This window comes from Archocentrus centrarchus, chromosome 2 (assembly GCF_007364275.1).
Source record: "Archocentrus centrarchus isolate MPI-CPG fArcCen1 chromosome 2, fArcCen1, whole genome shotgun sequence".
NCBI lineage: Eukaryota > Metazoa > Chordata > Actinopteri > Cichliformes > Cichlidae > Archocentrus > Archocentrus centrarchus.
This window is the reverse complement of record NC_044347.1, coordinates 31,210,725-31,331,605: the sequence shown is the minus strand read 5'-3', so window position 1 is coordinate 31,331,605 and position 120,881 is coordinate 31,210,725. Positions and strand designations below refer to the sequence as shown.

The following is a 120,881-nucleotide window of genomic DNA, read 5'->3' as shown; positions in this document are numbered from 1 at the left end:
TTACTTTTTAAAAATTTAATTTTTAGTTTACTTTTAAAATTTTAATTTACAATTTACAATTTTAATTTTTTTAATTTACAATTCATTTGCTTTCATTTTTTCATTTACTTTTATTTTTTTCAATTGTATTTTTACATTTTAGTTTTACATTTTATTTTAATTTACAATTTTATTTTTAATTTTCAATTTTATTTTTTAATTTTCAATTTATTTTGTAATTTTCAATTTATTTTAATTTTCAATTTTATTTGCTTTCATTTTTTTAGTTTTCATTTACTTTTTAGTTTTGTCATTTACTTTATTTTTCTTGCTTATATATTTTCATTTGCTTTCTTCTTTTTATTTATTTTATTTGCTTTTATTTTCAATTATATTTTTTAATTTACAATTTCATTTTTTAATTTTTCTTTTTCCTCAGAATAATTAAACACAAACCCTAACTGAGGAGGAGGAGGAGCACGAGGATGAGCAGGGGGGAGGAGCAGGAGGAGGAGCAGGAGGAGGAGCAGGAGAGAGAGAGAGAGGCGGGGGCAGAGAGGAAGGGAGGAGGGGCGAAAGTTCAGGCTTGCCGACCTTTCTGTCTGACCTAATTCTGATCACATTCACGGTGGCACACAGAGGTCTCAGTAGGCTCACTAACGGTGTCCTGGTGCTGTCTTTGCGAAAACCGGGTAAAACGAATCTTGATTTCATTCATTTTTTTAGACGGAATTAAACATATACAAATAAAATTAAGTAAAGATTTCCAATGTGGTCCACAGCAAAATGTTTCAGTCATAGCTGAATGAAAAATGAAAAGAAAAAAAACAAACTATACATGCTGTAATGTCTCACACAAATGAAATGACAAGTCCTGTGCCTTTTTATTTATTTATGTTTACAAAATAAAAAGAAAATACCCAATTAAAATAAATATATAAATATATATATATATATATAAATATATATATATATTTATGTATACTTTCACCCACCTCCCCTATAGTGACACATAAGCACCAACCCTGACATTCATTTCCATATACCCCTTACATAATATTATCAATTTTTATAATCTACATTCAATTAAAAATATGACGTCATCTATATGAAAATTGCTTATCTTATCTATGCTATAGATCTTTATCTATTACTGATAAGATCTTGACATGCATTTGACAGAAGGTGGTACCTTATACCTCCTTCCAACAGCAATTCCAAAGAACACTCCTAAAATATCAGCGTCCCTATGGAAAGCCCAGACCCCCCCACCCCCAAATATACTCCACCCTCTTTTATGTCAGAGACACACAGTGGAAACAAAGCTGGTGAAGCATGGTGGAGTGGAAGCTTCACACACCAACTGCAATTATGCATTGCTGCTCTAATAACCTGTCCAGGGACTGGAGTTGAAAAGCAGCGCCGTAGCATCCCAGGAGGATGTTCTCAGTCTTCTGCAGGATTAACTCGAGTAAATATTCATCAGGACCTTGGGCACTCAAACCGTCCTCTGTGTATTATCCTGAAGATAATGATTTTAAAATGACATGCCTGATTATGATGGGATAAAACAAATGAGGTATGATGGTCAAAGGTTTATTTTTAAACTGCAATATTATTACCTTCTTAAACCATATAATTCATAGTTTTCAGTCTTAACTTCCCCAAACCTTTTCTCTCCTTTTCCCAGACCTGCTGATGGAAATTAGCTGCTAACTAAATTTCCTTAGAGGAATCTTATCTATTATGAAAATTATTTGAATTTGTGTATAATTCATAACCCTATATCAGAAATATGGAAGGCTATACTCATGTAAGATGTCATTAATTATATTATTTTAATTATATTTTGTGTTAATGTCCCTGTATGAGATAAAGTTACATAAATATTAATTTTTCAAAGAAGAGCGTTATTGAAGGAGCAAACACAGCTGGAAACAAACTAACCTTCCTGTCCTGGGACATTCAGCCAAGTGAGCCTGGTCCATCACAGGCCTCCCACAGTGTGATGTATCAAAGTGCTCCCAGCACACACTGGGTTATTTATATAGCACCAAATTACAACAACAGTTGTCTCAAGGTGCTTTCAGCTGGGGATGACATTTGGCCAATTATTGCTGCTTCTGCAGCTCAGCTGTCAGACATGATGTGCTTTACACTCTATGTTTTCATACAGCCACACTATTGTGCCAGTCCTGCTCTCACCTGCAGATGGCAGGAATCAGAGCCCCCCACCAATTACTGCCAATTATCAGTAATTGCATGGTAATCAGTTGATATTACAATTGCCACGTATTTCTGTGCTGATGCAAAGGCCAAACTTCTTGGTAATCTTGGTAATTGCTGAAAATCAATTGATGCAGATGCTCTCTCTCTCTCTCTATATATATATATATATATATGGTAAATGGACTAGCTCTTATATAGCGCTTTTCTACTCAGTATGAGCACTCAAAGCGCTTACACAACATGTTTACGTTTACCCATGCACTCACATTCATACAAGCACTTCCATGTTTAAACTAAGCTAAGTGTTTTTAATTAACTATCATTCATACACATTCATACTCCGACAGGACGGTCGGAGAGCAACTTGGGGTTAAGTATCTTGCCCAAGGATACATTGGCATGTAGCCTGGAGTAGCCAGGAATCGAACCGCTGACCTTCTGATCAGTAGGTGACCTGCTCTACCTACTGAGCTACAGCCACCCCTGTAGCTCTGTATATATATATATATATATATATATATTATATATATATAGATATATATATATATATATATATATATATATATATATATATATATAGATATATATATATATATATATATATATATATATAAAATATATAATATATATATATATATATATATATATATATATATATATATATATATATATATATATATATATATATATATATATATATATATATATATATATATATATATATATATATATATATATATATATATATATATATATATATATATACATACAGCCTGCTTCGTCATCAATAAAGAAATCAGAGATATTTGTCCCATCCATTACCCAGATGACGGACACAGATCCAGATGGCTGTCCGCTGTGCTGTATTACATGGAGCTGAGTGCTGGACCACATATGTTTAACAGCTTGAGGCTTTCCAACAATGCTGCTTCAGAAAGGTCCTTAAGATGAGAATCGAGTTCCAAATACAGATGTCCTGTGCCTCTGTGGACAGCATCAACATAAACTGATAAGTGTGATGGATGGGACAAATAATTTATATAGACAATCACAGCTCCTCTGTGAGGAGCTGGTTATGGGTTACTGCAGGACTGGGAGGTCCTTGAAGTGATTTAAAGACTCTTAAAGACTGTAGACTAGATCTCTGAGATCTGGAGGAACCTGCTATGGATCACAAAGCCCGGAGGCTTCAGCATCTTGCCCAAAGACATTTTTACAGAATGGAGGAGATGTGATCGAGAGGCCACACACAGTCATTCACAGGAGTGCTGCCTGGATGCTTCATTTTACAGTCAGTGTTCTAACTGATGAAAGGCTGTCACACACACAGATTTATTAACTGGACAGTGGGAGGAATGCACAGGGTAAAGCTTTATAGTAACTACATGATAAATGGACTGGTTCTTATACAGCACTTGAAGCACTTTATACTGGCTGCCTCATTCACAGGTGACCACATCACAGAGCAGCTTGGGGTCCAGTACAGGATCCTGTGGCATGCAGACTGGAGCAGCCAGGGATCGAAGCCCTCTGATTAGAAGCTGACCTGCTCGACCTCCTGACCCACAGCCACCACAAGCTTGCAGCACCTGGTATTCCCGGGCGATCTCCCAGACCCGACCCCGCTTATCTTCTGAGATCAGGCATGCTCAGGTGGTATGGCCGTTAGCTGTATGACCCTGAGCACCCTGTTTCTACACAAACAGACTGACTGAAACTGCTCTGAGTTCCTATTGTGCCAGAAGAAGAGAACATCCACTACTTCTTTCATTTTTCAAGTTCATCTGTGAGAAAGCAGAGCAGAATCTGACCTTTGACCCATGAGCATTTTGAACCAAAGAAACAAATAGTGTGTAGTTCTTATACAGTGTAACCAAAGACAGTGAAAGAGAGGAACAGAAAATGAAAGCCACAAAGACAAAAGGGGCTGTCACAAACCCTTTACCCATAATGCACCATTTTATCTTCAGTGAGCCCAGTGACCGAGAAACACAATCACACACCGCGGGGCTTGGAAGTGGGTAAGCATGAGTGCATTACATTAAAAAACTCAACTCATTGTTTCACTGCATATGTTTCATTTCACCGTGATACCACATATACAGTATACACACTTAAAGATATTAAACCTGGTTACAGCTAAAAAATACATGTGCAGTGACCTGTTACTGACCCACCCCAACATCTGGACTTATCTGGGGGTTTGCAGAAAAGCCGTGCATTTGAGAATGAGTTTGCTACAAATATGCTAGCAGACAGTTGTGTATCGTTTTAATTATTTGGATTGTAATCTGAAGAGCTGTTGTTTATGTGAGTCATTTGTTGGTTTGGGAAGTGTTAATTCTGTAAAAGGATAACTTGATATCAAACAATTTGCATAATACATCAACACATGAAGTTGTTTTAAAGATATAATTTGGATGTTGATGTCAGCTGACAGAAAGCAGACAGAAACAAAAGGAAGCAGAGGGAGAAAGCCTGGTCAGTGAACACTTCACTGACTTTGTTCACTCTGCTTTCATTATCTATGTCAGTGCCCAGAGGGCCATCTGCCATTGGACATAAAAACAGTGAAATCAGTCTTGAAACCACATTCTGACTTTGTGGTGAACACAAAAGCAGACTAAGAAAAGATTCCTTTGGGGTCGTAATGGTCAGGATGAAAACTTGTTTCAAATGGAATGAGTGTGTCAGAGAAAGGAAAGGCAAAAAATGCTGTGCTTCTTCTACAGAGACTGTAGTGTTTTATTCATGGATCTCCATGACAAAGATTAAACTAAGACGTAGCTGGCAGCCATTTAATATTCCTTTACTCTGTCATTTGAGCAGTCCAACTCCACCTTTCAAAATTTCTAAGAAAATAAATGGACTAAAAAATAAAATAAAATCTGAGCAGTCCAGTGGGTCAAAGTAAGGAGGCGGTAATTAAACTATTAGTTAAAAAGCCATCACTGACCCAGCTGTCTTAGCTAATTATAGGCCAATCTCCAACCTTCCTTTTCTCTCAAAGACTCTTGAAAGAGTAGTTGTAAAACAGCTCACTGATCATCTGCAGAGGAACAGTTTATTTGAAGAGTTTCAGTCAGGTTTCAGAATTCATCACAGTACAGAAACAGCATTAGTGAAGGTTACAAATGATCTTCTTACAGCCTCTGACAGTGGACTCATCTCTGTTCTTGTCCTGTTGGACCTCAGTGCAGCTTTTGATACTGTTGACCATAACATTTTATTACAGAGATTAGAGCATACTATAGGTATTAAAGGTACTGCACTACAGTGGTTTGAATCATATTTATCTAATAGATTCCAATTTGTTCATGTAAATGTGGAGTCTTCTTCACACACTAAGGTTAATTATGGAGTTCCACAGGGTTCTGTGCTAGGACCAATTTTATTTACATTATATATCTGTAATTATTGTAGGGTCTTTACTGTACAATATAAAGCACCTTGAGGCAACTCTTTGTTATGGTTTGGCACTATACAGTATAAATAAAACTGAATTGAACTTGCTTCCCTTAGACAGTATTATTAGAAAGCATTGCTTTAATTTATATTGCTATGCAAATGATACTTTCCAGCTTTATCTATCCATGATAAAGCTGGAATCCATGATTTAGCTGTCAGAGCCACCACTGGGGTGTAGAGCTGGTCACCTACTAATCGGAAGGTCAGTGGTTTGATCCCTGGCTGCTCCAGTATGCATGCCAAAGTATCCTTGGAAAAGATACTGAATCCCAAGTTGCTCTCCGATTCACAGTATGAATGTGTGTGAATGTTAGATAGAAAGTATAGAAAGAAGTGTTTGTTTGAATGTGGGTGAATGAGGCATGTTATATAAAGCGCTTTGAGTGCTCAAAGTAGAGTAGAAAGGCACTATATAAGAACCCGTCCATTTACTAAACATTTATTCTGGGTGTTCAGTAAAAAAAAAAAAGACGTTAATATTTGGTACAGAAACCTTTGTTTGCAGGTACAGAGGTCAGACGTTTCCTGTAGTTCTTGACCAAGTTTGCACACACTGCAGCAGGATTTTGGCCCACTCCTGCAACACTGAGTTTCAGCTCCCTCCAAAGATTTTCTATTGGGTTCAGGTCTGGAGACTGGCTAGGCCACTCCAGGACCTTGACATGCTTCTTAAGGACCCACTCCTTAGTTGCCCTGACTGTGTGTTTTGGGTCATTGCCATGCTAGAAGACCCAGCCAGGACCCATCTTCAATGCTCTTAAGCCGTATTTCCATAAGCGTGGGTCGACTCAACTCGGTACAACTCACCACGGTCGTGTTGTGTTTCCATTGCAATGAGGACCACCACAGTGTGGGTGGAGTCGATATAGCAGCGCGTGCAGGAGTCTCTTGACATAATTTGTGTGCGCCGTGAAACACAACAATGGATGAGATAGAGGCAAGCTAACAAAGCTAATGCCAGTTTACTATTGTCATTATGCATAAGTCCCTCATAGGATGTTTTAATGGATGAAGGTTATCATTGTTAAGTATAACCCTATACCCCAAACATGTCATAATTGACTCAGTGTACTTCAAAAGTGCCGCAGTTTGCGGACTTACAGCAACAGTTAATGTAATAACACCACAGTAATATCCTATGTTGGTTGTGAAGTGCAGTTTCTCAGCTTTCAGAAACCATTTGAATTTTTCCAATAGGACAAACGGTCTGTTCTGATCAAAGTTCCATTGATCAGCTGTCTCAGGCTCTGTGCTAACCAGCTGTTCGGCTTGTAGGGGCAGGTAACGGTGCTTCAGCGGCGATCACCCAGCAGTATAGGGTTATTATATGTTTGCTGTGTGTGTGTTTCAGATGGCTCTCATGCTGCAAAACTACCGCTGCAAACTGTCAACATAGGTATTGAACCGAGCCTCCCCGTGCTTTGTATGCCTCCACTTTCTTGCTGTCAGGTTTTAAAAAAGGCGCAGTTGATTCTGGTGAAGGATTCGCTCTCATGACTCCGCTAGTGACGACACTCCCTGACCAATCAGTGGCATGCTGTTCTTCCACGTCACATTTTCAGATTGCCTCAGTTCACTTGGAAACTCAGGTGAGTGAGTAATGAAAAAGTACCTGGTATCTGGTACCAGGTACTAATTGAAACACCTTCAAACCACGGCGAGTCGAGTAAAGTTGTGCTGAGTAGATACTAATGGAAACGTGGCTTTACTGAGGCAAGGAGGTTGTTGGCCAAATTCTCACAATACATGACCCCTTACATCCTCCCTGCAATACGGTGCAGTAGTCCTGTCCCCTTTACAGGAAAGTACCCCCAAAGTATGATGTTTCCACCCCCATGCTTCACAGTTGGGACGATGTTCTTGGGGTTGTATTCATCTTTCTTCCTCCAAACACGGAGAGTTGAGTTGATACCAAAAAGCTCTATTTTGGTCTCATCTGACCACATGACCTTCTCCCATGCCTCCTCTGGATCATCCAGATAGTCACTTCAAACAGGCCTGGACATTTGCTGGCATGAGCAGGGGAGGAATTTAATCCATGACAGCATAGCGTGTTACTAACGGTCATCTTTGAGACTGTGGTCCCAGCTCTCTGCAGGTCATTGACCAGGTGCTCCCGTGTAGTTCTGGACTGATTCCTGACCTTTCTCAGATCATGCTTACCCCGCGAGGTGAGATCTTGCATGGAGCCCCAGACCGAGGAAGATTGAAAGTCATCTTGTGTTTCTTCAATTTTCTAATAATTGTGACAACAGCCTTCTCACCAAGCTGCCTATTGTCCTGTAGCCCATCCCAGCCTTGTGCAGGTCTAGAACTTCTTTCTAATCTATGAATATGTTCCTCCTTCATAACAACTGTTTTTTCTGACTCGTCTATTTAGATATCAGTGAGGCTTAAAATTAAGATCCATCCTTCTCTGCCACACAGCAACAACATGACCCTGAGTTTCAAAACAGGCCCTGAGTTTCCAGAACAGCTCTGAGTATGATCACCCTGATTTAGCGCGTGCGTGAGTAAGGAAAGAAAGCCATCATCAATGGAGCTCTGATACCAGGATTCACCATGGCAACAGGTAAATAAAGGGCGGAGCCTCCATTTTAATCCGATGATGGAGGATCGCACGTGTCAGTGTGGAGCATGACGAGTCACTGTAATCAGCCTGACCCACTCTGACATCATCACAGACAGAATAAAGGTTTGTTATCAGATCTATCATTTCTTTATAATGTCTGCTGTCATCATTTATATAACTTGAATCTCCATCAGATTTCTCAAAGCTGAATCCTAATTTTACATTTAATATATAAAATCTAATTATTGAGCCTGACGGACAAACTGCAGGAGACAGAAAGTGAAGATAAAACTGTGGAGAAACAGCTCAGACTGAGTTTACTGACCGACCTGCGTGTCAGAGACAGCAGCAGAGACGTTTCACTGAGTCACTGTTAAAGGTCAGAGGTCAGTCACAGCTTCATGTTCTCAGAAATGTCTCAGCTTTATAGGTTTTAAATAATTCAGTTTGGGAGGATGAGACATTTTAATTAAAGAATGCAGATCGTGTTGGGAAAATGAATCCATTATGAACAGATCCAGACTGGATGAGCTGGGAAATGACTGGAGCCTGAACTGGATCTGGACCTTATCCGGTCTGAATCCCTGATCCTGATCCGTTTGGATCCTCCTGCTGTGCAGGTGGACTCAGACACGGTTTACTGATCCGTTATAGAGCCTCTGATCACAGATTTAGGTGATTTTCAGTGGAAATTTGTGGAGATTCATACTCTGAATTTCAGACAACAGAACTTTCAAAATGTTGATTTCAGTCACTTTAAATCCATTTAGTTCAGTTTGAAGTCTTCAAATCATTTCAGCCTCATCTTCACTCAAACATTCCCATCATCTCCAGGATCAGACATTTTTCCATCAGTGAGCTTTTCCAGCACAACCAATGATCGATCATTATCATTGATCAGCGTGTTCTGTGTCTAAAGCTTCATCCAGATCAGTGTGATGTAACAGTGATGCTACAGTAAATGTTTCAGAGGCAGCTGCCTCATTATAAATCCGTGACATCATCGCTGTCTCCGTCCTTACAGCCTGTTGACGAGTGAACGATGTTACAAAATAACAAACTAACGTCTAACTGGGATTTCAGTGATCATAGAAACATAAACGTCTGCAGATGAATTCGCTCCTCTGACGCTCTGACAGGAGGAAATGAATGGGAGTGTCAGACAGGTGGTTCAGGTGCAGCAGGAGGGGCGGAGTCAGAGAGACACTCAGAGTTTGTTGGATAAAACCTGCCAGGTTAGGCTCAGAGGCTGTTACCTGGATCAGTTTCCTCACTTTAGGGTTACAAACCCAGAGTTTTTAGCTAAACCTGCTTCCTGGAATAGAGCCCTGATGTAAGTTTAGAGTAAAGTTAGGTTCAGGCTAACAATAAGATCCAGGAAAAAAGTGTAAGACAACAAGTACCAACTGAAATGATAGAAATGTGTATGTGTGTGTGCCAAAGACAAATGCAGAGGAACAGAAAGGGCAGGCAGATGGAAGAATTACATGTAATTAGCCTTGGTTTGTGCTGACTGGCAGCAGAGCACATTAGTAGGCAAAGAGACAAAGATAAATGCAGTCTAATAATAATAATAATAATAGCATTTTGTTGTCTATACAGAACCATTTTCATATCTCCTCACAACAGCAAAAATGAACTTTAACAGGCCTGCAGCAACACATCGGGTAGGTGTGGCTCAGGAGGTAGAGCAGGTGATTGACTGCTCAGAAGGTTGGTGGTTCGATCCCTGGCTGAACCCTGAGCAGCTGTCTGATACATGTGAATGTTAGATAGAAAGTGCTCAGGTGTATAGCAGGTGAACATGTTGCGATCAAGTTGAGTAGAAAGCCACTTTATAAGAACCAGTCCTTTTACCTTTTTTTTTTAAACATACCACCCAGGTAAGGTAAGTGCAGGTGGTCAGAGGACTTCTGAGCATGTCAGGAGAAAGATCCTCTGATTGGTTGTTTTTTATAAACACAACCAAAGAGCCACGCCCTAAAGAGCCACCTGATCTCTGAATCGTGCTGAGGCAGTGGAGCAGATTGGATGATGATGATAAATGATGATGGAGTCCTCTGCAGAAGAACAGAGCGTCACACATCTGTGGGTGAGAGACAGATGTGCACGCTCACAAATCTACAGTTACTTTAAGCTGACTGATAATAAAAATAAAAAAGGTGAGCTGATGCTTCAGGATAAATTATGATTATAAATATGATGAATACGTGCATCAGTTCTAATCTTTGGGGAGCATGTGACAAATCACAACAACTGTCACCTCAAGGCACTTTATATTGTAGGGTAAAGACCCTACAATATAAGAGAGAACACAATTGTGTGGGAGGCAATTACCATGGGCTGGAAGCACACACTGAGCAGATGGAGCAGCAACATGAGGACAGCAGCCATGAAGTTAAGCTGAAGCCAAGCAGTCCAAAATAACCAGCGTTGGTAATTATACCCATCCAGCTCCACATGTGCTGGACAGCTGGGAGAGCACAGTGTTGGGCTCCCATCAGCCACCTGTTAGTGCAACAAATGCAGCGCGGTACCAGTAAGAACAGCAATTCAATTCAATTCAATTCAATTTTATTTATATAGCGCCAAATCACAACAAACAGTCGCCTCAAGGCGCTTTGTATTGTGGGTAAAGACCCTACAATAATACAGCAGTGACAAAGACCGAGCTAGTGAACTGCTGGAGTGCCTTTCACTTATTTGTTTGTGGATGTAGAAGTTTTATATGGTGCCAAACTCTGAGCAAGCAGTTTACCTGAGCGGTGAGTATTAGTGACAATAAAAAATGTGTATGGGGAAAAAACATGCAAAAAAACAAGGATCCACACTGGATGTAGACCAGAGCATCCTGGTTATTAACCCTGGAAATCATCCTGTATCTGTTTAATGGGAGCAGGCCGTACCTAATAAAGTAGCATTAACCAACACATGAGGATGAAGACACAGTGGTTTTAGCTCCCAGGCTCTCTGCTGCAAGATGCCAAGCAGATCATTCAGTATTGTTTCCTCCATATATTTGCTTCTGCTGTCAAGACAGAAGCTCTGGTCTCCAATTGGCTCCTCTGGCTCTGCTGTATAAGTTTGTTGATGACCATGCTGCACAGAGGAAAGCTGTAGTGCAGGGATCCTCAAATCCAGGCCTCGTGGCCCAGTGTCCTGCAGGTTTTAGATGTGTCCCTGATCCAACACACCTGAATCAAATGGCTGAATTACCTCCTCTGTATGCAGTCAGGTTCTCCAGAGTCCTGCTAATGACTTCTATATTTGACTCAGGTGTGTTGAAGCAGAGACACATCTAAAACCTGCAGGACACCGGCCCTCAAGGCCTGGAGTTGAAAACCCCTGTTGTATAAGAACCAGTCCATTTACCATTTTTTCTCCTCTCATCAGCCCTCCGTGTGTTCCTGTGTGTGCATACATACACCATCTTTCAGTTGAAGGTTGTCGTGTCCTTACCTGTCTATATTCTTGTGTTCTTCCCTCACTTCTGGATTTATGTTTCGGACTTCATCAGCCTAAAATAAACAGCTTGATTTTTTCTCAGCATCTTGCATTTGAGTCTTCATCTCTGCAGCAGTACAACACAAACACAAAATGGACCGAGGAAAGGAGGACCTTCTCTACATAGTGTCTGTTTCATCAGACTGGGGCTTGTGAAGAATGTAAGAACATTGTTGTGACCATGATTCACAGACTTGTGGTGCCAGGAGAGAGGTACAGCTGTCTGTAAATGACTGAGGAAGCTCTGGTTTCAGCCAGTGCTGTTGGGGATCTATGGGATTATGAACACAGGCACATCATGCAGTACCACCTGCAATCATCTGTTTAGCAACAGCTTCATTTTTCATTTATCAAACACACTATCAGTGCAGGAGAACTATACCTGGATAGTGAAACACCATCAGAGCTCAGACCTCAACATTGCTGAAGCAGTGTGGGATCATCTGCCAACATCCAAGAAAGAAAGAAGAGCTCGGCAAGGTCCTTCAAGAAGGAACTATTTCATTCAAAGAAAGCTGCCTCACAGAGTTCAGGCTGTGCTGAAAAATAAAGGTCCATGTTTGTTTGCACATGCTCCAAAAATTCACTGCACCGATTTCTCATTTCCAAGTAAAATATAAAGAAATTTTGCCAGGCAAAAACATTGCTGCCCTCTGGCAGATGATCAAGATCAGCCAAAGCCCACACCTACACTACCTGTGCCCTGAACACTTCCCTGCACCAGTAAATGAATGCAGTGAGAACTGACTCATGCTGCTGTGCTACTACTCTTTTTCTACTGACATCTTTATTATTAGTACTGAACTCCATTTAACAGGAAGAAGAGTGAGAAAAAAAAGAGGACAAAACACAAACTATGGAGTGAGTAGACAAATGTTAATAGTGTTGAGTTAACATAGTGGAATATAGGACAAGTGCTCAGAGCATAATGGGACATCCCTCAGCAGCCTGAGCCTACAGCAGCATGATTAAGGGATGGATTAGGGTCACCTTATCCAGCCCTAATGCTTAGCAGAATAAAAAAGGTAAGTTTGAAGCCCACACTTAAACGTGGAGACGGTGCCTCCCAAACCCAAACTGGGATAGGAGCCTGATAGCTGAAGGCTCCGCCTCCCATTCTACTCCCACTGGAACCACATCAAAGCCTGAAGTCAGAGAGTGAAGTGCTCTGTTGGGACAATATGATATATGATACGATATGATATGAGATATGATATGATATGATTTTGTATGTGGGGAGCATTTCAAATTAAACTGTGTTATTATTACAAGTTATTGATTATTAATGATTTAATGAAATTAACAGGGAGCTGGTGAAGAACAGCTTTTTTTGGGAGATCTCATTCTAGACCCTTTCAGTGCTGTTGCCATGGAGAAACACTGTTAGCGGTGTTTCAGGTACATTTTGTATCCTCCAGGTTCTGTGTGCACCCAGTGAAGAATATAATGTGCTGGAAAATTAAGCATAATGGAAATTAGCTGTGCAGCCCCAAAACACAACAATGCAGTTTGATGTTGAATGACTATATTAAAAATCAACGTTACTAAAGTTATTTCACCACTAACAGATCTGTTTTTGAAAACCTATTTTGAGATTCATGTGCAAAAATAAAAAAGTGAGGCTTTATGTGTCTCTGCTTTGCTCACTTATAGATCTGATTCAGCAGGCCTCACACACAGACACACACTCAGAGGCACGTTTAACTGATTTATTTATGAGTATCAAATGTGCAGCTTTTAGGAGCGCTGCGAGCTCCTGAAAGAGGAAGGAGGGGAGCACCGAAGGGGAGCAAAGGTGAGATCAGAGGTTGGTGGTGGAGTGTGGTGGGGAGGCAGGATTTCCTTTTCCTTCTAGGTGGAGCAGTGCAGAGTGGGCAGGCAGCAGAAATGCTTCCAGAAGGTGAGTTTAAGCCCAAATGTGACCTTTGAGGGGAGCACAGGCTGACACACCAGACATGACTCGAGTGTCTGATCTGCTCTGAGCGGAGAGGGTTGGGGGCACAGCTGGGTGATGAGACACAGAGGAGTGGCCGTGTCAGAGGTCACAGTCAGCTTCAGCTGAACAGAGGACTGATGGGAGTTTGGCCTCATAGCTGACTGAATGTGAGCCAAGTTCTTGGGGTCTGTCCAAAGCCCCCTCTGAGCAATTACCTCACTCCTCTAAAGCTAGTTTTATAACCAGCCCCCAGTTTCCACACCATAACTGTATAGATAACAGCACTGTATGAGTGTGTGTGACTTGTAGTAGAAAGGGTTCGAGCAGAAAGGTGTTGCACAGCAGTCACTGGATCCAAAGCCTGCTTTTGGTGGTGGCTGTGAGTCAGTGAGCCTGGCAGGAGCTGAGTTCCTCTCTGTGGGCTTTGGGAATGGGTTCATCCCAGAAAACAGGAGAACACTGAGATGAACTTTGCATCAGTGTCAGACAGTGTTGTCTCCCAGTACCCAGATCATACCTACATTCAGCTTTAGGTTACAAGGGATCACTTAGCTGACCAATTACAGGTCACAGTATAGAGTCTTTAGTGATTAATGGATGATGAGCTATTTGGTCTATTCAGGGAAAGGATTTTCCAGTTCGAAATAACTCACGAATCCTGGAATGCTGAGATATTCCACTTATTGATCAGCATGTGGATGCATCTGAAGCTGTGAGGGTGAAAACAAATGTACTTAAACTGTGCACACATGCAACAACCTGCAAGCAAACTGAAATATTTTGCATATGCACAGGAAGTTTTTTGAAGGTCTAAAATCTGAAAGTGTAGCAGATATACACAGAAATGATTTGTCAATATTAGTTTTCATTTGCAGATCATAAAATCCACATTTGCGATGATTGTGAGACTAATTTCTCCTGGTGGAGACGAGCTTGTCTGTCGTGTATCCTCCTATGATTTCACTGTGGTGCAGTAAATATCTGGAGGCAGCCTCGGCGGTGCAGGCCTGTACAGTGTGCTCCTCTGGGTCTCAGCACAAATATGAAATAGTCTGTTCTGCTTGTTTTTAGCAGGAAGTGTTTGTAAGTCTTTCTCTGCTGGCAACGAGTTAGCTGCGAGTTGCTCAACTTTTGTTGCTGTGAATGTGCCAGACTTCAGTACCAGCACAGCGAAGCTGGGAAACAAGAGAAACATAATCCATAGCTGATACCACAACTCAAACCTAATGTTGAGTGAAAGTTTAGGAAATATGAATACTTGTGTTTACAAACTGCACGAATTTGACTTCACGGTGACGTAAAGAAGGCGTCTGCTGCTCGCAGTCGAGCGTCACATCCCGAGAGCGGCCGGCTGCGATGCATTCATATTCACCTGACAGTCCGATCTGCAGAGAACAGAGCGCACATCCCTCTATCGGAGCTTCAGAGGCACCCTGACAATCACGCAGCAGAACCTCTGTCAGGCTGCAGCTTCAAGTCATACATAATATTCTCATATTTACATATATTTAAAGTGCTCGTTTGAATAGCAAATGTTTTTGTGGAAACTCAAGTATTTAATAAAGCTGTGATTTTACTGCAGTTCACTTCTATAAAACACAGAAACCAGGAAACATAAACCTCTTCTCTCTTTATTATCTTCATGTTGAGCTCAAAAACAAATTGAACTTGAAAACAATTATTACATGCAGAGATGGCGATGACACATAAAAATAATCATTACTATTAAACTATTTCACACACGTTTGAAGCAAAAATGCCCTGAAAGAATAAAGTCTGACCTACTTCACTGTCACAGGTTTCACAGCAAAGACATCACAGAAGCTCCAACAGGCAAAGATAAAGTTTACACATATTCAATAACTCTGTCAAAAAAGTATATTCCAAGAATTTACTGTACAAACTTTAGTCATCAAAATCCTCCAAAGGGTCAACATTAAAATGGGTCAGAGGTCACTTTTTTTCCCTGTGTGAAAATCTTTATTTAGCAAATATAAAGCCAAAGGTTCGAGCCCTGATCACATCGTTTATTAAACATTCATAACTCAAAGAGCGCTGCAGTGGAATCAGTGCCTTACACGTTAGCATTTCAGTTTAAAAAAATCTGTTTCTTCATATCTGCGCTGCTGCTCTGCTAACCCGGCACCACTGTGCACACCAGGCAGCAGGAGAAGAGCCTAATAGCATTTTTAATTTACTGAGATTATGATCCTGTAAGCTGACACCTCCCTCAGCATTATTTAGTTTTTAGGGCCTGCAGACACACAGTGACAGTGTGATAGGAATGATCAGATATCAGAGTTCTGGTTTCTGATCATCTACATCTTAATCACAGCAGGCTCACTCACTCTGCATGGTTGGCCTCGTCAGCCCACACCTACACATGGATTAGTACCAACACATATGTATTAATCTAACATGTAGTGGAGATGATTATGTCTCTGAGCAAGCCGGACTCGTTTCCATGTGGGGGTATTTTCTGTGCCACCCCACTCCAGCAGCAGCAGCACTGAGCTGGGTGTGCTTGGTCAGGCTCCTTAAATCCATACATCTTTGGTTCCTTCATGACTAACACCTCATTGGTATCACAACAGGACTCGCAAGGCAAAAGCCATCAGTCTGAGCTGTATGGCTCACAGGGACCTGCGTTACAAACGGTATGACATGGTAGCACATGCTTGATGAACCATCACCTCTGGTACAAAAGCACAGCAGGGAGTTATCCTTAAGGCTTAGACCAACCTGACAGCATTTATACTAATGAGGCTCCATAGCATCAACCTGAGGTATTCATGGTCCCAGGAGGACACCCAGCAGCCTCTTGGCCTGTGGGGCCAACACTGCTCTGTTCTCTGTGTTGGATATTCACTAAATGGTCACATGAAGGGGGCGTGCTGACTCAGACAAACACACAGCGCTGAAGTCAGGAACTACATGAATTTGGTAAACATGAAAAATGACCAGGTCGCTGTTCCAAAGAAGAGTTTTACCCTGGAAAACATCCCAGAATATTCATGAATGACACCATCGTGATCATTCAGGCAGCTCTCAGTCACATGAAGGAGCTCACACAAAGGTGTACACACAGTTACACATAGCGCACTATACTTGTGTTCATCTCCTGAAGATTTAAAAAGCTGCTTCTTAAGATTTTTTGGAGACTGTTTGGTTTTCCCTCTGGATTGTAGGTGTGTGTCTGTGATTTATTGGTCATAAGAAATAAAGTTTTTTTTTTTTTTTTTTTTTAAATCACATTGAAGCCCCTCCCCCAAACTGACGTTCCAAGTCAGGTGATTTCACAAGAAATGATTTATTATTATTGTTACTAAGCTATTTAAAATAAAAATAAATGACTTAAAGATCTGAAACATAAGCCCTCGTTATTAAATGCATGTTGAGATCATATTTGGCACAGCTTCTCTCTGAGGAGTGTCGGCATTAGGCTGGACTCTGAGTCCAGCTCCTGTCACAAAGGCATCGATATTTCAGTCTGCTCGTCTGAGGAAGGAGGCAGAGCCTTCCTCATCCTCGTCTCTTCATGAAGAGCTGGAATGTTTCACACGGCCGTTTCCTGATCCTCTCTCTGTATCATCTGGTAATGCTGTCTGTTCTCCAGGTAGGCTGCCAGCTCAGCATCCTGGGCCTTCTCAGCCCTGTTCTTGGGGGTGTCGCCCTGAAGGACGGACACACACACACACACACACACACTTACATCACTAACCCACCAAAGTATTACAGTGTCAAAACAGCACAGATCGTGTATTCTGCTTTGTCTTTAACCAGCTGACATTAACCTGCAGAGCCACTGGACAGGTTCCTCCCAATGACCCAAACACACCTGCAAAAGAAGTTTTATAAGCATAGAAAATAAACACAAGACCTTTTAAACTTTTTAGGACAGCTTCTTCAGACTGACCTGATTCCCTGCACTGTGCATAACCCAGACTCAGCAGTGCACTAACACCCAAAGAACTAAACACACAAGGACAAACAGCTGAAGCGTCTCTGCACAAACGTAAAGGATGATAACAGCAGTTTGTTTTAACCTGGCTGGGTTCCAGGACTGTGGCTAAAGCTGTGGCTCCTGCAGGAACCTGGTACCTCTGGTGGGATAAACAGCAACTAGCGACAAATTTAGTGACTTTTTCAGGTGACATCAGCAACTTTTGGAGAGTTTTGGAGATAGACCGGAAACCTGAAATCCTCCAATGTCACCGTGTTTTGTGAGCATACAGCCTTCATACTGCGTCCCTTCATATGCTTTGGCATCATCCGGACCCCAGCAGTACCTGCAGGCAAAGACGGCACCGCCATACTCAACTCCATAATGGAAGTTGGTCTGTACTGGAAGTCACATGACCTTCATAGTGGAAGTGGGTCTTCTTCGTGTGCTTTTTCCTCGTGATGCAGCCGACAGATTGAACCCCCCACACTCCCACGCTGGGCCTCGCTTCCACACCGAGGGTATAAAGATGAAGGAGGGTTGAATATAGAGCTAGAGCTGGCAATCACACCCCACATACATGTGTTTGTTAAACTGGATATTCTAACATTAAACAATACAGGACAAAATACATGCTGGTTATTACTGCTGCCTCACAGCAACAAGGTCCTAGGTTCTGTGTGGGGTTTGCATTTTGTCTGCGTGGGTTTCCTCCCACAGTCCAAAGACATGACGTCACTGGTTAGGTTACCTGGTCACTCTAAATTGCCCACAGGTGTGTCGCTCTGTGTTTGCCCTGCGACAGGCTGGTGACCTGTACAGGCTGCACCCTGCCCTGTTTTGTAGTGAGGGTGTGTGTGTGTGTGTGTGTGTGTGTGTGTGTTCATAAAGCACTATCACGATTTGGAGACCCCAGGAAGAACAGCTGCTGCATTGCTCCAGCTATCGAGGATCTTAATAAAGTAACCAGCAGACACAACAAGCACAAATATCACCTACTAATATGAGCAGACAATATAATTACAGTAACACTTTCAGCCGTCACACTGACTCACACCCAGAGTTTAGAACAAACGCTGATTAGTGGAGACTAATCTGTGAGTGTGTATCTAAATGTATGTTAATCATGTGGTTGGGACATAATTAATTCATTATGGTGACTCCCCCTTTGGGACAGAAACCCACGACCACAGCCACGACAGCAGTAAAGCAATGGTTGTGAGTCTGTGGGACAAAGAGCCGACCATCCAAGCTCCAGGAAGACAGAGACGGGAAAAGGAGCGGAGAGGAATCGAAATGCAGAGTGACATTTGGAGAAGAAACAAAGTAGTTTATGGAGAATGTCAAAACTGTGGTATTTTCTCTCCTTGTCTCCTCCCTCCCCTCCTCTCTGTATCTAGGTCAGTGCTGAGTCCAGCGAGTTAAGAGCTTTTCTGCACAGTTAAAACCTCCATGGAAAACAGACACAGTTGAGACCAGAACACAAACATGCGTGAAGCTCCAGCAGCAGGCTGACTCCACCAAACCCAGTATATGTAGTCATCGTGGAGCCACTGGAAGGCATGCATCAGCTCTGAAATGGTTCCTGACTCAGCCACAGGTTCTCCACAGAACTGCATATACAGGGTTCTGTGGGTTTCACTGCCACCGTTCCATTCTAAATGATTCACACACACTGAGGGAAGCAGCTTTCCTAATGAACACAGGAGCTCTCAGCAGCACCTCTGAGACTCAGACCCTACATGGGACAAAGCAGGTGGAATCACCACAGCACACGACCGTCTGCAACTGTTGCTTTCTGTGAGCTGACCCAAACCAATAACACAACAAACAGTCTGTGCTATCTTTAGCACTTAGTCCAGGCTAAAAATGAAGTATTAGGAGTATTTTAGGACCATTCCTCCCTATGAAAGTGTTTTGTGTACTTGTGTGCAGTCTCTTTAGATCAGGACAAAAGCTAAACACAGGCATGACTCACACCAACTGATGTTTACTGAAGTACAGACAGAACAGACTGGATGTGACTTAACAAGCAACTCATTGCATCTCCATAACTGTGTTCCCAGGTAGCCTCTGGAGACCTCCTGTTTTCAGCCCACTCAAACAGTGATTAGTCGATATGTTCAATAACAATAAGAGAATCATAACTGTTTGAGTGTTATTAGTTTGGTCCTACTCCTGTTAGAGGACGATCAGAAAACATGTGGTTGAATCTGGATAAACAGGAAGTGCCAGTGACTGTAAAAGCTCAGTTTACAGTCTGAAGTTAAACTGACCCAGGTGTACAGGTGTGCAGGTGTACAGGTGTGTATGTGCAGAACCTACCAGTAGGTCTGTTTTCATGAGTGAGGCTCCTGCTTCTACCAGATAATGACAGATGGTCCTGTGACACAGAGACGCAGCCTGATGAAGGACCGTCTCCCCGCTGGTGGTCCGTGACACAGAGACAGAGAGGGAGAGATAAAGCACGGCTGAGCTGCAGTTCATGTACTCTGGGAGTGCAGCACAGCTGCTGATCACCCAACTGCTTCTGCTTATTCTTGTTAATGTTCGGCACTCTTGTTAGAACAGCAGGCTCACGCACCACAGCTCACTGCAATCACCACAGTTTACACTTACAGAGCAGACAATAGGTCTTACTCTAAGACTGCTGAAATGGAATCACCAACTCTTAAAAATCACGTTATTTATTCCAACTTTAGTCTGGATGGTTTAAAGGTAACCGTGACAATACTTACTGCAGGTTTTCAGTGACATCAATCAGCTCACCTGGAGCTGGAAAACAGAGAGGAGGGAATGACTGCAGAGACCAGAGTCACATGTTCATCCAACTATGCTCACTTCTTTAAAGTTAAACGAGAATGTCTGCACATTGTATCTGCGGTGGCTGTGGCTCAGGGGGTACTAACTGTAAGGTTGGTGGTTCAATCCCTGACTGCTCCAATCTGCACACCAAAGTATCCTTGGGCAAAATACTGAACCCCAAGCTGCTCTCTGATGCAACCGTCAGAGTGTGAATGTGAATACAGGTGAATGAGGCTGTATACGCACTGTGAGTGCTCAAAGTAGGATAGAAAAGCTCTATATAAGAACCAGTCCATTCACCGAGGATTTTTCAATATTAGTTGAATAATTTTCAGTTTTTCAGGGTCATGTTCCTGTGATGGACTGGTGATGTGTCCTCTTGGCCTATAACAGCTGTAACCTGGTGCTGGTGATGGATGGATGGTTCAGGCATGTCTAAGTGGCAGATTTTCATGTACAGTGGCTGCCTGTTAGCATTACCATTGTCAAGGATGTAGCGCACCATCTCTTTGCTTCCTGTAGTAACAGCGTGGTGCAGCAAACTGCACCCTGACTGGTCCAGCACTGTGAGGTCAGCCCCCTTCAGGTGCAGCTCCTGCAGCTGTGGTGATACACGGGTGAGGAAAACGTGTAGCAGCAGTTTCAAACATCATCAGAAAGCTTCGCTCATAAAGTTAGTATTTTATAACACATGAGGGCACATTAAAGCTGAATGTGTACATGAACCACAGACACAGTTGTTGGACACATAAAAATGGACATGAAGGCTGTGAGAAAGTTGTTTAACAGCTAACAAAATCATGTGTTCAGATAAATATGCAAACATCGATCGCAGACACACACACACAGACACACACAGTTACCTTCTTGACGTCCTTGTTCTTCACACACTCGATCAACAGCTCTGTTAGGGGACACAGTGACAGAGGGTTTGGCGGTGAAGAAAAAGCTCGTTGTGTTCAAAGTGTTGAGCCAATAACACAACAGTGAAACAGCTGAACTGTCACTGATGCTTTTACAGAAAGCATCTGCACACACAACCATACACAACTAAATAAAACCACACATGAAGAACTATTCACTGACCAAATCAGGAGGCTGCAACATAAATGAGGGTCAGAATATTAGAAACACTCCATTAACAGAATAACTGCTTCATATATTTATTATGTGGATAATTGGAGTGGTGACTGAGTCATATTTGAGGTAACGGAGAACACTGATATCTAATGGAAGCAAACACGATGGGAACAGCATGTAAATCCACCTTAAACACTGTGAGCTTTAGATAAAGCCACACAGCATTATCATCATCATCATCTTCATGATGGTAACAGTTTCCAGCACAAACTGTTGGTATGATTGTTACTGGCTGAAACACGGGCTGTGCATGGCTGTCTCAGCTCAGATATGAGATGAATGTTTATTAGGTTGACCTCAATACTCGCTCTCACTCCCTCTCTCTTTAGTAGCTGAGTCCTAATCCAGTTATGTTAGGCTTAGTGTGTGTGTGTGTGTGTGTGTGTGTGTGTGTGTGTGTGTGTGTGTGTGTGTGTGTGTGTGTGTGTGTGTGTGTGAGAGACACAGAGAGGGGGGGTGAAAGGAGGGGGAGAGAAAGAGAACAGACTTCAAAAACCTCTAAGAGCGTTTGTAGCTGTAAGACAAATCAAAAACAACACACACACACACACACACACACACACACACACACACTGAATTAACTGAATTTTACCCAGGGAAAGAATTAAGTAAACCAGAGAAAATAAGTCTGTCTTACAAGAGAATAGAAGACGAAAAAAGAGGTCTCTCACACACACACACACACACACACACACACACACACACACACACACACACACACACACACACACACACACACACACGTCACTTGGTCCACTGAACCTTCAGTTTGATGCAGTCAACCTGTCTGACCCTTATGGGAGACGTCTGTGTGTGTGGATGAAAACAGAAGCTGCATTTAGAGGAGGAAACCCTGCACACAGGAGTCCACAGTCACTGCTAACTGACATGGATACATCCTGATTTGACTCCACTCAGGTATTATACACACACTGTTGTAACCTCAACTAAGGCAAAGTTGTGCATAAATATGAAGCAGCTGTAGAGATAATCACTCATTCATGTATGCATCACTAAGCACTTAATATTTCACATTAAACTGTAATTTCATACGAGCAGAAGAGCTTTGTTTATTTAAAAAGTAAAAAAATCTTAAGCTGCAACATATGTGCTCACAGTATTGATTCAATGCCCAGACTGACGGCACATTCTGACAAAAGATTAAAAAAAACTCCACCACAATACCACAACTTTGTGTTGTTGCAGCTCAGCAGTTCAGGACATCCTTCTCTGTATTTTCAATTCAATTCAATTTATTTAGCGCCAAATCACAACAAACCGCCTCAAGGCGCTTTGTATTATGGGTAAAGACCCTACAATAATACAGAGAAAACCCAACAGTCAAAACGACCCCCTATGAGCAGCACTTGGTGACAGTGGGAAGGAAAAACTCCCTTTAACAGGAAGAAACCTCCAGCAGAACCAGGCTCAGGGAGGGGCAGTCATCTGCTGAGGGGGGGCTGAGGGGAGAGAGCCAGACATTAATATCAATTAATGATTAAATGCAGAGTGGAGTATAAACAAAGTAAATAAGGTGAATGAGAAGAAACAGTGCATTATGTGAACCCCCCAGCAGACTAGGCCTATAGCAGCATAACTAAGGGAGGGTTCAGGGTCACCTGATCCAGCCCTAACTATAAGCTTTATCATAAAGGAAAGTTTTAAGCCTAATCTTAAAAATAGAGAGGGTGTCTGTCTCCCGAATCCAAGCTGGAAGCTGGTTCCACAGAAGAGGCTGAAAGCTGAAGGCTCTGCCTCCCATTCTACTCTTAATTATCCTAGGAACCACAAGTAAGCCAGCAGTCTGAGAGAGAAGTGCTCTGTTGGGGTGATATGGGACTATGAGGTCTTTGAGATAAGATGGTGCCTGATTATTCAAGACCTTGTATGTGAGGAGAAGGATTTTAAATCCTATTCTAGATTTAACAGGGAGCCAATGAAGAGAAGCCAATATGGGAGAAATCTGCTCTCTCTTTCTAGTCCCTGTCAGTACTCTAGCTGCAGCATTTTGGATCAGCTGAAGGCTTTTCAGGAAGCTTTTAGGACAGCCTGATAATAATGAATTACAATAATCCAGCCTAGAAGTAATAAATGCATGGATTAGCTTTTCAGCATCACTCTGAGAAAGGATGTTTCTAATTTTAGAAATATTGCGCAAATGCAAAAAAGCGGTCCTACATATTTGTTTAATATGTGCATTGAAGGACATATCCTGGTCAAAAATGACTCCAAGATTTCTCAGTGTTACTGGAGGCCAGTTAATAATAATATAACAAACAAAGGTTTTCATGCAGGTCAGTTTAGTACTCAGACGCTCGCTGCAGAGTGATGCGTTTGGACTATATGCAGGATGTTTTGACTGTCTTACTAAAGTAAATAAGGCCTTCCTTGAGAATAATCCAGATGGTTCCACTCTTAAGCTCAGAGGAGGCAGAGTTCAAGATTTAGAAAATAATTTATAATGCAGATTGGTCAGAGTACAGATAAGTCACATGCACAGTTATAGACAGTACACAGTGAAATGTATTTTGTACCTGAAGCCAATAATAAGTAGAACATATAAATAATAGTATAATAGTCCAGTTAGGGCTCAGAGTTAAGGCTTATGGATTAAAAACTCTTCTTCAACCTTTCAGTCTTAGCCCTCAGGCAGCGGTAACGCCGGCCTGATGGGAGCAGGGAGAAGAGAGAGTGTCCGGGGTGGCTGGGCTGTTTTAGGATCTTCATGGCCCTCAGCCTGCACTGCTTGGTGTAAATGTCCTGCAGGTTGGGGAGGGTGGTTCTGATGGTCCGTTCAGCTGAACGAACCACCCTTTTTAGGGCCATGAAGTCCTGCTTGGTGCAGTTTCCCATCCAGGTGGTGATGCTCCCACGCATGATGCTCTCGATGGTGCAGGTGTAAAAGTTCCTGAGCACCTTGAGTGGGAGCTTGAAGTCTCTCAGCCGCCTGAGGAGGTAGAGACGCTGTCTGGCCTTCTTCACAGTGATGTTTATGTGATGAGTCCAGGACAGGTCCTGTGAGATGGTCACTCCCAGGTATTTGAAGGTGTCCACTCTTTCCACCTCAGCACCACTGATGAGACGTGGATGGTAGTCCCTCTGCTGCTTCCTGCTGAAGTCCACGATCAGTTCCTTCGTTTTGCTGACGTTGAGCAGGAGGTGGTTCTCCTGGCACCAGTTCTCCAGGTGGGAGACCTCTCTCCTGTAGGCTGTCTCCTCATTGTGAGAGATTAGTCCCACAACAGCAGTGTCGTCAGCAAACTTGATGATGATGTTGGACCCCTGATGTGACCCTGATGTGGCCTCACAGTTGTGGTTGTACAGCGAGTACAGCAGAGGGCTGAGCACATGGGGGGGAGAGGGGGGGGGGGCAGTTTGGCACTAACTGAGCTCAGGTCCAGGAAAGGTGGTGGCATTTCCTGACTTTGAGTATGAGCCTCTTTGTCTGCATGATAAAGATTTAACTTGTATTTCTGAATGCAGACAAACTGTTCACTTCATAACCCTGCTACAAAATCCTGTCTGGTTTCTAACCTCAGGCCCAGTGAGGGCGCACAGATTATTATGGTCATGCTGAAAGTCTTTATATGCTGTGATCTGCTGCAGCTTACACAACAACCAACACAAACTGTTTGAAAAATAACTGTTGGGAAACATTTTTGAATTATTAAGCTATTTGTGCACCCACACAGTCTCTTTCGAGTAATTAAGCACTCCCCATTTTTGTTTTCAACTCCTCTCTCATTGACCTTTCACCCAACCAAACCACTTGTCAGATGTTTCCTCAGGTGATTATAGGATCTGTTTCCTGTCTTTCTGAAACATGTTGCTGACCACCTGCTTTTTAAACCAATTAATTAAAAATTAATTAATTAAAACATTTGAAAAGAAGCACTCAACTTTCAGTCTCCACATTTCCCACAATTATCCCTCCTCAGCAATTCATTTGGTGGGTATGACCCACAGGTGCGTATAACAGGTGTGACGACTTGACCAACAGCAATGAGACTGAGCTGCTGTGATGCAGAGAGCGCTCCTCTTTGATGACTCTCCTGCATTAGCTGATGTTACTGCAGTCTGATGGGACTTCACTGACTGACAGCTAGAACTGCATTCATCTCAAAATGCACCAAAACTAGAATCAAACAAACCTGCTGGCAAACCCAGTGAAAACACACACGTTCCCAAAAGAATGAAACCACAGAGAGGCTGACAGAAAAGGAAGCCCACACACACACACACACACACACACACACACACACACACACACACACACACACACACACACACATCTCCCAGCATGCAACAGCGGGTGCAGACAGACAGAGGCTGAGAAAATGTGTCAAAGAAGAAAAGAAAGTGTCTCGAGACACAGCAGCTGTCGCACTCCTCTGCACACACTTGTTCAGCTCTGTGGAAACTTTGAATGAACAAATCAAGTATCAGCAGTCAGGTCCTACAAGTTATCTGTAGGATGTGTGTGTGTGTGTGTGTGTGTGTGTGTGTTACCTTTTTCTCTCTCCTTTTCTGTGTCACTCGTCTTTTGGCTCCTGTCCCATCTGGAGAGCAGAGAGCAGACACACTGAGGGTCACTGCCTGTGTGTTGACCTTTCATGGCTCAGTCACACTGGAGGATAAAATAGCAGCAATCTGCTTGCAACTAGGAAACTTTGGTGGTTGCCTGGTGATCTTTGAATCTTTTTGCATTTGGTGACTAACTGTAAGTAGTAGTTGTGATGATTTCATCACGCAGAGGCTGAGCACGCAACTTGTGCGTGCTCAGGTGGATAATCGATCGTCCACTGGACGCCTGGAAAAATACCATTAAAGTTCGAGGCTTTGGCAACAGCTGGGGTGGGGAACTGTTGCTGCTTGGTGTGTGTGTACACACACACACCAAGCAGCAACAGTTCCCCACCCCAGCTTGGTGTGTGTGTGTGTACATCTGAACATTAATCTAACCACTTTATCTAAATAAAACCCATTCACCTGAGCAATAATAGCCCACTGAGCGGATGTCTGTGGGACTCAGACGTTCTGTCAGTCTGACTTCCTTCCCTCCTCACCTGCTCCATGCAGCTTCAATAAAAAATAAACCCAGCGACTATTTTTAGCACCGTGCAGTGCAGAGGTGCTTGTGCGACACTTCTGAAATGCATTATCTGGTGAAATTGTCTTCTGGTATCGCACGCAGCAGCAGAGACGTGTCGCAGCCGTGCTCGGTGTCTTCCCGGGTCATCGTGTGATAATGTTTGATTCCCAAACTTTTCCAAACTGAACATCATACAATGTGTAAAAAGAGCAGTCTGATACACGAGGCCACACAGGTGCACCAGCATCCTCATCCAGAGACCTGCTGATCACTGTGTGCCTGATGCTTCTTAAAGGGAAACCCCACACAGCAGGAACCAGTAACAAGCTGGGAGTGAGAGTGTAAACAGAGACCATATCCTAAGATCACAAGTACAGCGAGTGCTCTCTCACACACACACACACACACACACACACACACACACACACACACACACAGAGACATTCAGGGTGCAGAAACAAAACTACTTGTACTCATTATTGAGTGCAAAGCTGTTTTAATGAGCACAGTACTGCGTTGCTTTAATGAGTACTATTATGTTGTAATGAGCAGATATGTGACTTGACTCAAACTGACTCTTTTCATCATTAATGGATGAAAACTATTAGCAAAGCATAAACTCACAGAAGATCCACATCAAACTGTCAGGAACGGTCTCCATCAAATCTCATCACACTTCCCGGCGCAGCGTTCTCGCGCCTCGGCCTGTTATGTCCCCACTGATGTCTGCCTGTGACAGCTTCAGCAGTGTTACAGGGTTAGAGGAGGACAGCCATTCGTGACAGAGCCTCAGATCAGGAAACCATGTTAGTGCATCTTCCTGGGACATGTGAGATCTAACCACTGGCCTTCCAGTCAGCGCGTGATCCGCTCTACCTCAGGAGCCAGAGTGACACCTGTACACAGTGTCTCCAGTGCAGGGCCCTGAATGGACCTACAAGGATACAGCTCTAGTGCAGGCTTACATAACTGAAATTAAAAAGTGACCTTGGCTGCTTTGTTTATGGCTCAATAAATGAGACTTGTTGCTGCCCAGGAACATTTCTTGTACCATCTTAAAGTCCAGCATTTAGCATGTTTCATGAACACGGCAGCGACTGATTCCACTAATCAGAATCCAGCAGAGCACCTCTGAGCAGCACTCACACAAAATCATGCTGCAGTCACATCGACCTCGAGCAGACTCACACAGGAACATCTGATAATTCAGAAAGGCCGAAGCAGAGATAACCAAGGCTGCTCTGCAGTAAGGTTAACTCTCATTATAAGCTGTGTGAAGCCTGGTAAACACACACCGTGCAGAAAGTATGTTTTTATAACCTGGTTTAAAAAACAGTACCAGTGTGCTTTGGAGCCTGCTTACCTGTGTCTCGGGGTGTCACCTGTGGTGTTGGAGCGATGGATGCACCCCGCCCTGCAAAAGACGAAGAGAATAAAAGTGCTTCAGTCATATTACATGAAGAAAGCAACAGTGGCAGCCCGAGTTCATGCTGCTGATGTCACGGTGCTGGGTTTGAGGGTCTCGTACATAACAGTATATCAGTGATTCTTTGGTTAGGATTCAAGTTTATTGCATCCTCTGAGTATCTGTGCTTTATTTTGAAGGTCTCTTCTGTTCGGTTTGCTTCCTGATTAGCTTCACCTGTGTTTCCCAGGGTTTTCCATGTTCCCTAATCACCCCACTGTGTATATATAGTCTGGATTTTTCCCTGGTGCTTTGTCACGTCCTGGTTGTCGTTAGCTCCTTCTGCCGTCACTCAGTTTGCTTATTAAACTGACTTACTCCAAGTCAGTTTGTCATTTGTCCTGCTGGCTACTGTCCACTTCCATCTGTGCTGAGCTTTCCAGCATTACAGCTCATGAAAAAGTCCTGTCCCATTTCCCACTTTGGGATCCTGCCACAGTGAGTTCCACGGAGTAAGGGTGAGTTAGTAAGGGTAAGGTGTAGGTGAGGGAAGAAGGAAGGAAGGAGTAAGGGTGAGGCTCTCACACACACACGCTTGTTCTTGATGGTATTTACTTGAACTCATTTCAAGTATCTCCTTTAGATTAAATTATGCTTTGTATGTTGATTACATCCTTACTGACCAAAGCTTATCAGCAAAGAGAGAGAGATTATTATTAGTATTATTATTTCTGTCTTCCAGATTGTGTTTATCTTGGCATCTTCAGCTGGCTGCTCCAACGGGGCTCACAGCACGTCCTAACTCATCATTCATAGTTCAGCTGTTTGCAGCCTCTGGTCCTCCTCCTCTGAGGCTGCGTGCCAACCTTATGGCTGCAGCAGGTGTCGGGTCCATCTACGCTGTTTCTATTGGAGTGATTTAGACAACACAGCTTGTATCAATAAAGCAGTTACAGACCATGTGTGACTGTGTGTGTGCGTGTTGGGGAGGCCTGTTAGATTTTAGGAACAGAAGAAATCCACTGGCTGACCCATGATGAGGACCCCAGACCCCGACTGCTGTGCACACTGTTTAGTGAGAGCCCTGTGCAGGCAGACCATGTCAGTGATTCTCCCCCATCCCACAGGAAAATCATCACTGACAGATATCACAAAGGTTTTCTGCATCTTATTCATAAAACACTTTTTGGTTGACCCCAGAACACAGAGCTGCTGCTGTCACTGAGGGTCAGTCAGCAGAAATGTTTTCATGCCAGCTTTCAGCAGTGACATTACAGCTGTGCAGTTACACACATTCTGCTGTGCAGTGACACAACACGTTCCTAACACCTTAGAAAAAAAATGTGAGAAGGTAAAAAGCTCCACAGATCTGACAGAAAGTGCAGACGAACATGTTCCACAGTGAGAAACGGATTCTTCAGGAACTCCTCTCCTCCTCTTCCTTCTGGTTCCTCTGTGGTCACAGCCTGACCTTTCCCTCCATCTCCTGCTTTGGTGGTAGAAGCTGCTAAAAAACACCTTTGTTCTGTCTGAGCTGCTGGTTATGTTGACTTCGGCCTGCCAGGGCTGCATGAAGTCTGACACGATTAAAGACTTCCCCCCAAAACACACCTGTGGTAATGATACCTGCAGGCAGCTTCAAAAAAGCTCCTTGATTGGCTTGTACCTGTGATCCAAAGGTAATTGTGCCGTCCCCATCATGACACCGACCTGCTTCAGTGATCTGTGAGCTTTAAACACCGTTTTAGGAAACACTCCCACGTTAACTGCTGACAATCACACGACACAAGGTTTCACTGCTGGCTCTGAAGGCCCACTCTCTCTCAGCTGAAACCTGAGACCCTCAGCGGAGGCTCTGCGGGCCATCCTGCCCTCCCTGAGGACCGGCTGATCTCTCAGGGCACCCGGAGGAGGTCAGACTGACTACCTCACATTTTTATAAGCAGGTGTTTTCTGAGTTATCTCTGTGCTGTCCTCTATAATGTTTTATCATCTCTTCCTGGCAATCATTTTGAATTAGTTTATATTTGTTTTTAATACTTCAGGCAGGAGGAGAAGAGGAAGACCTCAGAGGAGGACGACATGCAGAGAGTCGGTGTGACAGAGCAGGATGCTGAGATAGAGGAGATGGAGGCAGATGATCAGCTCTGCATTTGACCTTTAACCTTTCTTACATGTTTTACTGCTGTTTGGTTACACTTTAACTGTGTTTTTGAAAGAAGCTACATTAATAAAGTTTATTATAATTATATCTGTGCTTCCTCTGTTCACTCACTGTCAGTCTGATGATGTTTGTTTGTCTCCACAAATGTAACAGGTGGAGGATCAGCTGCTGCTGGCAGAGATGTTATTATACTGCATGGTCCCAACATTTGAAGGAAAATCACTTCAGTGTCCTGCCCGGGGACTTTTTAAACATGTGGACGAGAGGAGCTGGGGATTGAACCACCGACCTTCCAGTCCGCAGGCAATCTGCCGTACTTCCTGAGCCGGAGCCTGAACGTCCACGTCTGAATGTGTTCATCAATGACATGTATGAAAACAAGCTGTTAGGCCATAAGTCTGAATGGTGTTTAATTAGACTACTGTATCCTTTTAATTAGACTACTGTATCCTTTTAATTAGACTACTGTATCCTACCTGATGAATTATTTTAGTCTAAAAAGAAAATCTGATGACACTTATGACAGCACGATCACCAGTTAAACCAGAACAGCGGTAACCTAACAGTGACTCATAATATTTCTGCAGATCTTATCATCCTCCACTCATGAATGTACCAGAGGAGTTCAGGCCTCGGGTACGAAAGAGGCTCAGGAGGGTATGGAGACAGCTGTGATTGTCTCCACACCCATCTCAGGGCAGTGACTTCAGCTGTGTGTCTGAGTAATGCTCATGTTTCTCTGTTCCCACACACCACCTTCTCTCTCAGCACTGCTGGATGACAGAATGGAAGAAATGTAACCAACAGCTTGTTAACAATATGACAAACACTAGAAAGTGCATGTCTATGAGTTACTAACCGGCTCAGCTTGCTAGCCACAGGTGCTGCACTGTGTGTCAGAGCGTCTGCTGCGGTGCTGTCACTGTTGATGCGTTGCCTTTGGGAAGAACTGCAGCAGAACACAGAGGAAACAAAGTGAGTGAGCTCAGCAGTGGGAACATGCAGCCAGGATGTGATGTCGCCTGTGCAGAGTCACAGTAAGCTGAACAACATGGGAGCTGGACAGCAGGAGCTTTCTGAACACACTGACACACAAACAGGAGGACTTCATTGTTACTGACGGGGTGAAATGTTTTAGGTAGACCTTCTTCAGATGCTAAAATGATGAGCCACCAAACATTTTCCCCTCCGCAGCAGTTTGCTCCTCAGATAAAGAAGAGAACAGTGCAACAATGACCATGACTGAGGCATCGGCAGAGAACAGGGGAAGCATTTTGAAGCTATAAAAGTAGGACAAGCTTAAGGCAAAGCAAGAAGAAACAGAGTATGTGAAACAGCTAGCAGCCTCGAGAGTCTCACACAAAGGCCCAAAACTATGACACCAACAAATGAGGCACAGAGGCTCCTCGGAGCGTCAGCTCAGCCGGGCACCAGTAGTTCAATTCAATTCAATTCAATTCAATTCAATTCAATTCAATTTTATTTATATGGCTCCAAATCACAACAAACTGTCGCCTCAAGGCGCTTTGTATTGTGGGTAAAGACCCTACAATAATACAGAGAAAACCCAACAGTCAAAACGACCCCCTATGAGCAGCACTTGGTGACAGTGAGAAGGAAAAACTCCCTTTAACAGGAAGAAACCTCCAGCAGAACCAGGCTCAGGGAGGGGGGGTCATCTGCTGAGGGGGGGCTGAGGAGAGAGAAAAGACATGCTGTGGAAGAGAGCCAGAGATTAATATCAATTAATGATTAAATGCAGAGTGGAGTATAAACAAAGTAAATAAGGTGAATGAGAAGAAACAGTGCATTATGTGAACCCCCCCAGCAGACTAGGCCTATAGCAGTATAACTAAGGGAGGGTTCAGGGTCACCTGATCCAGCCCTAACTATAAGCTTGATCATAAAGGAAAGTTTTAAGCCTAATCTTAAAAATAGAGAGGGTGTCTGTCTCCTGAATCCAAGCTGGAAGCTGGTTCCACAGAAGAGGGGCCTGAAAGCTGAAGGCTCTGCCTCCCATTCTACTCTTAAGTATCCTAGGAACCACAAGTAAGCCAGCAGTCTGAGAGAGAAGTGCTCTGTTGGGGTGATATGGGACTATGAGGTCTTTGAGATAAGATGGGGCCTGATTATTCAAGACCTTGTAGGTGAGGAGAAGAATTTTAAATTCTATTCTAGATTTAACAGGGAGCCAATGAAGAGAAGCCAATATGGGAGAAATCTGCTCTCTCTTTCTAGTCCCTGTCAGTACTCTAGCTGCAGCATTTTGGATCAGCTGAAGGCTTTTCAGGGAGCTTTTAGGACAGCCTGATAATAATGAATTACAATAATCCAGCCTAGAAGTAATAAATGCATGGATTAGCTTTTCAGCATCACTCTGAGAAAGGATGTTTCTAATTTTAGAAATATTGCGCAAATGCAAAAAAGCGGTCCTACATATTTGTTTAATATGTGCATTGAAGGACATATCCTGGTCAAAAATGACTCCAAGATTTCTCACAGTGTTACTGGAGGCCAAAGTAATGTCATCCAGAGTAAGTATCTGGTTAGACACCATGTTTCTAAGATTTGTGGGGCCGAGAACAAGAACTTCAGTTTGATCTGAATTTAGAAGCAGGAAATTAGAGGTCATCCAGGCCTTAATGTCTTTAAGACATTCCTGCAGTTTAACTAATTGATGTGTGTCATCTGGCTTCATTGATAGGTAAAGCTGAGTATCATCTGCATAACAATGAAAATTGATGCAGTTCTTTCTAATAATACTGCCTAAGGGAAGCATGTATAATGTAAATAAAATTGGTCCTAGCACAGAACCCTGTGGAACTCCATAATTAACCTTAGTGTGTGAAGAAGACTCCCCATTTACATGAACAAATTGGAGTCTATGAGATAAATATGATTCAAACCACTGCAGTGCAGTACCTTTAATACCTATAGTATGCTCTAATCTCTGTAATAAAATGTTATGGTCAACAGTATCAAAGCTGCACTGAGGTCCAACAGGACAAGAACAGAGATGAGTCCACTGTCAGAGGCTGTAAGAAGATCATTTGTAACCTTCACTAATGCTGTTTCTGTACTGTGATGAATTCTTAAACCTGACTGAAACTCTTCAAATAAACCGTTCCTCTGCAGATGATCAGTTAGCTGTTTTACAACTACTCTTTCAAGAGTCTTTGAGAGAAAAGGAAGGTTGGAGATTGGCCTATAATTAGCTAAGACAGCTGGGTCAGTGATGGCTTTTTAAGTAGAGGTTTAATTACAGCCACCTTGAAGGTCTGTGGTACATAGCCAACTAATAAAGACTGATTGATCATTTTTAAGATAGAAGCATCAATAATTGGAAAGACTTCTTTGAACAGTCTAGTAGGAATGGGATCTAATAAACATGTTGCTGGTTTGGAGGAAGTAACTATTGAAGTTAACTCTGAAAGATCAACTGGAGCAAAAGAGTCTAAACAAATACCAGCAGTGCTGAAAGCAGCCGAACATGAAGATAAATCTTTGAGATGGTTATGAATAATTTTTTCTCTAATGTCTAAAATTTTATTTGTAAAGAAATCCATGAAGTCACTACTAGTTAAAGTGAAAGGAATACTCGGCTCTACAGAGCTCTGACTCTTTGTCAGCCTGGCTACAGTGCTGAAAACAAACCTGGGGTTGTTCTTATTTTCTTCAATTAATGATGAATAGTAAGATGTCCTAGCTTTACGGAGGGCTTTTTTATAGAGCAACAAACTCTTTTTCCAGGCTAAAGGAGCATCTTCTCATTTAGTGAGACGCCATTCCCTCTCCAGCTTTCGGGTTATCTGCTTTAAGCTGTGCGTTTGTGAATTATACCACAGAGTCAGGCACTTCTGATTTGAAGCTCAGAGTCAACCTGCTCAGGGATGCTCCAAGACTGTGTTAAACAATCTGCCCTCTCTCTTCTAGACATCTCATACCTCCACAGGTATGTCACCTCGACCGACTACCTTCATCCACAGCTCTCCTCACTTCCTCCTTCCTAAGCCTCTGCACTTCCTGACTCACTGACTATCCTCCATCTGTCCTCCCCTCTCTCTCATTCATCAGCTCCTCTCAGCTTCTCCACAAGCCTAAATAAAGAAGGCTTGCCTAAAGCTAACAGCTAACCTCTACAGAGGTGGCAGGTCAGAGATGAGCTGGTTGGGAAGAGAATGGAGTTCTGACACCACTGCATGCATAAGCTGCACCTACAGTACTGCACTCTGCAGTCTGCTTGAATCTGTGGAAACACAGTAACACCTGCACTTAAAATCTGATCCCGAGTTATAATCAGGAGCCTGTGAAAGAAGGTCTGCTGCAGCCACTCCGTGTTTGTGCTGCTGCTCCGTGCTCAAAGCCTTCCCCACGGTGGGAAATGAAGTTCTCCGGTGCATCGCGCCCTCACACTGAGTCACAGGAGAAAAAGTCAAGCATTCGTAATGTTCACTTTCCTTTGTTTGTGTTGTTGCCGTCTCTGCCTGTGTGACATCAGTCTACACTAAATATGAACGTTCCTGGGTTCAGCTCTAACCATTTTTCCAAAATTCCCAAATTGTGCGATCCTGATTGTGTCAGTGTTGATTCCAAACTTGCAGTAAGTGAAGCTGTGGGGTCAAAAATCATTTTAAAAACTAAATGTTTTGTGTGTAGGTGTCTTTCAGTGTGTTTGCCAGAGACACAGGGGGATAGAGAGAAATAGAACAGAGAGAAGTAATTGTAGTGGGAGGAATAACGCTCACCCCTGGCCCTGCGTGGGCAAACTGCTATACTGTTTGTAAGAGAGCGTGTGTGTGTGTGTGTGTCTAAGTACAGTAGATTGGTGTGACTCTCGAGTGCTCTGACATGCATTACATTTCTCTCTCCATCCACTGTTTTCCTGACTATCTTTCTCCCAAACCCATCTCTCCCTCACTCTGCCCCTGCCTCTCCAGCTCATCTCTCCTCCTCATCCTCCCACTCAGTGCACTCAGCATTGCAAATCAACCCGCCAACACACACACACACACACGCGCACGCACACACACACACACACATATACAGCCAAAGGGAATCATTGTGAGGATCATCAGGTTGTGTTGCTGTGCCTATACTCATGTTGTACCTGTTACTTTATTTACTGCCTCTTTCTGTTCTCTATGCTAATTCCTGTTCTCATTCTATGGTTTACATTTACACAGCAGCTCAGCTGCCTGGAGAAACAGGAGATACTGTTGGCTGAGATGATGGTTCGATAACTGATGAAGTTTGTGGCTGGAACACATCTCTTCATGCAGATGAAACAGTTTGGGGCTCTGAACAAAGCCTCCTGCTGAAGGTCTGTTAAGAAGACCCGTCACTGATGGGGGTCTCCGCCCACCATCACTGAAAATAGCAGATAAATGTAGAGGTCAGGATAACATCACAGCCTCATGTTATAACAGGAACCCGTCAGCAGACGTCTGATCGCCTTCTGTGTTCAATATTAATAACACTAAATGAAAACCATGCTAAGCATGCTGTCACATTAATACTCTGATTATCAATACCTTTTAGTACTTGGAACACTCAAACATTTCCATGGAGAAATATCCGAAAGTACTGCACTCAGCACACGAGTGTGTACTACATAATGTCCTTCTGTTTATCTATAACAATAAGCCATAATACATATTTACAAAGTCTTCACATCATATTACTACATATCTGCTGATATCAATGCATTATGTATGGCATCACTATAATCATAAGGCAACCATGTTGTTTACATGTGAGCAGTATTGCCGAGCAGTAGGTATGGCTTTAATATTGCTCAATGATGAGTCACAGTCGGTACTATTTGTGGCCATGAGTCATCGCTGACCAATCAGAAGCTGGTATCACAAGCTAATCAATCAGGCTGCAGCCTGGAGCTGATGTTCCTGTAAACAGACCGGCTCCTTACCTGGAAGTAAAGAGAGAACCCACAGAGAACCCACAGAGACACTGAGGGAACATACAGACCACACAGCAAGAACCCGGCCAGGATTCACAGCCAGGACCTTCTGGCAGTGAAGTGACCGTGCTAACCGCTGCATCACCACTCCACCCACTTTGTGCTTATTCAGATGATAAAGTTATGGCCAAAAGGCAGTATGCCCACTGTACTACAGAAACTTCATATAATATGGTATAAAACTGTAAAAACGTGCAGTGAGGTCAAGACTAGTGCACTGCTTAGAAGAACGAGTGCAACGGTGACACAGAGTGAAGGAGAACCTCACCATCGATGGAGAGCCTCAGTACAAACTGTCACAGCAGCAGATAAAGGACCTGAGCTCGGCTTCCAGCTCATACAAAAACATTATTACAGCATTCATATCCTCTTATTGGCTGCTCATGGTGACAGACCAGAAGCTAATATGATCTTCGAGCCATCATAATCATCGCTCATAAGAGCTGAGTGCGTGTAGTTTAAAGTATGAACGTGTTGATGTGTATTGTGCAGTTTTATCGACATAAAAAAACTTTATGAGCAGAAAATACTGTGGAGAGTGCACTGCTCTGTCGAGGATGGACTATGAGTGAGCATCACATTATATTTGGAGCGAGACATTTATATAATCAGATATTCTGATTTAGAGAAATAACAAATGCAATTACGCCTACAGCCCTCTGCGAGAACGCTGCATTACGTGTTGTTTGTGGCCGGTGATGGGCTTCTGAGGGTTTTAAAGCTCATACTGACTCAGCTGGCTCGTTTACCCCGACTGTCACAGATCTGAGATCATCTATTTTCCATTTTCCTCACTAAATAAATAAATAATGAAGACAACAATATGGTGCCTAAAATGGGACTTCACAAGTGAAAACAAGTTCACAGTATCTTCACTGCAGCACTGAACCACAACCATGTGGCTGTAACAGATGCTGAGCCTCTGATATGCAAACATCCCCGAGTTCTTCCATCCACCGCAGCTCAGTGCAGACCGTCAGTCAGTGAAGCCAGCAGCGAGGCCGGGAGAAAGCATTCCAGCTTTCAGAGAGCTCGTTACATACTCATCACTCTTCAGCTGCTTCAGTTTCTTTAACTGAGTTCAGTGATTATGACTGCTGAGCGTTTCTGTGAAGAGCAGCCAATCCCAGACAGCCCTGCACCGAGCGTTTCTCAAAGCCTGATACTCTCTGACTGTACAGACACATCAGCACTGCACTGGGGGTCCTTCATTATGATGACCATTCACAAGCACAATCTGACAACACATCAGGATTAAGAGAGTTTTCCAGAGAGCATAAACTCTGAGGTGAGACAGACTCCTGCCCCAGGATCAGGACACCCGCAGAGGACAGCTTCATTTGAACTACCAGCCCCAGCCTGCACATCACCTCAAGTAGCTGACACACCTCAACAGGTGTACTCAGGCCTTCATGGCACCTGTGCACAGAAGCACATGAGAGGGGCCAACAGGAAGAAGACTGTTTAAATCCATTTAAAGCACAGAAATGAGACCAGAACACAACTCAAATTTCTTCTGACTGATGCTCATTTTTAAGGTGGCCATTGTTTCTTTGTAAGGTGCAGAAGGTGAACTAAAGTCACCTACATGTGGAAAACATGGAGCTACAGCTGGGATGGGTTTGGAGGTCTTCCTCAGTGACATGGCTGGAGGTATTCACACAACATTTAAGCCCCTTCTTAAACAGTAAATGGACTGGTTCTTATACAGTGACGTTCTACTCGAGCACTCTAACATTCACACTCTGAGGAACACACTGGGAGCTCCAGTCTCCAGAGGTGGACAGGGAGAGGAACTCGGATGGATGGACTTTGGAGAAAACTATTGCTGAAAAAAATGTTTTGTCACTTGTTTATATTCATATTGTGGAGTTTTTTCCTCCATCATGTAAAAACTTCAGTGAGTGGATGTGCTGAAACCTCTGACTGCAGCTGTATTTGTAAAATGCTTTTATTTTCAGCCTCAGATCAAACCAATGAAGCTGAGCCCACAGGCAAAAACACAGATGTCAGGAAGATGAAAAAACCTTTGGCAGCGTTCTTTTCATAGGATTTCTTGACAGTAATAAAATAAGAAAATGGAAAACAACATCAGATTTCTCCTAAAACTGATCCTCAGTCTCTCTGCTGCTTCTGCCTCGACACGAGTTTAAGGATCAGATTATCCTCCGCGTGTCCCTGAGAACACGGCGACAATGATCATAACGAGAAAACGAGAGGAGAGATTAATGTGCTGTCCACACACACACACACACACACACACACACACACACACACACACACACACACAGCTGTGTGTGTTTACCTGGGAACGCAGGATGAAGGTGAGTCGGTGGAGTCAGCAGGGGGGCAGGCAAAGAGATCACTGGAGCTCTGACTGGAGGTGTCGTCCCTGAAGATAACCAACCAAGTATGAAGTCATGAAACAGCAGACAGCCAGAAAACAAAGAGGCCACCCCTAGGATCAGCTGATTTTATGCTATGATAACTTTAGCATTTTAATAAAGCAACAGGAACTTTAATCTGCCTCATTTTTCCAGCATTTTGAGCCCTCAGAGTAAATAATATAAAATATAAATAAGAAGTACAACACATTTAAGCTCCTCTAAAAACCGCACCCAAATCAGTTTTATGTCCACACCCACTGAGTGTTCTCTGTGACCTGATATGAGCATCAGTCTAACAGGACATCTGCAGCTGTTCAAAATCATCCTCTAATAGAGTTTTGTTGTTTTCATGGAGCCTTCGGTGCTTTTTAAAGAATGATTCTCATGTGCGCCGGCTGGTAAGTAACCATTGATTTATTGACGACTTTAAGCAGCTGCAGTAAGACCGTCTCCGTTCAAGCTTGGAATATAATATTCCTCGACTGGAGATTCATTTGGATTCTTTCTGTTATGAATGGAACAAATGAAAATGCTGGTTGTGTTTGGCTTGTTGTGAGAGTGTGCGACAGCGCGGAGGCGTCTGATTTACCTGCTCTTTCCCAGGTTAGAGGCAGGGTTAACCAGGTCAGGCATGGCTGAGGGGGAGGTCCCCACGGTGGTCGTAACAACAAGTTCCGGGTCCAGGATGAAGATCTCTTCCTGGGAGATCTCTGACACATAGTTGAGATGTTCCTGAAGGTTTAACCAAAGAGGGCAGCAGCATTAAGCTTGCTTTGTTAATATAAGGAGCAAGAAAATGATGCAAACACAGAGATGTGATGAGGAGAGTGCAGCCTGCAGACACGCACACGCAGCAGCATGCCTCCTCTGTCTCTGTGAGGCGAAAGCATCACCTGAAGGTGAACACGTTACCTGTGCTCTGTCTATCCTGTAGAAACGATCGGCTGTTGTAGCTGCAGAGACACACAGACGCAGGTTCAGCCACAGAGATGTAACAGAGTCAAAGTGCAGCCCTGTAAACTCAGCTTCTGTTTGCAGATTGCTGCAGGCAGTCATTAAGGTTCAGGTCAGAAAGCAAATGACTTTGAACAGTGTTAAAGCGCACATATGCTAGCTCCCACCTCCTGTGCCAATTACTGCAGAAAAACCAACAGCCTGCAGTGGAACACGATGCCCCCACACTGAAAAATGAGCCTCACACTATAAAATAATTGTATCTTATTCCAGTGCAACAGGGAGCTTCCATTCATTTAGTGAAGGCTGAATTAATGACCAGCGTGATGTAACTGTGAGCTTCAACCAAAGTCTCAGCTTTGCTCTGGATCATTCTAATGAACACACTGCACACACCTTCCAGTCCTTCCTGAGGAATACTGAGCTGATAGCAGCTGAAGGCTGCTGCAGTCTGAGCCCACAGAGCCACATGTTTGTGTTCACTCACACTGAAAGCAGTCAGAGGTTTACTTTCAAACGCGTCACGGTCTTAGACTGAAAATTAATGCAGAAAGCACTGCATCAATTTTCATTGTTATGCAGATGATACTCAGCTTTACCTATCAATGAAGCCAGATGACACACATCAATTAGTTAAACTGCAGGAATGTCTTAAAGATATTAAGGCCTGGATGACCTCTAATTTCCTGCTTCTAAATTCAGATAAAACTGAAATTCTTGTTCTCGGCCCCACAAATCTTAGAAACATGGTGTCTAACCAGATACTTACTCTGGATGGCATTACTTTGGCCTCCAGTAACACTGTGAGAAATCTTGGAGTCATTTTTGACCAGGATATGTCCTTCAATGCACATATTAAACAAATATGTAGGACCGCTTTTTTGCATTTGTGCAATATTTCTAAAATTAGAAACATCCTTTCTCAGAGTGATGCTGAAAAGCTAATTCATGCATTTATTACTTCTAGGCTGGATTATTGTAATTCATTATTATCAGGCTGTCCTAAAAGCTTTCTGAAAAGCCTTCAGCTGATCCAAAATGCTGCAGCTAGAGTACTGACAGGGACTAGAAAGAGAGAGCAGATTTCTCCCATATTGGCTTCTCTTCATTGGCTCCCTGTTAAATCTAGAATAGAATTTAAAATTCTTCTCCTCACATACAAGGTCTTGAATAATCAGGCACCATCTTATCTCAAAGACCTCATAGTACCATATCACCCCAACAGAGCACTTCGCTCTCAGACTGCTGGCTTACTTGTGGTTCCTCGGATACTTAAGAGTAGAATGGGAGGCAGAGCCTTCAGCTTTCAGGCGCCTCTTCTGTGGAACCAGCTCCCAGCTTGGATTCAGGAGACAGACACCCTCTCTATTTTTAAGATTAGGCTTAAAACTTTCCTTTATGATAAAGCTTATAGTTAGGGCTGGATCAGGTGACCCTGAACCATCCCTTAGTTATGCTGCTATAGGCCTAGGCTGCTGGGGGGTTCACATAATGCACTGTTTCTCATTCACCTTATTTACTTTGTTTATACTCCACTCTGCATTTAATCATTAATTGATATTAATCTCTGGCTCTCTTCCACAGCATGTCTTTTTTCTCTCCCCTCAGCCCAACCGGTCACAGCAGATGACCCCCCCTCCCTGAGCCTGGTTCTGCTGGAGGTTTCTTCCTGTTAAAAGGGAGTTTTTCCTTTCCACTGTCGCCAAGTGCTGCTCATAGGGGGTCGTTTTGACTGTTGGGTTTTCTCTGTATTATTGTAGGGTCTTTACCCACAATACAAAGCGCCTTGAGGCGACAGTTTGTTGTGATTTGGCGCTATATAAATAAAATTGAATTGAATTGAATTATCATGTGATCACTGTTAGAGTCTCTGATCATCTCATCTTTATAATCAGTACTCTGTGAAATTCCACCAGGACACTCCCCAGTGTGTGTGTGTGTGTGTGAGAGAGAGAGAGCCTGGCCTCTGTGTGATATTTCTGGGAAGTTGCTCTGAGAGATAAATATTGATGACACTGAGCAGAAAGCGGGAGCTGCTCTCTGCACACAGACCTGTTGGAGAGCTGTGGCAGTGCTGGGCTGGTCATACATGATAACACTGCAGGGAGCAACGTTCTGACAAAACATCTGAACTCCACAAAAATGATAAAAAAAACTAAAACTCTAAAGCAGCTCAGTGCAGGTTCAGACAGACATTATTAATATAATAATAATAATAATAATTAAAACCGCAAGCGGTGATATCGGGCCCTCGCACTCCCTGCGCGTCGACCCGTGGTGCTCGTCGACCCGTGCCGCACTCGGAGGTCTTGTGATCGTGATGGTGTACAGAAGGTCTGTAGAAAGTTGAATTCTTTTATAGGAAAAGATATCTTTTGCTCTCGGCATAGACGCAATGGAATATTTGGGGGTGGGGTCACGGCTCCAGCATGCAAAATAGGGCATGGGTCTGATAGACTGTTTTGATCAGGATGATGTCAAGAATGTTGAAACACATTTTCATACATTTCCGAGAAACTAAGTTTGTGGATGCTATACAAAATTTCATTTGCTTCTGTAGGGGGCGCTCTTGCAGCTACGTATAGCCTTGAATCCATAGTTATGGGTTCAGAGTGGCTGTGTACATGAGTGATTACATTTTCAGGCAGATCGGGCAAAGCATGTACGAACACGTGCCCAAACAATTTTGGTCGCCATTGAGAAAAATGAAAGCCAACTTCAATGGCCTGGTGTGACAACACCGTTTAATATTTTGTCAAGATTTCCACAATATTTGATGGGCTGTTTGTCTAGATGATCTGGAGCCAATTTGGTCTCACTGGCTGAAATGCCCTAGGAGGAGTTCATTCAAATAGCAGGCCTGAAAATGGCAAAAATTGACAAAAATTGACACTTTCAATTGAAGATGCTGGACTTCCTGTAGGGTTTCCAGTATGGCTCCAAGAGACTTTTTTGTACGTCTTAGGATGTTACATGAGTGTGCAGAATTTCAGAGCTGTAGATATAATGTAGCTCTGGGGCTAGCTAAAAACATGCTATTTTATGATATTTCAAGCTGCCAGTAGGTGGCGCTGTAACATTTATGGACTTTATGCATATCAATGTGTTCAGGGCAGGAGGCTTATCAAATTGATGAGGATTTCGTAAGGAATGGTGAAAGATAGTTTCATGCATTTCAGAGCAAAACTAATTATGTGGACGTCATACAAATTTTCATTCGCTTCTGTAGGGGGCGCTATTGCGCCTACAGTCTTGAATCTGTAGTTATGGATTCAGCCTGGGTGTGTACATGAGTGATTAAATTTTCAGCCTGATCAGACAAAGCATGTGCGAACAAGTGCACAAACAATTTTGGTGGTGAGGGAGAAAAACGAAGGCCAACTTCAATGGCCTGGTGTGATAAGGCCATTTAATATTTTGTAAAGATTTCCACAATATTTGATGGGCTACTTGTGTAGATGATGTGGAGCAAATTTGGTCTCACTGGGTCAAATGCCCTAGGACAAGTTCGTTCAAATAGCAGGCGTGGAAATGGCAAAAATTGACACCTTCAATTGAAGATGGCCGACTTCCTGTAGGGTTTGGGGTATGGGTCCAAGAGACTTTTTTGTACGTCTTAGGATGTTACATGAGCCTGTACATTTTCATACATGTAGATAAAACGTAGCTCCGGGGCTACTCAAAAAACTTGCTATTTTAAGATATTCCGAGCTGCCACTAGGCGGCGCTCTACCGTTTATGGACTTTATGCATATGAGTGTGTTCAGGACAGGGTGCTTATCACACCACTGAAGTTTGAGCCAGATTGGGCAAGTTGGGTTTGAGTTACAGCCATTTTTGTGTTCATGGCGAATCATCGAACTTTGCCGTCCCATAAGGGTCACGCCCTTTTGTCAAAAAGTCACAGTTTTGAAAACACAGTAAGTCCAACTTCTTAAGGCTTTCCAGGTGAAATTTGAGATGGTTCTGCTAAACCACCTTGGAGCTGGACCTCCAAGTGTAAAATATGACATTTCCTGTTCCCACTAGGTGGCGCTGCGACTGATATTAAATATTGTCATATGTATGTGTTCAGGGGGGCACCCTCATCCTACTGGAGAAGTTTCATGCACATTGGATCATGTAGGTATGAATGAGAGGCAATCAAAATTTCATGGCGAATGATCAAAGTTCAAAGGGGCATAAGGACCCCTCCCCCTTGGCAAAAACTCACCATTTTCGAGATTTAGATTCCCCTGGGGGTGTAGGTTAGACAAACCAAATATGAAGATGATAACGTCTAAAACCTCTGAGTTATTAGAAAAAGCGTGAGGGCTGCAAATCGCCAAATTTGCATAATTAATTCAAAATGGCGGACTTCCTGTTGGGTTTAGGGCATGGCTCCAAGAGGATTTTTTGTGCGCCTGGACATGATATACATGTGTATGAAGTTTCATTCATGTACGTGAAACACAGCGGTGGGGCTCCAGTTTAGGGGGCGCTAGCGAGCCATTTGGGCGCGCCCTTGCCCGAGCCCATTAAAATACTTAAATTTTCACCAGGTGTGACGCATGTGCAAAGTTTCATGAGTTTTTGAATATGATAAAGCCCCCAAAAAGCCAATTCATTTGCCTGAATAATAATAATAATAAAAAAAAAAAAAAAATAATAATAAACGAAGCAATTACAATAGGGCCTTCGCACAGTTCGTGCTCGGGCCCTAATAAACCTCAGAGTGAAGCATGGCGGCCTTTGATGAAGTCATTAATGGTTACATTTTGGTGATGCAACAACCAACAGAGCCAAGTTGAGATATTTTTCCCCACATTATTAGATGATTAAATTAGATTATTATTAGAGATAATAATTACTTCATATTCAACACAGTTAACGTATCCTTTAATCCTTTAATAAGACACTATTTGTTTGTCTTTCCATGAGCTGCTGTGAGGCAGTTTGATGAAGCACCAAGTAAACACAGCATGAAACAAACATGTTAGGAACCAGGTTCAACACAGAGCCCGTTTCTAATATTTGGAAATTCATAAAGGAAACCATGCAGGCACAGGTGAGACTCCACCCAGAAAAGGTGCTAACCACTGCACCACCATGCCCTCAAGATTATGTAATAACCATGCTCTAATGTTAAAATACATTTTCATGCAGTCCAATTACAGAACCTCACGGAGGACCCGGAGCTTTCCAGGCTGCCCCGGGTGCGGCCCGCCCGCAGGTGCGGCCCGCCCACAGGTGCGGCCCGCAGGTGTCTGCTGTGATCTAGGTTGAAGTTTCAGATGTAATCACTTTCTTTGGTTCATGTGTGTTTGCTATTTAACATTTAACTACTGAGTATGACGTTTCTCAGTGATCGTTATGTAACAGGGTGCTTGAAGATGACCACACATCAATACACATGTATTGATGTGTGGTCATGTTCACGTGTGAACAGAGCACAGCCGTAGTTTAAAGTTTCTTTTTCCTGCATCAGATCCATTTAACCATGAACAGAACCTCACTGTGAGGCTTTGCTCTTTGTTCACGATCATTGTCAAACACATGGAAACTTTTGGTGATACTGAAGCTCTTGCAAACAATACTTACAGTCAAGGAAACACCACTTTGGAGACAGCCTCTGTGAGGAAAGACTCTTTGGCTCAGCGGCCTCCTCCTGAATGACAGACACACAAACATGATTACACACAGTGGACAAAGCTGGTGGGAGGATTCCACTTGTGTTGGTGGTGAACATCGACAAAGCACAACATGTCCATTAAGATTGTTTTTTTTGGGCAGTCTTGGCTCTTTGCTTCACCCAAAATTATTTAAGTTTGTGGAGAAGCTTCAGCTCTAAAAGCAAAGGTGGAGAGCCTCAGGTGTTTAAACCCTCACCTGGGCTGCTCCCTTTGGAGGCGGTCCTACTGATCATATGAGTCATCACATGAGCCAAAGGCAGGGGTCATTAAGGGTGAAAGCACTGTGAGACCTTGCCTATCATGTGACCTATGAGGTGTGGGTGGAGGTTGAGGTGTCTGGGAGGGATCTCAGGACTGCGGGGGGCTGACAGCTGCTGTGATCCACCTCCTCTGTTCAGTGAGGGTCACAGCTCCTCCTCTTTCAAACCATCTGCCTTCCCAATCCAAACTGTGGACACTGGCATCCTCAAAGAGTGACCTTTGACCCTTAGATGCAGGTGTCCAGCTGAGCTCCTCTATGTTGTGTGTTTGTGGAGAGGCTGAATCTCTGACGCAGAGGTCTGAGCACTCCCCCCCCCTGCACAGCTACAAACTAACCCCAACTCTCTTTTCAAGACTGCCACGACCCGGCTGACAGAACCTGCACACACACACTGCACACAGACAGACACACACTGCACACGCACAAATGTAACAACTGCTGATGGAGTCACCGCCCACCAGGGCCTCCATGGATGGATGAATTCAGAGATTCCTTCACTCTCACTCACATGTAGTAGTGCAGGGATGTGTTTGCAGGACTCTTTCATCAGATGAGAGATGTATCCACTCACACACCACCCACACCCACCACTGACAACCCTAAGATTGCTGATAAACTTTGGCAATGAAAAAAACAAAAACAGCTGTCACATATCATAAAAGAAGCAAGTACAGTAAAATAATACCCTGTAAATGATGCCAGGATGGACTAAAATAGATTTGAGCGTGCAATCAACAGAAATCAGGACAAAGTTCAGGATAAGACGCGTCTCCTCGCTGCCTCTGAGTAGGTGTGCTGCGGCTCAGAAAAAAGTGGAATTTTCCTTTACAGTCACATAATGCCAAAAACTTAGAGGAAAGTTGCCACTTCTTTAAATAGCCTCATTACTGAAACTTTCTGTATGTTGATATCACTCAGGCGTTTTTACATCCAGTCTCCAATTAGTTTAGAATGCTGCAGCAGGAAGATCAAAACACAGACAGCGTATTACTGAGACTCTGCTGTGTCCTCTTAGTTTACACTGAACTTTAAAAGCTTGTTCTCTGTTTGCACACAGCTAAATGGTGTGAGTCTGCGGACGTGTGAACTGGTGCCCCCGTGCAGCGCTGTCAGACACCTAAGATCTCCACACCAAAGGGCCTGTCCACTGATCCACCATGAAATGCCCCAAAACTGGCATTCAGTCATTATTTTTCACTCCAAATCTTTGTGACTGCCAAACAAACAGTTATTATTAAGTTTGCCTTCTCAAAGCTGCTGCATGTGTCTGAGGACGTGCTGTTAGTCTGCTCTCTGTGTGCACTTTGGATCTGCAGCAGATCCTTCATCCACACTTTAAGGTTTAGGGTACGTTAGAGATCATACTGTGATTCCCAGGTAGGGCAAATTAATAACCTGCATTTATGGCCAGTTAGCAACAAGTATTTATTCTGGAGCTCTTAGTAATCCTCCCATCAGTGTCTGATTGCAGATTCTTTGTCTAAAGCACAGCTTTAAACGATGAGCAGTGATCGGTGTGATCAGTGTGATCGGTGTGATTGTGTGATCGGTGTGGACGTGTCGCTGATCGCTGGGGTGAGCCGGCTCTGTGGATCAGCTGACAGACTGAAGAGGGTCGAGGAGGAGAAGGTCCGGCTGGATTCTGGCTGTATGATGGTGGATGGTTTCAGCCTGCTCTGCATTATTATTAATTATGAACCTGCGGATTCAGACTGACTCCTCCAGATCAACACAAACACCTTCTATTTTATTCTTTTAAAGGTTTTATTTGAACATTAAAGCTTTCAAATTAAAGATGAACACAAGCGCACAGGTGAATGTTGCTTAATTTAATTATGACTGACACTATTTAAAAATATGAAGCCTGATAAATTACATTTGGCTGCCCTCAAAAATATATTCAAACTGATTTTAGCACATTCTGCCACACCAGCATCAAACCAAAGCACTGTCACAGTAATGATCCCCTTTTCAAGCTCTGGTATCTTTGAGGCATTCGTGTGATTTGAAGTTTCATTGTATCGAGTCTTTGAAGCAGTTTTTTCTACATGCTTCAAATATGTCATTCTATCATTTTCACGCTCTCAGCTATACGTCTGAGATCAGATTCCTGACACCATGGTAGGAAGTATTTGGCCTAAAAATCTGAATGACAGCTTAAATGGTTCTCTAGCTCCACAGAAAATGCCCCCGATTTTTGAGGCTCATCACAAAAACTAACAGTAAAGAGTTCAAATGTGGCAGTTTTCCTGTTAGGAGCTGTATCACAGACTGGGTGACCCGGCTGCATGTGCTGCTCAGAGTCCACGTGTCCACAAGTCCACACACACTGGACAGTGTCAGTGAAAGGTGCAGCTCCAGTCAGAGGAAAGCTAAATCTTTAACAACAATTCAACACCATCACTCAGCGAGCCGTCTGAGTCAGCACCGCTGAAATAAAACTTCCAGGAGCAGAGACGAGGAGAACGAGCTCGAGCGTTTTCCCTTCAAACAGTTCCAGAAAGGTCGACTGCAGGAAACACCTCTGCTGCTCCGCTCGGCTCTCCTCGCCTAATCCTGCTGTCATGTTCAGGAGCGTCGAGCTCAGGAAAATGCCCGCAGGCTGGAACACTACAAACACGTCTAAAAAGCTGAACTCGCCTGAGTCTTCTTCACTTTCTACCACTTAACCCTTATTCTACAGAAAGAATGCAGGAGCTCCGGGTGAATAACAGCCTCATTTTGTTCACTCGGAATTATTTTTAAGATCCATCGTCTCCCATTTTGGGATAAGACAGGAGCAGACATTCCCCTCCCACCATCAGTGAAGATATCAAATAACTGTAGAGGTCAGGATCACATCACAGCCTCATTTCATAACAGAAAGCCTTCAGACGTCTGATCACCCTCTGCTAAACTGTTGTTTGGAAGCCCCGCCCTAAACTGATCCAAATCCCCCCGCCCCCGGTTAGTAAACATAATACAGATTCCATATGAGTTCAATATTAATACAATTAAATAAAAACCAGTGTAAGCATGAGATTGATCTGTGATCATCTTTAACATGTCTACAAATACATCTGTGCAGCTGTTCTCTGGAGGCTGAAAGAAGCTGAGTGGATTTAAGTTTGATGAAGATATTGTGACGGTTTTCAGTTGTCTAGGGGTGCCAGCCAGGTATCTCTCCTGACATGTTAGATTTATTTTTTTCTTAACCCTCACAAAGGATGCAAAGCACAGTGACTTAACACCCTCTAGCACTGAATAAAACAAAACACATTTAAAGGTACTTATGCACACAATGAGTATATTAAATACAGGAAAAAACACACAAAATCATTTAGCACAGGTAACACAGTTCAACAGTTCCCACATGCCCCACAGCTCAGCAGAGTCCTCCAGGTCATTCATTCACAAGAACAAAACCAAAACAAAAATACACCCGTACTCCCCAATGTCTCTCAGTTCATTTCAACAGAAAACCAAACAAAAGAAGTCCACTCCGGGTTTTACTCAGTTCTAGTTCATAAGCAAAAAGAAAGAGGAAAACAAACCAAATCCACTCCCGGTTATCCCTTAGTTCAGTTCAGTTCAGAAACGGATGCAACAAAAGGCAAAGAAAGATCCCACTCCGGGTTTTCCGACAACATCCACAACAAGACAAGGAAGCACACTCCCGACTTCCTACAGGCAGCGTATACCAGCTGCTGCTGTCAACAGCTCAAAAACAAAAGAAATCCAGTGCGTCTGACCAGCTGGAGACTTACGACACCGTGGCACGTAGGACAATGTCAGGTCCCGGGTCGTTCCCGTCAAATGATCCTGGCTGTTCCTCGCCGATAAGGTCCAGTCACGAGGCTAAGCTACTCGCGGTGCCACTTAGCAAAGGCTAACTTTGCCGTGTGTTTGGCCGAGGTCGCGGATAACTCCAATCCGTCTTCCATGCTCTCTCCCATCTACACTGAGCCCTGGCCCATAAGTAAAGTAGTATGGGCGGCGTTGGACGCTACAGCGCCAAATCTGTGTCATCCCATTGGTCAGCATCCAGAGGGTGTGTGGGTGAGTAAAAAAACAACAACACGGGTGGCCATAATTTAAGGGACAGCCATCCGGCTGTTACACTCCTTCCCCCCTGAAAAAAGCCGGAACCTATGGAGGCTTAATCAAGTCCCAAGCTGAGAGTCTGAGAATCCTAGGAAGTCCTCCTCGTCACTTTCTTCCTCAAAGATCTCCAGGACTCTCTTCTGTTGTTCTCTGTCCACCTCACTCGCAGTAGGGTAACACTGCTTCAACTGGGCCACATTGATGATGCGCAGGTCCTCACCGGAGTCCTCCAAAACGATCTCATAGTTCAGAGGTCCTATCCTCCGGGTGATCCTGTACGGACCTTTCCATCGTGGGGCAAGTTTGGCTGAATAAGACAGGTCTGCTCGGGAGCTGGGATGAGTTCAAAGCCAAACCCTGTCATGTATGGCAAAGTTTGCTTCCCTCCGTTTTTTATCATAATGCTGCTTTTGTTTTTTCCTGGCTTTTTCCATGTTATAGGTTGCCAAATGCTGCAGCTCGGTTAGCTGTCTGGCTGTAGGATATGCAGGTGAGTCTGGATCACATAGGTGTGGACAGAGCTAGCTGTCAAGCGGTCCTCTTAAAGGTCGTCCCAGGTTGAGCTCCACAGGGGTAATGCCTGTGGATTCATGTATGGCAGTGTTGAGGGCAAACCGGAACTCTGGTAAGTATTTATCCCAGGTTTTGTGTTTCTCACCAACATAAGAAGCAACCATGGTTTTAATATTGCGGTTTATCCTTTCTGTCAGGTTAGTTTGGGGATGGTAGGGAGAAGTTCTTTTCGGCTGCACATTCCAACGTTTGCAAGTCTCTTCAAATACGGAGGAAACGAACTGTGGGCCCTGGTCCGAAAGAATGTAGGATGGCATTCCCCAGCGAGTCAGTATTTCTTTAGTGAAGATGTGGGATATGATTTCTGCGGTCGCTTTGCGAAGAGGGAACATTTCTATCCAGCGGGTATAGTAATCTACGAACACAATCAAATACACGTTCCCAAGTGTGCTACGAGGAAAAGGTCCCATAAGATCCACTCCTAACATTTCCCAAGCCCTGCTTACCAGGGTTTGTTGGAGTTTCCCAGGTGGTTTCCGGGTCTCTGGTTTGTAAAGCTGACACACCCTACAGCGTTGTACATGATTCTTCATATCCAAACTCATTTTTGGCCAATACGCAAGAGCTTGTAGCCGTTTGTAGGATTTGTATCTTCCAAGGTGGCCAGATAAGGCGTGGTCATGACAGTAGTGGAGTAACTGCTGGCGGAGAGAGGTTGGCACGTAAATCTGATAGACTGTTTTATGCGGTAGTTGCGATACTCTGTAGACCTTGTCTTCCACAACAGTGAATTTGGTTGTGGTATCCACAATGATGTCTCCGGTCTCCATGATTCTGTCATAGAGGCATTGTATTTCTGGGTCCTCTCGTTGTCCCTTCCAAATATCTTCATCTGTGATCTGGAGGGGCTCGTAGGTATCCTTCCCTGAGCGCAGTACAACAGCGCAGGTGAGAGACTGAAAAGGTTCTACTGGGGCTCTAGACAGGGCATCTGGCACTGTATTGTATCGGCCTTTTCGGTATTCTACGGTGAAAAAGAACTCTTTGAGTCGGAGAGCCCACCGGATCAGCCTTGTATTGGGCTTTTGAGTTTTAAATACCCAGATGAGGGAAGAATGATCTGTCACAACTGTAAAATGCCTCCCCTCTAGGTAATACCGCCATTTTTCCAGAGCCCATACCACAGCCAAACACTCCTGCTCAGTGGTGGAGTAGCTCCTTTCTGCCGGGTTTAAGGTGCGGCTGGCAAAAGCTAGGACTTGTTCCGTCCCAAGTCCCGTCTGTTGAGCCAGAACAGCACCCAATCCCACGTCGCTGGCATCTGTATATACAACAAATGGGAGGCTGAAGTCTGGATGACCTAGATTGGGTGGCGAAACTAGGTGTTGCTTTAGAGTTTCAAAAGCAGCCTGACACTGGGGAGTCCAACTGAACCTAGCTCCTTTGCGTTTAAGGGCGTTTAGTGGTTCCGTGATCTGGGAAAACCTGGGCACAAACCGATGGTACCAGCCAGCCATCCCTAGAAACCGCTGCAATTCCTTGATATTCTGCGGAACAGGAAAGTTCTGAACTGCCTTGGTTTTCTCAGCATCGACTTCCACACCAGCAGAGGAGACGATGTGACCCAGAAACCTGAGTGAGGTACGACAAAACTGACATTTCTTCATTTTGACCGTTAGGTTAGCCTCATGCAGTTTATCCAGGACTGCTTGTATATCTGCTGTGTGTTGTTCCAGCGAAGGTGAGTAGATAATTATGTCGTCCAAGTACACAAAACAGATGGTTCCTCGTAGGTTTCCCAAGACGCACTCTATCAATCACTGGAAAGTGGCCGGTGCATTCTTGAGCCCAAATGGCATAACTTTAAACTGGTACAGGCCAAAAGGACAGATGAAGGCAGTTTTGTCTCGGCTCTCCATATCCATTTCGACTTGCCAGTAGCCACTGTTTAGATCCAGGGTGGTGAAGATGGTGGCTCCAGCCAGGGATTCCAATATTTCTTGGATGTTCGGTAACGGGTAGGCATCTGTATGTGTGGCTGCATTTATCTTTCTATAATCCACACAGAATCTTGGTTTTGGATCCCGTTTTTTCAGAACCAAAACCACTGGGGCAGCATAGGCAGAAGTGGAAGGCTCGATGAGTCCCTTCTCCAACATCTCATCCACATGCTCTTTGATTATCTGCAACTTGGCCGGTGATACACGGTATGGCTTCTGCCTAATAGGTACATTATGAGTAAGGTAGATTTTATGGCCAAGGACCTTAGTGTGTCCTAAGGTCGGGGTACAGACATGTGAATTACTTTGGAGCTGGTGCAGTAACTGCTTTTGTCCGAACTCATCCAGTTGCGTGCTATTGACAGCTCTCTCCAGAAGATCCACACGGGATGGTTGTGACAATAAGTCGGATGGTGCTATCGCAGAGAAAAAGGCAAGCTGTGAAGGTCCCACTCCGGGTTTTCCGACAACATCCACAACAAGACAAGGAAGCACACTCCCGACTTCCTACAGGCAGCGTATACCAGCTGCTGCTGTCAACAGCTCAAAAACAAAAGAAATCCAGTGCGTCTGACCAGCTGGAGACTTACGACACCGCGGCACGTAGGAGAATGTCAGGTTCCGGGTCGTTCCCGTCAAATGATCCTGGCTGTTCCTTGCCGATAAGGTCCAGTCGCGAGGCTAAGCTACTCGCGGTGCCACTTAGCGAAGGCTAACTTTGCCGTGTGTTTGGCCGAGGTCGCGGATAACTCCAATCCGTCTTCCATGCTCTCTCCCATCTACACTGAGCCCTGGCCCATAAGTAAAGTAGTATGGGCGGCGTTGGACACTACAGCGCCAAATCTGTGTCATCCCACTGGTCAGCATCCAGAGGGTGTGTGGGTGAGTAAAAAAACAACAACACGGGTGGCCATAATTTAAGGGACAGCCATCCGGCTGTTACAATATTTCACCTCCCACCCAAAACACTTCAGGTCACAACACATGGTGGAGAGTCCCAGGTATTTAAACTGTGGTGGGGGTGTCCCCTGGAAGTGGTCATTGCCCCACTATGGTTCATGTGCACAATCACATGTGCCATGGTGGGTGTGAAAAAAAGGTGTGAGTCATTACACCTGCCAGTTCTGCTGTTCTATGGTAAATCAGGCTCCGCAGTGCCGGGCAGTGAGCACAGCGCCCACTAGAGGATGCCAGGCCCTCAGGCCGCCTTCATGAAGTCTGTTTCTGATTGTTTGCTCAGAGACATGATGGTTTAAGGACCTTCTACGGCCCTGTCCAGCTCTCCTGGAGTTCCTGCCTGTCTCCTGGAATCTCCTCCATGTTCTGAGACTGTGCTGGGAGACACAGCAAACCTTCTGACAGTGGCACGTATTGATGTGCCATCCTGGAGGAGTTGGACTACCTGTGCAGCCTCTGTAGGGTCCAGGTATGGCCTCATGCTACCAGCAGTGACTCTGACCCTAGTTAAATGCAGAACTAGCGAAAAACAGAAAAGATGAGGAGGGGAAAATGTGAGTGTCCTCCACCTGTGAAACCATTCCTGTTTGGGGGTGTCTCATTGATACCGCTCTAGTGCACCTGTTGGTAATTTGATGAAGGCCAAAGATTCACTGACTTGATGGAGTAACTGATTAAAACCGGCTCCTTTAATTCCTTTAAGCAGGGGATCTTTTTGGGAGGATTTGAACTGTGGCTCATCCATCCAGCTGCAGGAGTCCTGGCAGATCCTGAGGTGGTCCCAGTTCAGACTCGATCCCTTCAGTGTGTTCTAGGTCTCCCCCAGGATCGAGTACGCGTGCCTGTAAACCTCCAATTAAAGCTCAGACTGGATGGAGCTGTTTAACACGTGTGCAGATTATAGAGCTCCAGTAAGATCCCGACTCCAGTTCACTGTCGTAGAAATCAGCTGTTTTCCTGCCATTCCATCCCAAACAGCAGCAGTTAGCATCATCAGTCACCAGGAGACCAAACAGGCCTCCATTATTCTGGTTGCTATGCAACAAAGTCTGACAGCATCTCCTGAATTTTCTTCCATTAATGATGGAGCATATACAAACTTAGGATAGGCTGTTAAAAATAGCATTTACAGTTAGTGCTGCTCTGTTTGTGCCTAATGAGGAAGAACTCCTGATGATGTGGATACATGACGTTCAGCTTTGAGAGGTTCACGTCATCCACACAGCACACCGTCCCCACACCGACTGCATTTACATGCACTTTAGTGTTCAGCACATGTAGACATGTACACGCTTTTCTTTGTGCACTCTAAAGAATACAAAGGCCCTGCACTCACTGTCATTACCTGGCAGGAAGCTGTGCGCCTCACCTGTGATCAGAGCTCCCTGCTGCACATCTTCCTCCAACAATGCAGCTCATATTTAGCAGAAATGCTGGGCAGCTGCTTAGAACTGACCATGAGACCGAGTGTTTACCACGGCGTTTAAATAAAGGATAATTATTGTGACGCGCTCTTACTTTGAAATCTGTTTCTGTAGAGCTGTAAAGGAAAAGCTGCATGCCTCTGAACACACATCAGCCTGCACTGGCTAACATGCTGTAAAAGCACAGCAGCTACATCCATACAACGCACATATCAGAGGGACACAACATGACAGGATGGCATCCCAGCAGCAAAGAAAGAGCCGGCACAGGGAGGGGGGAAAGAGAACCCTTAATAGAGACTGACTGGAGCACGGAGCAGGTGAGCTCCTTATCTTCTCACACAGTAAACGTATCATCAAGCTCTGGATTCATGCAGTTACAGTGCAGTTTGGGAAAGTTACTGTGGAAACGAAGAGGAAGTTTATTGATCCCAGAGGGACGTCCGTGTGTCTGACAGCTCATCTGCTGCTTCTATGAGAGTGGAAAAGCCTGACAGCTGCTGGTCCCAGTGATGCTGCTGGTTCACAGCAGAGGGAGGAGGCCTGCAGCACTCATGTCCATATTAGAAGGTGGGTGATCAGACTGGCTGAGGAGGCATCAGGCTGTGAGATCAGCTGACTGCATGAACTCCATCCAGCCGTGTGTGTGCTGATGGGGGGGTGTGTATATCTTTATTAGTGACAGCTAAAGAAACAGTGAGACGACAGTCTGTGTGTCACGTTCAGAGATCAGTCTCAACAACAGCAAACGTTCCTAAAGGAATTCAAACGAGGGTTTCTGATGAGCGTCTCCTCAATAACTCAGGCTTTAATGAATAAACAATCCTCAATATCCCAAACACAACCAGAAACACAGCTCTCACATCACAGCTGGACCGGCTCATTTTCCTATTGAAGTGATGAATGAGGTGAGCAGAGAGAATCAGAATGGCTGAGATGCTGTTTCTGAGCATTACAGACAAACTCAACACACCTCCTAAAAGGTCACAATACAACAGACTAACCACCTCACTGCTGCACACCAACAACAGCACACAGATGCACACTGATGCCACACAATCACCGAACATATCACCAATGCATGCAGAAACAAACGAGGTCACACTCAGAGCCACGCAGCATGCAGAACACTGAGACACATGGGGAACCTAATCGTCTTTATCTCGGAACATCAGGAACATCAGGATTGTGCTCAGGTGCGGCGCGTCACCTCGAGGTGAGGTCGTTAGTTCCTCTTTGCTCCGATTGGGTTGGACTGGAGGGTAGATAAACAGATCAGAGGTGGTACAGGATCCTCTGACAGCGTCGGGGTTTCACGGAGACTGAGGCCCATCAAGAGGAAAGTTTGGGAACAGCAGAGCTGTGTGGATGGAAGTGAAAGCCCAGCTGTTTGCAGCTGGCTTACACAGTCATGTGAGGACAGAGTGAAACCCTGCTCTGGTCTCCATATATGATGCTGCAGTGATCTTTGTAAAAGCCACGGCTCCACATCAGCTGCTGACAACACTGTGGCCATGCTGGGCTCAGAAAGCAGCGGAGGATCACAGATTAGCGAGCATCAATTAGTTCTTGTTATCAGGGCTCATCACTGAGCTTAGAGGTGTCTGTGAGAAACAGGAAGTGAGCCGGTTGTTGTGTGGAGTTGGGAAACGCCTGTGATTGCGAGCCACTTCAGTCATTTCTGAAACGAGATGAAAAGTGCATTTTCTTAAAGGGGATTTTCTCTGGATGCCCCAATTGAGTCAATCTTATTTAAGTGGAAGTGGCGATAAGGCCAGCACTGACTGTGACAACAACAGTAATGCAGATGGCTCCACCACAGCCTCTATCTAACGCCTCCGTTTGGCCTGAACGAGCACGTGAAGAAGTCACAGCTTCCCACAGTGGAAGGATCAGAGAGCATCGATCTCGGCTAACAGGGATAAATGTGATCGGTTTCATTTAAACAGTCATTCAAAGATCATGGAGGAACCCTGCACGGAGACAGATTTATCAAGCCGGGTTAGTCCAACCGTATGTTTTGCTTGAGAGAGCAGCAGAGAGAGGGAGACAGCACTGTGCAGACACCTCAGGCTGCCTATTAACCACAGATGTGACTGGAACACCTGTGTAACACAATCTCCCTCTCAGACGAGCTGAGACGCTGATGAGGACGCGCACACACGGTTTTCAGACCTCCTTTTTACCACAATAACTCCTCACTTTATGCTGCCTCATTAAAATGAAATCTGTTGTGCTCATCCTGCACTTTTTGTGCTGCCACTAAAATATCAAAGCTGACACAAGGGCTAAGTTTACAGGAGGGGGGTTCATGTGCCCGTCACACAGCATAAAGTCTCACTTTATGTAATAACACAGGCAACACACTGCATCGCTGCGTGACAGTGATACCTGCTTGTTGTTGTTTGGCTTTATTGTAAACGTGCAGAGCGGAGCTGGGACCGGGATCCTCAGAGGAGGCAGGAATGCTTCTAAGCCCTCTGGTCTGCTCTTTCACACATACAGCAGGTTTCCATAGAAACTATGTGCACATTATGTAACCATAATGGACGGTCCTCATGCTCGTGTGATATTTAGCCCCGGACACACAGGACAAAGGTCTAAAGGCACTTTTCCATCCTCGCTGAGCTGACAGCGGAGCTGCACGGAGGAAAATGCAGCAGCGTGCTCGGGCAGATTCTGCAAGACTCAGAGGCTTCAGCGTGGTGTGCATGCGTATGTGTGAAGCACCTGAACACACATACCATGTGGACAAGACTGTAAACTGTGACAGATATGTATGAAATCAGCAGCATGCTATCTTCTCCTGCTTGTGTCTGTGTTGTAGGTGCTGGAGGAGTATTTATAGCCCTGACCTGATGGGTGCTCTCAGCTGTTAGTCAGCAGGCCTTAGCTCCAGCTCCACTCACACACCTGAGGAGCTCAGTTCAAACACATGTTGCTGTATTGATCGCGGTGTGTGAGGCCGGTGTGCTCTGCTGCAGAGGCATGAGCAGCAGGAACCGATGGGGCTCCTGTGAGTGCACGTGTGTGTGTGTGTGTGTGTGTGTGTGTGTGTGTGTGTGTGTGTGTGTGTGTGTGTGTAGAGTGGCTAGCTGCTCTGATTCAAAGTTCCTGTCTCAACTATCTGCCTTTTTTTTTTTAGAGGCTGTGATTCGCTCGATTGTGTCTGTTAGTTAAAAGTTGTGTACCTCACCTTCTACACACACACACACACACACACACACACACACACACACACACACACACACACACACACACACACAGTCTCACCACAGGACTCAAAAATGGAGCCTTCATTTTTAAACTGATGAACTTCAAACTCATTCCTCTTGTCCTGATGCCACGTGATAACTCACGGTGTTACTGAGTACATCCTCTGTTAGAGCGAGCAGAGCCTCTGCAGCATCTACTGTTTTTCTATTCTAATAGAAATGTCAGTAAATGTGAACTCTAAACATGAACAACAGGACGACTCAGATATTTGAGTCAGCTTCATTTTCTACATTTCTGAACACCAAACGTACTTTTCACTGCTTATGTTTGATTACTTTGAGTGACCGTTACCCTCACTGTGAGTCTGTGTGAGTCTGTGTGATAGTCGACGAGCTGCCGATGAAACACAGAATGTCAAAGTGTTGCAGCAAGCTTTAGTTTCCCATGTGCCTCTGAGCCAAACAAGGGGAGAACACACAGCACAGCATTCAACTACCAACCTGCAGTCCTACACATCTGAGAGGAACAGAGCAGAAGTCCTGCAGGCAGAGATAAGAGCACGGAGAAGTAGAAGGAGAGTGGTCCAGAAGAAGTGTATACACACACACACACACACACACACACACACAGCTTAATTAGCTTTGTTCCAACTTTTAAAAAGGTTCCTGCTTCTCTCCATCGTGATTGGTGTCACTGCATGCTCCTGCGTACTCAGTGACACAGAACAACCTTTCGTGTCTACATCTGTGTCTCCTCCTTACCTCCTGCAAACGCTGGATGTGTTCTCTGCAGGTCTCTAAGTCGCTGTCACCGGGAACCACGATCAGTCCCAGAGGAATGGCTGGAGATACAGAGGAACAAGACAATTATCCAGCAGCACTTTGATATCTACTTACACAGTGGCACTCGTGTGCAGCCCTCAGGACCCTGGGAGTTTCATTCTGGTCATTTAGCCGGGGCTGATGCAGAGGTGGGTTGAGCAGCAGAGGTGAGTTTGTGGGCTGTACCCATGAAAAAGCTGTCAGACCTTCTGCTGGGTCTCTAAGTTTCAGACGAAGCCTCTAACAAGCCCTACACTAATGCTACACTTTTAAATTTAACAACTTTCCTCATGTGTGTCTCCTTTTTGTCTACACTACATCATCCATGTCTGCTCCAGGGTCTGCATCCATGACAGCATACGCTTTCAGATCAGCCTGCTCACATTTTGTAAGCATAAACCACAACAAGTATTACATAACTCAAGTCCTAAATACGCCCCGAGGTACTCCAATCAGTCCTGAAGGCAATGTTCTCCTAATTATTCCAGATATTCCCCCTGGAATTCTTGGTGTCTAAAGGAATGCCATATTGCAATTAAAATCCTCCTGACTGCATATCCCGAGCCGTTCCTCAAACCTCCACCTCCCTGAAGGTTTGGAGACCAGAGCGCTCCTTGTTTGGGACAGCTGTGGATAAACAGCTAAATGAAAGGACACACACGAGCCTGTGTGATGTTCAGTGTGCGCGACAGTCCTGCTGCCCCCTCTGTAAGACCACACCAACAGAATGAACATGACATACATACACCCGCTGTGTGACACAGGTGGTGCTGTGGCGCTGCACCATTCCAACATACTGGGCAGCTCCACATGTAGTGTTTTCATGCAGGGCCAAGTTCAGAACAGCATCAGTAACTTTAGTTTGATCAATAAACCTGACCGAGCTGGCTCGCCATCAGAAAGCTGATGCTGAAACAAAAAAGCTGCCCCATGAGGCGGCCCGGCCGGCAGCCCGCTGCAGCAGCACAGCGCTGCTGGCTGAACATCACACGGCTCCGTGTGCTGGAGAGCCGTCAGAGCGCGTGAAGAGCCCTCGAACCCACACAAACACACACACTGATGCTAAATACCTCAGCGAGGGAGACAAAGACTGCAGCTGCTTCACTGACAGGAGCCTGATGGATTCAACTAAAGTGCGCCTTGTTTACTTTTTTACTAACTGACTTCTCTGAAAATATTTGTGGTGGAGCAGCGAGCGCATCACTCTATTAGCCCAGCGCACCTTCAAACAGCCACCGCTGCAGCGCTCTCACAGGCAGGCAGGCAGAGCAGGCTGACCTCTGCACAGCAGGCGCGCACACAGCAGGCAGAAGCAGTGATTATGTTCCAGAGACGCTGTGAAGCTTCCAGACAAAGAGAAAAACGCCTGTCAGATTCCAGCTCCTGCGCTGTTTACCGCCACCTCTCCATCAGCTCAACACTTTTCAGAGGTACTGCTTTGAAGTACTGTAGTACTGCAGCAGTTACAGCTTTCCCAGCGCTTTGGAGGCAGGAGAAACTTTTATTTGATTTGACTGCATTTCTTAATGAGCAGTCACAGTTTACAACTATTAAACATCCAGCCAGCAGTGGGCTCGTTTTCAGCTTGTTGATGGTAGTTCACTGTAGTTACTAAATATCCTCTGAAGCTTTATTAAACAGTCTCTCTTGCCTGTGCTCAGAGTGGGACACAGAGCCACACTGACAGGAGAGGCAGCGAGATGATACGCTGTGCCTTTGGGTATGAAATCTCTTTGCTTTTTTTAACCACCTCCCCGAGTGTGAAACATCTACGAGCTCAGAGCACTGATGGATTTGCATAATGAGAAAACAACCGAGAACTTCTGCAAGCAAACAACGACCTATCACAATGACGGTAATTACCGAGAACCAAAACAGGCTGGAGATATGAGGAAAATAAAAGGAATGAAGGAACGAGCTCTTAATAAGTAATGAAACATGTATGTATACATATATATAACCACCATGGGCTCAGCTCAGCCTGCAATCATACACAGACTCTGCAAATGAAACACAGAGACTTTTTCAGCATTATTAACAGTTTAAACACTGTTATGAAACATGCCGTTTCTAACAGTTTGAAAGGTGACAGCGCCACCCTGTGGTCATAGATAACACTGACTGTAATTGTGTCTAATGAGGATGAGAGCAGAGCCTTCCCTCTGCACGGTCACTGCTGAGCTGTGTGGAAATGAGAGGCCTGCTTTCTGTGAGCGGCAGCAGTAAACGACTGAGACGCAGGGCGGGGGAAACGAGCCCGTTGACCTTCACGCCTCGTCTCCACCTTTCAATCACGGAGCACTTTTCTTCCCTCTTCAGCCTGAACACTGCTGTCAGTCGCTGCATCAGCCTGCAGGTTACATCATCTGAAGCCAGACGTTCATTTAATTACAGCAACAGATTTGAGAGAGCTGGAAGAGGGGCGTGTTTGCCCCCACTTTTTATAATTCAAGATAAAAAACACAACTATTTCTACCCATTTTAATGAAAGTCACACAGCACTGCAGCAAACTGCCGTCACAAGCCCCAGACTGATGCTGACTGATGTTTGTGCTAACAGTAAACTTCACAACTCTCACTGCAGCCAGTGGGACTGACTCCATGAGCTACAGCAGTTTGATATACGATGAATTTATGATGTTAACATTTTATATACAGTTATGGTCAGAAGGTTTGAGCTTTTAAGGATTTCTTCTTCCAGGGCCTGTAGCAGGTCGGCTGCAGTCAGCACCCACCTCTGGAGGATGATTCCCACATCCAGGATCAAATATGTACATAAAGGATCAAATATGTACATAAAGGATCAAATATGTACATACACACCCACTAATATTTGGCTAAAGGTCCCTCAGCAGGTTGCACCTGGTGCAGACACTTCTGGCAGAACTGTTTGAGTTCATTTAAACTGGTTTCCTGACACAGAAGTTCAAATCACTGACATGCTCTTGATGAGTGACAGCAACCTCTGACCACAGCTGTGTGTCTCTGTGGGGTCTGTTAAAAGCTTTTATTCCTCCTCCGTGTTATTTTTCCATGCTGGGGGAAATTACTGGCAAGTCCTCTGTGAAACTGCTAGGAGCCTAGAGCCCATCTAAATACAGAAATGTGCAGTGAAATGGATGAAGGCTGGTGTGAGTGTTGCACGTGCTTGGCGTGTTGGCCATGTTATTAAGTGGACACACAGGTGCTGGTGCGGCCGGCCGCTCTTACATGCTTGCCGTAGTTTGTCCTTGTCGTAGTGCAGAGCCTCGTAGTCGCTCATACTGATCCGGCTCACTCGGATCCTCAGCCTCTCTGGGACCGGCTGCTGACTGACACACAAACAGGCTCAAAATGAATTATGAGGCGTGTTCAGTGACATAACTTGCCATGCCCACAGGCGGCTACTTCAGCTGATGCGAGCTGACCGAGCGTGTGGCTGGCTCTCACTTACTCATTGAGGTGTGGTATCGAGGTTCGTCGCTTGGTTTTCTGAACCATGTTGGCCTGGTTTCTCAGGCTGATACGGATGACTGACGGAGCAAGTCTGCAGGGTTCACCATCCACCTGAGAGAGAAAGTGACCCAAAACAGATCAGTGACCATCAAAGGGAATTCACACATCAATGCCTAAACTGCTGGTATTAGTTACCATCAGCAGGAGGCTGAGAGCTACTCAGTGGGAATGATGGGAGGAGCTGTGTGAACAGGAAGCAGCGTGCAGAGGTTTCACCTGAGAGCAAAAACGTTAAACAGACGCTGCTCACCTGCACTGGCAGAGGTTTGGTAGTGGTGAGGGTGACTTCTCTGCACTGGTTCAGCCTCTCACCATGACCTCCAACCTGAAGAGTAGCCTACACACACACACACACACACAGGTCACTCAGCAGACTGCACTGACACCTTAAAGGCCCTCCCTTTACAGCTGGATGATTACTGTCTATAACCTGATGATGGAGGTTTTTGATCACTGGGTCCAGCTGAAGCTGGAGTCAGAGCTCAGCATGTGTCTCAGAATCAGGTTTTATTGCCATATGGATGAACAGGTTCACAGCATTAGGAAATTGCTGCGGTACTTTGTGCTTACATAAAAAAAACAAATAATTATAAAACTATAAAGACAATGTTACAAATATACAGATTACAAATATACAGAGATATTAGAACTATAACTATAACACAATATTACAAAATATACAGTGCAGAGAATAATTAAAAGATAAAAGAATGTAAACTCTAGTCCAGTAATATGTACATCAGTGCAATCAGACAGGTGCATAGACATAGGGTCATCAGCGTTTGTGGAGGGTGGTGGTAACAGTCTTAGGGTTATTGTTCATGAGTCCAACAGCAGAGGGGAAGAAACTGTTCTTATGGTGGGAGGTTCTGGTCTGAATGGACCGTCTGAGAACCAAAGCACTCTGCTTGATTTGTAATAATATATCTTTGCTTCTAAGCTATCAGAACACACAAGCACAAAAAGCAACATTTCTGTAGACCTGTCACATTTGAGCCTTCAGCCTGGCTGGGACCATCTCTGTGCATTCGTATCTGCAACCCCCCACACGCACAGACTGGTTAATGGCTGATTGTAAACTGGTGATTCTATGACTGGAGCTGCACCAGTAACTGCAGGGGGGACTGGGGGGGACAGGAAATACTGATCACAATATGTGAAAACACACACTCACACACTGTAACTGCTTATTAATGCAAATATCCAATCAGGCCATCTGGTGGCAGCAGCTGAGTGTATCCAGGGATGCAGACATGGTCATGAGGACCAGTCCAAACTCAGCATCAGAACGGGCCTTTGAACGTGGCACAGTTGTTGGTGCCAGACGGGCCGGTCTTCCAGAAAGTGTTGATGTACTGGGATTTTCCAGAAACCATCTCTAGGATTGCACAGAATGGTCCAAGTGAACTAGACTGCTCTGAGCTGATAAGCAGGCAACAGTAAATAACCACTAGTTAAAACCAAGGTATGCAGAAGAGCATCTCTGAACACACTGAGCCTTGAAGCAGATGGGCTGCAGCAGCAGAAGAGCACACCGGCTGCCAGTCCTGTCAGCTACCAACAGGAACCTGAGGCCAAAGTTTGCAGGGCTGTTGGACAATAGAGGACTGGAAAACAACTTCCAGATGCTGATGGAAGAATTTGCTGTCAGCAGCACAGACGCATGTCTGTACCCTGCCTTGTATAAACAGCTCAGGCTGCTGCTGATCACGTCCTTCCATGACTACAGTGTACCCATCCTGATGGTGTCAGTGAGCTGCACTCAAACAGCCTCCAGTCAGCAGATCTCAACCCAGAGAGCACCTCTGGGATGTGCTGGAACAGGAGATCTCTGAGGAATGTTTCCAGCACCTTGCCTTATGCAGTACTACCAAAGTGTACCTAATAAAGTGGGCGGTCACGCTACGTGTGTCGTATGATTTTTTTGAGAATATCATCCAAATAGAAACATGTTCTAAACCAAAACAAAGGACAGAAGAAGAGGAGGCTTTCAGGAGGAAGCTGCTCATCCTCCTCTGTAACCATGGTTACCAGGACACACAGAAATCCATACCAGTGATGTCATCGTGAATCCGATAACTTCGATGTATCCATCGTCATGGCGCTGAGGTTCAAAGTCATGATGCTCACTGGGGTTTCCCCAGGGTGTAGTGCCTGCACAATACCTGAGAACACAACACACACACACACACACACACACACACACACAGGTTCAAGATGCTGCATTGTCGCTCAGACACACGCATTTGTGGTATTTACAGCTGCTCTGTCTCCAGGCAGCCTGTCTGCCTCTTTATGCTCCCACAGAGGTGGGAACTGTACCAGGATCAGTTTAAGAGTACTCGGACTCACCGGGGGATGTTGAGGAAGACCAGACACTGTAGCTTCAAGTCCTGAACCTTTGATGTTAAATCTGTCCCATCACACTGGAGGAGGAGGAGACAGGGAGACAAACGGATCAGTTACCTTCTGGAATTATCCTGGAAAAGTGAGCCAAAGTCTTGGAATACCAGGAGAAATCAAAGACACAACCGCCTCACTCAGCTGGTCCTGATGCTGGGCTCACAAAGCAGCTCCTCACAGTTCAAAGTTCATCTGCCTCTACAGCGCACTGAGCAAAGTGACCAACGTAAGCAAAGCAAGGAGACATGTTCCACTGTGGGCAGGGCACATGCAGCCCAGCTGCAGTAATACAGTAGAGGACAGTAGAAGACAGTAGAGACAGTAGAAGCCCTGAGAGGAGAGACTGTGCCAACAAGCCCTGCTGTCCTCACTGAGATCAGTGTTTGTGTGAGCCTATGTAACCCTTCCTCTGTGACCTGTTTAGGTTCAAGCAGAGAAACAGAAAAATCTGCTCTGATTTCAGCATCACAGGTTTACACGAGCCCTGCAGCACAAACACCATTTATTGATACAGAGGCTGGGGGGGGGTGGCTTCTAGAGGAACACGCTCATCCTTTAAGATTAAAATGGAAAAAAACCTTCAGGGGAGGGGTTACATATGTCTGAGCGTGCTCAGTCTGGGCCTGTAGCAGGTCGGCTGCAGTCAGCACTCACGTCTGGAGGATGATTCCCACATCCAGGAATCCCTCTCTTTTCAGTGTGAGTCTGTTTCTCTCTGACAAACACAAGTGTGTGACCCTGTGACTATGACGCTGCGCGTTCTCCGCTTCTCTCTCGTGTCTCTGGATGAATGTCAGGACTCCTGATTGGCCGTGCTCTATCTCAATACAGTCTTGAGGCTCTGAGTTGCTCAGAGGCAGACAGACAGAGAGACAGTGATTGACAGCTACTCACCACCACTCTGATGTGCTTAGACAGGTCTTTGGAGCTTCCCATCAGGAAATCTGAGAATGCTGTCTGTGTGAGACATGCAGGAGGGCATCATGAGACCCACAGCACACAGACCCAGAGGGCATTTCATCCCTAACTCTTTACACATCAACAAAACTGCCAGAATACTTCCAACATGAATTCCCATTTCAAATAATATCTGCACTTGAACACAACTTTGGATGCAGTTGTTATGATACTGTTGTTCAGCAGTTGTGGTATTCAGCTATACACAACCCCTCCCCTTACTGTTTGTGCCAATCATAGAGACCCAGAAATGAACATTGTTAAACTGAGACTCACCCCAGCATAGAACATCTTATTCCTGAAACGACTGTTAAACTTCTCCGGGTTGGCCTCTACACAGGAAGACACACAGAGACAGGAAATAAAGCACACACACACACACACACACACACACACACACACACACACAGGAAGAGCTCCAGTCTTTGTTTCAGGTGGAGGACGGTGACTGTGGTGGGGTGTGTACCTCTGGACTCGTGAAATTCAAGAGTCACATGGGCATCAAATCCAAGGCTGAAGTAATTGTTGAACACATCTAGAGGAAGCTGAGAGCACACACACACACACACACACACACACACACACACACACACACACACACACACACAAACACAGGTTTAAAAGTGTCCTGTGTCCATAGATGATAATGATGTGTATATGGATGATCCTTTGCTTGTGTGTGTGTGTGTGTGTGTGTGTGTGTGTGTGTGTGTGTGTGTGTGTGTGTGTGTGTGTGTGTGTGTGTACTGACCTTATCAGTTTGCTGCTCATCTGGTTCAGCCCCTGCACCGTGGTTCGGTTCCACCAGGAGATTCCACCGGTCCAGCTGGACCACAGCTCCCTCCTCGACGTGGGACAGGATCTTAGACAGGGGCTCGTCCGTGTAGCCCTGGGATACATTCAGGGTGGGGTAACACATACACATACGTGACAAACCTGGAGCTCCATGTTACAGGGATCTCCAAATCAACGTTCACCTTTAACGTAGTGTTTCTATCATGTTTCCTCCAGCATGGCACCATCCAGAGGGCACAGGGGCTCAGTATCTATGCTCTGGCCCTCACAGTGACCATCCACCCAGCAGAGTCTGGTTTAGAATGAACACCAAGCTGATCTGGTGCTGCTCACTAAGACATGTGTGGCTTTTTGATATATAAAAGGTGAACCTCTGAATGCATCACAGCAACACACGATGATTCCAGCAGCTTCTTCCTCATTTCAGTGTACTGGTGTGTTTGTAGTGTTTGTACCCACCCCTCCCCAGTTAAGGGTCCTAGCAAGGTCATTTCCTGTCCCAAGTGGTAGCACGGCAACAGGAGGCTGGGGGGTTAATGCCAGTTCGTCAAGACACGACAGGATCCAGCCCACCTGGTTCAAGACACACACAGACACACACGGTTAGAGACTCCAGGCACCTCTCCAGCCCTCCCACACAGGAGGCTTTCATAGCTACACTGTTTCCTCACAGTTACATTGTCCCCAGTATAGCAGTGCAGCCTCCTCTCACTCTGCCTGAACTCTTTCTGAGGACGGTCCCACAGATGAACCGTGTACAGCGCAGCACATGATGAATCTGTCTTCTTCACTCCTCATTTGTTTTCCTCTGGCAGCGTTTTAATTCCTCCTTTGAAGACTGATGGCTTCTGTTGTTCCACGGCAGCAGTTAATGTGATCCTTCACTACTCATGAACTGGATTATCGTGTTACAGTCTGAGTCTTTCTAATGTGTGTGCAGCACACACACATTAGAAATCATGTTTACAGTTAAAATATTCACCATAACTAATTCATGCTAACATCAAATCACTGAATCAGTGTGAACACACAAAGGTGAAGGACATGTGTCTTAGTCTTGCTCTCTCTTTGCCACTTCCTGTTTTATTTTGATAGTGTATTTGGTTCTTGTGCTTCGGGTTTAGTTTTGCTTCCTGTGTGTCCTTCCCCCTGCTGTGTGTATATTGTTTGTGGCTCGCTGTGTGTCTAGGTACAGTAAGTTTTCCTAGTGTGTGCTGCTGGCCCCGTGCAGTGCTGTAAACCTGTTTACTCTCAGCAAAGAAAGTTCATCCTGTCTCTGAGTCCTGCGTTTTGAGTCCATCTCCTGCCTGCTGAGCCGTGACAGTGTGTTAAAGACTAATACAGACAGCGGGGAGAAACTGCTCTGTGTTGCCTGCAGCTCAGCAATCAAATGGAAGCTAATTAGTGCCGCTGAACATCTTAACTCCTTTGTACAAAAGCTCACATTTCCTTGAGCGCCATCCTTAATTTGAAGCAGTGTTCAGATGACACTCGTGGATTTACTCTGCCAATCAGAGGCTCACTCAGGTAAATGAACCGGTAACTAGTGAAGCCGGCCTGAAGGGACTCTGCAGAAACTGGGCCAGCTGCATCCAAAGCACGCTCAGGCAGGCACAGAGACCAGAAGTACTTTAAGCTTCGGTCACTGACAAAAGAAACTTCACCACAGAGAGAGTTTGCAAAATAAGAGCACAAGACTCCAATCAGCAATGTCCTGTCAAAATAATGGACTAGTTCTTATATAGCGCTTTTCTACTCAGTGTGAGCACTCAAAGCGCTTATACAACACGTTTTTTACATTTACCCATGCACACCCATTCATACAAGCACTTCCATGTTAACTAAGTGCTTTTTTTAATTATATAACATCCACACACATTCATACTCCGACGGAACGGTCGGAGAGCAACTTGGGGTTAAGTATCTTGCCCAAGGATACATTGCCATGTAGCCTGGAGTAGCCAGGAATCGAACCCCTGACCTTCCGATCAGTAGGTGACCTGCTCTACCTACTGAGCTACAGCCACCCCTAAAAATAAATAAATAAATAAATAAATAAGAGCTTGTAATAGTGAGGCGAGAGGATGAGATAATGCAGTGGGCTCTGTCATAGCAGCACATTACAGAAACAGTCCTGTTTACTTTGAGACATATTCCACCCTCTGGTTTGGACAAAGGTTCATAGTCTCAGTCTCATGTCCTGAGTTACTGTGCTGAGAATCAAGTAAGTGATACATGAAGTCAAACTGGACTCTGAGGACCGAGAAAGTTCAGTTTGAACACCATGGGATCCATCGTGCTTCCAGAAACAAGCTCCGGTACCCTCTGATCTGTTTTCTGATTATTCACGACAGGAAACCTCACGTCTCTGTGGAGACATTCACCCCAAACTGCTCAACATGTGACACTAATGACTGATATCATGTGACAGTTCTCAGTTTGAGCTACATTTTGATACCAGGCTCCTGCTGCTGCAAATAATCTGCAGATTAAAGATAACTGAGTTATTTCCTTACAGGCCTCTGTACTAACATAAAGGTGATGCTATTACAGCTCTGCTCTGTCCAAGCTCACAAACAACAGAAGCAAATCTGTACGTGACAAAGCCAACGAGGTCCAGAGAGCCACGATTCCCCAGATGCTGCGAGTCCACACAGACTGTAGCTTTTGCTCTCGTAGCTAATGATCAATAACTGAATGTACTTCTCTCGTATCTGTGAAAATCTGTAATTAGAGTGAGGAACCAGTGATGGCATTCTCAGGCCGGCTGCATCAGCATTCACTGAGGAACCTGTTCACTGTCTGAGTCCCAGTTCAGCAGCTGCTCTGTTAGAGAGAATAAAGGCCATCTATACCACAGCAGAGCGGCTCGCCCCCAATGTTAGATTAGTGTGATCAGCTGACGATGTCTCAGCACCGTGGCTCAGTAAGAAGAAATGATATCATGGGACTAACCTTCTGTTACATCACGTGTGTCATACACAGTTAAGTGTAAGTGACGTCTTTGTCTTTATTTTATGGAACTCGTCTGTGCAGATGGCACACACAGTACAAAGATCAAGGTTAATAAGAAGAGATGCATCTGTGAACATACTAACACTGTGTGTGTCATACTTACAGTGCCATCTCCTCCACACGCCAGGATCCTCAGGTTATGGACTTTACGATACAGCTCCAGCCTACAAGACAACAGCTGAAGGTTCATTTAGCAGTACCAGCAGATCTGTGTGTGTGTGTGTGTGTGTGTGGGTGAGGGAGAGAAAGAGAGACAGACACTAACCCCTCCTTTGGTCCTCCCTGGCTCAGGTCAAACACCTGTCGGGGGTTCAGATACCACATGAAGGACTGCAGAATCTTAGTGCCCTAATGAGCCAGAGAGAAACAGACACAATGCTGGGAGACTGCAAAGTGGATCAAATAAACAAACAACAACAACATAAACATGCTGTTAGCTGCTGCTGTTCCTGTCAAGTCTCCAGTTTAGCTTGTCACTGTGCCCTGCTGTTAAACATGAGCAGTGAGGGGGTGGAGCAGTGAGGGGATGGAGCAGTGAGGGGGTGGAGCAGTGAGGGGATGGAGCAGTGAGGGGATGGAGCAGTAAAGGGATGGAGCAGTGATAGGATGGAGCAGTGAGGGGATGGAGCAGTGAAGGGATGGAGCAGTGAAGGGGATGGAGCAGTGAGGGGATGGAGCAGTGAGGGGATGGAGCAGTGAGGGGATGGAGCAGTGAAAGGGTGGAGCAGTGAGGGGTGGAGCAGTGAGGGGTGGAGCAGTGAAAGGATGGAGCAGTGAAAGGATGGAGCAGTGAGGGGGTGAGCAGTGAGGGGTGGAGCAGGGAAAGGATGGAGCAGGAGGGATGGAGCGTGAGGGAGGGAGCAGTGAGGGGATGGAGCAGTGAGGGTGGAGCGTGAAAGGATGGAGCAGTGAGGGGTGGAAGCAGTGAAAAGGATGGAGCAGTGAAAGGATGGAGCAGTGAAGGGTGGAGGGCAGTGAGGGGGATGGAGCAGTGAGGGATGGAGCAGTGAGGGATGGAGCAGTGAGGGGATGGAGCAGTGAGGGGATGGAGCAGTGAGGGGATTGGAGCAGTGAGGGGGATGGACAGTGAGGGGATGGAGCAGTGAGGGGTGGAGGCAGTGAGGGGGTGGAGCAGTGAGGGGATGGAGCAGTGAGGGGATGAGAGCAGTGAGGGGAAGGAGCAGGTGAAGGGATGGAGCAGTGAGGGGATGGAAGCAGTGAGGGATGAGCGAGATGGAGCAGTGAGGGGGATGGAGCAGGGAGGGGATGGAGCAGTGAGGGGTGGAGCAGTGAGGGGATGGAGCAGTGAGGGGTGGAGCAGTGAGGGGATGGAGCAGTGAGGGGATGGAGCAGTGAGGGGGATGGAGCAGTGAGGGGTGGAGCAGTGAAAGGATGGAGCAGTGAAAAGATGGAGCAGTGAAAGGATGGAGCAGTGAGGGGTGGAGCAGTGAAAGGATGGAGCAGTGAAAGGATGGAGCAGTGAAAGGATGGAGCAGTGAGGGGATGGAGCAGTGAGGGGATGGAGCAGTGAGGGGTGGAGCAGTGAGGGGATGGAGCAGTGAGGGGATGGAGCAGTGAGGGGTGGAGCAGTGAAAGGATGGAGCAGTGAAAGGATGGAGCAGTGAAAGGATGGAGCAGGTATTCAACTGTTCTGCTGTCCGGAGTGTCCTCTGTGTAGCTGGCCTGGGTTCAGTCAGGAGCTCTCTGCCTGCAGTGTTTTATCCTCTGACTGTATTTGTGTGAATACCTGGTTTCCTCCACTCTTGGGATTGACAAATACGAGCAGTGGCTTCATAAGTGGTGACGGGATGGGTCGGATTATGAATGGCTTCCACTGCCGCCCTTCCTGTTGGAGAAAGAACGATGGGCTCAGATTCCAAAGGCACAAACTAGGAAGCTACGTTTTCATTATAAACCATCTGTGTTCACCAGAAGCAAAAATAAGGTTTACATCACACACAAAGCAAAGAATATTAACCAGTTCTGAAAATTTAACAAATATTTTGGTGTGCCCCCCCCCCCCCATGTGCAGCTTAACCTTTCATACATCATGTACTGTATGTAATATACCACAGCCCCATGTATACCTGTGTAAATGCAGTCCAGTACACAATCATGAACATATTTGACCTTTTAGAGATGAACACACACTGGAAACACTTTGTAAGAGCAGAGCTGCTGCTCTCAAGTTCAGTTAACGAGTGTACTTAATGAAGTGGCCAGTGAGGGTAGCTCTCACCCTGAGACAGAAATCATCAACACCTTAGAAATAAAAGAAACTAGACTAAAAGCTGAGCAGGAAAAAGCAGAGATGCTGTGTATCTCTGGAGTTTTAGCCCTGTACCACAGTAAGTGCACAGAGGGAGGAACAGCTTTCCTCTCCATGTCTGGAGGTGCCTGAGACATCACAGGAAGCATGCTGTTCAAAGAGGCTCTCTATCTAAAAGAAATGTATCGAGTGTGTGTCCCCAGCACTGTTGATCCTCACGGGCAGATGACAGAGACACACAAACACCACACAGGATTTGCTGCTTGTTTCATGTGTGCGTCGTGTGGCCAGAGGCCAGAGTTAAAGTGGCTGTGCAGAAACAGGGGCGCAGACTCACCTCGGCTCCTTTCTTGCTGCTTTTTCTCTTGAAGGATGTCCTTTTTTTCTTTTTGCTGGACTTCATAGACGACTGTGAGACAGAGAAAAAGCAGATGCTGGAGATCACTGCAGAGAACCCACAAACACCTCCCTTCATTCTGTCCGGGCGCCCCTTAAACTACCAGCAATAACAGCAACCATGAAACCAGCTGATGGTTACAGGAGTGACAGAGTCCCGGTTAGGGTTTTCTTCCAGAACATCCTAAAGGGCGTTATCAGGTCAGAGTGAGGGCGACCTTACCTGATGGCGTCTGACTCGAATGATCCATGTGGGCGGAACTATGAGGGCAGCATGAGCACCCATTTGGCAAGCCTCCTCAATCTGCTGCAGCATGAAGCAGGAAACCTTGTTGTGGTACTAAGGAAAGAAACAACGGTTATGACACGTGCATTCATTGAGCTCTGCAGAAAGGAAATGACATCACTCTGATACCTACAGCCTGTTTGCACCAGGAGCAACTGATGGCAACAATCTCCTTACTGTGGAAGGCAAACTTCTGCTGGAAGCCCTGCAAACACAGACAAAGCTTTCTATGGAGGTGCTGCTCGAGAAAAGGTCTCCACCTTTAAGGAGCTGATGCTAATGAATGTTCACCCACCTTCCCGCACTGTTTACATTTGCCTTCCTGCCGTCTCCGATGCACCCAGTGATGGCGAACCACAATGGGCTGAAATGACATAACTTTGTATAAATATCACTCAAAATGTCATCAACATGCAGTCTGATTGCTGTAACTCTGACCCCAGAGCTCACCTCTCGGATATTTCTGGAGCCCGAGTCTCTGAATGATGGTTTACATCTGAAGTTAATCTGGAGGAGAGGAGAAGCAGAGGTTACAGAGGTGGAAACACACAGATGAAAACCGGGCCTCTGACTGCCACCCAGACCACCTCTGATCCTGTGGAACCAGCAGGGTCGGCTGGTGGGCCCCACCAATCCTACAGAGCAAAGTGGGCGTCATCATTTCCCCAACAGGAACCGCTGATAGGAAGGAACAGAACGGCCACACCCCCAGCATCGGGTCAGGTCAACAGGTCTGCACAGCACAGCTGTCAGGTTAAACATGTTCAGCCAGCACCACGGTGTGCTTTCTCCATCCTGACTGTGCAGCGCTGTCTCAAAGCAGCTCCAGATAAAAGGACCCACGCCTTTAACCCGATTCATCACACCACAGGAAAACAAGGTGAAAAGACCAAAAAGTCTTAAAGATGGAAGAACATGTCTGTCCAGGACAAGGTTCCACCTCCATCAACAATGATCACATCAACTCTGACCCCATGCTGCTGTGCAGTGATTTCATTATGAATGGACTGAGGTAAGGTTCAGACACCACCCACGATCAGGCTGTGCAGTGCTGTCAGTGTGAGGACAGAGACGAGGAGAGAGGACCAGAGAAGAGGAGTGAGGACCAGAGACGATGAGTGAGGACCAGAGACGATGAAAGAGGACCAGAGACGAGGAGTGAGGACCAGAGACGATGAGAGAGGACCAGAGACGATGAGAGAGGACCAGAGACGATGAGAGAGGACCAGAGACGATGAGAGAGGACCAGAGATGAGGAGAGAGGACAGAGAGGAAGGACAGGAGGAGTTCAGTGTGTCTCACTCTAAAGCTGGGGTCACTGAGGGGCAGCGAGGCGTCCGTAACAATGGCTTTAGAGCCGGGAAACTGCAGGTCAGACAGGACGCACAGTTAAAGACAACCTCTGATCCACTTCAGATGACCTCTGTCTGATACTACACTCATTCTTCAGGACGCTGTGAGACTAACACACAGCTGTGAGTCTTTGTGTGCAGGTGACTTATTACCTTCTCCAGTTGTTCTATGCAGATGGTGTGAGCAACAATCTTACAGGCAGCACACTTCCTCCGACTGACAGACTTTTGCTAGGAAGAAAAAGAGAACATGAAAAGAAAAAGTGAATCAACAATTAGTGACATGCTTGTTGTTACATTATCCCTCAAAGGCTCAGAGCTTCTGTGAATGACCTAAATATGAAGCCTCAGTGCAGTCTGTGGCCACTGGGAGACAGTCCTGCACCACCGGAGAGGCTGAGCCAAGTGTCTGCAACTATGATGGCTTTGTGTGTGTGATACGCACAACATGTCTGACAGCGAGTAACAACACGATGCTGGAGGTGACCAGCTTCAGTGTGTCACCACCACAGCCACTACACACACATCGCTTCAGGCCTCGCACTCAGGGATAACAACAAGAACACACTGTGGGTCTGCTGTCAGAGGCTTCAGGCACAACACACTTAAAGGAGAGCTGAGTGTGCACTGGCTCAGCTCACAGTACGAGAGACACGTATCGCCCGTTTACCAACGATGGGTAAATGTACATATTCATGGACACACACACACACACACACACACACACACACACACACACACACACACACACACCAAGTTCATGGTCATGAAAGAAGGAGCAGCAGGATTACTTCCTGGTGGCAGCAGCCTGCAGCCGCGGGCCAGATGACCTCTGTGTGTGAAGGACTGGGCTGAGGTCTTTCTGGAGGAAGTGGCACTAAGGTGCAGGTGCAATGCCCTGCACTGATTTCCTTTTTAACAACACAGTAATGCTGTTGGCTACAACACTGCCTCCCTGACACCACCCATCAACCTGACATTTCTCATGATAGCCTCCGCCCAATCAGCTACTGCTGCAGGAAGAACGACTTCCCATCATCCTCCACCACCCTGAACTTTTTAAGCAGGATCGCCTCCATCTGAACCACCAGGGTTCAATTCTTCTGTCCACAAACAGTGACCCTTCACCCCTGTCAGACTTCGAGCCTGACGCTCCATTCCAGGTACAGCTTACCATCATACAATGTGACCAGCTGACCTGCACAGCCACTGTTACTCCACCACATGCCTGGTTTCCCAGTCTCAAGGTCGGCCATCTTGATGTTTCCAGTGATTATAACGCACAGTGGGAAAATCTGGTGCTGATTGGGAAGGAAGAACTCCCACTCCCACCTGTTGCTAAATGCTTGGCTCAGAAGCCTCCTGCCTTTTTTAATAGCAGATCTAATAAATCATTTATTCTTCTGTCACCTCTCTGAAGTCCAACATTTTCTGTCTCTGAGACTTAAACAGCAGACTGCTGCCCCCTTGTGGAACTTTGCCCACCAAACTATAAATTCTTGAATACCCTGTGATGCTCTTCATATCATCAAATTAGCATCCTTCAAGCTTCAGTGGGAATATCCAGTTTGTTGTGCTGTTATTTGCTGACCTCCCAAACCCTGCAGTGATCTCCTGATCTGTTAAATGAACAAACTCATTCTGGGGGGTGACTTTCATTTCCATATTAATGACCCCTCTAACTGCACTGCCACAGAGTATCTTAACCCTGTGAGTCCTTTAATTTAGTGCAGCATGTTAATGTGTTTATCTATAACTGCCTGCTGTCTGAGCACTCTGCAGCACACTTCCAGCTCTCCGTTCTAATGTGGCTGCATCAGCAACAAATGCTTCACATATCACAGACTTAGCTAATTGGTTTAATCGTGTAGTTCATCAGCCTGGATCAATAAAAGTCAGATTAGCCGCAGTCTTCCCGTGGATCAGCGGTCACATCCATCACCACAGGAGAGAGAGCAGGAAAGCTGACTGCAGGAGTCACTGAGCACACTCCACCAGCTTTAATCCCCCTCAGACTGCTCTCCATGCTGTACACTGGTTCTCAGGCAGGTTCTCAAGCAGGCCTGCTGAATGACTGCCTCACACTTCTTTCTGCCCAATGAACATCATCCCTCCTGTGTTCATCAAAGAGGTCCTACCAGGTTTATAAAGAACTCTCTGTCATCAGGCTGCATCCCAGATAACTTTAAACAGTCCGTGTGCTTCCCTCTGCTGTTATACACAGTCACAGGCCCATTTCCAAACTTTATTTCTAAAATCCTGGAGAAAGTCTCCGCTCATTAGTTCCTTCAGCTGGTTGAAGGAAACATCTTTGATACATTTCAAACCACAGCACTGAAACGGCTTTATCTCATGGATAAAGGTGAAAATTCCTCCGCGGTTCTCCCAGGCGGGCGGACCGAAGCACAGCAGCATAATGCTGAAGGTAAAACAGTCCTTCCTTCAGTGTGGCAGCCCTCTGTACTGGTTCCCATCAGCAGATGGAGGTGCACTGCAGACTCAGACACATGCAGCCTGCATCTGTACCAAAGCTGCGAGCTCATGGAGGAGAGCCCTGACAGCATTGAGCTGCTGCTCAGGAGGCTGGAATTCTTCACAGCAGCTTTTTCCCATCGCAGGAAGGGTTCCCACTCTCACCTACCACTGCTGCTTCATTTAACCTCTGTGTACCAACACACTGTCAGCTAAACCGCTGACAGTGTGTTGGTAAATGACTGAGCAGCCAGCACAGAGTGTGCAAGAAGATGATTCAAACAGAGCTCGTCCACATTATTAGTTTGTGGTCTGGGTGAACCTTTTATTAGCTGCTAATGGAATAAGTGGCAGCAGGTGTTTTGCATGTTTCTGTGCACAGCTGCTAATAAACACTGAGTCTGACAGCACATCATACTTTACCCCAAACACACAGCTAAGAGGACGGATCACAGGTACTAACCATTATCCTGGCAATGCAGTGCTGTTCTCCCACATAGCAGTAGTCTCCAGAAACATTCGTCTCAAACCAGATATGATCTCCATACAGCGCGGACTCCTACAGACACACACAGAGAGCTGGGTTACCTGCATACTATCAAACACCAGCTTTTGTTTCTGGTGTTCACATCATTGTGAAAATGACTGAGTAAATCCACGGCCAACCAGTAAGGAAAAAATAAATGTGTATCAAATCATTTTTACAGGACACAAATGTCTCAGAGGTCATCCAGAGGTCAGTCAGGACGCTTTTCATTGGCAGAGACATCAAACTTATTGATGAGGCCTTATTTATGCTCCAGCATAATTTCACTACCAAAGGAGCCTCTGTGACGAGTGACTGATGAGACATAAGCGTTATAATGTCACTCTGCCATGGCGGCAGAGCCAAACAGCTGCTGCTGTGGCCTAACACGCTTTCCCGTCTCACACTGATTCCCAGACTCACGCTCCAGTCCACGGTGCTGCGGATATTAGCTTCCGGGTCGGTCCTGGTCAGAGAGGATGTGCCGGGCTGACAGGGCAGATGGTGCAGACCGGACTTGGCGATGGCTTTCCTGGAAACAGGAACAGAAACAAAGAGTTAGCGTAACATCTGAAAAAGTGATGTGAAGGTCTGCGCAGACACACACACTTTGTAAGGCTCCATTGGTTTGGAGCTGGAGCCCACGTCAGTGCTGCTGCTGCACCCCCCCACAGACCACGTCACTCCTCAGCCTTTGCCGTTTCAAAGCCTTCGTGTAGAGTTGTGTTTTACTCCTGGTGTGGAGATTTTTGTATACTTTGAATTCTCTTATTTACATTTGGAAAATAAATATTTATTATGTATTTGCATACAATACGAGCTATGTATGAGTCAGCTGCCTGCTGCTCAGCAGATGTGATATTTGCTCGTTATGACTCTGGCTGATGTGTGGGTGGTGTGTGGGAGTTGCACAGCGTAAATGCTGCAGTTGTGTGTGGGCAGTTACGGCTGGGACTGATATGTTACTGGTAACAAGTGTTTCATCTAAGCTTTGAGGTGACTGCTGTTTACAAATGAAACTGAACTGAATGAGCACCACAGATCCAGGAACAGTGTGGGTGCGTGTGTGCATCACAGAGGCTGAAGAGAGAAAATCAGTGATCAGAGCATGCAGCGTCACAGCCATAACCCCATAACGTCTATTATTTTCCACTGTCGTACCCTCTGCTCTGGCATACGTGACTTTAATGTTGCCTCCATGAGCCTTTGTGTTCAGTTGCAACATTTTGTGTTAACTTGTGCGTTGACTGTCTTACCAACTGAAGCTTGCTTACTGTAGCCGATCTGAAAACGAATGCAGGAGCTGAGCAGTGACCACATGATGGATAAACTCAGAGCCACAGACTCAGCTCTGCTGCTCAGCCCACAGGTGCAGTCTCCTCACAGTTAAGGCCATAAACAGGCTTTCCAACGGGACCAGATTTAATGGACGAAGCATCGTTACAAAGAAATGATCAGCAAACACACGTCCTCACTGTGTGTGCTTAGCTTCTCATTGCTACAGTGTGATTGGGCCTCCAGCCGCCTCCCGCTGCAAACATGTAGAAACACTCAGAGGTCAGAAACAGGCTGCTGTGCCTGCTGGAGCGCTCAGAGGGGCATTAAAATGTTTCATATAGTAACACATCACTGAGGAAGCGTAGAAATGACTTCTGGTAAACTTTCCCTCATTTGCATCTTTACACTGAACAGGCTCCAGTGTGGATCCTCATGTTTCCCGTAGCTGTGTAATTCTATTGGACTGTTAGTTCTGCATATTTTTCTGTTAGAACTGCAGTCAATATTTATATAGTCACACACTATATTAGGCTCTATGACGCAACTGCTGTCACAACAACAGTCGCCTCTGGGCCCCAGAGAAGCTGCTTGTGACCACATCTCCTTATTTACATTATATTTGCATCTGAACTTGGGGGGGGGGGGGGGGGGGGGGGTGTGAATGTAAACTTTAGTCTTTAATGATTTTCATCGTGCTTTGACTGCAGCTACATTCCTCACTGCAGTATTTGTAATGACAGCCATACAAGCAGAGAACGGGCCTCTGTGTGATAACTCTGTGGAGAATACACGGGCACATGCTCATTTCTACACTTCATAAAGCTGCTGCAAGAAAACTGGACCAAAGGTTGTGATATTAGTTTGGCCACGTTGTTTATTATGCTTATTTCTGTCTGGCATTGTGTACAAAAACTATCATGAGAGGATTACATCTGAGCAGCAACCTGTGGGTTACCTCCAGTCTTCATATCAGCCAGGCTGCACAAACAGTATTTTTAGCTGCCTATGCAAACACAGCAGCAGAAATCCAGCCCTGAAGGCCACATCCTACTGCGGTAACACCAGTGTCATGTGATCATCACCATAGTCATCATCATCATCATGGAGACTGAAAATACTGACAGCCTACAGCCTAACAGTAATGAATGTGGCTCCCACAGTACAGCACATGCTTTGTTCTAATGTGTGTGTGTCTGATGTGTGTGTATGTGTGAGTGCGTCTGATGTGTGCGTGCGTGTCTGATGTGTGCCTGATGTGTGCGTGCCTGATGCGTGTGTGCCTGTGTGTGTGTGCGTCTGATGTGTGTGTGTCTGATGTGTGCGTGCCTGCCTGATGTGTGTGTGCCTGCCTGATGTGTGTGTGTGTGTGTGTGCGCATGTGTGTGTTTGCCTGATGTGTGTGTGCCTGCCTGATGTGTGTGTGTGTGTTTGCATGTGTGTGTGTGTTTGCCTGAGGTGTGTGTGTGTGTGTTTGCCTGATGTGTGTGTGTGTGTGTGTGTGTGTGTGTGTGTGTGTGCCTGTATGTGTGTGTGTGTGCGTCTGATGTGTGTGTGTCTGATGTGTGCATGCCTACCTGATGTGTGCGTGCCTGCCTGATGTGTGTGTGTGTGTTTGCATGTGTGTGTGTGTTTGCCTGATGTGTGTGTGCCTGCCTGATGTTGTGTGTGTGTGTGTGTGCCTGTGTGTGTGTGCTTGAGCGTCTGATGTGTGTGTGTCTGATGTGTGCGTGCCTGCCTGATGTGTGTGTGCCTGCCTGATGTGTGTGTGTGTGTGTTTGCATGTGTGTGTGTTTGCCCGATGTGTGTGTGTGTGTTTGCATGTGTGTGTGTGTTTGCCCGATGTGTGCGTGTGTGTTTGCATGTGTGTGTGTGTTTGCCCGATGTGTGTGTGTGTGTTTGCATGTGTGTGTGTGTTTGCCCGATGTGTGCGTGTGTGTTTGCATGTGTGTGTGTGTTTGCCCGATGTGTGTGTGTGTGTGTGTGTGTGTGTGTGTGTGTTTGTGTTTGCCTGATGTGTGTGTGTGTGTGTGTGTTTGCCTGATGTGTGTGTGTGTGTGTGTGTGTGTTTGCCCGATGTGTGTGTGTGTGTGTGTTGTGTGTTGCCCGATGTGTGTGTGTGTGTGTGTTTGCCGTGTGTGTGTGTGTGTGTTTGCCTGATGTGTGTGTGTGTGTGTGTGTGTGTGTGTGTGTGTGTGTGTGTGTGTGTTTGCCCGATGTGTGTGTGTGTGTGTGTGTTTGCCTGATGTGTGTGTGTGTGTGTGTGTGTGTGTGTGTGTGTGTGTGTGTTTGCCCGATGTGTGTGTGTGTGTGTGTGTTTGCCCGATGTGTGTGTGTGTGTGTGTGTGTTTGCCCGATGTGTGTGTGTGTGTGTGTGTTTGCCCGATGTGTGTGTGTGTGTGTGTGTTTGCCTGATGTGTGTGTTACATACGAGAGGAAGTTCTCCCATGTCTCCAGGTGGGGGTCATAGTAAATGTCGGGTCCATCCAGAGGTGAGGAACAGCTTTTATGGAGCGTGGAACCAGATAAGGGACCTTCTGCTGCTGCTGCCCCAACATCAGAGCTCAGCTCTGCTGAAGCCAGCTGGCGCAGACTGGGGCTGGTCATGGAAGTGGGGATTGTGTTCTTCGAATCACCGTGAGCGTGACTCGACCCCAGTGGATGATATCGGCCATAGACTCCATAGCCCGAGTCGTTGTCCTGAAACACGGAGTCTGAAGGAAGCAGGTGTGAGGAATTTCTTCTCAGACAGCGAGGAGGCCGGAGTAAGGGCCGGGATTTAATGTTTTCCATAACGACAGCCTGTGTTAGGTGCATCTGAGCCGTGTAGCTCACGTCATCAGCCCTGCTCTCCACTTCTTTATCACTCTCTGCTTCTCCATCAGACTCAGAACAGGAGCACTGGGAGAGATCCTGCTCCTCTTCATCCTCTTCTTCCTTATTCAGTCCTGTGCCCATCTGGACTAAACTTGCCAGTAACATAGAGGATCCGAGTAAATGAGGTTCAATAGATTTTACCTTAGAATGGCGTGCACAGGAGACTGTGCAACAGGGACGCTGATCGCAGGGAGGATTATGAAACGTGTGTCTTCCTCTCTTGACGGTGACCTCTGCTCCTCTTCCAGATGCTCCTTCACTTGTGCTTCCCAGCCCCAGCTCTATGATAGACTGCCGTTTCTGTCCACTGGCCACCAGTAAGCCGACGCTCGGGCGCCTGCGTTGGTCAGTACCAACTAGAGGCAAACCAATGGAGGAGCGCCTGGACTGCACCAGTGCCACCGAGGGCAGACCGACACTCGAGCGCCTCCTGGCTTTACTGGTCTGAATAGCAGGACATTTGTGACGCACTGCAGCAAAATGCTTTTGTCTTTTTTGACGTCGACCGAAATGCAGTTGGAAAAAGAAATCCATCTTGTCTTAGAGGGCAATATAATATACTGCTGCTCAAAATGATATGGGGCATCTGAGGAGATATGCAGCAGTGCCCTTTCTGTGTCTTCACTGACACCAGGTCAGATATCAGATATGGCCTGTTTGTTGGGTTTACATGTCCATGCAGCAGAAGAGCTTCCCTCCATCCAAGGCTGCTATAAGAGGGTCTAGCTATTGCTGGGCATCTCACCTCTGTCTCCACTCCTCCTTTGGAAATGCTGAAGGGGCAGATAGGGTGTTAATGAAATCTCTGTTTGTCATTACTGCTGACATCAACCTGTGTGAAAACATACCAATGAATGAGCTACGGCTAACCACTAAAATGAACTTCTCCTTGAAATGAGCTGATTCAAACCGGCTGCTCGGCTGGAGCTTCCTGATGCAGTGCTGCTTTGCTCCAAGTCACTCACATGCTGACCGTACAGTCACTTCCCTCATTATTTACAGTGTGAATGATTAGTGCTCCTTTAGGCTGACTGTGATGAGCACACGGAAAAACTGCTCAACTTCGAGCATATGCTAGCTATGTGCAGCAGTCGAGCTCACGGGGGGAGCAGGCTGAGCTCGAGTCTGGCTGCACGTCCTCCCCCGCTCCCAGAGCAGTATCAGGACAAACCCTCCTCCAGTCCACACATCTTCACACAGACACACACCCCCACAGCTCTGACCAACAGCACTTTAGAGAAGTCACCGAAGCACTGAACAGCTATCGTTAATGTTAACCTGGCTGCCCTTTAACTACTGCCACTTATCCTGTAGCCACATTAGCTGTCAATGGGTTATCAATAAGGTAGTGGCTTATTGGATATTTAGTAATATTTAGTATTTCCTGGGTACTGACATCAAGTTTGAAATTCTAGAGTGGTGACAGGAGTATTGTTGGAGTATTTAACAGTCAGTAAAGGTCAGTGATACTGTTGACCTTTATCCTGAAATCCTCTCCAACAGATATCACTCAGCTGCAGTGAACTCGTTTATGATCAGTTACAGAGTTCAGTTAATAGCTTAATAAATGATAGATGGGTTATATGGTCACCACAGTGAGAAGCTCCCTAAACCTGGATTACAGATGGACTGTGAGCCTGCAGCACCTGCAGCCCATGTTAGTTATCATCAGTGTCACGTTCACAGGTCCAACATGATTAATGAGCAGAAGAAGAACTGAGCTTAAAGAGCTCAAATGTAACGACACATTTCAAATCAATCACTCTCTTTTCTGTGGGTTTTATAAGTGGAAATATGAAAGAAATCTCAGCTCCTGATTCCTGATCCGGTTTCTAAAAAGATAAATGAGCCCATCAGGTGGGGGGGGTCGCGGTGCGGAGCAGTGTCAGAGTGTCCCTGCAGGACCTCAGATATTCGGGGAACCATGTTTTGCTGACGTGTCAGTTTCTGCTGTTCCCGGGAGAGCGGGATAAAGGTAAGATGAGAAAGCACTCGGAAATGTGACCATGCAGCATCAGAGAGATGCTGACTGCAAGGTGTGAGTGCTTTAAATCAGACTTCTGTGGACGGGAGTCCAGCTATTCAGTACTTTGTATCAACATCTTCTCTGATCTCTGAAATATGAATTTGTGTCCTTTGGCTGAGGACACTGTCCAAACAATGTTACCCTTGAGAATGAATGTGCTCGAGGGACCAGAAAAGAAGCCTTTGTGGAGGGAGGACTTAATTCTACACGGAGCTCGTTCAGTACTGACCTTCAGCTCGGTGGACACCATAAACAGGAAGTGAGTTTAGATATTTATCAGGAGTATGTGACAGGCAGCACACAGGCGGTTTGTAAAAGTGTGAAATGTCCAGCTCATTTTATCATGGCTGGCTTTGCTCTTCATCACACCAGCAGCCCATCAGTTCAGTAACGTTCACAGTAATCACTGTACTCCACGCACCGCTCCCAGCTGAGGAGCTTGCTGTATTGCTGATCAGACACACCAGATAAATGCCATAAAATAATGAAATTACAGGAAGTATAAAGAATAAAAAGAAAGGACGGCCTCGTAGTGTTGTATGACTCATATTAGGTCAAGCTTTAGTTGTCAGACAGATGGTCTCACATTTGACTCTTGTGCGTTGACTGTCTTATAAAGCGCTCAGGTCCTGTGGCTGCAAAACAAGCCCAAATCATCAGCCCTCCACCCCCGTGTGGTATGACGTGTTTGTTATAGTGTCTGATTTTCTCTAGAGGCAGTGCTCTGTATGATGAAACATCTCCACATTGGCACCTGTACAGGAAATCTTCTGGTTTGCTCAGAGGCAGTTTTGCCAAGCCTACAAGTGCTGCATGTTCTTTTTAGAGCTTCCAAACAAGCCATGCATGTTCACTGCTTTTCCAACTGTACAGTTATGAACTTTAACATTTAGCATGCTGACTGAGGCCTGGAGAGTCTGAGATGGAGCTCTCTGAGAATTCCCTGCGAATTGCATGGTCTGACATTGGGGTGAATTTGCTGGGATTTCCACTCCTGGGAAGACTGGGAAATCTGACTGGTTCTTGCCAGTACTGCTTCTCGACTCTGAGCACTCAAAGTGCTCTTTCACTACCAGGCTCATTCACCCAATCACACATTCACACAAGCATTTTTCTGTGCGTCTATCATTCAGGCACTCACACTCCGATGGATGCATCGAAATGTTTCTGAATGTTTTCCACTCATGAATAATCTTTGTCCCTGCAGAACGATGATATTCTAAAGTTTCCTTATCCCTTTAAAAGCCACACCAAGAAAAAAAACAATCAAAACAGTTTTTGATGTTTTCTTTTTTAAACAGAGGCATTTATCAAATGGTCGATTCGGCCTTTTTTGGTAAGACTCAGAATACATAACCAGATTAATCCATTATTAAGTCATAACCCTTCCTCAGATATTAGTGTAACAGAACCACCTGCAACAGCAGCTTTGGGGGCATTAGATACTGTTGGTGTGCTGCAGGGCAAAGAACATTTTTTGATGATAACAGATCCAAACCAAGATGGCTCAAAGGGTGCAGAAAGATCCAGGGACTCAAAACGTGCTCTACCACACCAGAACAGCAGAGGTTTCCACAGTGATGGCCATCAACATTTACTTCACTTTGCTGAGTTCAAGCACACCTGAATGATGCGTAAAAGCTTGGAATTAAAAGGGGTGCTGATTATCTGAACAGACATCATCTAATATTCAGTTCTCTGTGTTACAGTTGAAATGACTGAATGGGAAAGGAAATGAAGAACATTTGGCACCGTTTTTTTCTAGGTTTGTGTTTCCACCACTGAACTTACAAGAAACAGAGCGAGGTACACACCACCACAAGCTAACCTATCTCAGCACAGCAGATGGGATGATAAAGACAGAGGGGTAGAAAATTTGACATGTGGTGTGACTAAGTGAACGTATAAGAGCAGAACTGAAGATCATGCTCATGTCGGATGGAACAGCTGAGTGAGAAATGTGTCGTTCAGATCGGCGCAGCTGAAACCACGGGTATAACAGGAAGTCCCATCACAGAGGCTCATTAGCCCACTGAAACTCCATCATTCACTTACGGTAATTAACATTCAGCAGTGAAGAACAGGGCTGACTAACCGCTCTGTTACACAGTTCACACATCAGCACAGCAGCATGCACTTCTTACAGCTTACTGTGAAGAAGGGTCGTTATTATAATCCACTATGATTGTTATTATGATTATTAACTGTGGCTGTGTTACACACTTCAAACACTTGTTTAGAGCAGTAATAATACTCAGTCTTTGCTTAATTCATTATATGTGGCTACGTTTTGATGCTTACAGCAAAGCCCTCTGCTTTTATATAACCATAACAATTTATTACACATATATGTGTTGGACCGTCACTCTGCAGCTATTCAGTTACCAAAACCATTCACACACACCGCAGTAACAGAGTGAGTGTGTATACAGCTCCTTCTAATCATCTTGTAATTCTTCTGACTGTGTTCTTCCCTGTGGTGTGTCTTCTGTTATGTAACAGCTGCCTTCTCCACTGATAACCCCCTACCACAACGGGGGGGACCAGATGAAAGTACTCAGTAATAACTGATTCTATATTTGCACATCAACACAGCAGGGCTGTCAACAAATATTTAAAAATGTATTACATTAGCATTAGAAAGATGTAAAAATACATTTTTTGTTTATCTACCAAGTGGCACAGAACACAGAGCTGGGTTTGCACCAGCAGTTCCAGCTCCCAGCACTACTGGGTGGAGAACAGGTCATCACGTGTGCAACTAGAGCAGCAGACACGACGTTCTCCACGGCTTCTCCGTGTCACAGGTGCCCAGGGTGAACCTGCTCATCTGTGAAAAAAGAAATATCTTAACATTCCCTGAAGGTCACTCCCTAATTTAGGAATTTAGGCCTGGAATCATTTGACACCAACTGTGTGGTAATGATGGCAGAGGGTTCACTCTAACCCAGTGGTTCTCAAATAGTGGGGCGCGCCCCCTTTGGGGGCCGCGGTGCGATACCTGGGGGGGGCGCGTGTGACCCTGGGGAACAGGCTTTTTTTTGGGGGGCCGTACTAGTATAAAGTGTAATTGCGCATCCACTACAGTAGGCGGCAGTGGCGCTGTCATTGTTACTTCTGTCACGTTTGCGACAGTGCAACATTTTACGACTTACAAGACAACAGGTTTGCCTTGGTTAGCAGTGTTGAGTCAACAGAAAGCTCCGACTGCGTTCTGCCTATAGCCTCCGTTATTCAACATAACAACCCCCAACATGAAAAAGTTTTTAACAGGGATGAAAAGAAAAGCGGAGAGAGACAAAGATAATGAGACAAAAGAAAGTCACCCGAAAGCTAAGACGAGGAAATACGACGAAGCGTATTTAGCGCTTGGCTTCACTGTCACTACAGTTGGAGAAGAGGAAAGACCGGTGTGTTTGCTGTGTCTAGTTGGTCAAACATGTTTACAGTTTAAACAAGGATTTATTTATTTTTAATTTCAGGCAATGATGCACTTAAAATCTTTTCTGTTGCAGACTTAAAACACGATTTAATAAAGTTATTCTTTGTAAGTTTGACCATATGTCTTTCTTTTTTTCTTTAATGTTAATAAGGATAAAATGTTATGCAGAGATGGATAGTCACAGTGGGGAGTGGGGGGCACGAATAGTTTTCTTCTTGCTAGGGGGGGGCGTAACAGAAAATAATTGAGAAGCACTGCTCTAACCCAAGGTTTTGCCAGACAGAGGATTTACACCATCACCCATCTATCTGCTTCATTTATTATTTGTGTAGGTAGATCTTTCAAAAAGAGATCTACACAAAGATTTAGTCATTCATTGTGTTGTTCGCCTTTTTGATGACCTAATGTGATATTCAAACGCTTATTCTGCCCACTGTGTCATACCCTGTCCTGGTACTTATATACATGGCACATGGCCTGGTACTTGTATACGTGGTACATGAGCTGGTACTTATCAGTGTGAAGTTGGACTTGAAACCAGACGGCAGTCTCAGTGCTGTCACATTCATGTGCATACACATGAGCACGTTGGGGGTCTAAGCCGGGCTCAAGTATGTAACTCCTGTTAAATGCTGGAATGTTCTAGTAATACGTGCAGCTTTATCACTGATGATGATGATGTCCATCCAGATTTCTAAACAGCAGCACTGTTTCTGACTGCTTGCACCATGCTGTTCAATAATCAGGCTATTGTGATGCACGACACATGCAAGCTCCTGATAAATCTAACTGGTCGTGTTCAGATCTGATTTATCACTTTTTAAAGTTTGCAACATTAAACATTAGTTGTGTTCTCAAACATGTGCAAAGTTTTCCAGTGCTTCCCTTCTCCGAGCTCCATGGCAGCCCACTGACAGTTACAATGCAGCCTGTCCTGGAGCGCTCAGAGCATCGGGATGTTAAATGTAGATTTTTTTTTTCCCTCGGGTGTCTGAGTGAAAACTTCATGTCACTGTATGAGGCTTTATAAGGAAATACTGTGCATACACATCGTGCTGTTCCAAAGCACCCGCTGCACTGCAGGTCTGCACTCACATTTCAACTCATGCTAGTGAGCTCAACTGTTTTAATAGAAGTGAATATTCTCTGCACCTCACGTGTGTTAGATCTCTCACTGACACAGTGGGATAAAATCACTAATGTGTTCCTTTGAAATGCCACAAAAAGGTCATGACATTAGTAATAAGAACAATTCTGCTTTAAAATGTGACTGAGGCTGATCCAGGCTCAGAGAGCATCTTTAGTTCTGGGTACGTTCATCTTAGTGGTCTGGGTGAAAAGGACCTTCTTCATGGGTACAAACTATAGAACCATAGAAGTCAGAGCCCATTTTAAAAATGTCACTTCACCTGTTCTTTCATGTTCTCGTGTATTAGTCTCACAGTTGATCGCTCACAGCGTCCTTTTAACATGAACAGCTGCAGATGTTTACACCGAAGGCAGTCTGTCTCAAAAAGAAGCAGCGCGAGCCACCCAGAGGACACTAATTATTTACAGGACAGGTAGATTTTCACACTGCAGGCTCACAAGCATTTGAACAAATAACCTTCAGGGTTTCCTCCTTCTGCTTCCACCGTGACGCATTAATAATCAGACCCGACCATCCTGTCGAATGCTCACAGTAAGCTGGCCTTGATGTTTCACGATGTATTCCTCTCACTCAAAATTATGATGCACTCATAGCAAATCTGCAACACACTTTAAATTGTGTTGTATTAATGGGTGCACGTTTGGTGTGGGTGGTATAACAGAAGAGGCCGTTGAAGGCAGGTCTGCATTTAAGGCCTGGCTGCACTGCAGGGAACATGAAGATGTGCTGTCAGTAAGTGTGCCGCAGGCTATGACACTTTCCAGCACTCCATTCTGTTGGGTTAAATATTTACATGAACAACAGCGGACTGCAACACACACACACACACACACACACACACACACACACACACACACACACACACACACACACACACACACACACACAAAGAGTGCTCTACATCAGTGTGGTTTTCCTCTACTGGCCTGAAACAAGCCTCATTGCTGTAGCAATACAATAAGTGGCAGCCCTTATCATTGTACACCAACGCTCTGGTGAGAGTTTATTATAAGAGGTTTTGCAGCTAACCCACATAGCTATCAAATTATTCTAACTTCCACTGACGGCAGTTTGTTTCAGTCCGTTTCTTCCACTTCAGTCCAGTCAGTGACCTCTGCCTGAACGAGCACACGAGGGTAACACGAGTTCATTGTTGGCACAAAGTTTCTCGTTAGCTCCAAAACTTCCCCAAAGTCTACAAAGGTTATTTTTCTGTGTGAGAGCCCTGCACAGCTAAACGGACACAAAAGCAGAACAATTCCTGGCATTCACATGAATAAACAGGCTCTGCTATCCCAAATTAAGCTGCTGACATCCCACACAGCAATATTTGTGATAGCAGAGCAAATGTGTCATTTTGAATGTATCAAAAAAATGTCCCCTACAGGAATTCTGAACTTCCCTCTCTGCACACATCTGTTCCCATCTCATCACACGTGATTTGAAGCTTCATCTCTCGTTGACTGCACCTCATTAGAGCTGGTGGGACACGTGAAGGTGGAGCTGGAACAGCTCCAAAGTAACTCAAACTCAGCTTGCAATGAATAATAAAAATGTGTCATGCATTTAATCCTCAGGGCCCTCAACCCTTATTTAGAACTTCATATTTGTTACAGCACATCTGAAATGTATCAAAATGCAGAAATGAATGAGAGTCAGAGCCAAAGTGTTAGAAATAAATACCTGCAGCCTCACACAGCACGATGAGTGCACGTGACACAGTAACTGTATGACTTCATTTGGGATTGATTACAATGAAGCAGTCCTCCTCCACCCGAGCCACATCCACAGAAACACACAGAACGTTCCACTCTGGTGCTTTTTTTTGCAGCCTCATGCTAATTTGCCTTGCTTAGTCACCCTGCACCCCAATCTGTATTTTTCCACCACTGAGGAGAAAATGCTGCCACTTCAAAGAGACAGTCAAACACACTATTTTAGTGCGGGTGCTGTGATTTGTATAATGCCTGCAAAAATGAACCATTTATGAAACTGTGTATGCACACCTGGAGCTGTGCACATGTGGGTCACACTAATGAGCTTTCTAATCAATAATTATTTCAGTCCTGCAGCTTCATCTTCTCCAAACTGTTCAGATCAGACTTTCACACAGAGGATGTGATGCGTTCATGTGCTCACCTGCCTGCAGGAAAAAAGATTTCCTGGAAGCAATAATAACCTCTGCCTCTCTGCCCCCACCCCCACATATGCTCACCCACCCACCCAAAGCTGGGGGGAGAACCGAACAGGCCACAGAAAACCGTCACCCTCTATAACCCCACCCCCACCCCCCAGCCCCCGTAAAAAATGAGTTTGAAAACATCCACAGAGCACTGGGGACCGAGTCAAGGATTCAGAGCAGCCAAACAATCAGGCTGTGTATATTTAACTTGGATTGATGTTGTTCGGGGGCCAACCATCATCATGAGGAGCCAAGCATCTCTAGTATGCATTAATAAAACAAAATGCAGTCCCTTGATCATACTGCTCGGTCTCTTCCTATCAAACCTCCTTCTCCTAAATCGCCATGCCATGTTCTCATTACTATTGTGTCACCATCCATCCATCTATTCATCCATCTTCTTCCACTTATCTGGAGCCAGGTCATGGGGGCAGCAGCCTAAGCAGAGAAACCCAGACCTCCCTCCTCCAGCTTATCTGTGGGGGCACACCGAGGCATTCCCAGGCCAGCCGAGAGATTTAATCTCTCCAGCTTGTCCTGGGTCTGCCCCGGGTCCTCCTCCTGCTAAGACATGCCTGGAACACCTCACCAGGAGGCATCCTAATCAGATGCCCGAGCCACCTCAACTGGCTCCTCTCGATGTGGAGGAGCAGCAGCTCTACTCTGAGCCCCTCCCAAATGACTGCACTCTTAACCCTATGTGTAAGGGAGAGGCCAGCCGCCCTTCAGAGGAAGCTCATTTCTGCTGCTTGTATCCACAATCTCATTCTTTCTGTCACTACCCAAAGCTCACGGGGAGGCTGCGGAGTGTGAACCCCCCATAGTTGGAGCACAGCCCCCCAGTCCCCCTTCTTGAAGATGGGAACCACCATCCCAGTCTGCTAATCCAGAAGCACCACCCCAGATCTCCAAGCACCGCTGCAGAGGCGTGTCAACCAAGACGGCCCTTTAATGTCCCGAGCCTTCAGGAACTCAGGGCGCTCCCACCAAGGCGCTGTTAACTGCTTCAGTGACCTCACCCCCAGTGATGGGCGGGTCATCCCCCTCGTCCCCAGACTCTGCTTCCACTACAGAAGGCATGTCGGTGGGATTAAGGAGGTCTTCGAAGTATTCCTTGCACCATCTAACTGTATCAATTGAAGTCAGCAGTGTCCCACCCTCTCCGCCCCCACCCTCACCCATCCACCCAAAACGCATTTACATGTGTGACTGCTGGACTCATCTTTTATAAACCAACATTTCTATAACACAGACGCATCACTTTATTTAAACTCTTCTTTTGCTTCTGAATGCACTGACTCATCGTTCCCCCCAACACGTACTGTCACTTCCAGCACCCCTCGGACTTTGTTTCATATTATTAAGACCAAAATTACACATAATATTTGCTGTCTAAATGCCATAGCTCCCAGCACTGTCAGCCACTGCTTCCAGCCTTTGTGTTACCAAAAGGCATCTTCACACATTCACTGCAACTTTCCTTCAACTCCTACAACCACGGAAAAATATCCCAGATTTTCCCCAAACTGTCCAGAGTGCAAAAGAGTAAAAAAAGGTGATTACCAGATTAACCTCTGGATTACACACAGACACACAGACACACACACACACACACACAGTTTTGGCACTCCTTAACAGAGGAGGAGTGATTGATTGAGAGGCTGAATCTTTGTGTTGTACTGGAGTCAACACTGAACAAAACCTACAGTTGTGATGTCATCTTACAGGGAAGTGTGCTGCTGGGCTGATCCATGCAGCCTGACTCCTCAGCATTACAGTACTGACCAAGTTTGAGCTGAACTAGGAAGTACACAGCACTGCATCAGCCTGCCAGGAACCCCACAGAGCCTCAGTATCAGCGAGTTCACCTCACGCTGGGGACCAAACACTTTCACTTTACTTCTCACTGCCAGCACCACAACAGAGACATTATTATAATTAAGAAAATAATGCGTACTAAAAATCAGTATTTACTTGATCTTAAATTAAGCATACAGCATACTTTTTACCCTAACACATAGTTTAAAAACAATAGAATAAAGTAGAAGCCAACCTGTCAGAGAGAGCAGAGATCTATCATCCACGATTCCACTCCTCGTCCTCATCTATGTGCCGAGCTTAGACTAAACCCCACTGTACAGTGACCGCTATTAGGAACAGGGGGATGTGTGTGTGTGTCTGCGTGTGTGTGTGTGTGGAGGAGGGTTGGGGGTGTGCTAACAGGAAGAGAGCGAGGGCGTGGCCCTGAGACGCAGAGAGCCTGAGAGAGGACTAAAATAACTACTGTATTTCCTCAACAAGCCGAATGCAGAGCTGTATGATAAGTGTTCTCACTCTCACACTCTCACACACACACACACACACACACACACACACACACACACACACAGTAAATGCCTCTGAAAGAGGAAACTGGAACAAAGGCGTGATTCTGACAGCATCATGCTCTTTCAAAGGCTCGCTGAGCTTCAGGTGTGAACCAAGGATGGGCTAAACTCACAGCACCCACTGAAACACGTCTGATTTCACACAGAGCTGCTAATTTTAAAAGCACCGAGCAGCAAATCCTGTTGTAGAAGGAAACGACATCCACTGAGAATCTCCCGGTTCTAACGAGCCCATCATCAGGTCAGGTTACATGCTGTGAAACTTCAGGTGATGGACATAAAACACAAACCCAACTCCAAAGAAATCGGAATGCTGTGTCAGAAATACAGTTCAAACAGTAAAGGGATATTTTAAAAACACAGCAGATCTCAATGGAGAATTTCCTGCTGCATATCTGCACTGATATGTTCTGGGTAATCTAAGGATGCTGCATCGTTGGTTGGAAAAGGAAATGATGAACCTACAGAGCAGGGGTAGGGAACTCCAGGCCTTGAGAGCCGGTGTCCTGCAGGTTTTAGATGTGTCCCTGATCCAGCACACCTGACTCAAATGACTGAATTACCTCCTCAGTCTGCAGTCAAGTTCTCCAGAGTCCTGCTAATGACTTCTATATGTGATTCAGGTGTGCTGGATCAGGACACCGGCTCTTGAGGCCTGGAGTTCCCTACCCCTGCTACAGAGGCTGAATTCAAACACACCCGTCAATCACAGTGAAACAATGATGCAGCAGCTGGAACATTTAGCTCAGGTTTCACTGCAGCAGCTCTAAATGGTCCTCAGGAGTTAGCGTGGCCCCCACAACGTGCCTGTCAACGTGGTGGTCCCTCTGCTCTTTGGTCCAGAGGATCCAGCATCCGTGTTTACCTAGATGCTGGTGTTTGTGGATCACGGTCTTTCTCCATGTTTGCATGTTGCAGCTGTAACCTGCACGTGTGGACGGCACGCTGAGCCTTCACGTTTAAACTGAGTAGAGGTGGCAAAAGTACTGACAAGAGTACTTGTGTTAAAAAATACTTTGGCAAACGTTGAAGTACTGGTTCAACATCTTTACTTAAGTAAAAGCTCTTCTTTTAGCTAGCAGACACACTGTGTGACAAACTGCACACACTTTGTGTGTTTGCTGATATTTGTTGAGCATTTAGAAACATTGCACTTAAAATTACCTGCCACACATTTATGTGCCGCGAGCACAACTTACGGACTCGGTCCGGCCCGCTGTGACCCCTGATTATAGCGCTATAAATGTAAGTAAAATTTTATTTATATAGAGTCTCTCAAGACAAAGTGCTTCACAACATTAGAAACAACATTAGAACAAATTACAACTGGAGTAAGGAGGACAAAATATATACATACATATAAAATTAAATTAAATAAAAAAATTAAAATAATAATAATCTAACCAAACGCAAGCCTAAAAAGGTGAGTTTTTAGCTGTTTTTTAAAAGATACCACCGAATCTGCAGTTCTTATACACAAGGGGACAGAGTTCCAGAGTCGAGGAGCTACTGTAGCAAAAGCTCTATCACCTTTAGTTTTCAGCCTTGTGTGATGTATGGCCAGCAGGCCTTTATCACATGACCTCAGAGACCTGGGGGGAATGTAGGGATGCAAAAGTTCACTGATATAAGTCGGGGGTTGACCATGAAGACCTCTATAAGAGAGGACCAGAATCTTAAACTGGACTCTGAAAGTAATGGGGAGCCAGTGCAGCTGGATCAGTAAGAGTGTAGCGTGAGAATATTTAGAAGACTTTGTCAGAAGCCTCGCAGCAGCATTCTGAACAACCTGGAGACGCTCCAGGGAGTTTTTGCTAAGACAAGTAAACAGAGCGTTACAATAATCCAGACGTGAGGAAATGAATGCATGGATAGTAATCTCAAGTTCAGCACGTGACACAATGGGACTGAACTTAGCAAGGTTCCATAAATGATAGAAACAAGAGTGAACCAGAGATTTGACGTGGGTATCTAAAGAGAACGGAGAGTCAAAGGTTCCTGATGGAAGATTTAGCAAATTTGCCAAGAGGACCAAGAGCGTCCATTATCCTGGGTATAAATCTATGAGGGGCACAAACGAGGACTTCAGTTTTTTCATCATTAAGTTGGAGAAAGTTATCAGCCATCCAACTTTTGATGGATTCTAAACATATAATCAGCAACTGTAACTTAGAGACATGTTCATGCTTAAAGGAAATATACAGCTGAATGTCATCGCGTAACAGTGATAAGAAATGCCCTCAAAAGTGTTCAGGATATGCTGTAAAGGAAGCAAATACAATAAAAATAATAAGGACTCTGGGACAGAACCTTAAGGCACACCACAAGCAAGAGAGGCTGGAGAGGACCTGTACCTAGAGGCAGCCACACAGAAACATCGTTCAGATAGATATGAAGTGAACCACTCTAAAGCAGACCCAGATACACCCACCCAATGTCTCAGCCTATCGAGCAAGATTTGATGGTCAACAGTATCAAAGGCAGAAGTAACGACAGAACACTCTCCTGCATCACTACGCAACAAGATATCACTGGAAACTCTAACAAGAGCTGTTTCTGTGGAATGAAACCTACGAAAACCAGACTGAAATTTGTCGAGGATATTGTGTTTGTCCATGAAGGCTATCAGCTGCTTAGATACAACCTTTTCCAGAATCTTAGATAAAAAGGGTAATTTTTAAATTGGTCTATAACCGTTGAAAATAGAAGGGTCAAGCTTGGGTTTCTTTAAAAGTGGGTGAATGACAGTGTTCTTAAAATAAGTGGGTACTTGACCATAGACCAGTGAGGTATTAATTATTGAAAGCACACAGGGACTGATATGGCAGAAGACATTTTTGAACAGAGAGGTAGGTAGAATATCAAGAGAGCAAGAAGATGCTTTCATTGAGTCCACTAATTTTTCCAGCTCGATTAAAGAAATAGGAGAAAAACTTTCTATAACAGGCCGAGCTGGAGCAGGTACGGTCAGTGAAGAACCAGATGGGGAAATATTAGATCTTATCTACCAGAAAAGAAAGAAAATTATTACAATCTTCATTTGAAGAAATTGGAACAACAGGTAGAGCAGGAGTAAGGATATCAGTAACTGTGTCAAATAACACCTTTGGATTCTCCTTACTCTGTATGACCAGGCTTGAGAAGTAGGCCGCCCTTGCATCTTTGACTGCATTATTAAAAGAAACTAAAAGATGCTTTAAATGAAGCAAATGAACGTGTAAACAAGTTTTCTTCCATAGGCGCTCAACTTTACGACAGTCACACTTTAAACAGCGAATGCTGTCATTTAACCAGGGTGAAGGTTTTGAAGCAGGAGCTAATCTGGTTTTAACAGGACAAACTTCATCTAGAATGGAAAGACAATGATCATTAAAAAGATTTGTTGAGTGATCAACATCATTACATTATTTACATTATGATACATTATTTATATGGGTTTTTGCATTTAATGCCTTTGTACATATATATATACTGTAAATAGTCCGGCCTGTTAAGGTTCAACACACAGGCACATCATGTACATTGTATATAGTGTTATTATTATTAGTAGTATTAAGGTTAATATTGTTTGTTGATTTTATATATATTCTTTTCTTAATAGTGTGAATTATTATATCTTTATTTATATTTATAATAACTGCGGCTGCTGTTACACCCAAATTTCCCCTCTGTGGGACAATAAAGGCTGTTTCTTCTTCTTCTTCTACCCGATAAGCCCCGGTGATGGAGGATACGCCATAACGATTGTTATATGTTATTATTGTTATATGTTATTATTGCTCCGTTTAGGCTCAGATCGCTTGATGTTTGACGGCGCACTGACCGGAAATGCAAACTTGTCTCTGGCGTGTTAAAAAGTAACGAGTCTGTCTGAAAATGTAAGAAGTAGAAAGTACAGATACTTGTGTAAAAATGTAGGGAGTAAAAGTAACAAGTAGTCAGAAAAATAAATACTCAAGTAAAGTACAGATACCTAAAAAAATCTACTTAAGTACAGTAACGAAGTATTTGTACTTGGTCACTTCCCACCTCTGAAACTGAGGAACATCAGTCTCTGTTCAGTCTGTAGATACAGTTTGTTGCAGACAGTGTCCCAGCTTATGTGGAAGTGCGCTTCTAGAAATGATCTATAACTGCTGATCACCTGGTACAATAACTCCAGCATGTTTACTGGGCAAAGAGTTACATAGACACGAGTTCAGTTTGGTGCTTGTTTTGTTGCACATCTTCCTCCCACTTCATTGGTGTATGAAGCCAAGCTGGAGGCACAGCTGTCATCGCTGTTTCTGTTGACATGACAACTACAGCCCTCGCTGCCGTGGGAATCGTGTTCCCGGTCCACATGATCACTAGTGACCCAGTGGCAAGGTTACACACACACACACACACACACACACACACACACACACGACCCTGCCCTGAGTGACAGAATGAGCAGGAAATAACAGTGAAGTAAGCCTTCACTGCACAGAGCTGATTTACAGCTCAGTGTCTGACCAACAATGCACAGGGCCATGTGTGTGTGTGTGTGTGTGTGTGGGTGTCTGTGTGTAACACAACAGCCTCTATGCGTCTGACAAATCTGACCAAGGCAATAGCTCCGCCTCCTGGTCACTGATTGATGTTACACCTCTTTCAGTCTTACCTCCTTGTGAAGAGCTTGAGAGCAGTGAAGGACTTGGAGCAGCCGCTCTGGATTTCCTCCTCCTCCACACAGAAAGGAGGAGTGAAGGAGGAGGGCAGAGAGGAGCTGGATGAGGATGCAGAGTTGCAGTCTCCATCACCTCCTTTGTCATTTTGTAACCATGTAGCTTCTCCGTCTCCGTTTGTCTCCACGCTTGTTTCTTCAGGTTCGCGGCTACAGGCCTGCAGCCCAGTCTCACGTTCCAGATCCGCATCTGATCCCGGCTCCGAATCCATGAAGGAGAATCTGTCCTGCTGCGGGGGTCTCACATTTTGTTTGAATGAACTACAACACTCCTGGATTTCAAGGAGTCCAAATCACAAAGCAAGTCCCAGAGGAGGACGTCAGGGACCCTTTAATAAGTGCAACACTCAACTCTACAGCTGTGACACCAGCTTCACTGCACTGAAGTCACACACACGTGAGACATGACCTGAAATCACAAGACACAGAGTCAATCAGCTGTATCCAAAGAGCTGCCACCCCCACCCCTAACCCTACTCCTACCCCTAACAGCTATACAAGACAAAAACACTCAGATCAATCCATTTTAATCACTTAAGTATCTACAGAAGAAGCTAGAATATTTACAAGGTTCCAACACAGCAACACGTCCACCACAGGGGTTCAAACAAAGTTAGCACATAGGGTGCCTTTAACACTTCAGCAGCTGTTAGCCGAACACTAAACTGCTACACTTACAGACTTCAAACATGGCCACCCAGCAGAGGCTACAGAGTCAATAATCCACATGCCAAAGGTTGCTCACAAGACACACAAGGTGAGTGTGTGTGTTTAGAGAGAGATTAGTGCTGACTTAATCCTTCCCAGCCTTCCTAGTCACATCTCCAGTTGTACTATTGCAGTAAGCAGCAGTAGTACGAGAGCAGAAGTACAGTTCAGAGTACTAAGTACTGTCAGTCAGTGCTCGCCTTCTTCTGTTTATCTTTGCCATCTCAGCCCCTGCACCCTTCCTCTCTTCCTCTTCTTCTTCTTGTAGCTCCTTCACTAACTTCAGACTGTCGTCTTCTTCTTCAGCTTAATTATTCTTCATGTGACGTAAACACACACAGACACACACACACACACACAGTGGCTGCAGCTGCACACTGCTACAGTTCTGTAAATACAAACTGATCCTGTAGTACTCTCCGCCCGGCTAAACCCAGGAAGTGGATAATGAAAACAATCAGGGCCTCAGTGTTAGTTGCCCTGACACATGCCTGACTGGAATACATATAAACACATTATATTATATTATAATATAATATAATGTAATATAATATAATGTATTATATTATATTATATTATAATATAATATAATATAATATAATATAATATAATATAATATAATATAATATACTGTATTATATTATATTATATTATATTATATTATATTATATCGTGTGTGTGTACATTTCTCTCTTTTTCTGTTTCAAACAGCTGTTTTCCTGCAGTGGTGCTCTCTGCCTCTCTGCACCTCACCACAATAACACAATAACACAGAAAGTGAGACAGTGAGAATAGAAAGCTGAAACAAACAATCTTCAAGGATGAACTAATACACTTATTAATCCACCCATCCTCTTATCCTGTTCAGGGTCGCGGCTGACACAGGGTGAGAGGTGGGGTACACCTGTACAGGTCACCAGCCTGACACAGAGAGAAAGACAACCACTCACACCTGTGGGTAATTTAGAGCAGCCAGTGAACCTAACCCCAGTAACTGCATGTCTTTGGACGAGGAGAACATGCAAGCTCCACACAGAGAGGTTTGAGCCAAGGTGGATTCAAACCCAGGACCTTCTAGCTGCCGTTGTAGCTGTGAGGCAGCAGTGCTAACCACCGTGCTGCCCGTAATTCAGAAATGTTAGGTGGAGCCTCTCCCTGACAGATCACTGATCAGAGCTCACTCAGCTGTCTCTGCACTGTTGATCCAGTCCCACGTCTCAGTTCACACACAGACTCAACCTTCTACAATACTTCAAACCATCTGCACTGTAACTACATTTGCTGTTCACTTCCAGTGTCAGGGAAACACTCAGCACACGCTTCAGATCTCTGGTACTCAGCCATCCTCTGCGACCACATGGGGGCGCTGTGTAACAAACAATCACACAGTGATTGTTCCAGTTTCTGCTACATTTGGTTTACATCTTCTTCCCTGAAGTGGGGTTAAAATGAAATCTAAAGAAGTGGGGTTAAAATTAAAGTAGCATGAAGAGGAAATACTGAATACCTCAAGGTCTGATTTGAGTTTAAAAAAGAGAACAGAGTGTATTAGAAGAAAGCATGAAGACAGACTCACACCTGCACATTTCATCATGTAGAACTCATTCTGGTTTAAATCAGTCCATTACAAACTGATCAGGAGTCAGATCTAAAGATCAGGAGCCATCTGGAGGAAGCCACCAAATCCTCATCTCTCCAGCTTCTGACGACCTGCTACTGCAAACACAACGACAGGATTTCTCACCACCTTCCCAAACTGACACAAAGCAGCATCACAAAAACAAATATCTGCTGACAGCACCGAGCCTGGGGTGTAGGGAGAGCGCGGTGGTTTAAAACCATTTGTTATCTTGGTTTCAGGTCTCATGCTTTTGCAAAGCGATGTGAGACTGTTCGTTATGTTAACCCTCAGCCCTGAAGCTTCACACCATCAGTGAGAGGTCCTGCATCATGGCCTCTGAGTACAGAGGAACCAATAAACTCATCACACATTCACTGTCACCTACACAATATAACACAAAGTGAATGCACATGCAGGCCGTGGTCTGTGCCCTCAAACTATTGAAAGAATGAGTCATGAATGAAATGTTGAGGGGAACAGCGTACACATTCCCAGCATCTGAGTCTGACCCTGAACTCGGAGTTACTCGGGTTTGAGCCGAGGTCCATGGAACAGTGTCCTGTACGTCTGCGGCCTCTTCCACAGTGCCTGCAGGTTTTAACCAGGGATCACCAAAGGGACCGAGTGCGGGGATCACCTGACACCCTCACAGATTTGATCCTGGGCTGGGAATCAGAGCAGCAGTCATCACTACTGTCTTAGTTAGTGGACGGCTCATAAATTATAAAGTGATGATATTAAAGATAGTAACAAACCAATATTAAACTTTTATTAAACATTTCTGGTTGAGGGGACACATTCCAGGTGTTTGTTGAACCTGCCAGTGAGCAGGATTCAGCCGGATATCTGCAGAAATCACAGGTTTAAAGTTAGCTCCCTTTCAGGAACAGGGTGGTGCTGGCTGCCTCCTACACATAACATGATGACCGCCTACCTGATGTGTTGTTCCCCCTTTGCTGCCAAACAGCTCTGGCCCATTCAGGCATGGACTCCATAGACCCCTGAAGGTGTGCTGTGGTCTCTGCACCAAGATGTTAGCAGCAGATACCACAGCACACCTTCAGGGGTCTATGGAGTCCATGCCTGGATGGGTTTGTCCAGAACATCCCACAGATGCTCGACTGGATTGAGATCTGGGGAATTTGGAGGCCAAGTCAACACCTCAAACTCACTGTTGTGCTCCCAAACCTTTCCTGAACCATGTTTGCTTTGTGGCAGGAAGCATTATCCTGCTGAGAGAGGTTATAGCCATCCACATGGATGGAAGGACTCAGGGTTTCCCAGCAGAACATTACCCAAAGCATCACACTGTCTCTGCTGGCTTGCCTTCTTCCCATAGTGCACCCTGGTACCAGGTGTTCCCAGGGTAGGTGATGTACGTGCATCCAGCCACATGATCTATCCACATGATGTAAAAGCAAACATGATTCCTCAGATCAGCCCACCTTCTTCCATTGCTCTGTGGTCCAGTTCTATTCAATTCATTTCTATTCTATTTATATAGCACCAAATCACAAAAAACAGTCTCTTCAAGGTGCTTTATATTGTAGGTAAAGACCCTACAATAATACAGAGAGAACCCAACAATCAAAACGACCCCCTATGAGCAGCACTTGGTGACAGTGGGAAGGAAAAACTCCCTTTAACAGGAAGAAACCTCCAGCAGAACCAGGCTCAGGGAGGGGGGGTCATCTGCTGAGGGGGGGCTGATGCTCACCGGTCCACTGCTGGAGCTTTCAGTGGTGGACAGGGGTCAGCATGGGCACCCTGACTGGTCTGCAGCCTCATACACAACAAACTGTGATTCTCTGTGTATTCTGTCTCCTTTCTATCAGAACCAGCATGACCTTTTTCAGCAGTTTGAGCTACAGCAGCTCGACTGTTGGATCAGACCACACGGACCAGCCTTCGCCTCCCACGTGCATCCTTGGCTGTTTGTGACCCTGTCGCTGGTTCACCGCCGTTCCTTCCTTGGACCACTTTGATAGATGCTGACCTCTGCAGACCAGGAACACCCAGAGGAGCTGCAGTTTAGGAGACGCTCTGACCCAGTCGTCTAACATCACATTTGGTCCTCGTCAGACTCGCTCAGCTCCTTTTTCCTGCTCCGAACATCAGCTTAGAGGACAAAATGTGAACTTGCTCCCTGATATATCCTGATGTATCCCAGTCTCTAACAGCAGACAGATACTCACCTGTGAGTGGTCAGAATCTCATGCCTGATCAGGGCTGATATAATACTTCACTGTGGCTTACAGCAGAAATCTGACAGCACAAAAAGCTGTTCCTACTGGCTTTACACTTTTGCAGCTGTTCCCAACAAAACTCTGCTTCTTCAGGTGGAAATGTACCTCTGTCTGATTTTAATGAAACTTTATGTATGTGGGAGGACAGCATCTCTAATCAGTGCATCGTACCTTCATGACTGAACTGGTTCTCATCACTGCAGCCTGATCCCTGCCATGTTTGAATGTCCTGTTCTTAGGACAGTCTGGAAACTTGTAGCATCAGCGGTTCCCTCCACAGCCAGTCACATTCTTCTGTGCAAACCTCTTTGCAATGAATTTGAAACTTCATCTGGTGATACTTTTTACAAGAACTAGACTGCAGGGTGTCAGCAAGCAGGCGGAGGACGTGTGAACCAGCAGATGGAAGAATGAAAGGAAATTTATTGTTATAGTGTCATATGATTATGGATCCAGTGCCTCTCAGAGAGCATCGGTGTACACACACACACACACACACACACACACACACACACACACTGCTCCCTCTCATCCTTCGCCCACTCAGTATTTCCATGACAAATAAAAAGCCACTCAGCAGCGTGACACACAATTGACAGAAATCCTTTTAACTTCCAAACACCCACAGCTGACCCACTTTCTGTGCTCCTGTGTGAGGAAGGACTCAATCCTAACCTCCATGATTCCATACTTTCTTATTCATAGCTGATGTTTAGAGTCTCTATTTATAGTGTAACAGGGACACGTGCTAACACAGAGGAAGAGAGGAACTGCTGTGTGTTCACAGTCCTCTGCAGTTGGGGGTGACTTGAAAACTCAATGCACATGAAGCTAAACGCTCCAATACTGCTAATACTGTTTAAAGCTTCATTCATGAGTCAACTTAAGTTTCAGCTGCAGCAGTACCTAATAATGATAATAATAATAATACATTTCATCTGTAAGCACCTTTCAGAGCAGCCAAGGACACTTTACACAGATAAAAACCATCAGACAAAAGCACAGAGGAGAATTAAAATGACCTGGGAACTAAAGTGAGCATGAAATCTTGAACAGGTGAGTTCTGAGTCGTGACCTGAAGACGTGGAGAGAGGCAATATTGTGGATGTCAGGAGGGAGAGAGCTGAGCTCTGTTCCCCGCCGTGCTGAGGCGGGCGGGGGTACAGCAAGGCGGACGGAAGAGGAAGAACAGAGGAAGCATGAGGAGGAGGAGGCCTTAAGAATAAGATCAGATAGGTAGGAGGAAGCCAGGTGATGGTGGAAGTTTCAGCAGGAATGGGGTTTGAATATGTGGGTGCAGTGGGTTAGCATTGCGGCCTCACAGCAAGAAGGTTCCTGTTCAAAGCTCTCTTTCAGTGTGCAGCCCTGAGCTCACAGCGCATACACATGCTGTTAGGTTAACTCGAGCTGAAAGCTAGCTCAGGAGGTCAGCTGCAGAGAATAAAAACCTATGCACATCCTGCACAGAGTTGTTGTGCCACACCAGGTTAATGAGCTATAACCCTGGAAACTGCAGAGCTGCACCTCCTTCCTGCTGCCTGTGGCAGCTCCATCTGTGGAAGGTCCAGGTCCTGTTGTTGAGTGGGACCTACCAGTGTGAGTCAGTAACAGTTACAGTGTTGTAACAGCCTGATCCACTGCTGTTTGTCATGATGCTTCATCATGGCAGCATCAGAAACCTACAATAAATCATCCTGTCATAATTATTGTGTCAAAGATTACAAAATCAAGTCAGATGATATCAGTTAGTTTGCAGTGACACCGTCTTGTGTCTGCTGTGGGGGGACGGCAGTGATCAGAGCTGTGTGTGAGCCTGCAGACTGACTAACATGATGACTAAAGAACTGATGTCACAGCCGTGCTCTTGATGAAGTTGTCGTACCTTTCCGTGCAGTTGAAGGTGTGTGTAACCAAGGCCTAAAACTTTCCTCCTCCTCATCATTCTCAGTGAGCTATCACGTCACTGTACTGTAATAAGCTGGAGCTTATCAAGGTTACTGTACTCTGATACTGGCTGTGTGAGTATATCAGGGAAGATTCACACACCCAACAAGTGTGTGACAGCTTGTAAATGTTGATTTGCATTTCTGTCCTTCTTAATTCAGCTTTGTCTCCCTGAGGAGGTAGCCATGTACACACACTTACATCAACAGTCCACACTGTGGCTTTAACTGTCACGCTGCACTGACACAGTGAGCCCCACACACCACAGCAGGAACTGAACCAATGAATTCTTAAACCCTGTAACCTCACAGTATCCTGTGAGTACAGGATATGAGCTGGTTCACACCAAACTGGCCTGGCCTGCTGGAGTGCGTACACACACGCACGCACGCACGCACACACATGCACACACACGCACAGCTCATGAAGGGGGTGATGTTCATGGCTGAGCTCTTATTCTAATTATGCTCTAAAAACAGGAGCATGATTTCTGAGCAGCGCCATGCAGGCAGATATAACATCTCTGTTGTACGTGAGCAGACCCAGTCAGTGTGAACACTGCAAATAAAACCACAATCAGTGACTCACAACACTGACCCAGGACAACACTCTGACCGTGGATCCTCTCAGACTGCCTGCAGTCACAATCAGCAGCAGTGAGAGGTCATGTCCTCGTTCTCATGCAGCAACCTTAAAACGGTAATATAATTTAAAGCTCCGTGAATGCTGCACTCAGCATTCATCTGTATGAATGTTGAAAGGACAGGTCTGCATTTTCGTTCAACACATTTCCCAAAGCACTTCATCACCACAGGTGTAAGTGCGTCAGGTCTACAGTCATTATTTCCCTTGGATGAGTCTTCTCTGGAACAAGAATGAAAGCAGAGGTTTTCCCTGAGAGCAGACGTGTTTAAAAAGAGCCAGAACATGCTGCGAATCCAGGCCCTCGTGCACCCTGCTATGAAAGCTCTTCAGATAAACGTTGCTGCGATCATCAGCATCTGCTGCAGTAACCAAAGGTCAGAGCCTTCATGGAGTCCCTCCAACTCCAGGAAATGTTCCTTCTGTGGCTTCCTAGCTAACCCTAAAAGCTGAGTGAGTGCACTTTATCTAAGCGCTGCAGACTCAGGATTCTGGTAAGTAATTTTCTTCATATTACTGCGTGTTTCTATGTGTTCTGCAGGGTTTGGTGTTAGGACAGCATCCTTTTTAGTAACTGTGGTTTCTATAGTTAGTTACTGCTGTCGTTGCTCCTGCAGCTTCATTTATGTCCCAACAGTGAAACAGAAACGACCCCTCAGTGAGGCAGTTTCACAGTCCCTGTCTGAACCTTCGGTTTGCAGCTCTGGGCTGCAGGTTGGTATTAAGTAGGAGGTGCTGGGGTCAGAATTCCCAAAGGAGGTCCTGATTTAGCAGTCTAGCTGTGGTTAAGATTCCCACAGCACGTGGCCTGTCCCATTCATAATAATGTTATCAAATTCTGATAGAAAACTCTTAAACACAGTAGTTGAGGATTACACTGAACTGCACCAGTAATTATTCCGCTCCTCATCTTTTCCCTGCTTGTGCAGCTCTGTCAGGGAAAACCGTCCAGTTCACCTTCAGGTTGTATGAGTGAGGAGGCTCAGTGAACGCAGCACGGCTCAGCAGCACCACAAACACCTCCATACAGTTCCCTTTTTAATGCCATCAGAGAGTGGGACTGCATGAAGAGCCTTTATGAGGAGAGGTTCACAGAGGACAGAAACGGCTTGACTTCCTCCATGGTGTGAATTCAGGCTGATGGTGCCAGCGTACGGGACTGTGCTCAAAGCCTGTTGGTCATCCTTCGATCCGACTCTTCCCCTTTAAAAAGAACAATTTCTGTCACACAGGCTCATCAGCTACAGCTCACACTGCCTGTGTAATGGTTTAACTTTTGTAGCCTGCTGACACACATACCAGCAGGTTTACCTTTGGAACACAACATCTCTGACGTGAGGAGACACACGGGTTGAACTTTACCCCAAAGGCTGCATCTCATTTTACCCATCAGCCTCCATTTTAGAAAACCACTCCAAGCTGCATGCTTGCTACTTCACCCACTTCATCAGCATGAGAGCTAACACACCTGTGATGGAAAAAGCATGCTCAGACACAGGTGGACCCCCTCCCCCTGATCAGAGGCAGTGCTGGCTCTGTAACACAGAACTAGCACTCACCCTGCTGCTCAGCTGTCTTTGATAAGCAGAGTCTGGTTCATGAAGCCTGCCATGCAGAGATGCTTCAGTGATCTACACCATGTGTTTACTTCCATGTGCAGCATGAATTTATGGCTCGAGACAAGAACTGAGCCTTTGTTCCCATCCAGGTGCCTCAGCAGGCTCAGCTAATGCAGCGCTGTGTGACACTGATGATCAGCAGTGTGGCTGAAAGCCTTCCTATAGCAGTGGAAACACAGATGATGTTAAAAACTAAAGGCCCACCAGCTGCACCGTCACATGGCTGCAACAATAAACTGACCAGACTGAATCCTCAATGATCCGGGCAGTCCAGCATGGGTTAGGCAGAGGGTTAGGGCACTGCTGTGATTAAAGAGAGCAGCACTACCTGCAGGGACAGCTCCACTGACCTGCACATTGCTGTGTCTGTGGACAAACTTACCTGCACCCTCATGTTTCCTTGTGTGTTGTTTGCTTGGCTGCAGGAGTGCAGACAGCTGCCCTGGTGCAGAGCCTCCGGAGAGCTCACTCTGCTGCCACTCCCTGAACTTTAACTATTTTCTGTTTTTTTTTTTTGTTTGTTTTGTGTGTGTGTGTGGGGGGGGGGGGTCACCAACCTCGTCAGCTCAGTACTTCCCCTCCACCTGCTCGGCCCAGGCTTAGCCTGCCTGCTGCAGCCTTTGTTCCCTGCTGACCCCCCCGTCTCTGAGACTGTCTCAGATGGTCTCTGTGTCTCCAGCCTCTCACAGCCATAACACAATAAGGATATGAAGGATATGCATTTGCTATATTAGGCCACTGAAACTCATTTATATGTGAATTTGCATTGTTCTGTGGAAAATGTTGATCCAGGTTTAGCATGAACCCTTGTTTTTCAGGGTGGGGGTGGGGGTGTCTCTCCTCAGTAAACACTGTGCTAAATTTCATTAAAATGAATCCTGAGGGGGGGAGGCTTCTGCTTTGTTTTGTTGTTTTTGTTCATGCCATGTTGATGTCTTTATGAACACAGCCCCGGGTTATTCACTTTTGGAAGATGATATTTCAAATAATGGTGCTAGAGCAGAGCTGCAGAGCTGCAGAGCTGCAGAGCTGACAGCTTATTTTCCCAGAATAAAAACTTTTCTCCTGAAGCTCTCACGAGATGAGGACATGAATGGTGCGTGATGGTCAGAGGAACATTAGCAGTGTGCTGGATGCACTCCCACCGTACACTGCTGCCTGGGCACCGTCAGCAGTGCTGTGGGGGTGGCACAAATCTGTTCTGGGACTTTTTGTCTTTGTGTATTTCATTATCCATCCTTTAAACAGTGTCAGGTACTGTAATCACACCACACACGGTCTATTCCAGTTACTATTCCTACGACAGGGAAAGCCGTGTTTCCTGTGTGGCTGTGATCAGCAGCAAACATGGATGAAGTCCTTTCCTTCAGCTGACTGAGGACACAGACCTGCAGCCTTTGGCAGCGTGTGGTTACAAACAGCAACCTTCGTTTACAGTACTATGAGCTGCAGCAGGTCACATGACCTTTACTATTACTCTCTGCAGGTTTTACCCTTTGCAAAGCTGTTTGGTCATAAAACATGCAAATGAAACACAAATAATATATTATTAATATATTTGTATTCAAATGTGTTCCTGTGACACGTGATGGCAACAGGCTGCTGCACACAAGACCACAGATGGACCGATGTAAGATAAAGGGAACGTCAGCACGACCGGAGCCACGCTCCAGCTCAAAGGTACTTTGGACAAACACATTTCAATCAATGCCACAGAAATAAAACTCTCTCCGGCTCAGATCACTAAAACCTTTCAGGACCTGCGGTTGCATAATGTATCCGATTGTTCCTGCTTCACATGGAAATCCAGGGTTAATTAGACAAACTGTCACAGGCTTTATTTCAGCGAATGAAACTTCCCCCCCAGCTGGACCGCGTACAGAGCGGCGTGATGGCAGTTCTCTGTATTATCTCACAACATGAAGCATGCACACAACAGCACGCACAGTTTGTAGGCCACAGATACAGATGATCCTTACATAACTCGTCTGAGTCAGGAGGACTGCCAGCACACCCCACCCCCACTACTCACACACACAAGTACACACAATCCCATCTGGATTACTGAGCATACTAAATTATGCTGAGATTATGCCTCGTGCTGGCAGTGACATAAGAAACCAGCTGATGAGCAGCTCACTGAGTCTCACCATCAGAAGTTCAGTGCAGCGATGGAAAAGCTCCAAACGTTACACCTGAACTCAGCCAGCAGGGATTAAACAGGTGAACACACAAACCCATGATCATTATGTAACGCCATATTCAGCCCATCACGTCTGACGTGAAGTACGGAGCTGCAGGAAATGAGCGGCGTCTCTGCAGCAGCCTGACAAACAGCCACGCTTCAGGTGTAATTCTGTTTGTACAGGACACAGAGCTGCAGGCTCAGTGGAGTTTCTGCACTGTGTGGGTAACACATCTGATAACGGCTGCAGATCCCATGTGCTTTAACAAGGCTTTAGCATCTATTAATAGCAGAGTAAAGTGTTACTGCAGCACAGCATCATACATCCAACCACATGTGCAGGTGTAGCCTGAACAGGAACTGCACACACAGCCACCGTTTATCAGAGCAGCTGCAGCTGCGCTCAGAGCCAGTCACAGATACGAGCCACGAAGACTTCATCCATCAGGCACAGTCGCTACGCTCTGGTCCTGAAACTCAAAGCCTTCTTACTGGTTAGAAAAGACCTGGAAATTAAACAGAGGGACAAAGAGGAGAATAAAGGTGAAGCAAACCACAGCAAGCATAAAGAAAAACACAAAAAAAAACTGTTTGACCAGTCAGCGTTCCTGCAGTCCTCCTCACAGTTCAACAGTGACACAGTGAGCACTCCTATCACTCTCACACACCTGCCCACCGTCTCATGATCATCTCAGGTTTGGGGTCTAAAGCACAGCAGGCCTCTGCAGAGGAGGAGAATGAGCTGAGACGCGTCTGCAGCCACCCTCTCACACACAGCAGGAGAGCTGGACACATGGTTTCCAGCCTCTCACTGTGCACAAACATCTGACTTTGTTCTCCTAACTCAGAGCTGCCGACTCTGATGACCACCACAACAGGGATGTGTTTCCACGCTGGCTATGAGCTGGAGGACTAACACACAACCTGAGGCCAGCAAACACTGGACCCCTGCTCTCTAACTCCATCACCATCATCCTCAGTGTGAGTCTGTCTATGAAAACAACACTGAGCTGCAGCATGAGACCAACCGTTTCTAAGGCAACACAAAGGCCAATGAGGACACTGCTGATAGTGACTGTAAATATGCAGCAGGAGCAGCTGGTAAGATGTATTTGGGATTACAACCTGAAACACAAACTGCTTTCATATGACAGGAGTGACCCTGCTGAGGTCAGAGGTCATGTGGCTGCTCCTGTCACTCAGCAAACTGCTTATTTTCCTGTTGTTGCTCCTTTTCAGGTAACCAGTCCTACTAGATGGGTTAGAGCGTGTCACCATGGTAACCCAGAAAATGTTGTACTTAAACACACACCCGGGGTTACGTCCTGTAACCCTAAACCAAATACACAGCCAGTGAAAACAGGCCGTCTGTGTGCTGAAGACTAACAGGGCCTAATGACATCCTGGCATTAGGCGCCTCTGTGCTGTGGCTGTGCGCCTCTCCACTTCTGTAACCTGGTGTGTCGCGCTGCCACAGGTCACACTCAGACCCACAGCTGCATTTCAGCTCAGCGAGCAGCAATGTTTCTGCATGCTACACAAAGATACAGACATGAAGCGTTCGTCTTTCAGCTGCTCCCTTCAGCAGCCTCCCCCGTCCCCTCATCCTCCTCTGTCACCAGCCCTCCATCTGTGACATGTCACCACACACACACACACACACACACACACACACACACACTATTCTCTCTATAGCTGCAGTCCTGATGAAGGGCTCACCACACTGACAGCAGTTACTTTTTTAATCATCATCACTGTGTAGACAACATATCACACAATCACTAAAACACATACTTATTTTTGTGCACATGCACTTTGTGTGTACCCTATTTTGCGGGCCACAAATCACACCGGGTTATAAGGCATGATAAAAACATATGTAGAACGAAACAAAAGCGTCAGGTAAGTCCAACTTTATTCAACTCATTCACAATAACTCAGAATATTGTTCAGTTGTAACAAATACAGAAAAATACCCTCAAATCCATCAAATTCCTCATCTTCAGTGTCTGAGTTGAACAGTTGGGCGATTTCAGCATCAAGCATGCCGGGTTCCCTCTGTCATTTTCAGAGTTGTTGGTACTGTTTTGTTTTGGTTGCGGCACACAGCAGCCATTTAATTGTTAATAAAAGGGCAACTTTTGCTGGCAATCTGTCGCCATCTTCTTCAATGTCTTAACAGATGCTACAATATATTCTTTATTAATGAGGGTAAGAACAAGTCATTTCTTCATTTTGTATATAAGCCCTTCATAAATCCTGTGCACCAGTATATTTACCTATATAAGCAAAGAAAAAACATTAAAAAAAAAGGAAATCCCTTTTTGACTCCACAGCGGGAACCTGAAAACTCCACCGTCACCGTGTTTTGTGCACATACAGCGCTCGTACTGAGCACTCACTCCCCCGGACCTTGATTCGTCCTTTGGCAACTTTTGAGACAGCCGACAGCGAGTTTTGTTGCACAAAAGTTGGCAACTCATCGAGAACTCAATGAGGCTCCAGACCTGACGCCGTATCGCTGCAGACGCAGTGGTGCAGTGGAGTGGATGCCTCGGCCATCAGCGCTCAAATTACACAGACGGACCAACATTTTCTAACTATTTGAAAAGCTGGGTGTTACACCCCCCTACACCCACACACACACACACACACACCCACACACACACACACACACACACACACACACACACACACACGCTTTGTACGCTCTGGTAAATGTCGATATTTGTGAAGCGTCCCTCAACAAAGTCACACTAAAACATTTTGACAGATTGTTGAGCGCACTGTAGCACATAAAATTGGTTCAAGGTCAGTAAGCACAACAAGAATTCATACATAAGACACTCTGCCGATTTTTGAGGAAATTTAAGGATTTTAAGTGCGCCTTATAGTGCAAAAAATACGGTATGTGAAAGATGGAGACACAGACACAGACAGCTGTTACCCTGAGCTTCCTGAACTCTAGGTCACATCAGTTTTCCTTAAGCTGGAAAACTGTTCATGTTAGTGAGGCAGAGCTATCAGGAATTCAGCAATCATAACCATTTCACTCTGTTAGACCTCAGTGTGTGAGCAGGGATCCATGTTAGAGCTGAAATGGTCTGAGCCCCCCTCTCCCCTGCCCACTCTTCACGGGTGAATAAAGGCAAACAGCCCAAAAATAAATGCTAAAATTTTCACTTCCCTGTTTAAATGCACATATGCTGCTGTATTTCCACAGCATGTCAGAGTCCACAGAGAGCAGGGAAGCCAGCCTGTGGACCACTGCTGACTTTAGTTTGGAGACTTCCTACCTGTAAGACACCTGCTTCCTGAAGGTCAGCTGGACAAACTCTGCCTCCATCTGGGACACCGCCAGCTGCCCCTCCTTGTCCTCCTCCTCGACCTCCTTCATCGGTGTCTGCGTGGGAGCCTAAAATAAAATAAGATCGCATTAGTTCTGCGCTCCGTGTGGCGGCGAATATGTAGAAGGACCCACTGGACTACCGGACCAGCACACACCTGCGGACTCTTGGAGTTTTCTATTCCGGCAAACACGTCCTCCTCCTCGGCCACGTCTTCCAACCCAGGCCGCTCTCCCAGCGGAGGAGCGGAGTCTCTCATCATCCCTGCGGTCAGCGTAGCCCCGTGTCTAAGCTCGAAATGATGTTACCGAGTGTCTGCTATAACATGTCTCCGTAGCTGCTTCCTGTCCTGCTGCTGTTGGTGCGGATTTAAATGAAGCTACAGGCTCTGCCCCATCCTCCAGGCACCGCGCTGCCGACACCACCCGGAAAAGCCCGCTGGGTCGGGCTGTCGGTCAGTCAGCGCCCACCGTAACGAGCCCGGAGAGGACGGACGAACCGCAGCTCCCCACGGAGGAAGGAAAAGTTGTGGGCGGCAGGTGAGAGCCGTCCTCCTCCGCGCCCAGATAGGCTGCAACTTACCGGAAATCAGCTGTGAGTGCGCGCTCCCTCCCTCTCTCCTTTCGCTCTCTCTCTCTCTCTATCTCTCCATCCCCTCTCCCCATCTCCCCCCTTTCTTCACTCTATTTCTGCCCCCCCTCCATCTATTGAATAGTGCTAATGAGGCCAGGAAACAAACTGTATTCCGCGGCTCATCTGTGACCCGTGGCAGTCCGGCCCCCGCCCCTCAGTGCCCAGCAAGCGCACCTTGTGCAGGTTGGTGTTGCTTCGGTGTTGGAGATCAATGAGTGAAGATGACCCCAAATCAAATATACTAAGAATTCAAAATGCAGAAACAGCATAAAGCCCGGGACCATGGCACATGTATCTTGTTAAATAATATTACAGTGAGATCATTTCTCGGTGTTTGCTGTTTGTCCTTTGTGGTTTCCTAGTTTCTGCTTTAAGACCCTGTTCTTTGCTTCGTGTTTTCGTGGCTGTTCCTGTGGTGCTGAGCTTTACACACACGAGCTGTTGGGTTTCTGCTTTGGCTCTGTTGGTTATCCTGCAGTTTCCCTGTGTGTGCTCCTCCGTCTCTGTGCTGTATTAGGTGTCATTCTGCTCGCTGTTTTGCTCTCTTAGTTTTCGCTTGTGTCTGGCTTTGTGTTTTTCTTCTTCTTCCCTGTCAGGCTGTGTTTATCTGTATTGATTACATGCACTTGTGCCTCTGTCCCAACCTGTCTCCTGTTGCTTAATCAGGCCTTGGTGTATTTATAGGTCTGCACTATAAAAACAAGTCTGCAAAAAAATTACGTAAAAAAAAACTGTTAAATGGGAACACTAACAGAACAGATTGCAGTAAAAACACAAAATTATCATAAATCTAAAAATGGTACATATTACATAAATATGTGGGACCGCTTTTTTCATTTGTGCAATATTTCTAAAATTAGAAACATTGCTTCTCAGAGCAGTTCAATTCAATTCAAAGATCTTTATTATCCCCAAGGGGGCAATTATTTTCACAGCCAGTAGCACAATACAGATAATAAAAAATGAATAAATTCATACCATAAAACATACATAAAAATGTATAGAATCAGAACAAATTGTTTAAAAACCTAATTGCTGCTGGGACAAAAGATTCTCTAAATCTATCTGTCTATATCTACCCATTTATATCTATTTCAGACTGATGCTGAAACGCTAATTCATGCATTTATTACTTCTAGGCTGGACTATTGTAATTTGTTATTTGAAAAGCCTTCAGCTGATCCAAAATGCTGCAGCTAGAGTACTGACAGGGACTAGAAAGAGAGAGCAGATTTCTCCCATACTGGCTTCTCTTCATTGGCTCCCTGTTAAATCTAGAATAGAATTTAAAATTCTTCTCCTCACATACAAGGTCTTGAATAATCAGGCACCATCTTATCTCAAAGACCTCATAGTACCGTATCACCCCAACAGAGCACTTCTCTCTCAGACTGCTGGCTTACTTGTGGTTCCTCGGATACTTAAGAGTAGAATGGGAGGCAGAGCCTTCAGCTTTCAGGCCCCTCTTCTGTGGAACCAGCTCCCAGCTTGGATTCAGGAGACAGACACCCTCTCTATTTTTAAGATTAGGCTTAAAACTTTCCTTTATGATCAAGCTTATAGTTAGGGCTGGATCAGGTGACCCTGAACCCTCCCTTAGTTATGCTGCTATAGGCCTAATCTGCTGGGGGGTTCACATAATGCACTGTTTCTCATTCACCTTATTTACTTTGTTTATACTCCACTCTGCATTTAATCATTAATTGATATTAATCTCTGGCTCTCTTCCACAGCATGTCTTTCTCTCCCTTCAGCCCCCCCTCAGCAGATGACCCCCCCTCCCTGAGCCTGGTTCTGCTGGAGGTTTCTTCCTGTTAAAGGGAGTTTTTCCTTCCCACTGTCACCAAGTGCTGCTCATAGGGGGTCGTTTTGACTGTTGGGTTTTCTCTGTATTATTGTAGGGTCTTTACCCACAATACAAAGTGCCTTGAGGCGACAGTTTGTTGTGATTTGGAGCCATATAAATAAAATTGAATTGAATTGAATTGAATCAGTGGGAACCAAAGAGAGTCAAATTCCTCCAATTGGTCTTTAGATGAAGCAGACATTCTCTCTAAACTAACATGATCTACTAATAAATTTCTGTATTGAGTAATACATAGTTTATTTTTTGACTTCCAATTCATGAGGATAGTTTACTTAGTGATGCACAAGGCGGTAAGAACTGTGTGTGATATATTTGACTCCATCACTAATTCACTGATGTCACCTAAGATGCATAGTCTGGGGGAAGTTGGCACACGACAGCTAAACCATGTGGATAGGTCTTCACATATCCTCTGCCAAAATCTCTGAACAGGTACACAAGACCACAGAGCGTGTAGATAATTCTCCTCTGAATTGCTTGTACAGTGGGTGCATATGTTTGAGTGTGTAAGGCCCATTTGGAACATCCTTTGTCCAGTATAGTGTGTTCTATGGAGAATCTTATATTGTACAAGTTGTACTTGGGGTCTTTTAGTCATTTTGAAGATATTTAAACATATTTCTGTCCATAAATTTTGATCCAGGTTAACAGAAAGATCACGCTCCCATTTTGCAATTGGGAGGGAAACTGAATCATCAGTTTTTAGTAATAATTTATATAATTTTGACAACAATTTTGGGGTACAGAGGTTAAGAAATTCTGTTACCCATGTAGGCATTTCTAGATTCAGTTTATTAAGGTTAAATCTTCCCTGTAAGATGGACTTAAGTTGTTGATATTCCAGAAATCTACCGTTGCCAATTCTATATTTTGACATAAGTTCTTGGAACGTGATAAGATTTCCATCTTGGATAATATGTTCTAAATTATTTACACCCTTATCACGCCATAACGGAAAATTCAGCATTTTCTTTTTCTGACAAATATCTGGATTGTTCCAAATGGGTGTTAGTTTACAGGGGATAAGTGAAGATTTAGTTATTTTTTAAAATTCCCACCAAGCTGTCAGAGAGGTATTTATACTGAGGCTTTTATAGCAGTTATGATGTTTAATACTAGGGCTAATGAAAGGTAGATCCGAGATTTTTATTTTTCCACAAAACTCCTGTTCTAGATCCAGCCATGGGTTGTCTAATGAACTGGATTTGATCCACTTTGAAATATACTGCAATCTACTCCCTAAGAAATAGTAATAAAAGTTTGGTAATTCTAGACCTCCACTTTGTTTTGGCTTTTGTAAAGTTTTTAAGCTTATTCTTGACGGTTTGTTTTTCCATAAAAATTTTGAGATGTTTGAATCTAGTGACTTGAACCAAGGAATAGAAGGTTTATTAGGGATCAGTGAAAATAGATAATTAATTTTTGGTAAAACCATCATTTTAATGGCAGCAACTCTCCCCATGAGTGATATAGGTAAACAGTTCCAACGTGTGAGATCATCCTCTATTGTTTTTAATAAGGGGGTATGATTTAATCGTACCAAGTCTGAGAGCCTGGCGGAAAAATTTATGCCTAAATATCTAATATTTCCTGACTTTAGTGGGGTCCTAGAGGTTCTATGGAAATTACAATTCAGAGGCAAAACTGTTGATTTACTCCAATTGATAGAGTAATCAGATATAGATGAGAACTTATCTATTAGTGTGATAGTCTTCAAGAGAGAAGCTTGTGAATTCCCAAGGAAAAGTAATACATCATCAGCATAAAGGCTAAGTTTATGGTCCATATTTTCAGTTTGAATCCCTTTAATATTTGCGTTTTGACGGATTGCTGCTGCTAGCGGCTCAATGAAAATTACAAAAAGAGAGGGAGAGAGTGGGCAGCCCTGCCTAGTGCCCCTCTGCAGACTGAAACTTTGTGAAATGAGATCATTTGTCCTAACACGCGCATTCGGAGAGCTGTGTAGTGTTCTGATCCAGTTTATAAAGGATGAACCGAATCCAAATTTTTGTAGAACTGCTAGTAAGAATTTCCAATTTACCCAATCAAATGCCTTTTCTGCATCTAAAGACACGATTGTCGTCTCTAATTTGTTAATAGAACAATAGTCTATTATATTTATCAGTCGACGTGTATTATTGGCTGAGTGCCGACCCTTGATGAAGCCTGTTTGATCTGGATGTACAATAAATGGAGTAATACTTTCTAATCTTTTGGCAAGGGCTTTGCAAATTATTTTAAGATCTACATTAATGAGAGAGATTGGCCTGTAGCTGGATGGGAATGTGGGGTCTTTGCCTGGTTTAAGAAGCAGGCTAATGTTAGCAGAGTTTAGGGTTGGAGATAAGATGTGATCACTCTGAATCTGAGTTACCATTCTGAAAAAAATGGGAGCTAGCTCTGACCAAAATTCTTTATAAAACTCGGCTGGAAAACCATCTGGACCTGGGGCTTTATTATTTGGGAGGTGCTGTACTGCTTCACTAAGTTCAGACAATGAAAGAGGTAAATCCAGAGCTGCAGCTTGATCGTCATTTAGTTTTGGTAGATTTATATTGTTGAGAAATTCTTCCATTTCAGTATCAGATGGGTTAATCTGTGGTGAGTATAAAGTAAATGGTAAATGGACTAGCTCTTATATAGCGCTTTTCTACTCAATCAGAGCACTCAAAGCGCTTATACAACCTGTTTGCATTCACCCATGCACTCCCATTCATACAAGCACTTCCATCATTAATTAAGCTAAGTGCTTTTTTTTTTAATTAACTAGCATTCACACACATTCATACTCCGACAGAACGGTTGGAGAGCAACTTAGGGTTAAGTATCTTGCCCAAGGATACATTGGCATGTAGCCTGGAGTAGCCAGGATTCGAACCGCTGACCTTCCGATCAGTAGGTGACCTGCTCTACCTACTGAGCTACAGCCACCCTTGGCTTCATAAAAGTCTTTAAAAGAGTTATTTGTTGTGGGTCATGAGTAATGTTACCAGTTGAATCTTTAATGGAATAAATAGCTGTTTTTTCTTTATTTAGTTTTAATTGGTTGGCCAAGAATTTTCCAGATTTATTTCCATGCTCAAAGTTTTCCAAACGCAGCCTCTGCAACATAAATTGTGTCCTTTTATCAGTTATTTCATTTAATTCCAATTTCAGTTTCCTCAGGTTGTTAATTATATGTTCTTGTGGTGAAGCAGCATAGGCTGTTTCTAGAGATTAAATTTTCTGTTCTAATTTTAACATAAGTGTTTTTTCTTTATTTTTCTTATGTGAGCAGTAAGATAATATTTTGCCCCGCATTACTGCCTTTCCTGCTTCCCAAAGAACACATGGTGATATTCCTGGCATATAGCCCACTCCTTTTTGAAATAATTAATGAAGTCTTGTTCTTTAAGTAATGATGTATTAAATCTCCAGTTCCTGATTGGTGGTGTGACTCTTTTCTGTGTCAGAGAAAGAGACACCGGTGCATGATCACTGATCGTGATAGGGTGAATCTGAGTGTCTGTGGTGTCCATCATCATGGAGCTGCTAACTAAAAAGTAATCTAAGCGGGAGTGGGAGTGATATACTGGTGAGAAAAAACTATAATCCCTCAGAGTGGGGTGATGTGAACGCCAAGCATCACAAAGACCAAAATCCTTCATGTACTGTTTAAGAATGTCTGCAGACTGCCAGTTCCTCTGATTCACTGCTGTACTGAGCCTGTCAATATCTGCATTAAGTACCAGGTTGAAGTCTCCTCCTATTATAAGTGTGGTGTCAGAGTGATCTGAGAGTGAAGTGAACAAAGCATGAAAGAAGGAGGGGTCATCAACATTTGGTCCATATATGCTAGCAATACATAAATCTGTATTCTGTATAGATAAATTAAGTATTATAAATCTACCTTCAGGGTCTATTGTAGTGTTGCTAATGTTAAAGTTTATCTTCCTGTTAATCAGTATGGCTACACCTCTTTGTTTGGAGTTATAGCAGGCTGAGTAAGTGTGAGGGAACTGTGGAGAGGAGAGAGTGTGCACAGATGTTTTGGACACGTGTCTCCTGTAGAAGAACATCTGCTTTTAAGTCTTTTAACTGATTAAAAATTTTCAGTCTTTTTTCCCTCGAACCAGCTCCGTGCACATTCCATGAGACAAATCTGAGTGTGCTCATATTTAAACTAACTGATGGACTGTTGTGTGCTCACTAAAGATGTGTGTGTATATGCGCTGTATGTTGGTGTGTGTGTGTGTGTATGTGTGTGCATATGCTCTGTATGTTGGCGTGTGTGTGCGCTGTATGTTGGTGTGTGTGCGTCCACGCTGTATGTTAGTGTAGTAAATTGTAGCATTGCAAGTGACGTAAACATACTGCTGATTGCAGAGAAAAATAAAAAATAAAAAAGACGTGAAAAAAGTGACCTGAGTGACATAAGACTGAAATAAGAAGAGGGGAAAACAAAACAAACAAACGATCACGGCACTATGCTCATTAATCGGCGTTAATGGTACTATTTAGACAGTTGAATATACATTTCGAAAACTGCAGAGAAAGAAGAAAAAGTAGAAAAAAAAAAGAAAAAAAAAAGAAAGAAAGAAATAAAGAAAACTCAGAAAAGAGCGTTAATGTGGACACAGATCACCTGATCGATCAGTAGAGCCATGGCGTGGTGCTTTTGTCGCGGTAAAGCTGTCCGTTTACATACAGTTTGTCAACGGCGATGACAGCCCGGGAGCCTCCCTGCATGAACTTCTTCCGGATGGGGAACAGGACCTTGCGTCGCTCCAGGATCTCCTTCGGAAACTGATCGTTGACGCTGAAGTCCGTCCCTCTCAGCTCCCGGCCGCGGCTCTTCACCAGCTCTTTTTGCTTGAAGTGTTCAAATTTGGCCACGATCGGTCTGGGTCTGCGTGCCCCGGGTCATTTCCCTCCCAGGCGGTGGACTCTATGGAAGGCGATGGTCTTCACGGCGTCCTCCGGAAGCTTCAGGTGAGTTTGGATAAACTCCTTCACTGTAGCCTCCGGGTCCTCCTCTGCCTTCTCCGGGATACCTGAAAACACAAGATTTTCTCTCATGCTGCGGGCCTGAAGCTCGATAATAGATTCTTTGATTTTCTTATTTTCATCTAAGAGCCAGGTCATTTCCTCGGTGAGGGAATTCACGACTCTCTGAGGACAGCGTTTTCAGCAGCCAGTGTTTCCACCTGATGCTGGCTGAACTCGACTGACTCCCGCAGGGCCTGAAACTCCTTGTGGAGGATTTCAACCAGGGCCAAGCGGGCGTCAAAGCTTGACAGCTTGTTGTTAATGGACTCCAGAATGCCCACGATATTGGTGGTGGGTGGCGATACCGCCTCTGGGGAATCTTCGGGGCGGCTTCTTTTCGTGGACGGAGTTGGCGTCTTGTCGGTTTTCCCCATAACGACTCGCTCAAAACACCCGTCGATGTAGCGCAGCAGACTGTCCAGGTCCTCTTCACCGTCCTCCAGATTGCTGAAATAAATTTAAGTTAGCTAAAAAACTACCTATATTAGTTTTAAGCCTGTCTACTTATAAATTGGCGGAAAAAAAGCTAATCACTAATCACTCAAACGTTTGCAGAAAGAGTCACGCCGCCATTGACGATACTGCCGAGATTCACAAAGTCTCGAGCGACTACAGCATAGCGCCCTTCAGGTTTAACTTTGAATTTAAAAAAATGTGAACTCTTTGCGCTTCACGACTCACCACTAAAAGAAATTTGCCAAATTCCTATCAAATCAGAAATAAAATACTTGGGTATTCACCTCAATAAGGACCCAAAAATGAGTCAGTCTATGAACATAAAAAGTAAAATTAATGAATGTAAATCTAAATTAAACATTTGGCTCCAAAGAGATTTATCAATCTTAGGTCGAATATATCTGACCAAAATGGAAAGTTTATCAAGATGTATATACCCAATGTACTCTAATGCCATTTCAAATCAAATGATAAAATCTATCAACCAAATAAATCTTAATTTTATCTGGAGGAACAGACCACTGGGTGGCTGTAGCTCAGTAGGTAGAGCAGGTCACCTACTGATCGGAAGGTCAGCGGTTCGAATCCTGGCTACTCCGGGCTACATGCCAATGTATCCTTGGGCAAGATACTTAACCCCAAGTTGCTCTCCGACCGTTCTGTCGGAGTATGAATGTGAGTGAATGTTAGTTAATTAAAAGCACTTAGCTTCATAAAAATGGAAGTGCTTGTATGAATGGGAGTGCATGGGTGAATGCAAACAGGTTGTATAAGCGCTTTGAGTGCTCATACTGAGTAGAAAAGCGCTATATAAGAACTAGTCCATTTACCATTTACCACATTATCTGAAAAAAGGTCATATGGTGAAAGAAGCTTGTGATGGAGGGTTAAAAGTGATTGATATAAATTGTCTCAATGGGCCTTGAAGGTCAACTGGCTGAAATCTTGGCTCAGACATCAGAGCTCGTTCTGGTACTGTATTCCAAACCACTTACCGTATTTTTCGGACTATACGTCGCTCCGGAGTATAGGTCGCACCAGCCAAAAAATGCATAATAAAGAAGAAAAAAACATATATAGGTCGCACTGGACTATAAGTCGCACTTTTTGGGGGGGGGGGGGGGGGGGGGGTTGATAGAATCCGAGACTCAGAGCAGAAATTCCATCTTGAACGGCAATTTAAAATAATGGATTAAAGAACAGGACGAACACGGTTACGCCTACGTTATGCTAACGTAACACATTCAGCTACATGACGCACAACGAACACGTGTTCGGTATGTTAACGTAACATTAAGTTATTCAGATAACCATAGCATAAAGAACATACTAACAAGTTAACCAAACCATCAATCCATTGAATTCTTCATCCTCTGTGTCACTTCTAAACAATTCCGTACACTCCGTAGACGAAGCGCCGCTTCCTCTTCTGTGTCGCGTTAGTCAGACTCGTCGTCAGCTGCAGTTCCAATTATTCCAGCCTTTCTGAATCCCAACAGGATGGTTTGTCACTGAAGCCCATGTTTTCTTGATCCATCCAATGACTTCCAGGAAAGTTGGGTGGCGCATTCTCCCAGTTGCCGTTAAGCTGTGCTCTCCATCCATCATCCACTGCGCCCACAGGTTACGCAAGACTGCCTTAAAGCTGCAGTTCACGGAGATGTCAAGTGGCTGGAGTATTTTGGTTCATGTGTTATAAATGTCACATATACGTCGCTCCGGAGTATAGGTCGCACCCCCAGCCAAACTATGAAAAAAAGTGCGACTTATACTCCGGAAAATACGGTATTCAACACAGTTGGTGGCTTAAGTTTTTTGCTCATCTCTGATTTTGATGTTAACAAGATTCCTGTTTCATTGTCAGAATTTCATAAACAGGTATTATTATACTGGAAAATGATATATGTACGTACTCACCCCACTCTATTATCATATGGAACATCAGATATATATACTGCATCGTAACAAATCATTATTCTACAAAGATTGGTTTCAGAAGAATATATGGTCCATAGCTGACCTAATGGATAACAATGGTAACCTTTTAGATTATGAACAATTTTGTACAA

General features: G+C 45.0%; 1 protein-coding gene across 6 annotated transcripts; it reads right to left on the bottom strand.

Moving 5' to 3' along the window:
* Positions 1 to 16,891: 16,891 nt before the first annotated feature.
* Positions 16,892 to 111,324, bottom strand: LOC115797851 (diacylglycerol kinase zeta-like). 6 transcript variants are annotated; one of them, XM_030754411.1, is made up of 37 exons: positions 110,986 to 111,324; positions 110,778 to 110,896; positions 76,893 to 77,001; positions 76,407 to 76,502; positions 73,625 to 73,702; positions 73,422 to 73,484; positions 72,570 to 72,626; positions 72,415 to 72,483; positions 72,253 to 72,324; positions 72,057 to 72,173; positions 71,775 to 71,846; positions 70,916 to 71,014; positions 69,434 to 69,516; positions 69,272 to 69,332; positions 66,613 to 66,726; positions 66,110 to 66,247; positions 65,825 to 65,903; positions 65,635 to 65,690; positions 65,296 to 65,358; positions 64,351 to 64,424; positions 64,052 to 64,163; positions 62,249 to 62,335; positions 61,937 to 62,049; positions 61,714 to 61,814; positions 58,444 to 58,523; positions 45,136 to 45,202; positions 39,514 to 39,554; positions 39,191 to 39,333; positions 38,520 to 38,606; positions 31,097 to 31,186; positions 28,032 to 28,082; positions 26,086 to 26,135; positions 21,300 to 21,340; positions 20,917 to 21,037; positions 20,370 to 20,406; positions 19,957 to 20,056; positions 16,892 to 17,361 (listed from the first exon to the last, which is right to left on the bottom strand). In XM_030754411.1, exons 1-37 carry the CDS (start codon positions 111,088 to 111,090, stop codon positions 17,245 to 17,247), a joined length of 3,162 nt encoding a protein of 1,053 aa, XP_030610271.1. In that variant the 5' UTR covers positions 111,091 to 111,324; the 3' UTR covers positions 16,892 to 17,244. The 6 variants fall into 6 exon arrangements, with proteins under 6 accessions (XP_030610271.1, XP_030610263.1, XP_030610237.1 ...); XM_030754403.1 differs by lacking the exons at positions 110,778 to 110,896; positions 110,986 to 111,324 and adding exons at positions 96,454 to 96,925; positions 97,195 to 97,651; XM_030754377.1 differs by lacking the exons at positions 110,778 to 110,896; positions 110,986 to 111,324 and adding exons at positions 80,176 to 81,394; positions 91,475 to 91,596.
* Between the last annotated feature and the right edge of the window lie 9,557 nt (positions 111,325 to 120,881).

What these genes read in the sequence shown, in the direction of transcription:
- LOC115797851 (XM_030754377.1), bottom strand. Translation starts at nt 81,155, where the DNA reads ATGGATTTCTTTTTCCAACTGCATTTCGGTCGACGTCAAAAAAGACAA. An exon ending in CAGGGAGGACCAAAGGAGGG is followed by an intron (nt 69,333 to 69,433) that starts GTTAGTGTCTGT and finishes GTTGTCTTGTAG; the next exon opens with GCTGGAGCTGTATCGTAAAG. An exon ending in AGAACAAGGACGTCAAGAAG is followed by an intron (nt 21,038 to 21,299) that starts GTAACTGTGTGT and finishes GTATCACCACAG; the next exon opens with CTGCAGGAGCTGCACCTGAA.